The sequence below is a fragment of the Aotus nancymaae genome, unplaced genomic scaffold (genome assembly GCF_030222135.1).
Source record: "Aotus nancymaae isolate 86718 unplaced genomic scaffold, 86718_ANA_hifiasm-v0.15.2.pri h1tg000062l, whole genome shotgun sequence".
In the NCBI taxonomy this organism is placed as follows: Eukaryota; Metazoa; Chordata; class Mammalia; order Primates; family Aotidae; genus Aotus; species Aotus nancymaae.
Genome location: NW_026988476.1, coordinates 28920724 through 29064902, shown reverse-complemented (window position 1 = coordinate 29064902; position 144179 = coordinate 28920724).

Here is a 144179-nt window from a genome sequence, read left to right as displayed (position 1 = left end):
TCTAAGTGCATAGATGATGAAGTTCGAATGGGGGAACTGTGTCCACTTGCGTTGAGCATTCTTTCAGTGAGAAAGGATTTGGTTACATTTTGACTCTTTAGCACTGATTCTCATTCTTGTCAATCAACTGGGAAATTTCTGTGTTAATTTCTAGCAGAGGTAATAGAGTTAGTCCAAAATCATAGGTGTATATAAGTCCAGGTGGACAAGTATGCCCAGAATCCCAGGCACTGAGCTGAAAAGGGGATCATTTCCCAGTGGGCCTCACGTCCCACAGAAACCGCTGTGCAAATGTCGAGAAACAGATACAGAAAGTGACTGGCCTAAGGCTTGTCACTTGAATGTGAGTGGCTGAATGAGTGGCGGATGGTTGGAAATGAAATCCAAATCCCCTGACCTCTAACTTCAGAGGGTGCAGTGCCTCCCCCATGCCCGATTTTAGAGTTAAACGTCTTAGCAAGAGCTTTACTGCACTGAAGTCACCCTGAAAAGACATTAGCTTCCATCCGCACAGTCATTGCCCCCTGGTCTCTAATGAGAGTTTGCCCAGTTAAAGTTGCAACATTGGGTTTAACGTGAGAGATCTTGACTTTCAGCCTGTAACTTTTGAAAAGGGTCGATGTACTTAGGGCTTCCTGCTACAAAGTAAGAGTCAAGGACCCTCTTCCGCAAAGAGGAGCTGGCCTTAGTGGGAAATGGAGAATGAGCTCCTTTAAATCACCGCTCTGTCACCAATCATTAAGAAAACTTTCCAAGAACATACATGTATCGTGTCTCCAGGAGGGCTGGGATTTGTGCAAGGTTCTGAGTAACATGCTACCACAGGAAGGTGGAGGTCCTGCTCAGCCCTAGAGACAGACACACACATGCAAACACACACACAGAAACCTTAGACACACAACTGGTAGTGTCGAGCCAAAGACTTAGCAGTATGAGGAGGGCACTGAACCCACCCATGCTCCAAAGAAGGAGAGGCCATTCCCTGATCCACACGTGCATTCTCCCTCCTTCTCCCCCAAACCTGCCTCCTCCTCAAGCCCACGCATTATTACATAGAATATGATTAGGCAGCGCTCTCAGGTTACAGAATTGTCAACGATGCTCTCGTTTAAGTGCTTTGCAGCACTTAAAGCGGAGACAGTTTTAGCTGTGTAATTTGAAAAACTTGCCTCTAAGTGCATAGATGATGAAGTTCGAATGGGGGAACTGTGTCCACTTGCGTTGAGCATTCTTTCAGTGAGAAAGGATTTGGTTACATTTTGACTCTGTAGCACTGATTCTCATTCTTGTCAATCAACTGTGAAATTTCTGTGTTAATTTCTAGCAGAGGTAATAGAGTTAGTCCAAAATCATAGGTGTATATAAGTCCAGGTGGACAAGTATGCCCAGAATCCCAGGCACTGAGCTGAAAAGGGGATCATTTCCCAGTGGGCCTCACGTCCCACAGAAACCGCTGTGCAAAACTCGAGAAACAGATACAGAAAGTGACTGGCCTAAGGCTTGTCACTTGAATGTGAGTGGCTGAATGAGTGGCGGATGGTTGGAAATGAAATCCAAATCCCCTGACCTCTAATTTCAGAGGGTGCAGTGCCTCCCCAATGCCCGATTTTAGAGTTAAACGTCTTAGCAAGAGCTTTACTGCACTGAAGTCACCCTGAAAAGACATTAGCTTCCATCCGCACAGTCATTGTCCCCTGGTCTCTAATGAGAGTTTGCCCAGTTAAAGTTGCAACACTGGGTTTAACGTGAGAGATCTTGACTTTCAGCCTGTAACTTTTGAAAAGGGTCGATGTACTTAGGGCTTCCTGCTACAAAGTAAGAGTCAAGGACCCTCTTCCGCAAAGAGGAGCTGGCCTTAGTGGGAAATGGAGAATGAGCTCCTTTAAATCACCGCTCTGTCACCAATCATTAAGAAAACTTTCCAAGAACATACATGTATCGTGTCTCCAGGAGGGCTGGGATTTGTGCAAGGTTCTGAGTAACATGCTACCACAGGAAGGTAGAGGTCCTGCTCAGCCCTAGAGACAGACACACACATGCAAACACACACACAGAAACCTTAGACACACAACTGGTAGTGTCGAGCCAAAGACTTAGCAGTATGAGGAGGGCACTGAACCCACCCATGCTCCAAAGAAGGAGAGGCCTTTCCCTGATCCACACGTGCATTCTCCCTCCTTCTCCCCCAAACCTGCCTCCTCCTCAAGCCCACGCATTATTACATAGAATACGATTAGGCAGCGCTCTCAGGTTACAGAATTGTCAACGATGCTCTCGTTAAAACAACAGCACAGTCAAACAGACAGCATGCTAGCATGTGAAATGCGATCAGTTCTTTCAGACACGGCTCATGATGAATGGAGCCACACAAGGAGGACTGCAGCTATGCTGCGCCCCGAGCCGAACTGGGAGAATGGCTACCTACCAAAGTGCTGCACACTCTCATTTCACCCTCAGAGGCAGAAAAGAGGCCTGCAAAGGACTCACGGGTCTCCCATGCTCTCCGCAAAGGACTCCCATTCCTCCTGCGGACCAAAGGTAACAACAAAAGCAGCTTTTTATTTGTAGAGCACACAACTTTTGGAAAATACACAGCTAAAACTGTCCCCGCTTTAAGTGCTTTACAGCACTTAAAGCGGGGACAGTTTTAGCTGTGTAATTTGAAAAACTTGCCTCTAAGTGCATAGATGATGAAGTTCGAATGGGGGAACTGTGTCCACTTGCGTTGAGCATTCTTTCAGTGAGAAAGGATTTGGTTACATTTTGACTCTTTAGCACTGATTCTCATTCTTGTCAATCAACTGGGAAATTTCTGTGTTAATTTCTAGCAGAGGTAATAGAGTTAGTCCAAAATCATAGGTGTATATAAGTCCAGGTGGACAAGTATGCCCAGAATCCCAGGCACTGAGCTGAAAAGGGGATCATTTCCCAGTGGGCCTCACGTCCCACAGAAACCGCTGTGCAAAAGTCGAGAAACAGATACAGAAAGTGACTGGCCTAAGGCTTGTCACTTGAATGTGAGTGGCTGAATGAGTGGCGGATGGTTGGAAATGAAATCCAAATCCCCTGACCTCTAACTTCAGAGGGTGCAGTGCCTCCCCCATGCCCGATTTTAGAGTTAAACGTCTTAGCAAGAGCTTTACTGCACTGAAGTCACCCTGAAAAGACATCAGATTCCATCCGCACAGTCATTGCCCCCTGGTCTCTAATGAGAGTTTGCCCAGTTAAAGTTGCAACATTGGGTTTAACGTGAGAGATCTTGACTTTCAGCCTGTAACTTTTGAAAAGGGTCGATGTACTTAGGGCTTCTTGCTACAAAGTAAGAGTCAAGGACCCTCTTCCGCAAAGAGGAGCTGGCCTTAGTGGGAAATGGAGAATGAGCTCCTTTAAATCACCGCTCTGTCACCAATCATTAAGAAAACTTTCCAAGAACATACATGTATCGTGTCTCCAGGAGGGCTGGGATTTGTGCAAGGTTCTGAGTTACATGCTACCACAGGAAGGTGGAGGTCGTGCTCAGCCCTAGAGACAGACACACACATGCAAACACACACACAGAAACCTTAGACACACAACTGGTAGTGTCGAGCCAAAGACTTAGCAGTATGAGGAGGGCACTGAACCCACCCATGCTCCAAAGAAGGAGAGGCCGTTCCCTGATCCACACGTGCATTCTCCCTCCTTCTCCCCCAAACCTGCCTCCTCCTCAAGCCCACGCATTATTGCATAGAATATGATTAGGCAGCGCTCTCAGGTTACAGAATTGTCAACGATGCTCTCGTTTAAGTGCTTTGCAGCACTTAAAGCGGGGACAGTTTTAGCTGTGTAATTTGAAAAACTTGCCTCTAAGTGCATAGATGATGAAGTTCGAATGGGGGAACTGTGTCCACTTGCGTTGAGCATTCTTTCAGTGAGAAAGGATTTGGTTACATTTTGACTCTTTAGCACTGATTCTCATTCTTGTCAATCAACTGTGAAATTTCTGTGTTAATTTCTAGCAGAGGTAATAGAGTTAGTCCAAAATCATAGGTGTATATAAGTCCAGGTGGACAAGTATGCCCAGAATCCCAGGCACTGAGCTGAAAAGGGGATCATTTCCCAGTGGGCCTCACGTCCCACAGAAACCGCTGTGCAAATGTCGAGAAACAGATACAGAAAGTGACTGGCCTAAGGCTTGTCACTTGAACGTGAGTGGCTGAATGGGTGGCGGATGGTTGGAAATGAAATCCAAATCCCCTGACCTCTAATTTCAGAGGGTGCAGTGCCTACCCCAATGCCCGATTTTAGAGTTAAACATCTTAGCAAGAGCTTTACTGCACTGAAGTCACCCTGAAAAGACATCAGCTTCCATCCGCACAGTCATTGCCCCCTGGTCTCTAATGAGAGTTTGCCCAGTTAAAGGTGCAACATTGGGTTTAACGTGAGAGATCTTGACTTTCAGCCTGTAACTTTTGAAAAGGGTCGATGTACTTAGGGCTTCCTGCTACAAAGTAAGAGTCAAGGACCCTCTTCCGCAAAGAGGAGCTGGCCTTAGTGGGAAATGGAGAATGAGCTCCTTTAAATCACCGCTCTGTCACCAATCATTAAGAAAACTTTCCAAGAACATACATGTATCGTGTCTCCAGGAGGGCTGGGATTTGTGCAAGGTTCTGAGTAACATGCTACCACAGGAAGGTGGAGGTCCTGCTCAGCCCTAGAGACAGACACACACATGCAAACACACACACAGAAACCTTAGACACACAACTGGTAGTGTCGAGCCAAAGACTTAGCAGTATGAGGAGGGCACTGAACCCACCCATGCTCCAAAGAAGGAGAGGCCTTTCCCTGATCCACACGTGCATTCTCCCTCCTTCTCCCCCAAACCTGCCTCCTCCTCAAGCCCACGCATTATTACATAGAATACGATTAGGCAGCGCTCTCAGGTTACAGAATTGTCAACGATGCTCTCGTTAAAACAACAGCACAGTCAAACAGACAGCATGCTAGCATGTGAAATGCGATCAGTTCTTTCAGACACGGCTCATGATGAATGGAGCCACACAAGGAGGACTGCAGCTATGCTGCGCCCCGAGCCGAACTGGGAGAATGGCTACCTACCAAAGTGCTGCACACTCTCATTTCACCCTCAGAGGCAGAAAAGAGGACTGCAAAGGACTCACGGGTCTCCCATGCTCTCCGCAAAGGACTCCCATTCCTCCTGCGGACCAAAGGTAACAACAAAAGCAGCTTTTTATTTGTAGAGCACACAACTTTTGGAAAATACACAGCTAAAACTGTCCCCGCTTTAAGTGCTTTACAGCACTTAAAGCGGGGACAGTTTTAGCTGTGTAATTTGAAAAACTTGCCTCTAAGTGCATAGATGATGAAGTTCGAATGGGGGAACTGTGTCCACTTGCGTTGAGCATTCTTTCAGTGAGAAAGGATTTGGTTACATTTTGACTCTTTAGCACTGATTCTCATTCTTGTCAATCAACTGGGAAATTTCTGTGTTAATTTCTAGCAGAGGTAATAGAGTTAGTCCAAAATCATAGGTGTATATAAGTCCAGGTGGACAAGTATGCCCAGAATCCCAGGCACTGAGCTGAAAAGGGGATCATTTCCCAGTGGGCCTCACGTCCCACAGAAACCGCTGTGCAAAAGTCGAGAAACAGATACAGAAAGTGACTGGCCTAAGGCTTGTCACTTGAATGTGAGTGGCTGAATGAGTGGCGGATGGTTGGAAATGAAATCCAAATCCCCTGACCTCTAATTTCAGAAGGTGCAGTGCCTCCCCAATGCCCGATTTTAGAGTTAAACGTCTTAGCAAGAGCTTTACTGCACTGAAGTCACCCTGAAAAGACATTAGCTTCCATCCGCACAGTCATTGCCCCCTGGTCTCTAATGAGAGTTTGCCCAGTTAAAGTTGCAGCACTGGGTTTAACGTGAGAGATCTTGACTTTCAGCCTGTAACTTTTGAAAAGGGTCGATGTACTTAGGGCTTCCTGCTACAAAGTAAGAGTCAAGGACCCTCTTCCGCAAAGAGGAGCTGGCCTTAGTGGGAAATGGAGAATGAGCTCCTTTAAATCACCGCTCTGTCACCAATCATTAAGAAAACTTTCCAAGAACATACATGTATCGTGTCTCCAGGAGGGCTGGGATTTGTGCAAGGTTCTGAGTAACATGCTACCACAGGAAGGTGGAGGTCGTGCTCAGCCCTAGAGACAGACACACACATGCAAACACACACACAGAAACCTTAGACACACAACTGGTAGTGTCGAGCCAAAGACTTAGCAGTATGAGGAGGGCACTGAACCCACCCATGCTCCAAAGAAGGAGAGGCCTTTCCCTGATCCACACGTGCATTCTCCCTCCTTCTCCCCCAAACCTGCCTCCTCCTCAAGCCCACGCATTATTACATAGAATACGATTAGGCAGCGCTCTCAGGTTACAGGATTGTCAACGATGCTCTCGTTAAAACAACAGCACAGTCAAACAGACAGCATGCTAGCATGTGAAATGCGATCAGTTCTTTCAGACACGGCTCATGATGAATGGAGCCACACAAGGAGGACTGCAGCTATGCTGCGCTCCGAGCCGAACTGGGAGAATGGCTACCTACCAAAGTGCTGCACACACTCATTTCACCCTCAGAGGCATAAAAGAGGCGTGCAAAGGACTCACGGGTCTCCCATGCTCTCCGCAAAGGACTCCCATTCCTCCTGCGGACCAAAGGTAACAACAAAAGCAGCTTTTTATTTGTAGAGCACACAACTTTTGGAAAATACACAGCTAAAACTGTCCCCGCTTTAAGTGCTTTACAGCACTTAAAGCGGGGACAGTTTTAGCTGTGTAATTTGAAAAACTTGCCTCTAAGTGCATAGATGATGAAGTTCGAATGGGGGAACTGTGTCCACTTGCGTTGAGCATTCTTTCAGTGAGAAAGGATTTGGTTACATTTTGACTCTTTAGCACTGATTCTCATTTTTGTCAATCAACTGTGAAATTTCTGTGTTAATTTCTAGCAGAGGTAATAGAGTTAGTCCAAAATCATAGGTGTATATAAGTACAGGTAGACAATTATGCCCAGAATCCCAGGCAATGAGCTGAAAAGGGGATCATTTCCCAGTGGGCCTCACGTCCCACAGAAACCACTGTCCAAAAGTCGAGAAACAGATACAGAAAGTGACTGGTCTAAGGCTTGTCACTTGAATGTGAGTGGCTGAATGAGTGGCGGATGGTTGGAAATGAAATCCAAATCCCCTGACCTCTAACTTCAGAGGGTGCAGTGCCTCCCCCATGCCCGATTTTAGAGTTAAACGTCTTAGCAAGAGCTTTACTGCACTGAAGTCACCCTGAAAAGACATTAGCCTCCATCCTCACAGTCATTGTCCCCTGGTCTCTAATGAGAGTTTGCCCAGTTAAAGTTGCAACATTGGGTTTAACGTGAGAGATCTTGACTTTCAGCCTGTAACTTTTGAAAAGGGTCGATGTACTTAGGGCTTCCTGCTACAAAGTAAGAGTCAAGGACCCTCTTCCGCAAAGAGGAGCTGGCCTTAGTGGGAAATGGAGAATGGGCTCCTTTAAATCTCCGCTCTGTCACCAATCATTAAGAAAACTTTCCAAGAACATACATGTATCGTGTCTCCAGGAGGGCTGGGATTTGTGCAAGGTTCTGAGTAACATGCTACCACAGGAAGGTGGAGGTCGTGCTCAGCCCTAGAGACAGACACACACATGCAAACACACACACAGAAACCTTAGACACACAACTGGTAGTGTCGAGCCAAAGACTTAGCAGTATGAGGAGGGCACTGAACCCACCCATGCTCCAAAGAAGGAGAGGCCGTTCCCTGATCCACACGTGCATTCTCCCTCCTTCTCCCCCAAACCTGCCTCCTCCTCAAGCCCACGCATTATTACATAGAATATGATTAGGCAGCGCTCTCAGGTTACAGAATTGTCAACGATGCTCTCGTTTAAGTGCTTTGCAGCACTTAAAGCGGGGACAGTTTTAGCTGTGTAATTTGAAAAACTTGCCTCTAAGTGCATAGATGATGAAGTTCGAATGGGGGAACTGTGTCCACTTGCGTTGAGCATTCTTTCAGTGAGAAAGGATTTGGTTACATTTTGACTCTTTAGCACTGATTCTCATTCTTGTCAATCAACTGTGAAATTTCTGTGTTAATTTCTAGCAGAGGTAATAGAGTTAGTCCAAAATCATAGGTGTATATAAGTCCAGGTGGACAAGTATGCCCAGAATCCCAGGCACTGAGCTGAAAAGGGGATCATTTCCCAGTGGGCCTCACGTCCCACAGAAACCGCTGTGCAAATGTCGAGAAACAGATACAGAAAGTGACTGGCCTAAGGCTTGTCACTTGAACGTGAGTGGCTGAATGGGTGGCGGATGGTTGGAAATGAAATCCAAATCCCCTGCCCTCTAATTTCAGAGGGTGCAGTGCCTACCCCAATGCCCGATTTTAGAGTTAAACATCTTAGCAAGAGCTTTACTGCACTGAAGTCACCCTGAAAAGACATCAGCTTCCATCCGCACAGTCATTGCCCCCTGGTCTCTAATGAGAGTTTGCCCAGTTAAAGTTGCAACATTGGGTTTAACGTGAGAGATCTTGACTTTCAGCCTGTAACTTTTGAAAAGGGTCGATGTACTTAGGGCTTCCTGCTACAAAGTAAGAGTCAAGGACCCTCTTCCGCAAAGAGGAGCTGGCCTTAGTGGGAAATGGAGAATGAGCTCCTTTAAATCACCGCTCTGTCACCAATCATTAAGAAAACTTTCCAAGAACATACATGTATCGTGTCTCCAGGAGGGCTGGGATTTGTGCAAGGTTCTGAGTAACATGCTACCACAGGAAGGTGGAGGTCCTGCTCAGCCCTAGAGACAGACACACACATGCAAACACACACACAGAAACCTTAGACACACAACTGGTAGTGTCGAGCCAAAGACTTAGCAGTATGAGGAGGGCACTGAACCCACCCATGCTCCAAAGAAGGAGAGGCCTTTCCCTGATCCACACGTGCATTCTCCCTCCTTCTCCCCCAAACCTGCCTCCTCCTCAAGCCCACGCATTAGTACATAGAATACGATTAGGCAGCGCTCTCAGGTGACAGAATTGTCAACGATGCTCTCGTTAAAACAACAGCACAGTCAAACAGACAGCATGCTAGCATGTGAAATGCGATCAGTTCTTTCAGACACGGCTCATGATGAATGGAGCCACACAAGGAGGACTGCAGCTATGCTGCGCCCCGAGCCGAACTGGGAGAATGGCTACCTACCAAAGTGCTGCACACTCTCATTTCACCCTCAGAGGCAGAAAAGAGGACTGCAAAGGACTCACGGGTCTCCCATGCTCTCCGCAAAGGACTCCCATTCCTCCTGCGGACCAAAGGTAACAACAAAAGCAGCTTTTTATTTGTAGAGCACACAACTTTTGGAAAATACACAGCTAAAACTGTCCCCCGCTTTAAGTGCTTTACAGCACTTAAAGCGGGGACAGTTTTAGCTGTGTAATTTGAAAAACTTGCCTCTAAGTGCATAGATGATGAAGTTCGAATGGGGGAACTGTGTCCACTTGCGTTGAGCATTCTTTCAGTGAGAAAGGATTTGGTTACATTTTGACTCTTTAGCACTGATTCTCATTCTTGTCAATCAACTGGGAAATTTCTGTGTTAATTTCTAGCAGAGGTAATAGAGTTAGTCCAAAATCATAGGTGTATATAAGTCCAGGTGGACAAGTATGCCCAGAATCCCAGGCACTGAGCTGAAAAGGGGATCATTTCCCAGTGGGCCTCACGTCCCACAGAAACCGCTGTGCAAAAGTCGAGAAACAGATACAGAAAGTGACTGGCCTAAGGCTTGTCACTTGAATGTGAGTGGCTGAATGAGTGGCGGATGGTTGGAAATGAAATCCAAATCCCCTGACCTCTAATTTCAGAAGGTGCAGTGCCTCCCCAATGCCCGATTTTAGAGTTAAACGTCTTAGCAAGAGCTTTACTGCACTGAAGTCACCCTGAAAAGACATTAGCTTCCATCCGCACAGTCATTGCCCCCTGGTCTCTAATGAGAGTTTGCCCAGTTAAAGTTGCAGCACTGGGTTTAACGTGAGAGATCTTGACTTTCAGCCTGTAACTTTTGAAAAGGGTCGATGTACTTAGGGCTTCCTGCTACAAAGTAAGAGTCAAGGACCCTCTTCCGCAAAGAGGAGCTGGCCTTAGTGGGAAATGGAGAATGAGCTCCTTTAAATCACCGCTCTGTCACCAATCATTAAGAAAACTTTCCAAGAATATACATGTATCGTGTCTCCAGGAGGGCTGGGATTTGTGCAAGGTTCTGAGTAACATGCTACCACAGGAAGGTGGAGGTCGTGCTCAGCCCTAGAGACAGACACACACATGCAAACACACACACAGAAACCTTAGACACACAACTGGTAGTGTCGAGCCAAAGACTTAGCAGTATGAGGAGGGCACTGAACCCACCCATGCTCCAAAGAAGGAGAGGCCTTTCCCTGATCCACACGTGCATTCTCCCTCCTTCTCCCCCAAACCTGCCTCCTCCTCAAGCCCACGCATTATTACATAGAATACGATTAGGCAGCGCTCTCAGGTTACAGGATTGTCAACGATGCTCTCGTTAAAACAACAGCACAGTCAAACAGACAGCATGCTAGCATGTGAAATGCGATCAGTTCTTTCAGACACGGCTCATGATGAATGGAGCCACACAAGGAGGACTTCAGCTATGCTGCGCTCCGAGCCGAACTGGGAGAATGGCTACCTACCAAAGTGCTGCACACACTCATTTCACCCTCAGAGGCATAAAAGAGGCGTGCAAAGGACTCACGGGTCTCCCATGCTCTCCGCAAAGGACTCCCATTCCTCCTGCGGACCAAAGGTAACAACAAAAGCAGCTTTTTATTTGTAGAGCACACAACTTTTGGAAAATACACAGCTAAAACTGTCCCCGCTTTAAGTGCTTTACAGCACTTAAAGCGGGGACAGTTTTAGCTGTGTAATTTGAAAAACTTGCCTCTAAGTGCATAGATGATGAAGTTCGAATGGGGGAACTGTGTCCACTTGCGTTGAGCATTCTTTCAGTGAGAAAGGATTTGGTTACATTTTGACTCTTTAGCACTGATTCTCATTTTTGTCAATCAACTGTGAAATTTCTGTGTTAATTTCTAGCAGAGGTAATAGAGTTAGTCCAAAATCATAGGTGTATATAAGTACAGGTAGACAATTATGCCCAGAATCCCAGGCAATGATCTGAAAAGGGGATCATTTCCCAGTGGGCCTCACGTCCCACAGAAACCACTGTCCAAAAGTCGAGAAACAGATACAGAAAGTGACTGGTCTAAGGCTTGTCACTTGAATGTGAGTGGCTGAATGAGTGGCGGATGGTTGGAAATGAAATCCAAATCCCCTGACCTCTAACTTCAGAGGGTGCAGTGCCTCCCCAATGACCGATTTTAGAGTTAAACGTCTTAGCAAGAGCTTTACTGCACTGAAGTCACCCTGAAAAGACATTAGCCTCCATCCTCACAGTCATTGTCCCCTGGTCTCTAATGAGAGTTTGCCCAGTTAAAGTTGCAACATTGGGTTTAACGTGAGAGATCTTGACTTTCAGCCTGTAACTTTTGAAAAGGGTCGATGTACTTAGGGCTTCCTGCTACAAAGTAAGAGTCAAGGACCCTCTTCCGCAAAGAGGAGCTGGCCTTAGTGGGAAATGGAGAATGGGCTCCTTTAAATCTCCGCTCTGTCCCCAATCATTAAGAAAACTTTCCAAGAACATACATGTATCGTGTCTCCAGGAGGGCTGGGATTTGTGCAAGGTTCTGAGTAACATGCTACCACAGGAAGGTGGAGGTCCTGCTCAGCCCTAGAGACAGACACACACATGCAAACACACACACAGAAACCTTAGACACACAACTGGTAGTGTCGAGCCAAAGACTTAGCAGTATGAGGAGGGCACTGAACCCACCCATGCTCCAAAGAAGGAGAGGCCTTTCCCTGATCCACACGTGCATTCTCCCTCCTTCTCCCCCAAACCTGCCTCCTCCTCAAGCCCACGCATTATTACATAGAATACGATTAGGCAGCGCTCTCAGGTTACAGAATTGTCAACGATGCTCTCGTTAAAACAACAGCACAGTCAAACAGACAGCATGCTAGCATGTGAAATGCGATCAGTTCTTTCAGACACGGCTCATGATGAATGGAGCCACACAAGGAGGACTGCAGCTATGCTGCGCCCCGAGCAGAACTGGGAGAATGGCTACCTACCAAAGTGCTGCACACTCTCATTTCACCCTCAGAGGCAGAAAAGAGGCGTGCAAAGGACTCACGGGTCTCCCATGCTCTCCGCAAAGGACTCCCATTCCTCCTGCGGACCAAAGGTAACAACAAAAGCAGCTTTTTATTTGTAGAGCACACAACTTTTGGAAAATACACAGCTAAAACTGTCCCCGCTTTAAGTGCTTTACAGCACTTAAAGCGGGGACAGTTTTAGCTGTGTAATTTGAAAAACTTGCCTCTAAGTGCATAGATGATGAAGTTCGAATGGGGGAACTGTGTCCACTTGCGTTGAGCATTCTTTCAATGAGAAAGGATTTGGTTACATTTTGACTCTTTAGCACTGATTCTCATTCTTGTCAATCAACTGGGAAATTTCTGTGTTAATTTCTAGCAGAGGTAATAGAGTTAGTCCAAAATCATAGGTGTATATAAGTCCAGGTGGACAAGTATGCCCAGAATCCCAGGCACTGAGCTGAAAAGGGGATCATTTCCCAGTGGGCCTCACGTCCCACAGAAACCGCTGTGCAAAAGTCGAGAAACAGATACAGAAAGTGACTGGCCTAAGGCTTGTCACTTGAATGTGAGTGACTGAATGAGTGGCGCATGGTTGGAAATGAAATCCAAATCCCCTGACCTCTAACTTCAGAGGGTGCAGTGCCTCCCCAATGCCCGATTTTAGAGTTAAACGTCTTAGCAAGAGCTTTACTGCACTGAAGTCACCCTGAAAAGACATTAGCTTCCATCCGCACAGTCATTGCCCCCTGGTCTCTAATGAGAGTTTGCCCAGTTAAAGTTGCAACATTGGGTTCAACGTGAGACATCTTGACTTTCAGCCTGTAACTTTTGAAAAGGGTCGATGTACTTAGGGCTTCCTGCTACAAAGTAAGAGTCAAGGACCCTCTTCCGCAAAGAGGAGCTGGCCTTAGTGGGAAATGGAGAATGAGCTCCTTTAAATCACCGCTCTGTCACCAATCATTAAGAAAACTTTCCAAGAACATACATGTATCGTGTCTCCAGGAGGGCTGGGATTTGTGCAAGGTTCTGAGTAACATGCTACCACAGGAAGGTGGAGGTCCTGCTCAGCCCTAGAGACAGACACACACATGCAAACACACACACAGAAACCTTAGACACACAACTGGTAGTGTCGAGCCAAAGACTTAGCAGTATGAGGAGGGCACTGAACCCACCCATGCTCCAAAGAAGGAGAGGCCTTTCCCGGATCCACACGTGCGTTCTCCCTCCTTCTCCCGCAAACCTGCCTCCTCCTCAAGCCCACGCATTATTACATGGAATACGATTAGGTAGCGCTCTCAGGTTACAGAATTGTCAACGATGCTCTCGTTAAAACAACAGCACAGTCAAACAAACAGCATGCTAGCATGTGAAATGAGATCAGTTCTTTCAGACACGTCTCATGATGAACGGAGCCACACAAGGAGGACTGCAGCTATGCTGCACCCCGAGCCGAACTGGGAGAATGGCGACCTACCAAAGTGCTGCACACTCTCTTTTCACCCTCAGAGGCAGAAAAGAGGACTGCAAAGGACTCACGGGTCTCCCATGCTCTCCGCAAAGGACTCCCATTCCTCCTGCGGACCAAAGGTAACAACAAAAGCAGCTTTTTATTTGTAGAGCACACAACTTTTGGAAAATACACAGCTAAAACTGTCCCCGCTTGAAGTGCTTTACAGCACTTAAAGCGGGGACAGTTTTAGCTGTGTAATTTGAAAAACTTGCCTCTAAGTGCATAGATGATGAAGTTCGAATGGGGGAACTGTGTCCACTTGCGTTGAGCATTCTTTCAGTGAGAAAGGATTTGGTTACATTTTGACTCTTTAGCACTGATTCTCATTCTTGTCAAACAACTGTGAAATTTCTGTGTTAATTTCTAGCAGAGGTAATAGAGTTAGTCCAAAATCATAGGTGTATATAAGACCAGGTGGACAAGTATGCCCAGAATCCCAGGCACTGAGCTGAAAAGGGGATCATTTCCCAGTGGGCCTCACGTCCCACAGAAACCGCTGTGCAAATGTCGAGAAACAGATACAGAAAGTGACTGGCCTAAGGCTTGTCACTTGAACGTGAGTGGCTGAATGAGTGGCGGATGGTTGGAAATGAAATCCAAATCCCCTGACCTCTAATTTCAGAGGGTGCAGTGCCTCCCCAGTGCCCGATTTTAGAGTTAAACGTCTTAGCAAGAGCTTTACTGCACTGAAGTCACCCTGAAAAGACATCAGCTTCCATCCACACAGTCATTGCCCCCTGGTCTCTAATGAGAGTTTGCCCAGTTAAAGTTGCAACATTGGGTTTAACGTGAGAGATCTTGACTTTCAGCCTGTAACTTTTGAAAAGGGTCGATGTACTTAGGGCTTCCTGCTACAAAGTAAGAGTCAAGGACCCTCTTCCGCAAAGAGGAGCTGGCCTTAGTGGGAAATGGAGAATGAGCTCCTTTAAATCACCGCTCTGTCACCAATCATTAAGAAAACTTTCCAAGAACATACATGTATCGTGTCTCCAGGAGGGCTGGGATTTGTGCAAGGTTCTGAGTAACATGCTACCACAGGAAGGTGGAGGTCCTGCTCAGCCCTAGAGACAGACACACACATGCAAACACACACACAGAAACCTTAGACACACAACTGGTAGTGTCGAGCCAAAGACTTAGCAGTATGAGGAGGGCACTGAACCCACCCATGCTCCAAAGAAGGAGAGGCCTTTCCCTGATCCACACGTGCATTCTCCCTCCTTCTCCCCCAAACCTGCCTCCTCCTCAAGCCCACGCATTAGTACATAGAATACGATTAGGCAGCGCTCTCAGGTGACAGAATTGTCAACGATGCTCTCGTTAAAACAACAGCACAGTCAAACAGACAGCATGCTAGCATGTGAAATGCGATCAGTTCTTTCAGACACGGCTCATGATGAATGGAGCCACACAAGGAGGACTGCAGCTATGCTGCGCCCCGAGCCGAACTGGGAGAATGGCTACCTACCAAAGTGCTGCACACTCTCATTTCACCCTCAGAGGCAGAAAAGAGGCCTGCAAAGGACTCACGGGTCTCCCATGCTCTCCGCAAAGGACTCCCATTCCTCCTGCGGACCAAAGGTAACAACAAAAGCAGCTTTTTATTTGTAGAGCACACAACTTTTGGAAAATACACAGCTAAAACTGTCCCCGCTTTAAGTGCTTTACAGCACTTAAAGCGGGGACAGTTTTAGCTGTGTAATTTGAAAAACTTGCCTCTAAGTGCATAGATGATGAAGTTCGAATGGGGGAACTGTGTCCACCTGCGTTGAGCATTCTTTCAGTGAGAAAGGATTTGGTTACATTTTGACTCTTTAGCACTGATTCTCATTCTTGTCAATCAACTGTGAAATTTCTGTGTTAATTTCTAGCAGAGGTAATAGAGTTAGTCCAAAATCATAGGTGTATATAAGTCCAGGTGGACAAGTATGCCCAGAATCCCAGGCACTGAGCTGAAAAGGGGATCATTTCCCAGTGGGCCTCACGTCCCACAGAAACCGCTGTGCAAAAGTCGAGAAACAGATACAGAAAGTGACTGGCCTAAGGCTTCTCACTTGAACGTGAGTGGCTGAATGGGTGGCGGATGTTTGGAAATGAAATCCAAATCCCCTGACCTCTAATTTCAGAGGGTGCAGTGCCTCCCCAGGGCCCAATTTTAGAGTTAAACGTCTTAGCAAGAGCTTTACTGCACTGAAGTCACCCTGAAAAGACATCAGCTTCCATCCGCACAGTCATTGCCCCCTGGTCTCTAATGAGAGTTTGCCCAGTTAAAGTTGCAACATTGGGTTTAACGTGAGAGAGCTTGACTTTCAGCCTGTAACTTTTGAAAAGGGTCGATGTACTTAGGGCTTCCTGCTACAAAGTAAGAGTCAAGGACCCTCTTCCGCAAAGAGGAGCTGGCCTTAGTGGGAAATGGAGAATGAGCTCCTTTAAATCACCGCTCTGTCACCAATCATTAAGAAAACTTTCCAAGAACATACATGTATCGTGTCTCCAGGAGGGCTGGGATTTGTGCAAGGTTCTGAGTAACATGCTACCACAGGAAGGTGGAGGTCCTGCTCAGCCCTAGAGACAGACACACACATGCAAACACACACACAGAAACCTTAGACACACAACTGGTAGTGTCGAGCCAAAGACTTAGCAGTATGAGGAGGGCACTGAACCCACCCATGCTCCAAAGAAGGAGAGGCCTTTCCCTGATCCACACGTGCATTCTCCCTCCTTCTCCCCCAAACCTGCATCCTCCTCAAGCCCACGCATTATTACATAGAATACGATTAGGCAGCGCTCTCAGGTTACAGAATTGTCAACGATGCTCTCGTTAAAACAACAGCACAGTCAAACAGACAGCATGCTAGCATGTGAAATGCGATCAGTTCTTTCAGACACGGCTCATGATGAATGGAGCCACACAAGGAGGACTGCAGCTATGCTGCGCCCCGAGCCGAACTGGGAGAATGGCTACCTACCAAAGTGCTGCACACTCTCATTTCACCCTCAGAGGCAGAAAAGAGGACTGCAAAGGACTCACGGGTCTCCCATGCTCTCCGCAAAGGACTCCCATTCCTCCTGCGGACCAAAGGTAACAACAAAAGCAGCTTTTTATTTGTAGAGCACACAACTTTTGGAAAATACACAGCTAAAACTGTCCCCGCTTTAAGTGCTTTACAGCACTTAAAGCGGGGACAGTTTTAGCTGTGTAATTTGAAAAACTTGCCTCTAAGTGCATAGATGATGAAGTTCGAATGGGGGAACTGTGTCCACTTGCGTTGAGCATTCTTTCAGTGAGAAAGGATTTGGCTACATTTTGACTCTTTAGCACTGATTCTCATTCTTGTCAATCAACTGTGAAATTTCTGTGTTAATTTCTAGCAGAGGTAATAGAGTTAGTCCAAAATCATAGGTGTATATAAGTCCAGGTGGACAAGTATGCCCAGAATCCCAGGCACTGAGCTGAAAAGGGGATCATTTCCCAGTGGGCCTCACGTCCCACAGAAACCGCTGTGCAAAAGTCGAGAAACAGATACAGAAAGTGACTGGCCTAAAGCTTCTCACTTGAACGTGAGTGGCTGAATGGGTGGCGGATGGTTGGAAATGAAATCCAAATCCCCTGACCTCTAATTTCAGAGGGTGCAGTGCCTACCCCATGCCCGATTTTAGAGTTAAACGTCTTAGCAAGAGCTTTACTGCACTGAAGTCACCCTGAAAAGACATCAGCTTCCATCCGCACAGTCATTGCCCCCTGGTCTCTAATGAGAGTTTTCCCAGTTAAAGTTGCAACATTGGGTTTAACGTGAGAGATCTTGACTTTCAGCCTGTAACTTTTGAAAAGGGTCGATGTACTTAGGGCTTCCTGCTACAAAGTAAGAGTCAAGGACCCTCTTCCGCAAAGAGGAGCTGGCCTTAGTGGGAAATGGAGAATGAGCTCCTTTAAATCACCGCTCTGTCACCAATCATTAAGAAAACTTTCCAAGAACATACATGTATCGTGTCTCCAGGAGGTCTGGGATTTGTGCAAGGTTCTGAGTAACATGCTACCACAGGAAGGTGGAGGTCCTGCTCAGCCCTAGAGACAGACACACACATGCAAACACACACACAGAAACCTTAGACACACAACTGGTAGTGTCGAGCCAAAGACTTAGCAGTATGAGGAGGGCACTGAACCCACCCATGCTCCAAAGAAGGAGAGGCCTTTCCCTGATCCACACGTGCATTCTCCCTCCTTCTCCCCCAAACCTGGCTCCTCCTCAAGCCCACGCATTATTACATAGAATACGATTAGGCAGCGCTCTCAGGTTACAGAATTGTCAACGATGCTCTCGTTAAAACAACAGCACAGTCAAACAGACAGCATGCTAGCATGTGAAATGCGATCAGTTCTTTCAGACACGGCTCATGATGAATGGAGCCACACAAGGAGGACTGCAGCTATGCTGCGCCCCGAGCCGAACTGGGAGAATGGCTACCTACCAAAGTGCTGCACACTCTCTTTTCACCCTCAGAGGCAGAAAAGAGGACTGCAAAGGACTCACGGGTCTCCCATGCTCTCCGCAAAGGACTCCCATTCCTCCTGCGGACCAAAGGTAACAACAAAAGCAGCTTTTTATTTGTAGAGCACACAACTTTTGGAAAATACACAGCTAAAACTGTCCCCGCTTTAAGTGCTTTACAGCACTTAAAGCGGGGACAGTTTTAGCTGTGTAATTTGAAAAACTTGCCTCTAAGTGCATAGATGATGAAGTTCGAATGGGGGAACTGTGTCCACTTGCGTTGAGCATTCTTTCAGTGAGAAAGGATTTGGTTACATTTTGACTCTTTAGCACTGATTCTCATTCTTGTCAATCAACTGGGAAATTTCTGTGTTAATTTCTAGCAGAGGTAATAGAGTTAGTCCAAAATCATAGGTGTATATAAGTCCAGGTGGACAAGTATGCCCAGAATCCCAGGCACTGAGCTGAAAAGGGGATCATTTCCCAGTGGGCCTCACGTCCCACAGAAACCGCTGTGCAAAAGTCGAGAAACAGATACAGAAAGTGACTGGCCTAAGGCTTGTCACTTGAACGTGAGTGGCTGAATGGGTGGCGGATGGTTGGAAATGAAATCCAAATCCCCTGACCTCTAATTTCAGAGGGTGCAGTGCCTACCCCATGCCCGATTTTAGAGTTAAACGTCTTAGCAAGAGCTTTACTGCACTGAAGTCACCCTGAAAAGACATCAGCTTCCATCCGCACAGTCATTGCCCCCTGGTCTCTAATGAGAGTTTGCCCAGTTAAAGTTGCAACATTGGGTTTAACGTGAGAGATCTTGACTTTCAGCCTGTAACTTTTGAAAAGGGTCGATGTACTTAGGGCTTCCTGCTACAAAGTAAGAGTCAAGGACCCTCTTCCGCAAAGAGGAGCTGGCCTTAGTGGGAAATGGAGAATGAGCTCCTTTAAATCACCGCTCTGTCACCAATCATTAAGAAAACTTTCCAAGAACATACATGTATCGTGTCTCCAGGAGGGCTGGGATTTGTGCAAGGTTCTGAGTAACATGCTACCACAGGAAGGTGGAGGTCCTGCTCAGCCCTAGAGACAGACACACACATGCAAACACACACACAGAAACCTTAGACACACAACTGGTAGTGTCGAGCCAAAGACTTAGCAGTATGAGGAGGGCACTGAACCCACCCATGCTCCAAAGAAGGAGAGGCCGTTCCCTGATCCACACGTGCATTCTCCCTCCTTCTCCCCCAAACCTGCCTCCTCCTCAAGCCCACGCATTAGTACATAGAATACGATTAGGCAGCGCTCTCAGGTTACAGAATTGTCAACGATGCTCTCGTTAAAACAACAGCACAGTCAAACAGACAGCATGCTAGCATGTGAAATGCGATCAGTTCTTTCAGACACGGCTCATGATGAATGGAGCCACACAAGGAGGACTGCAGCTATGCTGCGCCCCGAGCAGAACTGGGAGAATGGCTACCTACCAAAGTGCTGCACACTCTCATTTCACCCTCAGAGGCAGAAAAGAGGACTGCAAAGGACTCACGGGTCTCCCATGCTCTCCGCAAAGGACTCCCATTCCTCCTGCGGACCAAAGGTAACAACAAAAGCAGCTTTTTATTTGTAGAGCACACAACTTTTGGAAAATACACAGCTAAAACTGTCCCCGCTTTAAGTGCTTTACAGCACTTAAAGCGGGGACAGTTTTAGCTGTGTAATTTGAAAAACTTGCCTCTAAGTGCATAGATGATGAAGTTCGAATGGGGGAACTGTGTCCACTTGCGTTGAGCATTCTTTCAGTGAGAAAGGATTTGGTTACATGTTGACTCTTTAGCACTGATTCTCATTCTTGTCAATCAACTGGGAAATTTCTGTGTTAATTTCTAGCAGAGGTAATAGAGTTAGTCCAAAATCATAGGTGTATATAAGTCCAGGTGGACAAGTATGCCCAGAATCCCAGGCACTGAGCTGAAAAGGGGATCATTTCCCAGTGGGCCTCACGTCCCACAGAAACCGCTGTGCAAAAGTCGAGAAACAGATACAGAAAGTGACTGGCCTAAGGCTTGTCACTTGAATGTGAGTGGCTGAATGAGTGGCGGATGGTTGGAAATGAAATCCAAATCCCCTGACCTCTAACTTCAGAGGGTGCAGTGCCTCCCCCATGCCCGATTTTAGAGTTAAACGTCTTAGCAAGAGCTTTACTGCACTGAAGTCACCCTGAAAAGACATTAGCTTCCATCCGCACAGTCATTGCCCCCTGGTCTCTAATGAGAGTTTGCCCAGTTAAAGTTGCAACATTGGGTTTAACGTGAGAGATCTTGACTTTCAGCCTGTAACTTTTGAAAAGGGTCGATGTACTTAGGGCTTCCTGCTACAAAGTAAGAGTCAAGGACCCTCTTCCGCAAAGAGGAGCTGGCCTTAGTGGGAAATGGAGAATGAGCTCCTTTAAATCACCGCTCTGTCACCAATCATTAAGAAAACTTTCCAAGAACATACATGTATCGTGTCTCCAGGAGGGCTGGGATTTGTGCAAGGTTCTGAGTAACATGCTACCACAGGAAGGTGGAGGTCCTGCTCAGCCCTAGAGACAGACACACACATGCAAACACACACACAGAAACCTTAGACACACAACTGGTAGTGTCGAGCCAAAGACTTAGCAGTATGAGGAGGGCACTGAACCCACCCATGCTCCAAAGAAGGAGAGGCCATTCCCTGATCCACACGTGCATTCTCCCTCCATCTCCCCCAAACCTGCCTCCTCCTCAAGCCCACGCATTATTACATAGAATATGATTAGGCAGCGCTCTCAGGTTACAGAATTGTCAACGATGCTCTCGTTTAAGTGCTTTGCAGCACTTAAAGCGGAGACAGTTTTAGCTGTGTAATTTGAAAAACTTGCCTCTAAGTGCATAGATGATGAAGTTCGAATGGGGGAACTGTGTCCACTTGCGTTGAGCATTCTTTCAGTGAGAAAGGATTTGGTTACATTTTGACTCTTTAGCACTGATTCTCATTCTTGTCAATCAACTGTGAAATTTCTGTGTTAATTTCTAGCAGAGGTAATAGAGTTAGTCCAAAATCATAGGTGTATATAAGTCCAGGTGGACAAGTATGCCCAGAATCCCAGGCACTGAGCTGAAAAGGGGATCATTTCCCAGTGGGCCTCACGTCCCACAGAAACCGCTGTGCAAAACTCGAGAAACAGATACAGAAAGTGACTGGCCTAAGGCTTCTCACTTGAATGTGAGTGGCTGAATGAGTGGCGGATGGTTGGAAATGAAATCCAAATCCCCTGACCTCTAATTTCAGAGGGTGCAGTGCCTCCCCAATGCCCGATTTTAGAGTTAAACGTCTTAGCAAGAGCTTTACTGCACTGAAGTCACCCTGAAAAGACATTAGCTTCCATCCGCACAGTCATTGTCCCCTGGTCTCTAATGAGAGTTTGCCCAGTTAAAGTTGCAACACTGGGTTTAACGTGAGAGATCTTGACTTTCAGCCTGTAACTTTTGAAAAGGGTCGATGTACTTAGGGCTTCCTGCTACAAAGTAAGAGTCAAGGACCCTCTTCCGCAAAGAGGAGCTGGCCTTAGTGGGAAATGGAGAATGAGCTCCTTTAAATCACCGCTCTGTCACCAATCATTAAGAAAACTTTCCAAGAACATACATGTATCGTGTCTCCAGGAGGGCTGGGATTTGTGCAAGGTTCTGAGTAACATGCTACCACAGGAAGGTAGAGGTCCTGCTCAGCCCTAGAGACAGACACACACATGCAAACACACACACAGAAACCTTAGACACACAACTGGTAGTGTCGAGCCAAAGACTTAGCAGTATGAGGAGGGCACTGAACCCACCCATGCTCCAAAGAAGGAGAGGCCTTTCCCTGATCCACACGTGCATTCTCCCTCCTTCTCCCCCAAACCTGCCTCCTCCTCAAGCCCACGCATTATTACATAGAATACGATTAGGCAGCGCTCTCAGGTTACAGAATTGTCAACGATGCTCTCGTTAAAACAACAGCACAGTCAAACAGACAGCATGCTAGCATGTGAAATGCGATCAGTTCTTTCAGACACGGCTCATGATGAATGGAGCCACACAAGGAGGACTGCAGCTATGCTGCGCCCCGAGCCGATCTGGGAGAATGGCTACCTACCAAAGTGCTGCACACTCTCATTTCACCCTCAGAGGCAGAAAAGAGGCCTGCAAAGGACTCACGGGTCTCCCATGCTCTCCGCAAAGGACTCCCATTCCTCCTGCGGACCAAAGGTAACAACAAAAGCAGCTTTTTATTTGTAGAGCACACAACTTTTGGAAAATACACAGCTAAAACTGTCCCCGCTTTAAGTGCTTTACAGCACTTAAAGCGGGGACAGTTTTAGCTGTGTAATTTGAAAAACTTGCCTCTAAGTGCATAGATGATGAAGTTCGAATGGGGGAACTGTGTCCACTTGCGTTGAGCATTCTTTCAGTGAGAAAGGATTTGGTTACATTTTGACTCTTTAGCACTGATTCTCATTCTTGTCAATCAACTGTGAAATTTCTGTGTTAATTTCTAGCAGAGGTAATAGAGTTAGTCCAAAATCATAGGTGTATATAAGTCCAGGTGGACAAGTATGCCCAGAATCCCAGGCACTGAGCTGAAAAGGGGATCATTTCCCAGTGGGCCTCACGTCCCACAGAAACCGCTGTGCAAAAGTCGAGAAACAGATACAGAAAGTGACTGGCCTAAGGCTTGTCACTTGAATGTGAGTGGCTGAATGAGTGGCGGATGGTTGGAAATGAAATCCAAATCCCCTGACCTCTAACTTCAGAGGGTGCAGTGCCTCCCCCATGCCCGATTTTAGAGTTAAACGTCTTAGCAAGAGCTTTACTGCACTGAAGTCACCCTGAAAAGACATCAGCTTCCATCCGCACAGTCATTGCCCCCTGGTCTCTAATGAGAGTTTGCCCAGTTAAAGTTGCAACATTGGGTTTAACGTGAGAGATCTTGACTTTCAGCCTGTAACTTTTGAAAAGGGTCGATGTACTTAGGGCTTCCTGCTACAAAGTAAGAGTCAAGGACCCTCTTCCGCAAAGAGGAGCTGGCCTTAGTGGGAAATGGAGAATGGGCTCCTTTAAATCTCCGCTCTGTCACCAATCATTAAGAAAACTTTCCAAGAACATACATGTATCGTGTCTCCAGGAGGGCTGGGATTTGTGCAAGGTTCTGAGTAACATGCTACCACAGGAAGGTGGAGGTCCTGCTCAGCCCTAGAGACAGACACACACATGCAAACATACACACAGAAACCTTAGACACACAACTGGTAGTGTCGAGCCAAAGACTTAGCAGTATGAGGAGGGCACTGAACCCACCCATGCTCCAAAGAAGGAGAGGCCGTTCCCTGATCCACACGTGCATTCTCCCTCCTTCTCCCCCAAACCTGCCTCCTCCTCAAGCCCACGCATTATTACATAGAATATGATTAGGCAGCGCTCTCAGGTTACAGAATTGTCAACGATGCTCTCGTTTAAGTGCTTTGCAGCACTTAAAGCGGGGACAGTTTTAGCTGTGTAATTTGAAAAACTTGCCTCTAAGTGCATAGATGATGAAGTTCGAATGGGGGAACTGTGTCCACTTGCGTTGAGCATTCTTTCAGTGAGAAAGGATTTGGTTACATTTTGACTCTTTAGCACTGATTCTCATTCTTGTCAATCAACTGTGAAATTTCTGTGTTAATTTCTAGCAGAGGTAATAGAGTTAGTCCAAAATCATAGGTGTATATAAGTCCAGGTGGACAAGTATGCCCAGAATCCCAGGCACTGAGCTGAAAAGGGGATCATTTCCCAGTGGGCCTCACGTCCCACAGAAACCGCTGTGCAAATGTCGAGAAACAGATACAGAAAGTGACTGGCCTAAGGCTTGTCACTTGAACGTGAGTGGCTGAATGGGTGGCGGATGGTTGGAAATGAAATCCAAATCCCCTGACCTCTAATTTCAGAGGGTGCAGTGCCTACCCCAATGCCCGATTTTAGAGTTAAACATCTTAGCAAGAGCTTTACTGCACTGAAGTCACCCTGAAAAGACATCAGCTTCCATCCGCACAGTCATTGCCCCCTGGTCTCTAATGAGAGTTTGCCCAGTTAAAGTTGCAACATTGGGTTTAACGTGAGAGATCTTGACTTTCAGCCTGTAACTTTTGAAATGGGTCGATGTACTTAGGGCTTCCTGCTACAAAGTAAGAGTCAAGGACCCTCTTCCGCAAAGAGGAGCTGGCCTTAGTGGGAAATGGAGAATGAGCTCCTTTAAATCACCGCTCTGTCACCAATCATTAAGAAAACTTTCCAAGAACATACATGTATCGTGTCTCCAGGAGGGCTGGGATTTGTGCAAGGTTCTGAGTAACATGCTACCACAGGAAGGTGGAGGTCCTGCTCAGCCCTAGAGACAGACACACACATGCAAACACACACACAGAAACCTTAGACACACAACTGGTAGTGTCGAGCCAAAGACTTAGCAGTATGAGGAGGGCACTGAACCCACCCATGCTCCAAAGAAGGAGAGGCCTTTCCCTGATCCACACGTGCATTCTCCCTCCTTCTCCCCCAAACCTGCCTCCTCCTCAAGCCCACGCATTAGTACATAGAATACGATTAGGCAGCGCTCTCAGGTGACAGAATTGTCAACGATGCTCTCGTTAAAACAACAGCACAGTCAAACAGACAGCATGCTAGCATGTGAAATGCGATCAGTTCTTTCAGACACGGCTCATGATGAATGGAGCCACACAAGGAGGACTGCAGCTATGCTGCGCCCCGAGCCGAACTGGGAGAATGGCTACCTACCAAAGTGCTGCACACTCTCATTTCACCCTCAGAGGCAGAAAAGAGGACTGCAAAGGACTCACGGGTCTCCCATGCTCTCCGCAAAGGACTCCCATTCCTCCTGCGGACCAAAGGTAACAACAAAAGCAGCTTTTTATTTGTAGAGCACACAACTTTTGGAAAATACACAGCTAAAACTGTCCCCGCTTTAAGTGCTTTACAGCACTTAAAGCGGGGACAGTTTTAGCTGTGTAATTTGAAAAACTTGCCTCTAAGTGCATAGATGATGAAGTTCGAATGGGGGAACTGTGTCCACTTGCGTTGAGCATTCTTTCAGTGAGAAAGGATTTGGTTACATTTTGACTCTTTAGCACTGATTCTCATTCTTGTCAATCAACTGGGAAATTTCTGTGTTAATTTCTAGCAGAGGTAATAGAGTTAGTCCAAAATCATAGGTGTATATAAGTCCAGGTGGACAAGTATGCCCAGAATCCCAGGCACTGAGCTGAAAAGGGGATCATTTCCCAGTGGGCCTCACGTCCCACAGAAACCGCTGTGCAAAAGTCGAGAAACAGATACAGAAAGTGACTGGCCTAAGGCTTGTCACTTGAATGTGAGTGGCTGAATGAGTGGCGGATGGTTGGAAATGAAATCCAAATCCCCTGACCTCTAATTTCAGAAGGTGCAGTGCCTCCCCAATGCCCGATTTTAGAGTTAAACGTCTTAGCAAGAGCTTTACTGCACTGAAGTCACCCTGAAAAGACATTAGCTTCCATCCGCACAGTCATTGCCCCCTGGTCTCTAATGAGAGTTTGCCCAGTTAAAGTTGCAGCACTGGGTTTAACGTGAGAGATCTTGACTTTCAGCCTGTAACTTTTGAAAAGGGTCGATGTACTTAGGGCTTCCTGCTACAAAGTAAGAGTCAAGGACCCTCTTCCGCAAAGAGGAGCTGGCCTTAGTGGGAAATGGAGAATGAGCTCCTTTAAATCACCGCTCTGTCACCAATCATTAAGAAAACTTTCCAAGAATATACATGTATCGTGTCTCCAGGAGGGCTGGGATTTGTGCAAGGTTCTGAGTAACATGCTACCACAGGAAGGTGGAGGTCCTGCTCAGCCCTAGAGACAGACACACACATGCAAACACACACACAGAAACCTTAGACACACAACTGGTAGTGTCGAGCCAAAGACTTAGCAGTATGAGGAGGGCACTGAACCCACCCATGCTCCAAAGAAGGAGAGGCCTTTCCCTGATCCACACGTGCATTCTCCCTCCTTCTCCCCCAAACCTGCCTCCTCCTCAAGCCCACGCATTATTACATAGAATACGATTAGGCAGCGCTCTCAGGTTACAGGATTGTCAACGATGCTCTCGTTAAAACAACAGCACAGTCAAACAGACAGCATGCTAGCATGTGAAATGCGATCAGTTCTTTCAGACACGGCTCATGATGAATGGAGCCACACAAGGAGGACTGCAGCTATGCTGCGCTCCGAGCCGAACTGGGAGAATGGCTACCTACCAAAGTGCTGCACACACTCATTTCACCCTCAGAGGCATAAAAGAGGCGTGCAAAGGACTCACGGGTCTCCCATGCTCTCCGCAAAGGACTCCCATTCCTCCTGCGGACCAAAGGTAACAACAAAAGCAGCTTTTTATTTGTAGAGCACACAACTTTTGGAAAATACACAGCTAAAACTGTCCCCGCTTTAAGTGCTTTACAGCACTTAAAGCGGGGACAGTTTTAGCTGTGTAATTTGAAAAACTTGCCTCTAAGTGCATAGATGATGAAGTTCGAATGGGGGAACTGTGTCCACTTGCGTTGAGCATTCTTTCAGTGAGAAAGGATTTGGTTACATTTTGACTCTTTAGCACTGATTCTCATTTTTGTCAATCAACTGTGAAATTTCTGTGTTAATTTCTAGCAGAGGTAATAGAGTTAGTCCAAAATCATAGGTGTATATAAGTACAGGTAGACAATTATGCCCAGAATCCCAGGCAATGAGCTGAAAAGGGGATCATTTCCCAGTGGGCCTCACGTCCCACAGAAACCACTGTCCAAAAGTCGAGAAAAAGATACAGAAAGTGACTGGTCTAAGGCTTGTCACTTGAATGTGAGTGGCTGAATGAGTGGCGGATGGTTGGAAATGAAATCCAAATCCCCTGACCTCTAACTTCAGAGGGTGCAGTGCCTCCCCAATGACCGATTTTAGAGTTAAACGTCTTAGCAAGAGCTTTACTGCACTGAAGTCACCCTGAAAAGACATTAGCCTCCATCCTCACAGTCATTGTCCCCTGGTCTCTAATGAGAGTTTGCCCAGTTAAAGTTGCAACATTGGGTTTAACGTGAGAGATCTTGACTTTCAGCCTGTAACTTTTGAAAAGGGTCGATGTACTTAGGGCTTCCTGCTACAAAGTAAGAGTCAAGGACCCTCTTCCGCAAAGAGGAGCTGGCCTTAGTGGGAAATGGAGAATGAGCTCCTTTAAATCACCGCTCTGTCACCAATCATTAAGAAAACTTTCCAAGAACATACATGTATCGTGTCTCCAGGAGGGCTGGGATTTGTGCAAGGTTCTGAGTAACATGCTACCACACGAAGGTGGAGGTCCTGCTCAGCCCTAGAGACAGACACACACATGCAAACACACACACAGAAACCTTAGACACACAACTGGTAGTGTCGAGCCAAAGACTTAGCAGTATGAGGAGGGCACTGAACCCACCCATGCTCCAAAGAAGGAGAGGCCTTTCCCTGATCCACACGTGCATTCTCCCTCCTTCTCCCCCAAACCTGCCTCCTCCTCAAGCCCACGCATTATTACATAGAATACGATTAGGCAGCGCTCTCAGGTTACAGAATTGTCAACGATGCTCTCGTTAAAACAACAGCACAGTCAAACAGACAGCATGCTAGCATGTGAAATGCGATCAGTTCTTTCAGACACGGCTCATGATGAATGGAGCCACACAAGGAGGACTGCAGCTATGCTGCGCCCCGAGCAGAACTGGGAGAATGGCTACCTACCAAAGTGCTGCACACTCTCATTTCACCCTCAGAGGCAGAAAAGAGGCGTGCAAAGGACTCACGGGTCTCCCATGCTCTCCGCAAAGGACTCCCATTCCTCCTGCGGACCAAAGGTAACAACAAAAGCAGCTTTTTATTTGTAGAGCACACAACTTTTGGAAAATACACAGCTAAAACTGTCCCCGCTTTAAGTGCTTTACAGCACTTAAAGCGGGGACAGTTTTAGCTGTGTAATTTGAAAAACTTGCCTCTAAGTGCATAGATGATGAAGTTCGAATGGGGGAACTGTGTCCACTTGCGTTGAGCATTCTTTCAGTGAGAAAGGATTTGGTTACATTTTGACTCTTTAGCACTGATTCTCATTCTTGTCAATCAACTGTGAAATTTCTGTGTTAATTTCTAGCAGAGGTAATAGAGTTAGTCCAAAATCATAGGTGTATATAAGTCCAGGTGGACAAGTATGCCCAGAATCCCAGGCACTGAGCTGAAAAGGGGATCATTTCCCAGTGGGCCTCACGTCCCACAGAAACCGCTGTGCAAAAGTCGAGAAACAGATACAGAAAGTGACTGGCCTAAGGCTTGTCACTTGAATGTGAGTGGCTGAATGAGTGGCGGATGGTTGGAAATGAAATCCAAATCCCCTGACCTCTAATTTCAGAGGGTGCAGTGCCTCCCCAATGCCCGATTTTAGAGTTAAACGTCTTAGCAAGAGCTTTACTGCACTGAAGTCACCCTGAAAAGACATTAGCTTCCATCCGCACAGTCATTGTCCCCTGGTCTCTAATGAGAGTTTGCCCAGTTAAAGTTGCAACACTGGGTTTAACGTGAGAGATCTTGACTTTCAGCCTGTAACTTTTGAAAAGGGTCGATGTACTTAGGGCTTCCTGCTACAAAGTAAGAGTCAAGGACCCTCTTCCGCAAAGAGGAGCTGGCCTTAGTGGGAAATGGAGAATGAGCTCCTTTAAATCACCGCTCTGTCACCAATCATTAAGAAAACTTTCCAAGAACATACATGTATCGTGTCTCCAGGAGGGCTGGGATTTGTGCAAGGTTCTGAGTAACATGCTACCACAGGAAGGTAGAGGTCCTGCTCAGCCCTAGAGACAGACACACACATGCAAACACACACACAGAAACCTTAGACACACAACTGGTAGTGTCGAGCCAAAGACTTAGCAGTATGAGGAGGGCACTGAACCCACCCATGCTCCAAAGAAGGAGAGGCCTTTCCCTGATCCACACGTGCATTCTCCCTCCTTCTCCCCCAAACCTGCCTCCTCCTCAAGCCCACGCATTAGTACATAGAATACGATTAGGCAGCGCTCTCAGGTTACAGAATTGTCAACGATGCTCTCGTTAAAACAACAGCACAGTCAAACAGACAGCATGCTAGCATGTGAAATGCGATCAGTTCTTTCAGACACGGCTCATGATGAATGGAGCCACACAAGGAGGACTGCAGCTATGCTGCGCCCCGAGCCGAACTGGGAGAATGGCTACCTACCAAAGTGCTGCACACTCTCATTTCACCCTCAGAGGCAGAAAAGAGGCCTGCAAAGGACTCACGGGTCTCCCATGCTCTCCGCAAAGGACTCCCATTCCTCCTGCGGACCAAAGGTAACAACAAAAGCAGCTTTTTATTTGTAGAGCACACAACTTTTGGAAAATACACAGCTAAAACTGTCCCCGCTTTAAGTGCTTTACAGCACTTAAAGCGGGGACAGTTTTAGCTGTGTAATTTGAAAACCTTGCCTCTAAGTGCATAGATGATGAAGTTCGAATGGGGGAACTGTGTCCACTTGCGTTGAGCATTCTTTCAGTGAGAAAGGATTTGGTTACATTTTGACTCTTTAGCACTGATTCTCATTCTTGTCAATCAACTGTGAAATTTCTGTGTTAATTTCTAGCAGAGGTAATAGAGTTAGTCCAAAATCATAGGTGTATATAAGTCCAGGTGGACAAGTATGCCCAGAATCCCAGGCACTGAGCTGAAAAGGGGATCATTTCCCAGTGGGCCTCACGTCCCACAGAAACCGCTCTGCAAAAGTCGAGAAACAGATACAGAAAGTGACTGGCCTAAGGCTTGTCACTTGAATGTGAGTGGCTGAATGAGTGGCGGATGGTTGGAAATGAAATCCAAATCCCCTGACCTCTAACTTCAGAGGGTGCAGTGCCTCCCCCATGCCCGATTTTAGAGTTAAACGTCTTAGCAAGAGCTTTACTGCACTGAAGTCACCCTGAAAAGACATTAGCTTCCATCCGCACAGTCATTGCCCCCTGGTCTCTAATGAGAGTTTGCCCAGTTAAAGTTGCAACATTGGGTTTAACGTGAGAGATCTTGACTTTCAGCCTGTAACTTTTGAAAAGGGTCGATGTACTTAGGGCTTCTTGCTACAAAGTAAGAGTCAAGGACCCTCTTCCGCAAAGAGGAGCTGGCCTTAGTGGGAAATGGAGAATGAGCTCCTTTAAATCACCGCTCTGTCACCAATCATTAAGAAAACTTTCCAAGAACATACATGTATCGTGTCTCCAGGAGGGCTGGGATTTGTGCAAGGTTCTGAGTAACATGCTACCACAGGAAGGTGGAGGTCGTGCTCAGCCCTAGAGACAGACACACACATGCAAACACACACACAGAAACCTTAGACACACAACTGGTAGTGTCGAGCCAAAGACTTAGCAGTATGAGGAGGGCACTGAACCCACCCATGCTCCAAAGAAGGAGAGGCCATTCCCTGATCCACACGTGCATTCTCCCTCCTTCTCCCCCAAACCTGCCTCCTCCTCAAGCCCACGGATTATTACATAGAATATGATTAGGCAGCGCTCTCAGGTTACAGAATTGTCAACGATGCTCTCGTTGAAGTGCTTTGCAGCACTTAAAGCGGGGACAGTTTTAGCTGTGTAATTTGAAAAACTTGCCTCTAAGTGCATAGATGATGAAGTTCGAATGGGGGAACTGTGTCCACTTGCGTTGAGCATTCTTTCAGTGAGAAAGGATTTGGTTACATTTTGACTCTTTAGCACTGATTCTCATTCTTGTCAATCAACTGGGAAATTTCTGTGTTAATTTCTAGCAGAGGTAATAGAGTTAGTCCAAAATCATAGGTGTATATAAGTCCAGGTGGACAAGTATGCCCAGAATCCCAGGCACTGAGCTGAAAAGGGGATCATTTCCCAGTGGGCCTCACGTCCCACAGAAACCGCTGTGCAAAAGTCGAGAAACAGATACAGAAAGTGACTGGCCTAAGGCTTGTCACTTGAATGTGAGTGGCTGAATGAGTGGCGGATGGTTGGAAATGAAATCCAAATCCCCTGACCTCTAATTTCAGAGGGTGCAGTGCCTCCCCAATGCCCGATTTTAGAGTTAAACGTCTTAGCAAGAGCTTTACTGCACTGAAGTCACCCTGAAAAGACATTAGCTTCCATCCGCACAGTCATTGCCCCCTGGTCTCTAATGAGAGTTTGCCCAGTTAAAGTTGCAGCACTGGGTTTAACGTGAGAGATCTTGACTTTCAGCCTGTAACTTTTGAAAAGGGTCGATGTACTTAGGGCTTCCTGCTACAAAGTAAGAGTCAAGGACCCTCTTCCGCAAAGAGGAGCTGGCCTTAGTGGGAAATGGAGAATGAGCTCCTTTAAATCACCGCTCTGTCACCAATCATTAAGAAAACTTTCCAAGAACATACATGTATCGTGTCTCCAGGAGGGCTGGGATTTGTGCAAGGTTCTGAGTAACATGCTACCACAGGAAGGTGGAGGTCCTGCTCAGCCCTAGAGACAGACACACACATGCAAACACACACACAGAAACCTTAGACACACAACTGGTAGTGTCGAGCCAAAGACTTAGCAGTATGAGGAGGGCACTGAACCCACCCATGCTCCAAAGAAGGAGAGGCCTTTCCCTGATCCACACGTGCATTCTCCCTCCTTCTCCCCCAAACCTGCCTCCTCCTCAAGCCCACGCATTATTACATAGAATACGATTAGGCAGCGCTCTCAGGTTACAGAATTGTCAACGATGCTCTCGTTAAAACAACAGCACAGTCAAACAGACAGCATGCTAGCATGTGAAATGCGATCAGTTCTTTCAGACACGGCTCATGATGAATGGAGCCACACAAGGAGGACTGCAGCTATGCTGCGCCCCGAGCCGAACTGGGAGAATGGCTACCTACCAAAGTGCTGCACACTCTCATTTCACCCTCAGAGGCAGAAAAGAGGACTGCAAAGGACTCACGGGTCTCCCATGCTCTCCGCAAAGGACTCCCATTCCTCCTGCGGACCAAAGGTAACAACAAAAGCAGCTTTTTATTTGTAGAGCACACAACTTTTGGAAAATACACAGCTAAAACTGTCCCCGCTTTAAGTGCTTTACAGCACTTAAAGCGGGGACAGTTTTAGCTGTGTAGTTTGAAAAACTTGCCTCTAAGTGCATAGATGATGAAGTTCGAATGGGGGAACTGTGTCCACTTGCGTTGAGCATTCTTTCAGTGAGAAAGGATTTGGTTACATTTTGACTCTTTAGCACTGATTCTCATTCTTGTCAATCAACTGGGAAATTTCTGTGTTAATTTCTAGCAGAGGTAATAGAGTTAGTCCAAAATCATAGGTGTATATAAGTCCAGGTGGACAAGTATGCCCAGAATCCCAGGCACTGAGCTGAAAAGGGGATCATTTCCCAGTGGGCCTCACGTCCCACAGAAACCGCTGTGCAAAAGTCGAGAAACAGATACAGAAAGTGACTGGCCTAAGGCTTGTCACTTGAATGTGAGTGGCTGAATGAGTGGCGGATGGTTGGAAATGAAATCCAAATCCCCTGACCTCTAATTTCAGAGGGTGCAGTGCCTCCCCAATGCCCGATTTTAGAGTTAAACATCTTAGCAAGAGCTTTACTGCACTGAAGTCACCCTGAAAAGACATTAACTTCCATGCGCACAGTCATTGCCCCCTGGTCTCTAATGAGAGTTTGCCCAGTTAAAGTTGCAACACTGGGTTTAACGTGAGAGATCTTGACTTTCAGCCTGTAACTTTTGAAATGGGTCGATGTACTTAGGGCTTCCTGCTACAAAGTAAGAGTCAAGGACCCTCTTCCGCAAAGAGGAGCTGGCCTTAGTGGGAAATGGAGAATGGGCTCCTTTAAATCACCGCACTGTCATCAATCATTAAGAAAACTTTCCAAGAACATACATGTATCGTGTCTCCAGGAGGGCTGGGATTTGTGCAAGGTTCTGAGTAACATGCTACCACAGGAAGGTGGAGGTCCTGCTCAGCCCTAGAGACAGACACACACATGCAAACACACACACAGAAACCTTAGACACACAACTGGTAGTGTCGAGCCAAAGACTTAGCAGTATGAGGAGGGCACTGAACCCACCCATGCTCCAAAGAAGGAGAGGCCTTTCCCTGATCCACACGTGCATTCTCCCTCCTTCTCCCCCAAACCTGCCTCCTCCTCAAGCCCACGCATTATTACATAGAATACGATTAGGCAGCGCTCTCAGGTTACAGAATTGTCAACGATGCTCTCGTTAAAACAACAGCACAGTCAAACAGACAGCATGCTAGCATGTGAAATGCGATCAGTTCTTTCAGACACGGCTCATGATGAATGGAGCCACACAAGGAGGACTGCAGCTATGCTGCGCCCCGAGCCGAACTGGGAGAATGGCTACCTACCAAAGTGCTGCACACTCTCATTTCACCCTCAGAGGCAGAAAAGAGGCCTGCAAAGGACTCACGGGTCTCCCATGCTCTCCGCAAAGGACTCCCATTCCTCCTGCGGACCAAAGGTAACAACAAAAGCAGCTTTTTATTTGTAGAGCACACAACTTTTGGAAAATACACCGCTAAAACTGTCCCCGCTTTAAGTGCTGTAAAGCACTTAAAGCGGGGACAGTTTTAGCTGTGTAATTTGAAAAACTTGCCTCTAAGTGCATAGATGATGAAGTTCGAATGGGGGAACTGTGTCCACTTGCGTTGAGCATTCTTTCAGTGAGAAAGGATTTGGTTACATTTTGACTCTTTAGCACTGATTCTCATTCTTGTCAATCAACTGGGAAATTTCTGTGTTAATTTCTAGCAGAGGTAATAGAGTTAGTCCAAAATCATAGGTGTATATAAGTCCAGGTGGACAAGTATGCCCAGAATCCCAGGCACTGAGCTGAAAAGGGGATCATTTCCCAGTGGGCCTCACGTCCCACAGAAACCGCTGTGCAAAAGTCGAGAAACAGATACAGAAAGTGACTGGCCTAAGGCTTGTCACTTGAACGTGAGTGGCTGAATGAGTGGCGGATGGTTGGAAATGAAATCCAAATCCCCTGACCTCTAACTTCAGAGGGTGCAGTGCCTCCCCCATGCCCGATTTTAGAGTTAAACGTCTTAGCAAGAGCTTTACTGCACTGAAGTCACCCTGAAAAGACATTAGCTTCCATCCGCACAGTCATTGCCCCCTGGTCTCTAATGAGAGTTTGCCCAGTTAAAGTTGCAACATTGGGTTTAACGTGAGAGATCTTGACTTTCAGCCTGTAACTTTTGAAAAGGGTCGATGTACTTAGGGCTTCCTGCTACAAAGTAAGAGTCAAGGACCCTCTTCCGCAAAGAGGAGCTGGCCTTAGTGGGAAATGGAGAATGAGCTCCTTTAAATCACCGCTCTGTCACCAATCATTAAGAAAACTTTCCAAGAACATACATGTATCGTGTCTCCAGGAGGGCTGGGATTTGTGCAAGGTTCTGAGTAACATGCTACCACAGGAAGGTGGAGGTCCTGCTCAGCCCTAGAGACAGACACACACATGCAAACACACACACAGAAACCTTAGACACACAACTGGTAGTGTCGAGCCAAAGACTTAGCAGTATGAGGACGGCACTGAACCCACCCATGCTCCAAAGAAGGAGAGGCCATTCCCTGATCCACACGTGCATTCTCCCTCCTTCTCCCCCAAACCTGCCTCCTCCTCAAGCCCACGCATTATTACATAGAATATGATTAGGCAGCGCTCTCAGGTTACAGAATTGTCAACGATGCTCTCGTTTAAGTGCTTTGCAGCACTTAAAGCGGAGACAGTTTTAGCTGTGTAATTTGAAAAACTTGCCTCTAAGTGCATAGATGATGAAGTTCGAATGGGGGAACTGTGTCCACTTGCGTTGAGCATTCTTTCAGTGAGAAAGGATTTGGTTACATTTTGACTCTTTAGCACTGATTCTCATTCTTGTCAATCAACTGTGAAATTTCTGTGTTAATTTCTAGCAGAGGTAATAGAGTTAGTCCAAAATCATAGGTGTATATAAGTCCAGGTGGACAAGTATGCCCAGAATCCCAGGCACTGAGCTGAAAAGGGGATCATTTCCCAGTGGGCCTCACGTCCCACAGAAACCGCTGTGCAAAACTCGAGAAACAGATACAGAAAGTGACTGGCCTAAGGCTTCTCACTTGAATGTGAGTGGCTGAATGAGTGGCGGATGGTTGGAAATGAAATCCAAATCCCCTGACCTCTAATTTCAGAGGGTGCAGTGCCTCCCCAATGCCCGATTTTAGAGTTAAACGTCTTAGCAAGAGCTTTACTGCACTGAAGTCACCCTGAAAAGACATTAGCTTCCATCCGCACAGTCATTGTCCCCTGGTCTCTAATGAGAGTTTGCCCAGTTAAAGTTGCAACACTGGGTTTAACGTGAGAGATCTTGACTTTCAGCCTGTAACTTTTGAAAAGGGTCGATGTACTTAGGGCTTCCTGCTACAAAGTAAGAGTCAAGGACCCTCTTCCGCAAAGAGGAGCTGGCCTTAGTGGGAAATGGAGAATGAGCTCCTTTAAATCACCGCTCTGTCACCAATCATTAAGAAAACTTTCCAAGAACATACATGTATCGTGTCTCCAGGAGGGCTGGGATTTGTGCAAGGTTCTGAGTAACATGCTACCACAGGAAGGTGGAGGTCCTGCTCAGCCCTAGAGACAGACACACACATGCAAACACACACACAGAAACCTTAGACACACAACTGGTAGTGTCGAGCCAAAGACTTAGCAGTATGAGGAGGGCACTGAACCCACCCATGCTCCAAAGAAGGAGAGGCCTTTCCCTGATCCACACGTGCATTCTCCCTCCTTCTCCCCCAAACATGCCTCCTCCTCAAGCCCACGCATTAGTACATAGAATACGATTAGGCAGCGCTCTCAGGTGACAGAATTGTCAACGATGCTCTCGTTAAAACAACAGCACAGTCAAACAGACAGCATGCTAGCATGTGAAATGCGATCAGTTCTTTCAGACACGGTTCATGATGAATGGAGCCACACAAGGAGGACTGCAGCTATGCTGCGCCCCGAGCCGAACTGGGAGAATGGCTACCTACCAAAGTGCTGCACACTCTCATTTCACCCTCAGAGGCAGAAAAGAGGCGTGCAAAGGACTCACGGGTCTCCCATGCTCTCCGCAAAGGACTCCCATTCCTCCTGCGGACCAAAGGTAACAACAAAAGCAGCTTTTTATTTATAGAGCACACAACTTTTGGAAAATACACAGCTAAAACTGTCCCCGCTTTAAGTGCTTTGCAACACTTAAAGCGGGGACAGTTTTAGCTGTGTAATTTGAAAAACTTGCCTCTAAGTGCATAGATGATGAAGTTCGAATGGGGGAACTGTGTCCACTTGCGTTGAGCATTCTTTCAGTGAGAAAGGATTTGGTTACATTTTGACTCTTTAGCACTGATTCTCATTCTTGTCAATCAACTGTGAAATTTCTGTGTTAATTTCTAGCAGAGGAAATAGAGTTAGTCCAAAATCATAGGTGTATATAAGTCCAGGTGGACAAGTATGCCCAGAATCCCAGGCACTGAGCTGAAAAGGGGATCATTTCCCAGTGGGCCTCACGTCCCACAGAAACCGCTGTGCAAAAGTCGAGAAACAGATACAGAAAGTGACTGGCCTAAGGCTTCTCACTTGAACGTGAGTGGCTGAATGAGTGGCGGATGGTTGGAAATGAAATCCAAATACCCTGACCTCTAATTTCAGAGGGTGCAGTGCCTACCCCAATGCCCGATTTTAGAGTTAAACGTCTTAGCAAGAGCTTTACTGCACTGAAGTCACCCTGAAAAGACATCAGCTTCCATCCGCACAGTCATTGCCCCCTGGTCTCTAATGAGAGTTTGCCCAGTTAAAGTTGCAACATTGGGTTTAACGTGAGAGATCTTGACTTTCAGCCTGTAACTTTTGAAAAGGGTCGATGTACTTAGGGCTTCCTGCTACAAAGTAAGAGTCAAGGACCCTCTTCCGCAAAGAGGAGCTGGCCTTAGTGGGAAATGGAGAATGAGCTCCTTTAAATCACCGCTCTGTCACCAATCATTAAGAAAACTTTCCAAGAACATACATGTATCGTGTCTCCAGGAGGGCTGGGATTTGTGCAAGGTTCTGAGTAACATGCTACCACAGGAAGGTGGAGGTCCTGCTCAGCCCTAGAGACAGACACACACATGCAAACACACACACAGAAACCTTAGACACACAACTGGTAGTGTCGAGCCAAAGACTTAGCAGTATGAGGAGGGCACTGACCCCACCCATGCTCCAAAGAAGGAGAGGCCTTTCCCTGATCCACACGTGCAGTCTCCCTCCTTCTCCCCCAAACCTGCCTCCTCCTCAAGCCCACGCAGTATTACATAGAATACGATTAGGCAGCGCTCTCAGGTTACAGAATTGTCAACGATGCTCTCGTTAAAACAACAGCACAGTCAAACAGACAGCATGCTAGCATGTGAAATGCGATCAGTTCTTTCAGACACGGCTCATGATGAATGGAGCCACACAAGGAGGACTGCAGCTATGCTGCGCCCCGAGCTGAACTCGGAGAATGGCTACCTACCAAAGTGCTGCACACTCTCATTTCACCCTCAGAGGCAGAAAAGAGGCCTGCAAAGGACTCACGGGTCTCCCATGCTCTCCGCAAAGGACTCCCATTCCTCCTGCGGACCAAAGGTAACAACAAAAGCAGCTTTTTATTTGTAGAGCACACAACTTTTGGAAAATACACAGCTAAAACTGTCCCCGCTTTAAGTGCTTTACAGCACTTAAAGCGGGGACAGTTTTAGCTGTGTAATTTGAAAAACTTGCCTCTAAGTGCATAGATGATGAAGTTCGAATGGGGGAACTGTGTCCACCTGCGTTGAGCATTCTTTCAGTGAGAAAGGATTTGGTTACATTTTGACTCTTTAGCACTGATTCTCATTCTTGTCAATCAACTGTGAAATTTCTGTGTTAATTTCTAGCAGAGGTAATAGAGTTAGTCCAAAATCATAGGTGTATATAAGTCCAGGTGGACAAGTATGCCCAGAATCCCAGGCACTGAGCTGAAAAGGGGATCATTTCCCAGTGGGCCTCACGTCCCACAGAAACCGCTGTGCAAAAGTCGAGAAACAGATACAGAAAGTGACTGGCCTAAGGCTTCTCACTTGAACGTGAGTGGCTGAATGGGTGGCGGATGTTTGGAAATGAAATCCAAATCCCCTGACCTCTAATTTCAGAGGGTGCAGTGCCTCCCCAGGGCCCAATTTTAGAGTTAAACGTCTTAGCAAGAGCTTTACTGCACTGAAGTCACCCTGAAAAGACATCAGCTTCCATCCGCACAGTCATTGCCCCCTGGTCTCTAATGAGAGTTTGCCCAGTTAAAGTTGCAACATTGGGTTTAACGTGAGAGAGCTTGACTTTCAGCCTGTAACTTTTGAAAAGGGTCGATGTACTTAGGGCTTCCTGCTACAAAGTAAGAGTCAAGGACCCTCTTCCGCAAAGAGGAGCTGGCCTTAGTGGGAAATGGAGAATGAGCTCCTTTAAATCACCGCTCTGTCACCAATCATTAAGAAAACTTTCCAAGAACATACATGTATCGTGTCTCCAGGAGGGCTGGGATTTGTGCAAGGTTCTGAGTAACATGCTACCACAGGAAGGTGGAGGTCCTGCTCAGCCCTAGAGACAGACACACACATGCAAACACACACACAGAAACCTTAGACACACAACTGGTAGTGTCGAGCCAAAGACTTAGCAGTATGAGGAGGGCACTGAGCCCACCCATGCTCCAAAGAAGGAGAGGCCTTTCCCTGATCCACACGTGCATTCTCCCTCCTCCCCCAAACCTGCCTCCTCCTCAAGCCCACGCATTAGTACATAGAATACGATTAGGCAGCGCTCTCAGGTTACAGAATTGTCAACGATGCTCTCGTTAAAACAACAGCACAGTCAAACAGACAGCATGCTAGCATGTGAAATGCGATCAGTTCTTTCAGACACGGCTCATGATGAATGGAGCCACACAAGGAGGACTGCAGCTATGCTGCGCCCCGAGCAGAACTGGGAGAATGGCTACCTACCAAAGTGCTGCACACTCTCATTTCACCCTCAGAGGCAGAAAAGAGGACTGCAAAGGACTCACGGGTCTCCCATGCTCTCCGCAAAGGACTCCCATTCCTCCTGCGGACCAAAGGTAACAACAAAAGCAGCTTTTTATTTGTAGAGCACACAACTTTTGGAAAATACACAGCTAAAACTGTCCCCGCTTTAAGTGCTTTACAGCACTTAAAGCGGGGACAGTTTTAGCTGTGTAATTTGAAAAACTTGCCTCTAAATGCATAGATGATGAAGTTCGAATGGGGGAACTGTGTCCACTTGCGTTGAGCATTCTTTCAGTGAGAAAGGATTTGGTTACATTTTGACTCTTTAGCACTGATTCTCATTCTTGTCAATCAACTGGGAAATTTCTGTGTTAATTTCTAGCAGAGGTAATAGAGTTAGTCCAAAATCATAGGTGTATATAAGTCCAGGTGGACAAGTATGCCCAGAATCCCAGGCACTGAGCTGAAAAGGGGATCATTTCCCAGTGGGCCTCACGTCCCACAGAAACCGCTGTGCAAAAGTCGAGAAACAGATACAGAAAGTGACTGGCCTAAGGCTTGTCACTTGAATGTGAGTGGCTGAATGAGTGGCGGATGGTTGGAAATGAAATCCAAATCCCCTGACCTCTAATTTCAGAAGGTGCAGTGCCTCCCCAATGCCCGATTTTAGAGTTAAACGTCTTAGCAAGAGCTTTACTGCACTGAAGTCACCCTGAAAAGACATTAGCTTCCATCCGCACAGTCATTGCCCCCTGGTCTCTAATGAGAGTTTGCCCAGTTAAAGTTGCAGCACTGGGTTTAACGTGAGAGATCTTGACTTTCAGCCTGTAACTTTTGAAAAGGGTCGATGTACTTAGGGCTTCCTGCTACAAAGTAAGAGTCAAGGACCCTCTTCCGCAAAGAGGAGCTGGCCTTAGTGGGAAATGGAGAATGAGCTCCTTTAAATCACCGCTCTGTCACCAATCATTAAGAAAACTTTCCAAGAATATACATGTATCGTGTCTCCAGGAGGGCTGGGATTTGTGCAAGGTTCTGAGTAACATGCTACCACAGGAAGGTGGAGGTCCTGCTCAGCCCTAGAGACAGACACACACATGCAAACACACACACAGAAACCTTAGACACACAACTGGTAGTGTCGAGCCAAAGACTTAGCAGTATGAGGAGGGCACTGAACCCACCCATGCTCCAAAGAAGGAGAGGCCTTTCCCTGATCCACACGTGCATTCTCCCTCCTTCTCCCCCAAACCTGCCTCCTCCTCAAGCCCACGCATTATTACATAGAATACGATTAGGCAGCGCTCTCAGGTTACAGGATTGTCAACGATGCTCTCGTTAAAACAACAGCACAGTCAAACAGACAGCATGCTAGCATGTGAAATGCGATCAGTTCTTTCAGACACGGCTCATGATGAATGGAGCCACACAAGGAGGACTGCAGCTATGCTGCGCTCCGAGCCGAACTGGGAGAATGGCTACCTACCAAAGTGCTGCACACACTCATTTCACCCTCAGAGGCATAAAAGAGGCGTGCAAAGGACTCACGGGTCTCCCATGCTCTCCGCAAAGGACTCCCATTCCTCCTGCGGACCAAAGGTAACAACAAAAGCAGCTTTTTATTTGTAGAGCACACAACTTTTGGAAAATACACAGCTAAAACTGTCCCCCGCTTTAAGTGCTTTACAGCACTTAAAGCGGGGACAGTTTTAGCTGTGTAATTTGAAAAACTTGCCTCTAAGTGCATAGATGATGAAGTTCGAATGGGGGAACTGTGTCCACTTGCGTTGAGCATTCTTTCAGTGAGAAAGGATTTGGTTACATTTTGACTCTTTAGCACTGATTCTCATTTTTGTCAATCAACTGTGAAATTTCTGTGTTAATTTCTAGCAGAGGTAATAGAGTTAGTCCAAAATCATAGGTGTATATAAGTACAGGTAGACAATTATGCCCAGATTCCCAGGCAATGAGCTGAAAAGGGGATCATTTCCCAGTGGGCCTCACGTCCCACAGAAACCACTGTCCAAAAGTCGAGAAACAGATACAGAAAGTGACTGGTCTAAGGCTTGTCACTTGAATGTGAGTGGCTGAATGAGTGGCGGATGGTTGGAAATGAAATCCAAATCCCCTGACCTCTAACTTCAGAGGGTGCAGTGCCTCCCCAATGACCGATTTTAGAGTTAAACGTCTTAGCAAGAGCTTTACTGCACTGAAGTCACCCTGAAAAGACATTAGCCTCCATCCTCACAGTCATTGTCCCCTGGTCTCTAATGAGAGTTTGCCCAGTTAAAGTTGCAACATTGGGTTTAACGTGAGAGATCTTGACTTTCAGCCTGTAACTTTTGAAAAGGGTCGATGTACTTAGGGCTTCCTGCTACAAAGTAAGAGTCAAGGACCCTCTTCCGCAAAGAGGAGCTGGCCTTAGTGGGAAATGGAGAATGAGCTCCTTTAAATCACCGCTCTGTCACCAATCATTAAGAAAACTTTCCAAGAACATACATGTATCGTGTCTCCAGGAGGGCTGGGATTTGTGCAAGGTTCTGAGTAACATGCTACCACACGAAGGTGGAGGTCCTGCTCAGCCCTAGAGACAGACACACACATGCAAACACACACACAGAAACCTTAGACACACAACTGGTAGTGTCGAGCCAAAGACTTAGCAGTATGAGGAGGGCACTGAACCCACCCATGCTCCAAAGAAGGAGAGGCCTTTCCCTGATCCACACGTGCATTCTCCCTCCTTCTCCCCCAAACCTGCCTCCTCCTCAAGCCCACGCATTATTACATAGAATACGATTAGGCAGCGCTCTCAGGTTACAGAATTGTCAACGATGCTCTCGTTAAAACAACAGCACAGTCAAACAGACAGCATGCTAGCATGTGAAATGCGATCAGTTCTTTCAGACACGGCTCATGATGAATGGAGCCACACAAGGAGGACTGCAGCTATGCTGCGCCCCGAGCAGAACTGGGAGAATGGCTACCTACCAAAGTGCTGCACACTCTCATTTCACCCTCAGAGGCAGAAAAGAGGCGTGCAAAGGACTCACGGGTCTCCCATGCTCTCCGCAAAGGACTCCCATTCCTCCTGCGGACCAAAGGTAACAACAAAAGCAGCTTTTTATTTGTAGAGCACACAACTTTTGGAAAATACACAGCTAAAACTGTCCCCGCTTTAAGTGCTTTACAGCACTTAAAGCGGGGACAGTTTTAGCTGTGTAATTTGAAAAACTTGCCTCTAAGTGCATAGATGATGAAGTTCGAATGGGGGAACTGTGTCCACTTGCGTTGAGCATTCTTTCAGTGAGAAAGGATTTGGTTACATTTTGACTCTTTAGCCCTGATTCTCATTCTTGTCAATCAACTGTGAAATTTCTGTGTTAATTTCTAGCAGAGGTAATAGAGTTAGTCCAAAATCATAGGTGTATATAAGTCCAGGTGGACAAGTATGCCCAGAATCCCAGGCACTGAGCTGAAAAGGGGATCATTTCCCAGTGGGCCTCACGTCCCACAGAAACCGCTGTGCAAAAGTCGAGAAACAGATACAGAAAGTGACTGGCCTAAGGCTTGTCACTTGAATGTGAGTGGCTGAATGAGTGGCGGATGGTTGGAAATGAAATCCAAATCCCCTGACCTCTAATTTCAGAGGGTGCAGTGCCTCCCCAATGCCCGATTTTAGAGTTAAACGTCTTAGCAAGAGCTTTACTGCACTGAAGTCACCCTGAAAAGACATTAGCTTCCATCCGCACAGTCATTGTCCCCTGGTCTCTAATGAGAGTTTGCCCAGTTAAAGTTGCAACACTGGGTTTAACGTGAGAGATCTTGACTTTCAGCCTGTAACTTTTGAAAAGGGTCGATGTACTTAGGGCTTCCTGCTACAAAGTAAGAGTCAAGGACCCTCTTCCGCAAAGAGGAGCTGGCCTTAGTGGGAAATGGAGAATGAGCTCCTTTAAATCACCGCTCTGTCACCAATCATTAAGAAAACTTTCCAAGAACATACATGTATCGTGTCTCCAGGAGGGCTGGGATTTGTGCAAGGTTCTGAGTAACATGCTACCACAGGAAGGTAGAGGTCCTGCTCAGCCCTAGAGACAGACACACACATGCAAACACACACACAGAAACCTTAGACACACAACTGGTAGTGTCGAGCCAAAGACTTAGCAGTATGAGGAGGGCACTGAACCCACCCATGCTCCAAAGAAGGAGAGGCCTTTCCCTGATCCACACGTGCATTCTCCCTCCTTCTCCCCCAAACCTGCCTCCTCCTCAAGCCCACGCATTAGTACATAGAATACGATTAGGCAGCGCTCTCAGGTTACAGAATTGTCAACGATGCTCTCGTTAAAACAACAGCACAGTCAAACAGACAGCATGCTAGCATGTGAAATGCGATCAGTTCTTTCAGACACGGCTCATGATGAATGGAGCCACACAAGGAGGACTGCAGCTATGCTGCGCCCCGAGCCGAACTGGGAGAATGGCTACCAACCAAAGTGCTGCACACTCTCATTTCACCCTCAGAGGCAGAAAAGAGGCCTGCAAAGGACTCACGGGTCTCCCATGCTCTCCGCAAAGGACTCCCATTCCTCCTGCGGACCAAAGGTAACAACAAAAGCAGCTTTTTATTTGTAGAGCACACAACTTTTGGAAAATACACAGCTAAAACTGTCCCCGCTTTAAGTGCTTTACAGCACTTAAAGCGGGGACAGTTTTAGCTGTGTAATTTGAAAACCTTGCCTCTAAGTGCATAGATGATGAAGTTCGAATGGGGGAACTGTGTCCACTTGCGTTGAGCATTCTTTCAGTGAGAAAGGATTTGGTTACATTTTGACTCTTTAGCACTGATTCTCATTCTTGTCAATCAACTGTGAAATTTCTGTGTTAATTTCTAGCAGAGGTAATAGAGTTAGTCCAAAATCATAGGTGTATATAAGTCCAGGTGGACAAGTATGCCCAGAATCCCAGGCACTGAGCTGAAAAGGGGATCATTTCCCAGTGGGCCTCACGTCCCACAGAAACCGCTGTGCAAAAGTCGAGAAACAGATACAGAAAGTGACTGGCCTAAGGCTTGTCACTTGAATGTGAGTGGCTGAATGAGTGGCGGATGGTTGGAAATGAAATCCAAATCCCCTGACCTCTAACTTCAGAGGGTGCAGTGCCTCCCCCATGCCCGATTTTAGAGTTAAACGTCTTAGCAAGAGCTTTACTGCACTGAAGTCACCCTGAAAAGACATTAGCTTCCATCCGCACAGTCATTGCCCCCTGGTCTCTAATGAGAGTTTGCCCAGTTAAAGTTGCAACATTGGGTTTAACGTGAGAGATCTTGACTTTCAGCCTGTAACTTTTGAAAAGGGTCGATGTACTTAGGGCTTCTTGCTACAAAGTAAGAGTCAAGGACCCTCTTCCGCAAAGAGGAGCTGGCCTTAGTGGGAAATGGAGAATGAGCTCCTTTAAATCACCGCTCTGTCACCAATCATTAAGAAAACTTTCCAAGAACATACATGTATCGTGTCTCCAGGAGGGCTGGGATTTGTGCAAGGTTCTGAGTAACATGCTACCACAGGAAGGTGGAGGTCGTGCTCAGCCCTAGAGACAGACACACACATGCAAACACACACACAGAAACCTTAGACACACAACTGGTAGTGTCGAGCCAAAGACTTAGCAGTATGAGGAGGGCACTGAACCCACCCATGCTCCAAAGAAGGAGAGGCCATTCCCTGATCCACACGTGCATTCTCCCTCCTTCTCCCCCAAACCTGCCTCCTCCTCAAGCCCACGCATTATTACATAGAATATGATTAGGCAGCGCTCTCAGGTTACAGAATTGTCAACGATGCTCTCGTTGAAGTGCTTTGCAGCACTTAAAGCGGGGACAGTTTTAGCTGTGTAATTTGAAAAACTTGCCTCTAAGTGCATAGATGATGAAGTTCGAATGGGGGAACTGTGTCCACTTGCGTTGAGCATTCTTTCAGTGAGAAAGGATTTGGTTACATTTTGACTCTTTAGCACTGATTCTCATTCTTGTCAATCAACTGGGAAATTTCTGTGTTAATTTCTAGCAGAGGTAATAGAGTTAGTCCAAAATCATAGGTGTATATAAGTCCAGGTGGACAAGTATGCCCAGAATCCCAGGCACTGAGCTGAAAAGGGGATCATTTCCCAGTGGGCCTCACGTCCCACAGAAACCGCTGTGCAAAAGTCGAGAAACAGATACAGAAAGTGACTGGCCTAAGGCTTGTCACTTGAATGTGAGTGGCTGAATGAGTGGCGGATGGTTGGAAATGAAATCCAAATCACCTGACCTCTAATTTCAGAGGGTGCAGTGCCTCCCCAATGCCCGATTTTAGAGTTAAACGTCTTAGCAAGAGCTTTACTGCACTGAAGTCACCCTGAAAAGACATTAGCTTCCATCCGCACAGTCATTGCCCCCTGGTCTCTAATGAGAGTTTGCCCAGTTAAAGTTGCAGCACTGGGTTTAACGTGAGAGATCTTGACTTTCAGCCTGTAACTTTTGAAAAGGGTCGATGTACTTAGGGCTTCCTGCTACAAAGTAAGAGTCAAGGACCCTCTTCCGCAAAGAGGAGCTGGCCTTAGTGGGAAATGGAGAATGAGCTCCTTTAAATCACCGCTCTGTCACCAATCATTAAGAAAACTTTCCAAGAACATACATGTATCGTGTCTCCAGGAGGGCTGGGATTTGTGCAAGGTTCTGAGTAACATGCTACCACACGAAGGTGGAGGTCCTGCTCAGCCCTAGAGACAGACACACACATGCAAACACACACACAGAAACCTTAGACACACAACTGGTAGTGTCGAGCCAAAGACTTAGCAGTATGAGGAGGGCACTGAACCCACCCATGCTCCAAAGAAGGAGAGGCCTTTCCCTGATCCACACGTGCATTCTCCCTCCTTCTCCCCCAAACCTGCCTCCTCCTCAAGCCCACGCATTATTACATAGAATACGATTAGGCAGCGCTCTCAGGTTACAGAATTGTCAACGATGCTCTCGTTAAAACAACAGCACAGTCAAACAGACAGCATGCTAGCATGTGAAATGCGATCAGTTCTTTCAGACACGGCTCATGATGAATGGAGCCACACAAGGAGGACTGCAGCTATGCTGCGCCCCGAGCAGAACTGGGAGAATGGCTACCTACCAAAGTGCTGCACACTCTCATTTCACCCTCAGAGGCAGAAAAGAGGCGTGCAAAGGACTCACGGGTCTCCCATGCTCTCCGCAAAGGACTCCCATTCCTCCTGCGGACCAAAGGTAACAACAAAAGCAGCTTTTTATTTGTAGAGCACACAACTTTTGGAAAATACACAGCTAAAACTGTCCCCGCTTTAAGTGCTTTACAGCACTTAAAGCGGGGACAGTTTTAGCTGTGTAATTTGAAAAACTTGCCTCTAAGTGCATAGATGATGAAGTTCGAATGGGGGAACTGTGTCCACTTGCGTTGAGCATTCTTTCAGTGAGAAAGGATTTGGTTACATTTTGACTCTTTAGCACTGATTCTCATTCTTGTCAATCAACTGTGAAATTTCTGTGTTAATTTCTAGCAGAGGTAATAGAGTTAGTCCAAAATCATAGGTGTATATAAGTCCAGGTGGACAAGTATGCCCAGAATCCCAGGCACTGAGCTGAAAAGGGGATCATTTCCCAGTGGGCCTCACGTCCCACAGAAACCGCTGTGCAAAAGTCGAGAAACAGATACAGAAAGTGACTGGCCTAAGGCTTGTCACTTGAATGTGAGTGGCTGAATGAGTGGCGGATGGTTGGAAATGAAATCCAAATCCCCTGACCTCTAATTTCAGAGGGTGCAGTGCCTCCCCAATGCCCGATTTTAGAGTTAAACGTCTTAGCAAGAGCTTTACTGCACTGAAGTCACCCTGAAAAGACATTAGCTTCCATCCGCACAGTCATTGTCCCCTGGTCTCTAATGAGAGTTTGCCCAGTTAAAGTTGCAACACTGGGTTTAACGTGAGAGATCTTGACTTTCAGCCTGTAACTTTTGAAAAGGGTCGATGTACTTAGGGCTTCCTGCTACAAAGTAAGAGTCAAGGACCCTCTTCCGCAAAGAGGAGCTGGCCTTAGTGGGAAATGGAGAATGAGCTCCTTTAAATCACCGCTCTGTCACCAATCATTAAGAAAACTTTCCAAGAACATACATGTATCGTGTCTCCAGGAGGGCTGGGATTTGTGCAAGGTTCTGAGTAACATGCTACCACAGGAAGGTAGAGGTCCTGCTCAGCCCTAGAGACAGACACACACATGCAAACACACACACAGAAACCTTAGACACACAACTGGTAGTGTCGAGCCAAAGACTTAGCAGTATGAGGAGGGCACTGAACCCACCCATGCTCCAAAGAAGGAGAGGCCTTTCCCTGATCCACACGTGCATTCTCCCTCCTTCTCCCCCAAACCTGCCTCCTCCTCAAGCCCACGCATTAGTACATAGAATACGATTAGGCAGCGCTCTCAGGTTACAGAATTGTCAACGATGCTCTCGTTAAAACAACAGCACAGTCAAACAGACAGCATGCTAGCATGTGAAATGCGATCAGTTCTTTCAGACACGGCTCATGATGAATGGAGCCACACAAGGAGGACTGCAGCTATGCTGCGCCCCGAGCCGAACTGGGAGAATGGCTACCAACCAAAGTGCTGCACACTCTCATTTCACCCTCAGAGGCAGAAAAGAGGCCTGCAAAGGACTCACGGGTCTCCCATGCTCTCCGCAAAGGACTCCCATTCCTCCTGCGGACCAAAGGTAACAACAAAAGCAGCTTTTTATTTGTAGAGCACACAACTTTTGGAAAATACACAGCTAAAACTGTCCCCGCTTTAAGTGCTTTACAGCACTTAAAGCGGGGACAGTTTTAGCTGTGTAATTTGAAAACCTTGCCTCTAAGTGCATAGATGATGAAGTTCGAATGGGGGAACTGTGTCCACTTGCGTTGAGCATTCTTTCAGTGAGAAAGGATTTGGTTACATTTTGACTCTTTAGCACTGATTCTCATTCTTGTCAATCAACTGTGAAATTTCTGTGTTAATTTCTAGCAGAGGTAATAGAGTTAGTCCAAAATCATAGGTGTATATAAGTCCAGGTGGACAAGTATGCCCAGAATCCCAGGCACTGAGCTGAAAAGGGGATCATTTCCCAGTGGGCCTCACGTCCCACAGAAACCGCTCTGCAAAAGTCGAGAAACAGATACAGAAAGTGACTGGCCTAAGGCTTGTCACTTGAATGTGAGTGGCTGAATGAGTGGCGGATGGTTGGAAATGAAATCCAAATCCCCTGACCTCTAACTTCAGAGGGTGCAGTGCCTCCCCCATGCCCGATTTTAGAGTTAAACGTCTTAGCAAGAGCTTTACTGCACTGAAGTCACCCTGAAAAGACATTAGCTTCCATCCGCACAGTCATTGCCCCCTGGTCTCTAATGAGAGTTTGCCCAGTTAAAGTTGCAACATTGGGTTTAACGTGAGAGATCTTGACTTTCAGCCTGTAACTTTTGAAAAGGGTCGATGTACTTAGGGCTTCTTGCTACAAAGTAAGAGTCAAGGACCCTCTTCCGCAAAGAGGAGCTGGCCTTAGTGGGAAATGGAGAATGAGCTCCTTTAAATCACCGCTCTGTCACCAATCATTAAGAAAACTTTCCAAGAACATACATGTATCGTGTCTCCAGGAGGGCTGGGATTTGTGCAAGGTTCTGAGTAACATGCTACCACAGGAAGGTGGAGGTCGTGCTCAGCCCTAGAGACAGACACACACATGCAAACACACACACAGAAACCTTAGACACACAACTGGTAGTGTCGAGCCAAAGACTTAGCAGTATGAGGAGGGCACTGAACCCACCCATGCTCCAAAGAAGGAGAGGCCATTCCCTGATCCACACGTGCATTCTCCCTCCTTCTCCCCCAAACCTGCCTCCTCCTCAAGCCCACGCATTATTACATAGAATATGATTAGGCAGCGCTCTCAGGTTACAGAATTGTCAACGATGCTCTCGTTGAAGTGCTTTGCAGCACTTAAAGCGGGGACAGTTTTAGCTGTGTAATTTGAAAAACTTGCCTCTAAGTGCATAGATGATGAAGTTCGAATGGGGGAACTGTGTCCACTTGCGTTGAGCATTCTTTCAGTGAGAAAGGATTTGGTTACATTTTGACTCTTTAGCACTGATTCTCATTCTTGTCAATCAACTGGGAAATTTCTGTGTTAATTTCTAGCAGAGGTAATAGAGTTAGTCCAAAATCATAGGTGTATATAAGTCCAGGTGGACAAGTATGCCCAGAATCCCAGGCACTGAGCTGAAAAGGGGATCATTTCCCAGTGGGCCTCACGTCCCACAGAAACCGCTGTGCAAAAGTCGAGAAACAGATACAGAAAGTGACTGGCCTAAGGCTTGTCACTTGAATGTGAGTGGCTGAATGAGTGGCGGATGGTTGGAAATGAAATCCAAATCCCCTGACCTCTAATTTCAGAGGGTGCAGTGCCTCCCCAATGCCCGATTTTAGAGTTAAACGTCTTAGCAAGAGCTTTACTGCACTGAAGTCACCCTGAAAAGACATTAGCTTCCATCCGCACAGTCATTGCCCCCTGGTCTCTAATGAGAGTTTGCCCAGTTAAAGTTGCAGCACTGGGTTTAACGTGAGAGATCTTGACTTTCAGCCTGTAACTTTTGAAAAGGGTCGATGTACTTAGGGCTTCCTGCTACAAAGTAAGAGTCAAGGACCCTCTTCCGCAAAGAGGAGCTGGCCTTAGTGGGAAATGGAGAATGAGCTCCTTTAAATCACCGCTCTGTCACCAATCATTAAGAAAACTTTCCAAGAACATACATGTATCGTGTCTCCAGGAGGGCTGGGATTTGTGCAAGGTTCTGAGTAACATGCTACCACAGGAAGGTGGAGGTCCTGCTCAGCCCTAGAGACAGACACACACATGCAAACACACACACAGAAACCTTAGACACACAACTGGTAGTGTCGAGCCAAAGACTTAGCAGTATGAGGAGGGCACTGAACCCACCCATGCTCCAAAGAAGGAGAGGCCTTTCCCTGATCCACACGTGCATTCTCCCTCCTTCTCCCCCAAACCTGCCTCCTCCTCAAGCCCACGCATTATTACATAGAATACGATTAGGCAGCGCTCTCAGGTTACAGGATTGTCAACGATGCTCTCGTTAAAACAACAGCACAGTCAAACAGACAGCATGCTAGCATGTGAAATGCGATCAGTTCTTTCAGACACGGCTCATGATGAATGGAGCCACACAAGGAGGACTGCAGCTATGCTGCGCCCCGAGCCGAACTGGGAGAATGGCTACCTACCAAAGTGCTGCACACACTCATTTCACCCTCAGAGGCATAAAAGAGGCGTGCAAAGGACTCACGGGTCTCCCATGCTCTCCGCAAAGGACTCCCATTCCTCCTGCGGACCAAAGGTAACAACAAAAGCAGCTTTTTATTTGTAGAGCACACAACTTTTGGAAAATACACAGCTAAAACTGTCCCCGCTTTAAGTGCTTTACAGCACTTAAAGCGGGGACAGTTTTAGCTGTGTAATTTGAAAAACTTGCCTCTAAGTGCATAGATGATGAAGTTCGAATGGGGGAACTGTGTCCACTTGCGTTGAGCATTCTTTCAGTGAGAAAGGATTTGGTTACATTTTGACTCTTTAGCACTGATTCTCATTCTTGTCAATCAACTGTGAAATTTCTGTGTTAATTTCTAGCAGAGGTAATAGAGTTAGTCCAAAATCATAGGTGTATATAAGTTCAGGTGGACAAGTATGCCCAGAATCCCAGGCACTGAGCTGAAAAGGGGATCATTTCCCAGTGGGCCTCACGTCCCACAGAAACCGCTGTGCAAAAGTCGAGAAACAGATACAGAAAGTGACTGGCCTAAGGCTTGTCACTTGAATGTGAGTGGCTGAATGAGTGGCGCATGGTTGGAAATGAAATCCAAATCCCCTGACCTCTAACTTCAGAGGGTGCAGTGCCTCCCCAATGCCCGATTTTAGAGTTAAACGTCTTAGCAAGGGCTTTACTGCACTGAAGTCACCCTGAAAAGACATTAGTTTCCATCCTCACAGTCATTGCCCCCTGGTCTCTAATGAGAGTTTGCCCAGTTAAAGTTGCAACATTGGGTTTAACGTGAGAGATCTTGACTTTCAGCCTGTAACTTTTGAAAAGGGTCGATGTACTTAGGGCTTCTTGCTACAAAGTAAGAGTCAAGGACCCTCTTCCGCAAAGAGGAGCTGGCCTTAGTGGGAAATGGAGAATGAGCTCCTTTAAATCACCGCTCTGTCACCAATCATTAAGAAAACTTTCCAAGAACATACATGTATCGTGTCTCCAGGAGGGCTGGGATTTGTGCAAGGTTCTGAGTAACATGCTACCACAGGAAGGTGGAGGTCCTGCTCAGCCCTAGAGACAGACACACACATGCAAACACACACACAGAAACCTTAGACACACAACTGGTAGTGTCGAGCCAAAGACTTAGCAGTATGAGGAGGGCACTGAACCCACCCATGCTCCAAAGAAGGAGAGGCCTTTCCCTGATCCACACGTGCATTCTCCCTCCTTCTCCCCCAAACCTGCCTCCTCCTCAAGCCCACGCATTATTACATAGAATACGATTAGGCAGCGCTCTCAGGTTACAGAATTGTCAACGATGCTCTCGTTAAAACAACAGCACAGTCAAACAGACAGCATGCTAGCATGTGAAATGCGATCAGTTCTTTCAGACACGGCTCATGATGAATGGAGCCACACAAGGAGGACTGCAGCTATGCTGCGCCCCGAGCCGAACTGGGAGAATGGCTACCTACCAAAGTGCTGCACACTCTCATTTCACCCTCAGAGGCAGAAAAGAGGCGTGCAAAGGACTCACGGGTCTCCCATGCTCTCCGCAAAGGACTCCCATTCCTCCTGCGGACCAAAGGTAACAACAAAAGCAGCTTTTTATTTGTAGAGCACACAACTTTTGGAAAATACACAGCTAAAACTGTCCCCGCTTTAAGTGCTGTAAAGCACTTAAAGCGGGGACAGTTTTAGCTGTGTAGTTTGAAAAACTTGCCTCTAAGTGCATAGATGATGAAGTTCGAATGGGGGAACTGTGTCCACTTGCGTTGAGCATTCTTTCAGTGAGAAAGGATTTGGTTACATTTTGACTCTTTAGCACTGATTCTCATTCTTGTCAATCAACTGGGAAATTTCTGTGTTAATTTCTAGCAGAGGTAATAGAGTTAGTCCAAAATCATAGGTGTATATAAGTCCAGGTGGACAAGTATGCCCAGAATCCCAGGCACTGAGCTGAAAAGGGGATCATTTCCCAGTGGGCCTCACGTCCCACAGAAACCGCTGTGCAAAAGTCGAGAAACAGATACAGAAAGTGACTGGCCTAAGGCTTGTCACTTGAATGTGAGTGGCTGAATGAGTGGCGGATGGTTGGAAATGAAATCCAAATCCCCTGACCTCTAATTTCAGAGGGTGCAGTGCCTCCCCAATGCCCGATTTTAGAGTTAAACGTCTTAGCAAGAGCTTTACTGCACTGAAGTCACCCTGAAAAGACATTAACTTCCATGCGCACAGTCATTGCCCCCTGGTCTCTAATGAGAGTTTGCCCAGTTAAAGTTGCAACACTGGGTTTAACGTGAGAGATCTTGACTTTCAGCCTGTAACTTTTGAAATGGGTCGATGTACTTAGGGCTTCCTGCTACAAAGTAAGAGTCAAGGACCCTCTTCCGCAAAGAGGAGCTGGCCTTAGTGGGAAATGGAGAATGGGCTCCTTTAAATCACCGCACTGTCATCAATCATTAAGAAAACTTTCCAAGAACATACATGTATCGTGTCTCCAGGAGGGCTGGGATTTGTGCAAGGTTCTGAGTAACATGCTACCACAGGAAGGTGGAGGTCCTGCTCAGCCCTAGAGACAGACACACACATGCAAACACACACACAGAAACCTTAGACACACAACTGGTAGTGTCGAGCCAAAGACTTAGCAGTATGAGGAGGGCACTGAACCCACCCATGCTCCAAAGAAGGAGAGGCCTTTCCCTGATCCACACGTGCATTCTCCCTCCTTCTCCCCCAAACCTGCCTCCTCCTCAAGCCCACGCATTATTACATAGAATACGATTAGGCAGCGCTCTCAGGTGACAGAATTGTCAACGATGCTCTCGTTAAAACAACAGCACAGTCAAACAGACAGCATGCTAGCATGTGAAATGCGATCAGTTCTTTCAGACACGGCTCATGATGAATGGAGCCACACAAGGAGGACTGCAGCTATGCTGCGCCCCGAGCCGAACTGGGAGAATGGCTACCTACCAAAGTGCTGCACACTCTCATTTCACCCTCAGAGGCAGAAAAGAGGCCTGCAAAGGACTCACGGGTCTCCCATGCTCTCCGCAAAGGACTCCCATTCCTCCTGCGGACCAAAGGTAACAACAAAAGCAGCTTTTTATTTGTAGAGCACACAACTTTTGGAAAATACACCGCTAAAACTGTCCCCGCCTTAAGTGCTTTACAGCACTTAAAGCGGGGACAGTTTTAGCTGTGTAATTTGAAAAACTTGCCTCTAAGTGCATAGATGATGAAGTTCGAATGGGGGAACTGTGTCCACTTGCGTTGAGCATTCTTTCAGTGAGAAAGGATTTGGTTACATTTTGACTCTTTAGCACTGATTCTCATTCTTGTCAATCAACTGGGAAATTTCTGTGTTAATTTCTAGCAGAGGTAATAGAGTTAGTCCAAAATCATAGGTGTATATAAGTCCAGGTGGACAAGTATGCCCAGAATCCCAGGCACTGAGCTGAAAAGGGGATCATTTCCCAGTGGGCCTCACGTCCCACAGAAACCGCTGTGCAAAAGTCGAGAAACAGATACAGAAAGTGACTGGCCTAAGGCTTCTCACTTGAACGTGAGTGGCTGAATGAGTGGCGGATGGTTGGAAATGAAATCCAAATACCCTGACCTCTAATTTCAGAGGGTGCAGTGCCTACCCCAATGCCCGATTTTAGAGTTAAACGTCTTAGCAAGAGCTTTACTGCACTGAAGTCACCCTGAAAAGACATCAGCTTCCATCCGCACAGTCATTGCCCCCTGGTCTCTAATGAGAGTTTGCCCAGTTAAAGTTGCAACATTGGGTTTAACGTGAGAGATCTTGACTTTCAGCCTGTAACTTTTGAAAAGGGTCGATGTACTTAGGGCTTCCTGCTACAAAGTAAGAGTCAAGGACCCTCTTCCGCAAAGAGGAGCTGGCCTTAGTGGGAAATGGAGAATGAGCTCCTTTAAATCACCGCTCTGTCACCAATCATTAAGAAAACTTTCCAAGAACATACATGTATCGTGTCTCCAGGAGGGCTGGGATTTGTGCAAGGTTCTGAGTAACATGCTACCACAGGAAGGTGGAGGTCCTGCTCAGCCCTAGAGACAGACACACACATGCAAACACACACACAGAAACCTTAGACACACAACTGGTAGTGTCGAGCCAAAGACTTAGCAGTATGAGGAGGGCACTGACCCCACCCATGCTCCAAAGAAGGAGAGGCCTTTCCCTGATCCACACGTGCAGTCTCCCTCCTTCTCCCCCAAACCTGCCTCCTCCTCCAGCCCACGCAGTATTACATAGAATACGATTAGGCAGCGCTCTCAGGTTACAGAATTGTCAACGATGCTCTCGTTAAAACAACAGCACAGTCAAACAGACAGCATGCTAGCATGTGAAATGCGATCAGTTCTTTCAGACACGGCTCATGATGAATGGAGCCACACAAGGAGGACTGCAGCTATGCTGCGCCCCGAGCTGAACTCGGAGAATGGCTACCTACCAAAGTGCTGCACACTCTCATTTCACCCTCAGAGGCAGAAAAGAGGCCTGCAAAGGACTCACGGGTCTCCCATGCTCTCCGCAAAGGACTCCCATTCCTCCTGCGGACCAAAGGTAACAACAAAAGCAGCTTTTTATTTGTAGAGCACACAACTTTTGGAAAATACACAGCTAAAACTGTCCCCGCTTTAAGTGCTTTACAGCACTTAAAGCGGGGACAGTTTTAGCTGTGTAATTTGAAAAACTTGCCTCTAAGTGCATAGATGATGAAGTTCGAATGGGGGAACTGTGTCCACCTGCGTTGAGCATTCTTTCAGTGAGAAAGGATTTGGTTACATTTTGACTCTTTAGCACTGATTCTCATTCTTGTCAATCAACTGTGAAATTTCTGTGTTAATTTCTAGCAGAGGTAATAGAGTTAGTCCAAAATCATAGGTGTATATAAGTCCAGGTGGACAAGTATGCCCAGAATCCCAGGCACTGAGCTGAAAAGGGGATCATTTCCCAGTGGGCCTCACGTCCCACAGAAACCGCTGTGCAAAAGTCGAGAAACAGATACAGAAAGTGACTGGCCTAAGGCTTCTCACTTGAACGTGAGTGGCTGAATGGGTGGCGGATGTTTGGAAATGAAATCCAAATCCCCTGACCTCTAATTTCAGAGGGTGCAGTGCCTCCCCAGGGCCCAATTTTAGAGTTAAACGTCTTAGCAAGAGCTTTACTGCACTGAAGTCACCCTGAAAAGACATCAGCTTCCATCCGCACAGTCATTGCCCCCTGGTCTCTAATGAGAGTTTGCCCAGTTAAAGTTGCAACATTGGGTTTAACGTGAGAGAGCTTGACTTTCAGCCTGTAACTTTTGAAAAGGGTCGATGTACTTAGGGCTTCCTGCTACAAAGTAAGAGTCAAGGACCCTCTTCCGCAAAGAGGAGCTGGCCTTAGTGGGAAATGGAGAATGAGCTCCTTTAAATCACCGCTCTGTCACCAATCATTAAGAAAACTTTCCAAGAACATACATGTATCGTGTCTCCAGGAGGGCTGGGATTTGTGCAAGGTTCTGAGTAACATGCTACCACAGGAAGGTGGAGGTCCTGCTCAGCCCTAGAGACAGACACACACATGCAAACACACACACAGAAACCTTAGACACACAACTGGTAGTGTCGAGCCAAAGACTTAGCAGTATGAGGAGGGCACTGAACCCACCCATGCTCCAAAGAAGGAGAGGCCTTTCCCTGATCCACACGTGCATTCTCCCTCCTTCTCCCCCAAACCTGCCTCCTCCTCAAGCCCACGCATTATTACATAGAATACGATTAGGCAGCGCTCTCAGGTTACAGAATTGTCAACGATGCTCTCGTTAAAACAACAGCACAGTCAAACAGACAGCATGCTAGCATGTGAAATGCGATCAGTTCTTTCAGACACGGCTCATGATGAATGGAGCCACACAAGGAGGACTGCAGCTATGCTGCGCCCCGAGCCGAACTGGGAGAATGGCTACCTACCAAAGTGCTGCACACTCTCATTTCACCCTCAGAGGCAGAAAAGAGGACTGCAAAGGACTCACGGGTCTCCCATGCTCTCCGCAAAGGACTCCCATTCCTCCTGCGGACCAAAGGTAACAACAAAAGCAGCTTTTTATTTGTAGAGCACACAACTTTTGGAAAATACACAGCTAAAACTGTCCCCGCTTTAAGTGCTTTACAGCACTTAAAGCGGGGACAGTTTTAGCTGTGTAATTTGAAAAACTTGCCTCTAAGTGCATAGATGATGAAGTTCGAATGGGGGAACTGTGTCCACTTGCGTTGAGCATTCTTTCAGTGAGAAAGGATTTGGTTACATTTTGACTCTTTAGCACTGATTCTCATTCTTGTCAATCAACTGTGAAATTTCTGTGTTAATTTCTAGCAGAGGTAACAGAGTTAGTCCAAAATCATAGGTGTATATAAGTCCAGGTGGACAAGTATGCCCAGAATCCCAGGCACTGAGCTGAAAAGGGGATCATTTCCCAGTGGGCCTCACGTCCCACAGAAACCGCTGTGCAAAAGTCGAGAAACAGATACAGAAAGTGACTGGCCTAAGGCTTCTCACTTGAACGTGAGTGGCTGAATGGGTGGCGGATGGTTGGAAATGAAATCCAAATCCCCTGACCTCTAATTTCAGAGGGTGCAGTGCCTACCCCAATGCCCGATTTTAGAGTTAAACGTCTTAGCAAGAGCTTTACTGCACTGAAGTCACCCTGAAAAGACATCAGCTTCCATCCGCACAGTCATTGCCCCCTGGTCTCTAATGAGAGTTTGCCCAGTTAAAGTTGCAACATTGGGTTTAACGTGAGAGATCTTGACTTTCAGCCTGTAACTTTTGAAAAGGGTCGATGTACTTAGGGCTTCCTGCTACAAAGTAAGAGTCAAGGACCCTCTTCCGCAAAGAGGAGCTGGCCTTAGTGGGAAATGGAGAATGAGCTCCTTTAAATCACCGCTCTGTCACCAATCATTAAGAAAACTTTCCAAGAACATACATGTATCGTGTCTCCAGGAGGGCTGGGATTTGTGCAAGGTTCTGAGTAACATGCTACCACAGGAAGGTGGAGGTCCTGCTCAGCCCTAGAGACAGACACACACATGCAAACACACACACAGAAACCTTAGACACACAACTGGTAGTGTCGAGCCAAAGACTTAGCAGTATGAGGAGGGCACTGAACCCACCCATGCTCCAAAGAAGGAGAGGCCTTTCCCTGATCCACACGTGCATTCTCCCTCCTTCTCCCCCAAACCTGCCTCCTCCTCAAGCCCACGCATTAGTACATAGAATACGATTAGGCAGCGCTCTCAGGTTACAGAATTGTCAACGATGCTGTCGTTAAAACAACAGCACAGTCAAACAGACAGCATGCTAGCATGTGAAATGCGATCAGTTCTTTCAGACACGGCTCATGATGAATGGAGCCACACAAGGAGGCCTGCAGCTATGCTGCGCCCCGAGCCGAACTGGGAGAATGGCTACCTACCAAAGTGCTGCACACTCTCATTTCACCCTCAGAGGCAGAAAAGAGGACTGCAAAGGACTCACGGGTCTCCCATGCTCTCCGCAAAGGACTCCCATTCCTCCTGCGGACCAAAGGTAACAACAAAAGCAGCTTTTTATTTGTAGAGCACACAACTTTTGGAAAATACACAGCTAAAACTGTCCCCGCTTTAAGTGCTTTACAGCACTTAAAGCGGGGACAGTTTTAGCTGTGTAATTTGAAAAACTTGCCTCTAAGTGCATAGATGATGAAGTTCGAATGGGGGAACTGTGTCCACTTGCGTTGAGCATTCTTTCAGTGAGAAAGGATTTGGCTACATTTTGACTCTTTAGCACTGATTCTCATTCTTGTCAATCAACTATGAAATTTCTGTGTTAATTTCTAGCAGAGGTAATAGAGTTAGTCCAAAATCATAGGTGTATATAAGTCCAGGTGGACAAGTATGCCCAGAATCCCAGGCACTGAGCTGAAAAGGGGATCATTTCCCAGTGGGCCTCTCGTCCCACAGAAACCGCTGTGCAAAAGTCGAGAAACAGATACAGAAAGTGACTGGCCTAAAGCTTCTCACTTGAACGTGAGTGGCTGAATGGGTGGCGGATGGTTGGAAATGAAATCCAAATCCCCTGACCTCTAATTTCAGAGGGTGCAGTGCCTACCCCATGCCCGATTTTAGAGTTAAACGTCTTAGCAAGAGCTTTACTGCACTGAAGTCACCCTGAAAAGACATCAGCTTCCATCCGCACAGTCATTGCCCCCTGTTCTCTAATGAGAGTTTGCCCAGTTAAAGTTGCAACATTGGGTTTAACGTGAGAGATCTTGACTTTCAGCCTGTAACTTTTGAAAAGGGTCGATGTACTTAGGGCTTCCTGCTACAAAGTAAGAGTCAAGGACCCTCTTCCGCAAAGAGGAGCTGGCCTTAGTGGGAAATGGAGAATGAGCTCCTTTAAATCACCGCTCTGTCACCAATCATTAAGAAAACTTTCCAAGAACATACATGTATCGTGTCTCCAGGAGGGCTGGGATTTGTGCAAGGTTCTGAGTAACATGCTACCACAGGAAGGTGGAGGTCCTGCTCAGCCCTAGAGACAGACACACACATGCAAACACACACACAGAAACCTTAGACACACAACTGGTAGTGTCGAGCCAAAGACTTAGCAGTATGAGGAGGGCACTGAACCCACCCATGCTCCAAAGAAGGAGAGGCCTTTCCCTGATCCACACGTGCATTCTCCCTCCTTCTCCCCCAAACCTGGCTCCTCCTCAAGCCCACGCATTATTACATAGAATACGATTAGGCAGCGCTCTCAGGTTACAGAATTGTCAACGATGCTCTCGTTAAAACAACAGCACAGTCAAACAGACAGCATGCTAGCATGTGAAATGCGATCAGTTCTTTCAGACACGGCTCATGATGAATGGAGCCACACAAGGAGGACTGCAGCTATGCTGCGCCCCGAGCCGAACTGGGAGAATGGCTACCTACCAAAGTGCTGCACACTCTCATTTCACCCTCAGAGGCAGAAAAGAGGCCTGCAAAGGACTCACGGGTCTCCCATGCTCTCCGCAAAGGACTCCCATTCCTCCTGCGGACCAAAGGTAACAACAAAAGCAGCTTTTTATTTGTAGAGCACACAACTTTTGGAAAATACACAGCTAAAACTGTCCCCGCTTTAAGTGCTTTACAGCACTTAAAGCGGGGACAGTTTTAGCTGTGTAATTTGAAAAAATTGCCTCTAAGTGCATAGATGATGAAGTTCGAATGGGGGAACTGTGTCCACTTGCGTTGAGCATTCTTTCAGTGAGAAAGGATTTGGTTACATTTTGACTCTTTAGCACTGATTCTCATTCTTGTCAATCAACTGTGAAATTTCTGTGTTAATTTCTAGCAGAGGTAATAGAGTTAGTCCAAAATCATAGGTGTATATAAGTCCAGGTGGACAAGTATGCCCAGAATCCCAGGCACTGAGCTGAAAAGGGATCATTTCCCAGTGGGCCTCACGTCCCACAGAAACCGCTGTGCAAAAGTCGAGAAACAGATACAGAAAGTGACTGGCCTAAGGCTTCTCACTTGAACGTGAGTGGCTGAATGAGTGGCGGATGGTTGGAAATGAAATCCAAATCCCCTGACCTCTAATTTCAGAGGGTGCAGTGCCTACCCCAATGCCCGATTTTAGAGTTAAACGTCTTAGCAAGAGCTTTACTGCACTGAAGTCACCCTGAAAAGACATCAGCTTCCATCCGCACAGTCATTGCCCCCTGGTCTCTAATGAGAGTTTGCCCAGTTAAAGTTGCAACATTGGGTTTAACGTGAGAGATCTTGACTTTCAGCCTGTAACTTTTGAAAAGGGTCGATGTACTTAGGGCTTCCTGCTACAAAGTAAGAGTCAAGGACCCTCTTCCGCAAAGAGGAGCTGGCCTTAGTGGGAAATGGAGAATGAGCTCCTTTAAATCACCGCTCTGTCACCAATCATTAAGAAAACTTTCCAAGAACATACATGTATCGTGTCTCCAGGAGGGCTGGGATTTGTGCAAGGTTCTGAGTAACATGCTACCACAGGAAGGTGGAGGTCCTGCTCAGCCCTAGAGACAGACACACACATGCAAACACACACACAGAAACCTTAGACACACAACTGGTAGTGTCGAGCCAAAGACTTAGCAGTATGAGGAGGGCACTGAACCCACCCATGCTCCAAAGAAGGAGAGGCCTTTCCCTGATCCACACGTGCATTCTCCCTCCTTCTCCCCCAAACCTGCCTCCTCCTCAAGCCCACGCATTATTACATAGAATACGATTAGGCAGCGCTCTCAGGTTACAGAATTGTCAACGATGCTCTCGTTAAAACAACAGCACAGTCAAACAGACAGCATGCTAGCATGTGAAATGCGATCAGTTCTTTCAGACACGGCTCATGATGAATGGAGCCACACAAGGAGGACTGCAGCTATGCTGCGCCCCGAGCCGAACTGGGAGAATGGCTACCTACCAAAGTGCTGCACACTCTCATTTCACCCTCAGAGGCAGAAAAGAGGACTGCAAAGGACTCACGGGTCTCCCATGCTCTCCGCAAAGGACTCCCATTCCTCCTGCGGACCAAAGGTAACAACAAAAGCAGCTTTTTATTTGTAGAGCACACAACTTTTGGAAAATACACAGCTAAAACTGTCCCCGCTTTAAGTGCTTTACAGCACTTAAAGCGGGGACAGTTTTAGCTGTGTAATTTGAAAAACTTGCCTCTAAGTGCATAGATGATGAAGTTCGAATGGGGGAACTGTGTCCACTTGCGTTGAGCATTCTTTCAGTGAGAAAGGATTTGGTTACATTTTGACTCTTTAGCACTGATTCTCATTCTTTTCAATCAACTGTGAAATTTCTGTGTTAATTTCTAGCAGAGGTAATAGAGTTAGTCCAAAATCATAGGTGTATATAAGTCCAGGTGGACAAGTATGCCCAGAATCCCAGGCACTGAGCTGAAAAGGGGATCATTTCCCAGTGGGCCTCACGTCCCACAGAAACCGCTGTGCAAAAGTCGAGAAACAGATACAGAAAGTGACTGGCCTAAGGCTTCTCACTTGAACGTGAGTGGCTGAATGGGTGGCGGATGGTTGGAAATGAAATCCAAATCCCCTGACCTCTAATTTCAGAGGGTGCAGTGCCTACCCCATGCCCGATTTTAGAGTTAAACGTCTTAGCAAGAGCTTTACTGCACTGAAGTCACCCTGAAAAGACATCAGCTTCCATCCGCACAGTCATTGCCCCCTGGTCTCTAATGAGAGTTTGCCCAGTTAAAGTTGCAACATTGGGTTTAACGTGAGACATCTTGACTTTCAGCCTGTAACTTTTGAAAAGGGTCGATGTACTTAGGGCTTCCTGCTACAAAGTAAGAGTCAAGGACCCTCTTCCGCAAAGAGGAGCTGGCCTTAGTGGGAAATGGAGAATGAGCTCCTTTAAATCACCGCTCTGTCACCAATCATTAAGAAAACTTTCCAAGAACATACATGTATCGTGTCTCCAGGAGGGCTGGGATTTGTGCAAGGTTCTGAGTAACATGCTACCACAGGAAGGTGGAGGTCCTGCTCAGCCCTAGAGACAGACACACACATGCAAACACACACACAGAAACCTTAGACACACAACTGGTAGTGTCGAGCCAAAGACTTAGCAGTATGAGGAGGGCACTGAACCCACCCATGCTCCAAAGAAGGAGAGGCCTTTCCCTGATCCACACGTGCATTCTCCCTCCTTCTCCCCCAAACCTGCCTCCTCCTCAAGCCCACGCATTATTACATAGAATACGATTAGGCAGCGCTCTCAGGTTACAGAATTGTCAACGATGCTCTCGTTAAAACAACAGCACAGTCAAACAGACAGCATGCTAGCATGTGAAATGCGATCAGTTCTTTCAGACACGGCTCATGATGAATGGAGCCACACAAGGAGGCCTGCAGCTATGCTGCGCCCCGAGCCGAACTGGGAGAATGGCTACCTACCAAAGTGCTGCACACTCTCATTTCACCCTCAGAGGCAGAAAAGAGGACTGCAAAGGACTCACGGGTCTCCCATGCTCTCCGCAAAGGACTCCCATTCCTCCTGCGGACCAAAGGTAACAACAAAAGCAGCTTTTTATTTGTAGAGCACACAACTTTTGGAAAATACACAGCTAAAACTGTCCCCGCTTTAAGTGCTTTACAGCACTTAAAGCGGGGACAGTTTTAGCTGTGTAATTTGAAAAACTTGCCTCTAAGTGCATAGATGATGAAGTTCGAATGGGGGAACTGTGTCCACTTGCGTTGAGCATTCTTTCAGTGAGAAAGGATTTGGTTACATTTTGACTCTTTAGCACTGATTCTCATTCTTGTCAATCAACTGTGAAATTTCTGTGTTAATTTCTAGCAGAGGTAATAGAGTTAGTCCAAAATCATAGGTGTATATAAGTCCAGGTGGACAAGTATGCCCAGAATCCCAGGCACTGAGCTGAAAAGGGGATCATTTCCCAGTGGGCCTCATGTCCCACAGAAACCGCTGTGCAAAAGTCGAGAAACAGATACAGAAAGTGACTGGCCTAAGGCTTGTCACTTGAACGTGAGTGGCTGAATGGGTGGCGGATGGTTGGAAATGAAATCCAAATCCCCTGACCTCTAATTTCAGAGGGTGCAGTGCCTACCCCATGCCCGATTTTAGAGTTAAACGTCTTAGCAAGAGCTTTACTGCACTGAAGTCACCCTGAAAAGACATCAGCTTCCATCCGCACAGTCATTGCCCCCTGGTCTCTAATGAGAGTTTGCCCAGTTAAAGTTGCAACATTGGGTTTAACGTGAGAGATCTTGACTTTCAGCCTGTAACTTTTGAAAAGGGTCGATGTACTTAGGGCTTCCTGCTACAAAGTAAGAGTCAAGGACCCTCTTCCGCAAAGAGGAGCTGGCCTTAGTGGGAAATGGAGAATGAGCTCCTTTAAATCACCGCTCTGTCACCAATCATTAAGAAAACTTTCCAAGAACATACATGTATCGTTTCTCCAGGAGGGCTGGGATTTGTGCAAGGTTCTGAGTAACATGCTACCACAGGAAGGTGGAGGTCCTGCTCAGCCCTAGAGACAGACACACACATGCAAACACACACACAGAAACCTTAGACACACAACTGGTAGTGTCGAGCCAAAGACTTAGCAGTATGAGGAGGGCACTGAACCCACCCATGCTCCAAAGAAGGAGAGGCCGTTCCCTGATCCACACGTGCATTCTCCCTCCTTCTCCCCCAAACCTGCCTCCTCCTCAAGCCCACGCATTATTACATAGAATACGATTAGGCAGCGCTCTCAGGTTACAGAATTGTCAACGATGCTCTCGTTAAAACAACAGCACAGTCAAACAGACAGCATGCTAGCATGTGAAATGCGATCAGTTCTTTCAGACACGGCTCATGATGAATGGAGCCACACAAGGAGGACTGCAGCTATGCTGCGCCCCGAGCCGAACTGGGAGAATGGCTACCTACCAAAGTGCTGCACACTCTCATTTCACCCTCAGAGGCAGAAAAGAGGCCTGCAAAGGACTCACGGGTCTCCCATGCTCTCCGCAAAGGACTCCCATTCCTCCTGCGGACCAAAGGTAACAACAAAAGCAGCTTTTTATTTGTAGAGCACACAACTTTTGGAAAATACACAGCTAAAACTGTCCCCGCTTTAAGTGCTTTACAGCACTTAAAGCGGGGACAGTTTTAGCTGTGTAATTTGAAAAACTTGCCTCTAAGTGCATAGATGATGAAGTTCGAATGGGGGAACTGTGTCCACTTGCGTTGAGCATTCTTTCAGTGAGAAAGGATTTGGTTACATTTTGACTCTTTAGCACTGATTCTCATTCTTGTCAATCAACTGTGAAATTTCTGTGTTAATTTCTAGTAGAGGTAATAGAGTTAGTCCAAAATCATAGGTGTATATAAGTCCAGGTGGACAAGTATGCCCAGAATCCCAGGCACTGAGCTGAAAAGGGGATCATTTCCCAGTGGGCCTCACGTCCCACAGAAACCGCTGTGCAAAAGTCGAGAAACAGATACAGAAAGTGACTGGCCTAAGGCTTCTCACTTGAACGTGAGTGGCTGAATGGGTGGCGGATGGTTGGAAATGAAATCCAAATCCCCTGACCTCTAATTTCAGAGGGTGCAGTGCCTACCCCATGCCCGATTTTAGAGTTAAACGTCTTAGCAAGAGCTTTACTGCACTGAAGTCACCCTGAAAAGACATCAGCTTCCATCCGCACAGTCATTGCCCCCTGGTCTCTAATGAGAGTTTGCCCAGTTAAAGTTGCAACATTGGGTTTAACGTGAGAGATCTTGACTTTCAGCCTGTAACTTTTGAAAAGGGTCGATGTACTTAGGGCTTCCTGCTACAAAGTAAGAGTCAAGGACCCTCTTCCGCAAAGAGGAGCTGGCCTTAGTGGGAAATGGAGAATGAGCTCCTTTAAATCACCGCTCTGTCACCAATCATTAAGAAAACTTTCCAAGAACATACATGTATCGTTTCTGCAGGAGGGCTGGGATTTCTGCAAGGTTCTGAGTAACATGCTACCACAGGAAGGTGGAGGTCCTGCTCAGCCCTAGAGACAGACACACACATGCAAACACACACACAGAAACCTTAGACACACAACTGGTAGTGTCGAGCCAAAGACTTAGCAGTATGAGTAGGGCACTGAACCCACCCATGCTCCAAAGAAGGAGAGGCCTTTCCCTGATCCACACGTGCATTCTCCCTCCTTCTCCCCCAAACCTGCCTCCTCCTCAAGCCCACGCATTATTACATAGAATACGATTAGGCAGCGCTCTCAGGTTACAGAATTGTCAACGATGCTCTCGTTAAAACAACAGCACAGTCAAACAGACAGCATGCTAGCATGTGAAATGCGATCAGTTCTTTCAGACACGGCTCATGATGAATGGAGCCACACAAGGAGGACTGCAGCTATGCTGCGCCCCGAGCCGAACTGGGAGAATGGCTACCTACCAAAGTGCTGCACACTCTCATTTCACCCTCAGAGGCAGAAAAGAGGCCTGCAAAGGACTCACGGGTCTCCCATGCTCTCCGCAAAGGACTCCCATTCCTCCTGCGGACCAAAGGTAACAACAAAAGCAGCTTTTTATTTGTAGAGCACACAACTTTTGGAAAATACACAGCTAAAACTGTCCCCGCTTTAAGTGCTGTAAAGCACTTAAAGCGGGGACAGTTTTAGCTGTGTAATTTGAAAAACTTGCCTCTAGGTGCCTAGGTGATGACGTTAGAATGGGGGAACTGTGTCCACTTGCGTTGAGCATTCTTTCAGTGAGACAGGATTTGGTTGTATTTTGACTCTTTAGAACTGATTCTCATTCTTGTCAATCAACGGTGAAATTTCTGTGTTAATTTCTAGCAGAGGTAATAGAGTTAGTCCAAAATCATAGGTGTATCTAAGTCCACGTTGACAAGTATGCTCAAAATCCCAGGCACTGAGCTGGAAAAGGGATCATTTCCCAGTGGGCCTTACGTCCCACGGAAACCGCTGTGCAAAAGTCGAGAAACAGATACAGAAAGTGACTGGCCTAAGGCTTGTCACTTGAATGTGAGTGGCTGACTGAGGGGCGGACGGTTGGAAATGAAATCCAAATCTCCTGACCTCGAATTTCAGAGGGGGCAGTGCCTCCCCAATGCCCAATTTCAGAGTTAAGTGTCTCAGCAAGAGCTTTGCTGCATTGAAGTCACCCTGAAAAGACGTTAGATTCCATCCGCGCAGTCATTGCCCCCGGTCTCTAATGAGAATTTGCCCGGTTAAAGTTGCATCATTGGGTTTAACCTGAGAGATCTTGACTTTCAGCCTGTAACTTTTGAAAAGGGTCGGTATACTTAGGAGTTCCTGCTACAAAGTAAGAGACAAGGACCCTCTTCAGCAAAGAGGAGCTGGCCTTAGTGGGAAACGGAAAGTGAGCTCCTTTAGATCACATCTCTGTCACCAATCATTAAGAAAACTTTCTAAGAACATACATGTATTGTGTTTTTATGAGGGCTGCGATTTATGTAAGGTTCTGAGTAACATGCTGCCACAGGAAGGTGGTGGTCCTGCTCAGTCCTGGAGACAGACACACACATACAAACACACACACAGAAACTTTAGACACACAACTGGTAGTGTCAAGCCAAAGACTTAGTAGTATGAGGAGGGCACTGAACCCATCCATGCTCCAAAGAAGGAGAGGCCTTTCCCTAATTCACACGTGCATTCTCCCTCCTTCTCCCCCAAACCTGCCTCCTCCTCAAGCCCACGCATTATTACATAGAATGCAGTTTGGCAGCGCTATCAGGTTCCAGAATTGTCAACGGTGGTCTCATTAAAACAACAGCACAGTCAAAAAAATTCACAAGCATGCTAGCACGTGAAATGCGATCAATTCTTTCAGACATGGCTCATGGTGAATGTAGCCACACAAGGAGGACTGCAGCGATGCTGCGCCACGAGCCAAACTGGGAGAATGGCTACCTACCAAAGCGCTTCACACTCTCATTTCACCCTCAGAGGCAGAAAAGAGGACTGCAAAGGACTCATGGGTCTCCCATGCTCTCTGCAAAGGACTCCCATTCCTCCTGCGGACCAAAGATAACAGCAAAAGTAGCTTTGTATCTGTAGAGCACACAACCTTTGGAAAATACACAGCTAAAACTGTCCCCGCTTTAAGTGCTACAGCACTTAAAGCGGGGACAGTTTTAGCTGTGTAATTTGAAAAACTTGCCTCTAGGTGCCTAGGTTTTGACGTTAGAATGGGGGAACTGTGTCCACTTGCGTTGAGCATTCTTTCAGTGAGACAGGATTTGGTGGTATTTTGACTCTTTAGAACTGATTCTCATTCTTGTCAATCAACGGTGAAATTTCTGTGTTAATTTCTAGCAGAGGTAATAGAGTTAGTCCAAAATCATAGGTGTATCTAAGTCCACGTTGACAAGTATGCTCAAAATCCCAGGCACTGAGCTGAAAAAGGGATCATTTCCCAGTGGGCCTTACGTCCCACGGAAACCGCTGTGCAAAAGTCGAGAAACAGATACAGAAAGTGACTGGCCTAAGGCTTGTCACTTGAATGTGAGTGGCTGACTGAGGGGCGGACGGTTGGAAATGAAATCCAAATCTCCTGACCTCTAATTTCAGAGGGGGCAGTGCCTCCCCAATGCCCAATTTCAGAGTTAAGTGTCTCAGCAAGAGCTTTGCTGCATTGAAGTCACCCTGAAAAGACGTTAGATTCCATCCGCACAGTCATTGCCCCCTGGTCTCTAATGAGAATTTGCCCGGTTAAAGTTGCAACATTGGGTTTAACCTGAGAGATCTTGACTTTCGTCCTGTAACTTTTGAAAAGGGTCGGTATACTTAGGAGTTCCTGCTACAAAGTAAGAGTCAAGGACCCTCTTCAGCAAAGAGGAGCTGGCCTTAGTGGGAAACGGAAAGTGAGCTCCTTTAGATCACCTCTCTGTCACCAATCATTAAGAAAACTTTCTAAGAACATACATGTATTGTGTTTTTAGGAGGGCTGCGATTTATGCAAGGTTCTGAGTAACATGCTGCCACAGGAAGGTGGAGGTCCGGCTCAGCCCTGGAGACAGACACACACATACAAACACACACACAGAAACTTTAGACACACAACTGGTAGTGTCAAGCCAAAGACTTAGTAGTATGAGGAGGGCACTGAACCCATCCATGCTCCAAAGAAGGAGAGGCCTTTCCCTAATTCACACGTGCATCCTCCCTCCTTCTCCCCCAAACCTGCCTCCTCCTCAAGCCCACGCATTATTACATAGAATGCAGTTTGGCAGCGCTATCAGGTTCCAGAATTGTCAACGGTGGTCTCATTAAAACAACAGCACAGTCAAACAAATTCACAAGCATGCTAGCACGTGAAATGCGATCAATTCTTTCAGACATGGCTCATGGTGAATGTAGCCACACAAGGATGACTGCAGCGATGCTGCGCCACGAGCCAAACTGGGAGAATGGCTACCTACCAAAGCGCTTCACACTCTCATTTCACCCTCAGAGGCCGAAAAGAGGACTGCAAAGGACTCATGGGTCTCCCATGCTCTCTGCAAAGGACTCCCATTCCTCCTGCGGACCAAAGATAACAGCAAAAGTAGCTTTGTATCTGTAGAGCACACAACCTTTGGAAAATACACAGCTAAAACTGTCCCCGCTTTAAGTACAGCACTTAAGGCGGGGACAGTTTTAGCTGTGTAATTTGAAAAACTTGCCTCTAGGTGCCTAGGTTTTGACGTTAGAATGGGGGAACTGTGTCCACTTGCGTTGAGCATTCTTTCAGTGAGACAGGATTTGGTGGTATTTTGACTCTTTAGAACTGATTCTCATTCTTGTCAATCAACGGTGAAATTTCTGTGTTAATTTCTAGCAGAGGTAATAGAGTTAGTCCAAAATCATAGGTGTATCTAAGTCCACGTTGACAAGTATGCTCAAAATCCCAGGCACTGAGCTGGAAAAGGGATCATTTCCCAGTGGGCCTTACGTCCCACGGAAACCGCTGTGCAAAAGTCGAGAAACAGATACAGAAAGTGACTGGCCTAAGGCTTGTCACTTGAATGTGAGTGGCTGACTGAGGGGCGGACGGTTGGAAATGAAATCCAAATCTCCTGACCTCTAATTTCAGAGGGGGCAGTGCCTCCCCAATGCCCAATTTCAGAGTTAAGTGTCTCAGCAAGAGCTTTGCTGCATTGAAGTCACCCTGAAAAGACGTTAGATTCCATCCGCACAGTCATTGCCCCCTGGTCTCTAATGAGAATTTGCCCGGTTAAAGTTGCATCATTGGGTTTAACCTGAGAGATCTTGACTTTCAGCCTGTAACTTTTGAAAAGGGTCGGTATACTTAGGAGTTCCTGCTACAAAGTAAGAGACAAGGACCCTCTTCAGCAAAGAGGAGCTGGCCTTAGTGGGAAACGGAAAGTGAGCTCCTTTAGATCACCTCTCTGTCACCAATCATTAAGAAAACTTTCTAAGAACATACATGTATTGTGTTTTTAGGAGGGCTGCGATTTATGCAAGGTTCTGAGTAACATGCTCCCACAGGAAAGAGGTGGTCCTGCTCAGCCCTGGAGACAGACACACACATACAAACACACACACAGAAACTTTAGACACACAACTGGTAGTGTCAAGCCAAAGACTTAGTAGTATGAGGAGGGCACTGAACCCATCCATGCTCCAAAGAAGGAGAGGCCTTTCCCTAATTCACACGTGCATTCTCCCTCCTTCTCCCCCAAACCTGCCTCCTCCTCAAGCCCACGCATTATTACATAGAATGCAGTTAGGCAGCGCTAACAGGTTCCAGAATTGTCAACGGTGGTCTCATTAAAACAACAGCACAGTCAAACAAATTCACAAGCATGCTAGCACGTGAAATGCGATCAATTCTTTCAGACATGGCTCATGGTGAATGTAGCCACACAAGGAGGACTGCAGCGATGCTGCGCCACGAGCCGAACTGGGAGAATGGCTACCTACCAAAGCGCTTCACACTCTCATTTCACCCTCAGAGGCAGAAAAGAGGACTGCAAAGGACTCATGGGTCTCCCATGCTCTCTGCAAAGGACTCCCATTCCTCCTGCGGACCAAAGATAACAGCAAAAGTAGCTTTGTATCTGTAGAGCACACAACCTTTGGAAAATACACAGCTAAAACTGTCCCCGCTTTAAGTGCTACACTTAAAGCGGGGACAGTTTTAGCTGTGTAATTTGAAAAACTTGCCTCTAGGTGCCTAGGTTTTGACGTTAGAATGGGGGAACTGTGTCCACTTGCGTTGAGCATTCTTTCAGTGAGACAGGATTTGGTGGTATTTTGACTCTTTAGAACTGATTCTCATTCTTGTCAATCAACGGTGAAATTTCTGTGTTAATTTCTAGCAGAGGTAATAGAGTTAGTCCAAAATCATAGGTGTATCTAAGTCCACGTTGACAAGTATGCTCAAAATCCCAGGCACTGAGCTGAAAAAGGGATCATTTCCCAGTGGGCCTTACGTCCCACGGAAACCGCTGTGCAAAAGTCGAGAAACAGATACAGAAAGTGACTGGCCTAAGGCTTGTCACTTGAATGTGAGTGGCTGACTGAGGGGCGGACGGTTGGAAATGAAATCCAAATCTCCTGACCTCTAATTTCAGAGGGGGCAGTGCCTCCCCAATGCCCAATTTCAGAGTTAAGTGTCTCAGCAAGAGCTTTGCTGCATTGAAGTCACCCTGAAAAGACGTTAGATTCCATCCGCACAGTCATTGCCCCCTGGTCTCTAATGAGAATTTGCCCGGTTAAAGTTGCAACATTGGGTTTAACCTGAGAGATCTTGACTTTCGTCCTGTAACTTTTGAAAAGGGTCGGTATACTTAGGAGTTCCTGCTACAAAGTAAGAGTCAAGGACCCTCTTCAGCAAAGAGGAGCTGGCCTTAGTGGGAAACGGAAAGTGAGCTCCTTTAGATCACCTCTCTGTCACCAATCATTAAGAAAACTTTCTAAGAACATACATGTATTGTGTTTTTAGGAGGGCTGCGATTTATGCAAGGTTCTGAGTAACATGCTGCCACAGGAAGGTGGAGGTCCGGCTCAGCCCTGGAGACAGACACACACATACAAACACACACACAGAAACTTTAGACACACAACTGGTAGTGTCAAGCCAAAGACTTAGTAGTATGAGGAGGGCACTGAACCCATCCATGCTCCAAAGAAGGAGAGGCCTTTCCCTAATTCACACGTGCATCCTCCCTCCTTCTCCCCCAAACCTGCCTCCTCCTCAAGCCCACGCATTATTACATAGAATGCAGTTAGGCAGCGCTATCAGGTTCCAGAATTGTCATCGGTGGTCTCATTAAAACAACAGCACAGTCAAACAAATTCACAAGCATGCTAGCACGTGAAATGCGATCAATTCTTTCAGACATGGCTCATGGTGAATGTAGCCACACAAGGAGGACTGCAGCGATGCTGCGCCACGAGCCGAACTGGGAGAATGGCTACCTACCAAAGCGCTTCACACTCTCATTTCACCCTCAGAGGCCGAAAAGAGGACTGCAAAGGACTCATGGGTCTCCCATGCTCTCTGCAAAGGACTCCCATTCCTCCTGCGGACCAACGGTAACAGCAAACGTGCTTTGTATCTGTAGAGCACACAACCTTTGGAAAATACACAGCTAAAACTGTCCCCGCTTTAAGTGCTGTAAAGCACTTAAAGCGGGGACAGTTTTAGCTGTGTAATTTGAAAAACTTGCCTCTAGGTTCCTAGGTGATGACGTTAGAATGGGGGAACTGTGTCCACTTGCGTTGAGCATTCTTTCAGTGAGACAGGATTTGGTTGTATTTTGACTCTTTAGAACTGATTCTCATTCTTGTCAATCAACGGTGAAATTTCTGTGTTAATTTCTAGCAGAGGTAATAGAGTTAGTCCAAAATCATAGGTGTATCTAAGTCCACGTTGACATGTATGCTCAAAATCCCAGGCACTGAGCTGGAAAAGGGATCATTTCCCAGTGGGCCTTACGTCCCACGGAAACCGCTGTGCAAAAGTCGAGAAACAGATACAGAAAGTGACTGGCCTAAGGCTTGTCACTTGAATGTGAGTGGCTGACTGAGGGGCGGACGGTTGGAAATGAAATCCAAATCTCCTGACCTCTAATTTCAGAGGGGGCAGTGCCTCCCCAATGCCCAATTTCAGAGTTAAGTGTCTCAGCAAGAGCTTTGCTGCATTGAAGTCACCCTGAAAAGACGTTAGATTCCATCCGCGCAGTCATTGCCCCCGGTCTCTAATGAGAATTTGCCCGGTTAAAGTTGCATCATTGGGTTTAACCTGAGAGATCTTGACTTTCAGCCTGTAACTTTTGAAAAGGGTCGGTATACTTAGGAGTTCCTGCTACAAAGTAAGAGACAAGGACCCTCTTCAGCAAAGAGGAGCTGGCCTTAGTGGGAAACGGAAAGTGAGCTCCTTTAGATCACATCTCTGTCACCAATCATTAAGAAAACTTTCTAAGAACATACATGTATTGTGTTTTTATGAGGGCTGCGATTTATGTAAGGTTCTGAGTAACATGCTGCCACAGGAAGGTGGTGGTCCTGCTCAGTCCTGGAGACAGACACACACATACAAACACACACACAGAAACTTTAGACACACAACTGGTAGTGTCAAGCCAAAGACTTAGTAGTATGAGGAGGGCACTGAACCCATCCATGCTCCAAAGAAGGAGAGGCCTTTCCCTAATTCACACGTGCATTCTCCCTCCTTCTCCCCCAAACCTGCCTCCTCCTCAAGCCCACGCATTATTACATAGAATGCAGTTAGGCAGCGCTATCAGGTTCCAGAATTGTCAACGGTGGTCTCATTAAAACAACAGCACAGTCAAACAAATTCACAAGCATGCTAGCACGTGAAATGCGATCAATTCTTTCAGACATGGCTCATGGTGAATGTAGCCACACAAGGAGGACTGCAGCGATGCTGCGCCACGAGCCAAACTGGGAGAATGGCTACCTACCAAAGCGCTTCACACTCTCATTTCACCCTCAGAGGCAGAAAAGAGGACTGCAAAGGACTCATGGGTCTCCCATGCTCTCTGCAAAGGACTCCCATTCCTCCTGCGGACCAAAGATAACAGCAAAAGTAGCTTTGTATCTGTAGAGCACACAACCTTTGGAAAATACACAGCTAAAACTGTCCCCGCTTTAAGTGCTACAGCACTTAAAGCGGGGACAGTTTTAGCTGTGTAATTTGAAAAACTTGCCTCTAGGTGCCTAGGTTTTGACGTTAGAATGGGGGAACTGTGTCCACTTGCGTTGAGCATTCTTTCAGTGAGAGAGGATTTGGTGGTATTTTGACTCTTTAGAACTGATTCTCATTCTTGTCAATCAACGGTGAAATTTCTGTGTTAATTTCTAGCAGAGGTAATAGAGTTAGTCCAAAATCATAGGTGTATCTAAGTCCAGGTGGACAAGTATGCCCAGAATCCCAGGCACTGAGCTGAAAAGGGGATCATTTCCCAGTGGGCCTCACGTCCCACAGAAACCGCTGTGCAAAAGTCGAGAAACAGATACAGAAAGTGACTGGCCTAAGGCTTGTCACTTGAACGTGAGTGGCTGAATGGGTGGCGGATGGTTGGAAATGAAATCCAAATCCCCTGACCTCTAATTTCAGAGGGTGCAGTGCCTACCCCATGCCCGATTTTAGAGTTAAACGTCTTAGCAAGAGCTTTACTGCACTGAAGTCACCCTGAAAAGACATCAGCTTCCATCCGCACAGTCATTGCCCCCTGGTCTCTAATGAGAGTTTGCCCAGTTAAAGTTGCAACATTGGGTTTAACGTGAGAGATCTTGACTTTCAGCCTGTAACTTTTGAAAAGGGTCGATGTACTTAGGGCTTCCTGCTACAAAGTAAGAGTCAAGGACCCTCTTCCGCAAAGAGGAGCTGGCCTTAGTGGGAAATGGAGAATGAGCTCCTTTAAATCACCGCTCTGTCACCAAACATTAAGAAAACTTTCCAAGAACATACATGTATCGTGTCTCCAGGAGGGCTGGGATTTGTGCAAGGTTCTGAGTAACATGCTACCACAGGAAGGTGGAGGTCCTGCTCAGCCCTAGAGACAGACACACACATGCAAACACACACACAGAAACCTTAGACACACAACTGGTAGTGTCGAGCCAAAGACTTAGCAGTATGAAGAGGGCACTGAACCCACCCATGCTCCAAAGAAGGAGAGGCCTTTCCCTGATCCACACGTGCATTCTCCCTCCTTCTCCCCCAAACCTGCCTCCTCCTCAAGCCCACGCAGTATTACATAGAATACGATTAGGCAGCGCTCTCAGGTTACAGAATTGTCAACGATGCTCTCGTTAAAACAACAGCACAGTCAAACAGACAGCATGCTAGCATGTGAAATGCGATCAGTTCTTTCAGACACGGCTCATGATGAATGGAGCCACACAAGGAGGCCTGCAGCTATGCTGCGCCCCGAGCCGAACTGGGAGAATGGCTACCAACCAAAGTGCTGCACACTCTCATTTCACCCTCAGAGGCAGAAAAGAGGCCTGCAAAGGACTCACGGGTCTCCCATGCTCTCCGCAAAGGACTCCCATTCCTCCTGCGGACCAAAGGTAACAACAAAAGCAGCTTTTTATTTGTAGAGCACACAACTTTTGGAAAATACACAGCTAAAACTGTCCCCGCTTTAAGTGCTTTACAGCACTTAAAGCGGGGACAGTTTTAGCTGTGTAATTTGAAAAACTTGCCTCTAAGTGCATAGATGATGAAGTTCGAATGGGGGAACTGTGTCCACTTGCGTTGAGCATTCTTTCAGTGAGAAAGGATTTGGTTACATTTTGACTCTTTAGCACTGATTCTCATTCTTGTCAATCAACTGTGAAATTTCTGTGTTAATTTCTAGCAGAGGTAATAGAGTTAGTCCAAAATCATAGGTGTATATAAGTCCAGGTGGACAAGTATGCCCAGAATCCCAGGCACTGAGCTGAAAAGGGGATCATTTCCCAGTGGGCCTCACGTCCCACAGAAACCGCTGTGCAAAAGTCGAGAAACAGATACAGAAAGTGACTGGCCTAAGGCTTCTCACTTGAACGTGAGTGGCTGAATGGGTGGCGGATGGTTGGAAATGAAATCCAAATCCCCTGACCTCTAATTTCAGAGGGTGCAGTGCCTACCCCATGCCCGATTTTAGAGTTAAACGTCTTAGCAAGAGCTTTACTGCACTGAAGTCACCCTGAAAAGACATCAGCTTCCATCCGCACAGTCATTGCCCCCTGGTCTCTAATGAGAGTTTGCCCAGTTAAAGTTGCAACATTGGGTTTAACGTGAGAGATCTTGACTTTCAGCCTGTAACTTTTGAAAAGGGTCGATGTACTTAGGGCTTCCTGCTACAAAGTAAGAGTCAAGGACCCTCTTCCGCAAAGAGGAGCTGGCCTTAGTGGGAAATGGAGAATGAGCTCCTTTAAATCACCGCTCTGTCACCAATCATTAAGAAAACTTTCCAAGAACATACATGTATCGTTTCTGCAGGAGGGCTGGGATTTCTGCAAGGTTCTGAGTAACATGCTACCACAGGAAGGTGGAGGTCCTGCTCAGCCCTAGAGACAGACACACACATGCAAACACACACACAGAAACCTTAGACACACAACTGGTAGTGTCGAGCCAAAGACTTAGCAGTATGAGTAGGGCACTGAACCCACCCATGCTCCAAAGAAGGAGAGGCCTTTCCCTGATCCACACGTGCATTCTCCCTCCTTCTCCCCCAAACCTGCCTCCTCCTCAAGCCCACGCATTATTACATAGAATACGATTAGGCAGCGCTCTCAGGTTACAGAATTGTCAACGATGCTCTCGTTAAAACAACAGCACAGTCAAACAGACAGCATGCTAGCATGTGAAATGCGATCAGTTCTTTCAGACACGGCTCATGATGAATGGAGCCACACAAGGAGGACTGCAGCTATGCTGCGCCCCGAGCCGAACTGGGAGAATGGCTACCTACCAAAGTGCTGCACACTCTCATTTCACCCTCAGAGGCAGAAAAGAGGCCTGCAAAGGACTCACGGGTCTCCCATGCTCTCCGCAAAGGACTCCCTTTCCTCCTGCGGACCAAAGGTAACAACAAAAGCAGCTTTTTATTTGTAGAGCACACAACTTTTGGAAAATACACAGCTAAAACTGTCCCCGCTTTAAGTGCTTTACAGCACTTAAAGCGGGGACAGTTTTAGCTGTGTAATTTGAAAAACTTGCCTCTAAGTGCATAGATGATGAAGTTCGAATGGGGGAACTGTGTCCACTTGCGTTGAGCATTCTTTCAGTGAGAAAGGATTTGGTTACATTTTGACTCTTTAGCACTGATTCTCATTCTTGTCAATCAACTGTGAAATTTCTGTGTTAATTTCTAGCAGAGGTAATAGAGTTAGTCCAAAATCATAGGTGTATATAAGTCCAGGTGGACAAGTATGCCCAGAATCCCAGGCACTGAGCTGAAAAGGGGATCATTTCCCAGTGGGCCTCACGTCCCACAGAAACCGCTGTGCAAAAGTCGAGAAACAGATACAGAAAGTGACTGGCCTAAGGCTTCTCACTTGAACGTGAGTGGCTGAATGGGTCGCGGATGGTTGGAAATGAAATCCAAATCCCCTGACCTCTAATTTCAGAGGGTGCAGTGCCTACCCCATGCCCGATTTTAGAGTTAAACGTCTTAGCAAGAGCTTTACTGCACTGAAGTCACCCTGAAAAGACATCAGCTTCCATCCGCACAGTCATTGCCCCCTGGTCTCTAATGAGAGTTTGCCCAGTTAAAGTTGCAACATTGGGTTTAACGTGAGAGATCTTGACTTTCAGCCTGTAACTTTTGAAAAGGGTCGATGTACTTAGGGCTTCCTGCTACAAAGTAAGAGTCAAGGACCCTCTTCCGCAAAGAGGAGCTGGCCTTAGTGGGAAATGGAGAATGAGCTCCTTTAAATCACCGCTCTGTCACCAAACATTAAGAAAACTTTCCAAGAACATACATGTATCGTGTCTCCAGGAGGGCTGGGATTTCTGCAAGGTTCTGAGTAACATGCTACCACAGGAAGGTGGAGGTCCTGCTCAGCCCTAGAGACAGACACACACATGCAAACACACACACAGAAACCTTAGACACACAACTGGTAGTGTCGAGCCAAAGACTTAGCAGTATGAAGAGGGCACTGAACCCACCCATGCTCCAAAGAAGGAGAGGCCTTTCCCTGATCCACACGTGCATTCTCCCTCCTTCTCCCCCAAACCTGCCTCCTCCTCAAGCCCACGCATTATTACATAGAATACGATTAGGCAGCGCTCTCAGGTTACAGAATTGTCAACGATGCTCTCGTTAAAACAACAGCACAGTCAAACAGACAGCATGCTAGCATGTGAAATGCGATCAGTTCTTTCAGACACGGCTCATGATGAATGGAGCCACACAAGGAGGACTGCAGCTATGCTGCGCCCCGAGCCGAACTGGGAGAATGGCTACCAACCAAAGTGCTGCACACTCTCATTTCACCCTCAGAGGCAGAAAAGAGGCCTGCAAAGGACTCACGGGTCTCCCATGCTCTCCGCAAAGGACTCCCATTCCTCCTGCGGACCAAAGGTAACAACAAAAGCAGCTTTTTATTTGTAGAGCACACAACTTTTGGAAAATACACAGCTAAAACTGTCCCCGCTTTAAGTGCTTTACAGCACTTAAAGCGGGGACAGTTTTAGCTGTGTAATTTGAAAAACTTGCCTCTAAGTGCATAGATGATGAAGTTCGAATGGGGGAACTGTGTCCACTTGCGTTGAGCATTCTTTCAGTGAGAAAGGATTTGGTTACATTTTGACTCTTTAGCACTGATTCTCATTCTTGTCAATCAACTGTGAAATTTCTGTGTTAATTTCTAGCAGAGGTAATAGAGTTAGTCCAAAATCATAGGTGTATATAAGTCCAGGTGGACAAGTATGCCCAGAATCCCAGGCACTGAGCTGAAAAGGGGATCATTTCCCAGTGGGCCTCACGTCCCACAGAAACCGCTGTGCAAAAGTCGAGAAACAGATACAGAAAGTGACTGGCCTAAGGCTTCTCACTTGAACGTGAGTGGCTGAATGGGTGGCGGATGGTTGGAAATGAAATCCAAATCCCCTGACCTCTAATTTCAGAGGGTGCAGTGCCTACCCCATGCCCGATTTTAGAGTTAAACGTCTTAGCAAGAGCTTTACTGCACTGAAGTCACCCTGAAAAGACATCAGCTTCCATCCGCACAGTCATTGCCCCCTGGTCTCTAATGAGAGTTTGCCCAGTTAAAGTTGCAACATTGGGTTTAACGTGAGAGATCTTGACTTTCAGCCTGTAACTTTTGAAAAGGGTCGATGTACTTAGGGCTTCCTGCTACAAAGTAAGAGTCAAGGACCCTCTTCCGCAAAGAGGAGCTGGCCTTAGTGGGAAATGGAGAATGAGCTCCTTTAAATCACCGCTCTGTCACCAATCATTAAGAAAACTTTCCAAGAACATACATGTATCGTTTCTGCAGGAGGGCTGGGATTTCTGCAAGGTTCTGAGTAACATGCTACCACAGGAAGGTGGAGGTCCTGCTCAGCCCTAGAGACAGACACACACATGCAAACACACACACAGAAACCTTAGACACACAACTGGTAGTGTCGAGCCAAAGACTTAGCAGTATGAGGAGGGCACTGAACCCACCCATGCTCCAAAGAAGGAGAGGCCTTTCCCTGATCCACACGTGCATTCTCCCTCCTTCTCCCCCAAACCTGCCTCCTCCTCAAGCCCACGCATTATTACATAGAATACGATTAGGCAGCGCTCTCAGGTTACAGAATTGTCAACGATGCTCTCGTTAAAACAACAGCACAGTCAAACAGACAGCATGCTAGCATGTGAAATGCGATCAGTTCTTTCAGACACGGCTCATGATGAATGGAGCCACACAAGGAGGACTGCAGCTATGCTGCGCCCCGAGCCGAACTGGGAGAATGGCTACCTACCAAAGTGCTGCACACTCTCATTTCACCCTCAGAGGCAGAAAAGAGGACTGCAAAGGACTCACGGGTCTCCCATGCTCTCCGCAAAGGACTCCCATTCCTCCTGCGGACCAAAGGTAACAACAAAAGCAGCTTTTTATTTGTAGAGCACACAACTTTTGGAAAATACACAGCTAAAACTGTCCCCGCTTTAAGTGCTTTACAGCACTTAAAGCGGGGACAGTTTTAGCTGTGTAATTTGAAAAACTTGCCTCTAAGTGCATAGATGATGAAGTTCGAATGGGGGAACTGTGTCCACTTGCGTTGAGCATTCTTTCAGTGAGAAAGGATTTGGTTACATTTTGACTCTTTAGCACTGATTCTCATTCTTGTCAATCAACTGTGAAATTTCTGTGTTAATTTCTAGCAGAGGTAATAGAGTTAGTCCAAAATCATAGGTGTATATAAGTCCAGGTGGACAAGTATGCCCAGAATCCCAGGCACTGAGCTGAAAAGGGGATCATTTCCCAGTGGGCCTCACGTCCCACAGAAACCGCTGTGCAAAAGTCGAGAAACAGATACAGAAAGTGACTGGCCTAAGGCTTGTCACTTGAACGTGAGTGGCTGAATGGGTGGCGGATGTTTGGAAATGAAATCCAAATCCCCTGACCTCTAATTTCAGAGGGTGCAGTGCCTCCCCAGTGCCCGATTTTAGAGTTAAACGTCTTATCAAGAGCTTTACTGCACTGAAGTCACCCTGAAAACACATTAGCTTCCATCCGCACAGTCATTGCCCCCTGGTCTCTAATGAGAGTTTCCCCAGTTAAAGTTGCAACATTGGGTTTAACATGAGAGATCTTGACTTTCAGCTTGTAACTTTTGAAAAGGGTCGATGTACTTAGGGCTTCCTGCTACAAAGTAAGAGTCAAGGACCCTCTTCCGCAAAGAGGAGCTGGCCTTAGTGGGAAATGGAGAATGAGCTCCTTTAAATCACTGCTCTGTCACCAATCATTAAGAAAACTTTCCAAGAACATACATGTATCGTGTCTCCAGGAGGGCTGGGATTTGTGCAAGGTTCTGAGTAACATGCTACCACAGGAAGGTGGAGGTCCTGCTCAGCCCTAGAGACAGACACACACATGCAAACACACACACAGAAACCTTAGACACACAACTGGTAGTGTCGAGCCAAAGACTTAGCAGTATGAGGAGGGCACTGAACCCATCCATACTCCAAAGAAGGAGAAGCCTTTCCCTGATCCACACGTGCATTCTCCCTCCTTCTCCCCCAAACCTGCCTCCTCCTCAAGCCCACGCAGTATTACATAGAATACAATTAGGCAGCGCTCTCAGGTTACAGAATTGTCAAAGATGCTCTCGTTAAAAAAACAGCACACTCAAACAGACAGCATGCTAGCATGTGAAATGCGATCAGTTCTTTCAGACACGGCTCATGATGAATGGAGCCTCACAAGGAGGACTGCAGCTATGCTGCGCCCCGAGCCGAACTGGGAGAATGGCTACCTACCAAAGTGCTGCACGCTCTCATTTCACCCTCAGAGGCAGAAAAGAGGACTGCAAAGGACTCATGGGTCTCCCATGCTCTCCGCAAAGGACTCCCGTTCCCCCTGCGGACCAAAGGTAACAACAAAAGCAGCCTTTTATTTGTAGAGCACACAACTTTTGGAAAATACACAGCTAAAACTGTCCCCGCTTTAAGTGCTGTACAGCACTTAAAGCGGGGACAGTTTTAGCTGCGTAATTTGAAAAACCTGCCTCTAAGTGCATAGATGATGGAGTTCGAATGGGGGAACTGTGTCCACTTGCGTTGAGCATTCTTTCAGTGAGAAAGGATTTGGTTACATTTCGACTCTTCAGCACTGATTCTCATTCTTGTCAATCAACTGTGAAATTTCTGTGTTAATTTCTAGCAGAGGTAATAGAGTTAGTCCAAAATCATAGGTGTATATAAGTCCAGCTGGACAAGTATGCCCAGAATCCCAGGCACTGAGCTGAAAAGGGGATCATTTCCCAGTGGGCCTCACGTCCCACAGAAACCGCTGTGCAGAAGTCGAGAAACAGATACAGAAAGTGACTGGCCTAAGGCTTGTCACTTGAATGTGAGTGGCTGAATGGGTGGCGGATGGTTGGAAATGAAATCCAAATCCCCTGACCTCTAATTTCAAAGGGTGCAGTGCCTCCCCAAGGCCCGATTTTAGAGTTAAACGTCTTAGCAAGAGCTTCACTGCACTGAAGTCACCCTGAAAAGACATCAGCTTCCATCCGCACAGTCATTGCCCCCTGGTCTCTAATGAGAGTTTGCCCAGTTAAAGTTGCAACATTGGGTTTAACGTGAGAGATCTTGACTTTCAGCCTGTAACTTTTGAAAAGGGTCGATATACTTAGGGGTTCCTGCTACAAAGTAAGAGTCAAGGACCCTCTTCCGCAAAGAGGAGCTGGCCTTAGTGGGAAATGGAGAATGAGCTCTTTAAATCACCGCTCTGTCACCAATCATTAAGAAAACTTTCTAAGAACATACATGTATTGTGTCTCCAGGAGGGCTGGGATTTGTGCAAGGTTCTGAGTAACATGCTACCACAGGAAGGTGGAGGTCCTGCTCAGCCCTAGAGACAGACACACACATACAAACACACACAGAAACTTTAGACACACAACTGGTAGGGTCGAGCCAAAGACTTAGCAGTATGAGGAGGGCACTGAACCCATCCATGCTCCAAAGAAGGAGAGGCCTTTCCCTGATCCACACGTGCATTCTCCCTCCTCCCCCAAACCTGCCTCCTCCTCAAGCCCACGCAGTATTACATAGAATACAATTAGGCAGCGCTCTCAGGTTACAGAATTGTCAACGATGCTCTCATTAAAACAACAGCACAGTCAAACAGACAGCATGCTAGCATGTGAAATGCGATCAGTTCTTTCAGACACGGCTCATGATGAATGGAGCCACACAAGGAGGACTGCAGCTATGCTGCGCCCCGAGCAGAACTGGGAGAATGGCTACCTACCAAAGTGCTGCACGCTCTCATTTCACCCTCAGAGGCAGAAAAGAGGACTGCAAAGGACTCATGGGTCTCCCATGATCTCCGCAAAGGACTCCCGTTCCCCCTGCGGACCAAAGGTAACAACAAAAGCAGCCTTTTATTTGTAGAGCACACAACTTTTGGAAAATACACAGCTAAAACTGTCCCCGCTTTAAGTGCTGTACAGCACTTAAAGCGGGGACAGTTTTAGCTGTGTAATTTGAAAAACTTGCCTCTAAGTGCATAGATGATGGGGTTCGAATGGGGGAACTGTGTCCACTTGCGTTGAGCATTCTTTCAGTGAGAAAGGATTTGGTTACATTTCGACTCTTCAGCACTGATTCTCATTCTTGTCAATCAACTGTGAAATTTCTGTGTTAATTTCTAGCAGAGGTAATAGAGTTAGTCCAAAATCATAGGTGTATATAAGTCCAGGTTGACAAGTATGCCCAAAATCCCAGGCACTGAGCTGAAAAGGGGATCATTTCCCAGTGGGCCTCACGTCCCACAGAAACCGCTGTGCAAAAGTCGAGAAACAGATACAGAAAGTGACTGGCCTAAGGCTTGTCACTTGAATGTGAGTGGCTGAATGGGTGGCGGATGGTTGGAAATGAAATCCAAATCCCCTGACCTCTAATTTCAGAGGGTGCAGTGCCTCCCCAAGGCCCGATTTTAGAGTTAAACGTCTTAGCAAGAGCTTCACTGCACTGAAGTCACCCTGAAAAGACATCAGCTTCCATCCGCACAGTCATTGCCCCCTGGTCTCTAATGAGAGTTTGCCCAGTTAAAGTTGCAACATTGGGTTTAACGTGAGAGATCTTGACTTTCAGCCTGTAACTTTTGAAAAGGGTCGATATACTTAGGGGTTCCTGCTACAAAGTAAGAGTCAAGGACCCTCTTCCGCAAAGAGGAGCTGGCCTTAGTGGGAAATGGAGAATGAGCTCCTTTAAATCACCGCTCTGTCACCAATCATTAAGAAAACTTTCCAAGAACATACATGTATCGTATCTCCAGGAGGGCTGGGATTTGTGCAAGGTTCTGAGTAACATGCTACCACAGGAAGGTGGAGGTCCTGCTCAGCCCTAGAGACAGACACACACATGCAAACACACACACAGAAACCTTAGACACACAACTGGTAGTGTCGAGCCAAAGACTTAGCAGTATGAGGAGGGCACTGAACCCACCCATGCTCCAAAGAAGGAGAGGCCTTTCCCTGATCCACACGTGCATTCTCCCTCCTTCTCCCCCAAACCTGCCTCCTCCTCAAGCCCACGCAGTATTACATAGAATACAATTAGGCAGCGCTCTCAGGTTACAGAATTGTCAACGATGCTCTCGTTAAAACAACAGCACAGTCAAACAGACAGCATGCTAGCATGTGAAATGCGATCAGTTCTTTCAGACACGGCTCATGATGAATGGAGCCACACAAGGAGGACTGCAGCTATGCTGCGCCCCGAGCCGAACTGGGAGAATGGCTACCTACCAAAGGGCTGCACACTCTCATTTCACCCTCAGAGGCAGAAAAGAGGACTGCAAAGGACTCATGGGTCTCCCATGCTCTCCGCAAAGGACTCCCGTTCCCCCTGCGGACCAAAGGTAACAACAAAAGCAGCTTTTTATTTGTAGAGCACACAACTTTTGGAAAATACACAGCTAAAACTGTCCCCGCTTTAAGTGCTGTACAGCACTTAAAGCGGGGACAGTTTTAGCTGTGTAATTTGAAAAACCTGCCTCTAAGTGCATAGATGATGGAGTTCGAATGGGGGAACTGTGTCCACTTGCGTTGAGCATTCTTTCAGTGAGAAAGGATTTGGTTACATTTCGACTCTTCAGCATTGATTCTCATTCTTGTCAATCAACTGTGAAATTTCTGTGTTAATTTCTAGCAGAGGTAATAGAGTTAGTCCAAAATCATAGGTGTATATAAGTCCAGGTTGACAAGTATGCCCAAAATCCCAGGCACTGAGCTGAAAAGGGGATCATTTCCCAGTGGGCCTCACGTCCCACAGAAACCGCTGTGCAAAAGTCGAGAAACAGATACAGAAAGTGACTGGCCTAAGGCTTGTCACTTGAATGTGAGTGGCTGAATGGGTGGCGGATGGTTGGAAATGAAATCCAAATCCCCTGACCTCTAATTTCAGAGGGTGCAGTGCCTCCCCAAGGCCCGATTTTAGAGTTAAACGTCTTAGCAAGAGCTTCACTGCACTGAAGTCACCCTGAAAAGACATCAGCTTCCATCCGCACAGTCATTGCCCCCTGGTCTCTAATGAGAGTTTGCCCAGTTAAAGTTGCAACATTGGGTTTAACGTGAGAGATCTTGACTTTCAGCCTGTAACTTTTGAAAAGGGTCGATATACTTAGGGGTTCCTGCTACAAAGTAAGAGTCAAGGACCCTCTTCCGCAAAGAGGAGCTGGCCTTAGTGGGAAATGGAGAATGAGCTCCTTTAAATCACCGCTCTGTCACCAATCATTAAGAAAACTTTCTAAGAACATACATGTATTGTGTCTCCAGGAGGGCTGGGATTTGTGCAAGGTTCTGAGTAACATGCTACCACAGGAAGGTGGAGGTCCTGCTCAGCCCTAGAGACAGACACACACATACAAACACACACACAGAAACTTTAGACACACAACTGGTAGGGTCGAGCCAAAGACTTAGCAGTATGAGGAGGGCACTGAACCCATCCATGCTCCAAAGAAGGAGAGGCCTTTCCCTGATCCACACGTGCATTCTCCCTCCTTCTCCCCCAAACCTGCCTCCTCCTCAAGCCCACGCAGTATTACATAGAATACAATTAGGCAGCGCTCTCAGGTTACAGAATTGTCAACGATGCTCTCGTTAAAACAACAGCACAGTCAAACAGACAGCATGCTAGCATGTGAAATGCGATCAGTTCTTTCAGACACGGCTCATGATGAATGGAGCCACACAAGGAGGACTGCAGCTATGCCGCGCCCCGAGCCGAACTGGGAGAATGGCTACCTACCAAAGTGCTGCACACTCTCATTTCACCCTCAGAGGCAGAAAAGAGGACTGCAAAGGACTCATGGGTCTCCCATGCTCTCCGCAAAGGACTCCCGTTCCCCCTGCGGACCAAAGGTAACAACAAAAGCAGCTTTTTATTTGTAGAGCACACAACTTTTGGAAAATACACAGCTAAAACTGTCCCCGCTTTAATATATATATGTATATATATATATATATATTTGGTCTTTGTCCCCAGTTACTGATACATAGCTCCTAAAACCCTTCAAAACTCTAGAGTGTCTTTTGTGTGCTAATGAGATGACTGGTAGTTGGGGATCCCTAGATAGATTCAGGATTGGAACACATGACCAGGAATAACAAATCTTGATTAGACACTTGGAACCTTCAGCCCCACTCCTCAAATCCAGGCAGGAGAGAGGAGCTGGAGATTGAGTTAATCACCAATGGTTAAGGATTTTATCAATCATGCCTATGTAATGAAACCTCCATAGAACACCTAAACAGCAAGATTCAGAGAGCTTCCAGACTGTTAAACACATCGAGGTGCTGAGAGAGTGGCTTACCTGGAGAGGGCATAGAAGCTCCATATACCATGCCCCATTCTTTTCCCTATGCATCTATCGCTTCCATTTGTTGTTTCTGAGAGGTATCCTTTATAATAAATCAATGAATGCTTTTCTGAGTTCTGTGAGCCATTCTAGCAAATTATTAAAACTGAAGAAGGGGCCATGGGGACCCCTGATTTGTAGCTGGCTGGTCAGAAGTACAACTGGGAACCTAGAATTTGCCAATGGTGTCTGGCAGCCTTTTGGAACTAAGCCCTTACACATGTGGAGTTTCCGCCTTAGTCTGGGAGTTAACAGCAGAATGGAACTGCATTATAGGACACCCAATCAGTGTCCAGAGAGTCGGAGAACTGATTGTTGGTGTGGCAAAACCCACACATTTGGTGTGAGAAGTATTGTGAGTAAAAGTACTTTGGCCTCATGGAGACTGGAGACTTTTGTTCTTTGAGTCCCTCACTTTATGTGACTACAGACCAGCTCTCTCCTGCTATATCCACATCCACTCCATGGGCAATACGTGTCTTGACTAGCTGTTCCCCAGGCTGCTTTGTCTTTCCCAGGTACGGGCCAGCCACGAGTACAACGGGTCCCCAACTGCAGGGCACATATCAGACTCCTGAGGGTTCAAATACAGCTCACTTCCCACCCCTCCCATCAAATCTGTTTTTGAAAATGGACAAGTTATCAAGTGAATATATTATTAAAAAGATAAAATACTAAATGTAAAATTTGATTTTATGTAGGCAAAATATAACCATAATGGTATGGATTCAAAAACAATAAGGATACTTCTAGTTCTGTAGGCAAATAGGCATTTTTGATAGTATTTAGCATTCTTTTTTTAAAATTGTGGTAAAATATACATAACATAAAGTTTACCATTGTAAGCATTTTTAAGTGCACAGTTCAGTAGTGTTAGATACATTTACATTATTTTGCAACCATCACCACCATCCAACTCCAGATTTTTTTTCATTTTCTCAAACAGAAACTCTATGTCCATTAAACAATAAAACCCCATTTTCCCCTTCCTGCAGCCCCAGCAACTACCATTCTATTTGTATTTATGAATTTGACTACTCTAGGTATTTCATATAAATGGAAACATATAACCTCTACTTTGCACAATCAACATTGTTCTTGTTCTTCAGACTGCTTAGAGATAGATTTACTTTAAACTATAACTGGTTGAATGTGACCATTATATGTTGTGGGGTTTTTTTGGTGTGTGTATGTGGGAAACCAATAAACCAATCACTCTCAGCTTTAAATGTACTAATACTAGCATAAAATTTATTACGAATCGAAAAACATAAACTGAAGGAGAAAGTGAGAAAGCAGAGTTATGCACAGAAAAAAAAAAGGATCACAGAAAAGATCTAACTGACAGAATTTAGTAACTCTTTCAGAGGGTTGTGCAGCTCTTAATTCAATCAATAAGTAAGTATACCAGCTAGCTTGAAACCAGAAAGATGACCATATCTTTCTGGACAGGAACAAAAGGCAAGGTATCTGGCTTTGGTTCATTATATAAACACATCCATAAGTCAGGAAAAAAAAAATATATATATATATATATATATAAAATCATGGGTTTGTTCTGATTCTTGGTTTGGAAAGTTTCAAAAACTGAAATTGTTAAGAAATAGTAAGATGATATTTCTCACTTTTAAAATTGATTTGCTGGCCTTTCATAATAAATAAAAACTTCATACTTAAATATTGTTCCAGGACGGCCTTTTATAATTTAACTTTGTTTAGATAAAATTTTGAAAGATGTTATTCATTAATCATTAATTGTTGAATAAATTCCTATTGTGTTTTGGGCACCATGATGAGCACTTGGGTAACAAGATACTACATTCAAATGGTTCATGAGGGACAGAGTAGAGATATGGCAGGGAGGAAAAGAGAGAGAGAGAAGGAAAAAGTAATGTGGCAAAATGTTAAAAACTGAAAAATCTGGGCAACAAGTAAACAAGATTATTTTGTACTATTATTGCAACTTTACTGTGAGTTCAAAATTATTTAAGAAGCCACAAAACAATAAGAAAACAGGATATTTGTGATCATAAGCAGCTATTAGAAAATTATGTTATGAAAGTCTTCCAATCTTATTTCTTAAAGGAGTAATTGCTCATCATGATAATGGGTATTTAGAGGAAAATGGTGTTCCATAGCCAATAAGTTATAAAACACATACTATGCACCTCTCTTGAGAGTCCACTGTACATCTTAGCATATTCACGAATCTGAGAAGTTCCACTAAGAAGCAGTTGGAAAGAAAGTAGATGGATCTGAGAAATAGTTGGAAAGAAAGCCAACTACTTTATTCTGTTTATCTCAGGATATCACAATGTAATTGACCTTAAAACTCATTTTGTGATTGATAACTATTAAAATAGAGATTTCAGAGATGCCATTGTAAGATAAGGAGCACTATCTCAATTTGAGTGCATACAAATTCACTTGGAAGAAGCAACCTGTTTATGCTGTTGTATATGCTGCTGAATTTATACAGACAGAGTTCCAGTTGGTTCTCAGATACTTTTGCATGCAGAGGAAGACATGTGGCCTCCTTTTAAATTAGAAACCCTTCGTTCCATAATGCAATATTTATTAAATCTCATGCTGAGATAAATATATTTTGTTTATGCAGTTTTCCAGGACTAATTGCGGTGTTTTTAGAGAACTAAATGAGTTTCTAAACTCCAATGAGTACAATTAAATGAACTACTAAGATAAAACAAATCATCAATTTAGCTACGCATCGTAAATCAGTTGATCTTGAAGTACCTGATGCAAATACAAGATCATCTGCCTTTTGCGCAAGATTGCTACAGGCAAGATTATCCAGGTAATCAATTCTTGCTCCGCTTCAGTCTTTTGTAATTTTTTTCCAAGAGTAAAAGGTGATTTCACATATGGCATCAGATTTTTCTTGACACCAACAATAAAATTCCAGTTACATTCACTGTCAATATGTTTCTTTATTAGTAAAAGATTGCATCTAAATAATTTTTAAAACTCTCCAAAGTAGTGAAGAAAACTTTTTGTTTGATAAAAAATATTTTTAACAAGAATGCTGAATAAGACATCTTATTTCTTAAGTGACTAAACACTTCTTAGATGTGAAATCAGAGAAGGCTAATTTTTAAAGTCCATAAATAAAATAGGTTTAAGTGTATTCAGATGTTTCTTATTAATTTCAATATTGGCTTCCTTTGGCATGTACATTTAGGGCAAATGACTAACACCTGATCAAAAGTGGAACTGCTAATGCATTTTTATAAAAAATATAATGAATCGTCTTCACAATACTACATAATTGCTAGTAATTATAAAAATATTTCTTAACTAAAGTAGGATTTCTTTATAATTATACATGTCAATTCATATAACATAATACAATGATTGTTAAAATTCAGGTATCATCAATCATAGCGGAAGGAAAAGAGGAAACAAGCACATTTGCACACAGTGACAGGAGAGAGAGAGGGGGTGTGAAGGGGAAAGTGCCACACACTTTTAAACCATCAGATCTTATGAGAACTCACTCACTATCATGAGAACAGCATGGGGGAAATCCACCTGCATGATACAATCACCTCCCACCAGGTCCCTCCCCCAACATTGGGAATTATAATTCCACGTGAGATTCGGGTGGGAATACAAAGCCAAGCCGTATCAATTTCTTTGACTCATTTTGTGACATGGATTGTGTGAAATAATAAAAAGTAAGAAAAGGCAGAAGACTAAATGTAGAGAGACAAAAAACTCAGCATCCTCTGTGACCCAAGTGACAGTTTTTTGCGAATACTAAAATGTAAAATGGCATAATTGCTATTTCTGATAGTGGATTGTTATGTAGAAAATGCTAATGACTTTTGTCTTGGTTAGACCAAAGGTAAAGAAAATAGGTTTTAATTATTTACAGAAGAACTATGAGCTGGAGTCTATTTCAACTAATTGAAACTTTTTAAAATCACCTGTCATTCTTTCCTTCATTCACTTAATCTAAGTATGTGCAGACTTCAGCCTACAGGCCAGTTGTTGGCTTTTATAAATAAAGTTTTACTTGAACAAAGCCATACTTATTTGTTTACATATTTTTTATGGCTGCATTTACACTTTAATAGCATAATTGAAATACTTATAATGAAATTTTTGTGGTTCACAAAACCTAAAATATTTACTACTGGGGTCATTTACAGAAAAGATTTGCTGGCATCTGATCTAACCAGGCTTTCAATCATTTGTTATAATCTAAAAAGTGTTTGCAGAGTCTAACAGACATTGGTCTCAGTGCTAAGAATACAACAATGGGGACGGACCAGTGGCTCGCGCCTGTAATCTCAGCAATTTGGGAGGCCTAGGTGGGCAGATCACCTGAGGTCAGGAGTTTGAGACCAGCCTAGCCAACATGGTGAAACTCCATCTCTACTAAAAATACAAAAATTAGCTGGGCATGGTGGTGTGTTCCTCCCAGCTATTTAGGAGGCTGAGGCAGGAGAATTGCTTAAGCCTGGGAGGCAGAGGTTGCAGTAAGCACAGATTGCGCCACTGCACTCCAACCTGTGTTACAAAGACTCTGTCTCAAAAAAAAAAAAAAAAAAGAATACAACAATGAACATAAAGCTGCAGTTTCTGCCCCCATGAGTTGGTAGAATACCCCAAGTTGGTATTGTAGTGGAGGAGACAATTAGACAGCAATGGCATCAACAATATAATCAATAGAATAAGGAAAATACAGCAAATTATAAGAACACAGGTCATAGAATGAAGTGGGGTCTGGTAAAGGTGATCCTGGCAGAAAATGATATCTAAACTGAAATATGAAAGGTCAGCAAAAGTCAATCAGGAAAATAAGAGCCAGGAGGAAAGGAGGAGTCTGAGTTAGGCTGTGAGCATTGCAAGGAGAAGGAACACATGCTGAGTCCCAGGGATAAAAGAAAGTATGGCATGAGTGATGTTCAGTCTGGTCAGAGCAAAGGGTTTTAGAAGGTAGTGATATAAAAGAGAAGCAAGCAGCATCCATAAGGAGTTTATCTGGTGAAAAATGGAAAGCCATTGAAGGATTTAAGTTATAATAGACAATCAGATTTGTGTAATATTTTAGAGTGATTACTTAGATGTCAGTATGGAGTTTAGAGAAGAGATAGACTAGGATCATAAATAGCAATTAAAAAACTGCTGTAGAGATGAGGCTCCCAGCTATTACAAAGTGAAGAGACTGGTAAATACTAAATACTCTCTTTAGAAAGTAACTATAAAGCTGGACAAAATTAGCAAAAATAATTATTTTAGCAATCTGAAAATGAACAAAGGCATGCAGCAATCTGAGAAGCACTTATATCTGAAAATCTACTTTACTTTGGTTAGGAACACTAGTAATCACTGGTGTTCTAAACTCGGGCTACACCCGTATCTTCCCACACTCAGCCAACAAGGAGATTTTCCAGGGCAGGACAGGTTATAAAGGACAATAGTTTTTCTAACTGGTGAGGAACTCACTCAGTTTGGTGCAGTGGGAAAAGCCCACAATCATCAGTGATGTCAATACAAATGAAAATCCCATACAGTAGTGGACTAGGGAAGGCTCATAGTTCTATAAGCCTGGAGTTGTGGTCATAGTTGGAGAAGGTATATTCTTTGCTTAATTGTGTGCATGTGCAGAAGATACTGAAGAAAACTTGAGCTAACTACACATGCCTGGCCAACCCTGAAGCTGAACACATGTGTATAGAAGACACAAAAGGGTCCAGCAAAGTGGAAGCCTAGGCATACTTGAAAATGGCATAAACTTTAGATGATCCTTCCTTTACTCACATACAAATTTATCAGTTTGAAGTGGATGAGTACAACCTCTATCCAACCAAAGCAACATAGACACAAGGGTGGCTCCAAGGAAGCAAGCTTAAAAATAAAACAAAAAACATGAAATGAAACAAAAGGAAACATTAAGCAAAGATGTCAGCAGTCGCAAATAACAAAGTGAACAGATTTCATATATGTAGCCTAGGTAAGTTACTCAGCAAAGAAACAAAAAAAAACTCTCAAAAAAGGCTGCAGGGACAATAAAAATCAGAATCCACAGCTGCTTCAATATATTATATAAAATGTCCAGATTTCAACAAAAACAACAAAACACACAAAGAAACAGGAAAATGTGATGAATAACCAGGAAATATAGCAATCAATAAAAACTCCAAGTGTTACCAGGTATTGGATTTAGCAGAAAAGACTTCAAAGCAGCTAGTACAAATGCTTAAAGAAATTTTAAAAAAATGTTTAACGTGAGACATCGGAAGATGGCCGCTTAGGAGCACCTCAGGATTGCAGCTCCTAGTGAAAGCGCAGAGAGTGAGTAGACGCCACATTTCCAGACGGATTTTTATTGCCCACAGACCAGGAGAATCCCAGGCGGAGGAGCCCCACGGGTTGCCAGCATGGCTGTTTTGGCCGGCGTGGCTGTTTTGTTGGCGCCCCAGCACGGTGGTTCTCCGTAAAAAACACACTGGTCTGGGTCTGGCAAGTGGAGGTCCGGGAAGCCACAGTCGCCCATTCATCTGATTAAAAAAGGGGACTGAAACAGGGAGCCAGGCCAGGAGATTCCCGGGCAAAAAAAAAAAAAAAAGTGCCACAAATCTTAGCGCCGTTGTTTCAGCCAGCTCAGTGGGTCGCCGCACGGGAAAGTACACAGATCCAGGCACCTTTTCAGCAGGCAAGAGAGTCGACCGTTCAACTAAAAGAAAAAAAAATAGGTTCTGAGGCAGGGAGCCAGGTGATCAGGCTCGGCTGGTCCCACCCCCACCAAAAAAAAAAAAAAAAAACAGCAATTGGAAATGCTCTGGGTTGAGAGCTTCACAGCAAGCACAGCTGAACCTGGGACAGTCCAGCTCTGTGGGGGAGGGGTGTCCGCCATTACTGAGGCACTCCACCACTACAGAGGCAGTCCGCCATTGCTGAGGCAGCCTGCCGTTGCTGAGGCAACCTGCCGATGCCGAGGCAACCCACCATTACAGAGAGAATCCATCATTACAGAGGTGGGCCACCATTGCCGAGGCAGTTCTAACTACACCCATATAAACAGGACTGCAGGGAAGTTTACACGGCAGCTGGGTGGAGCCCTCAGCAACTCAGCGAAGCCTCTGCAGGCAGAGAGTCAGTAGCCTGCCTCCTTTCTGGGCAGGGCAGCCCTGAAAAAAAGGCAGCAGCATAACAGAAATTCCTAAATAAAGCCCTAACACCCCAGGACAGAGCACCTGTGGAAAAAAAAAAAAGGAGGTTTATGAGCTCTGCTGCAGCAGACTTAAATGTACCTGCCCAGCAGCTCTGAATGAACAACAGAGCTCACAGCTCAGCACTTGAGCTACTATAAAGGACAGACTGTCTCCTCAAGCAGCTCCCTGACCCCCGTATATCCAAAGAGTCACTTCATAAAGGAGAGCTCAGACTGACATTTGGCAGGTATCCTTCTGGGACAAAGCAGAAGAAGAAACTGGTAGCAACCTTTACTGTTCTGCAGCTGCTGCAGGTGATCCCCAGGCAAGCAGGGCCTGGAGTGGATCTCGGCAGTCCTACAGCAGAGGGGCCAGACTGTTAGAAGGAAAAATAAGAAACAGAAATAACTTCATCATCAACAAACAGGATGTCAACTCAGAGACCCAATCAGAAAGTCAGCAACTACAAAGATGACAGGTGGATAAATCCAAAAAGATGGGAAGAAACCAGCGCAAAAAGGATGAAAACACCAGAAAACAGAACATCTCTCCTCCTACAAGGGAGCACAACTCCTCACCAGCAAGGGAACAAGACTGGATGGAGAATGAGTGTGATGAAATGACAGAATCAGCTTTCAGAAAGTGGATAATAAGAAACTTCCATGAGCTAAAAGAACATGTTCTATCCCAATGCAAAGAAACTAAGAACCTTGAAAAAAGACTTGATGAAATGTTAACGAGAATGGACAACTTAGAGAGGAATATAAGTGAATTGATAGAGTTGAAAAACACAACATGGGAACTTCGTGAAGCATGCACAAGTTTCAACAGCCGAATTGACCAAGCAGAAGAAAGGATATCAGAGGTCGAAGATCAACTCAATGAAATAAAACGAGAAGGCAAGATTAGAGAAAACAGAGTAAAAAGGAATGAACAAAGTCAACAAGAAATATGGGACTATGTGAAAAGACCTAATCTATGTTTGATAGGTGTACCTGAATGTGACGAAGAGAATGAATCCAAGCTAGAAAATACTCTTCAGAATATTATCCAGGAAAACTACCCCAACCAAGGGAGGCCAATATTCAAGTCCAGGAAATACAGAGAACACCACAAAGATATTCCTCAAGAAGGGCAACCCCAAGGCACATAATCATCAGATTCACCAGGGTTGAAATGAAGGAGAAAATGCTAAGGGCAGCCAGAGAGAAAAGTTGGGTTACCCACAAAGGGAAGTCCATCAGACTCACAGCAGATCTCTCAGCAGAAACCCTACAAGCCAGAAGAGAGTGGGGGCCAATATTCAACATCCTTAAAGTACAGAACTTTCAACCCAGAATTTCATATCCAGCCAAACTAAGCTTCATAAGTGAAGGAAAAATAAAATACTTTGTAAACAAGCAAGAACTCAGAGATTTCATCACCACCAGACCTGCTTTACAAGAGCTCCTGAAAGAGGCACTACACATAGAAAAGAACAACCAATACCAGCCACTCCAAAAACGTACCAAATGGTAAAGAGCATCAACACAGTGAAAATTTGCATCAACCAATGGGCAAAACAGCCAGCTAGTATCAAGATGGCAGTATCAAATTCACACATAACAATATTAACGCTAAATGTAAATGGACTAAATGCCCCAATCAAAAGACACAGACTGGCAAACTGGATAAAAAGCCAAAACCCATCAGTGTGCTGTATCGAGGAAACCCATCTCACGTGCAAGGATACACAAAGGCTCAAAATAAAGGGATGGAGGAAGATTTACCAAGCAAATGGAGAGCAAAAAAAAGTAGGAGTTGCAATTCTCATCTCTGACAAAATAGACTTTAAAGCAACAAAGATCAAAAGAGACAATGAAGGACATTACATAATGGTAAAAGGATCAATGCAACAAGAAGAGCTAACGATCCTAAATATATATGCACCCAATACAGGAGCACCCAGATACATAAGGTAAGTTCTTAATGACTTACAAAGAGACTTAGACTCACACACAATAATAGTGGGAGACTTTAACACACCATTGTCAGTATTAGACAGATCAACCAGACAGAAAATTAACAAGGATATCCAGGACTTGAACTCAGACCTGGACCAAGCAAACCTAATAGACATTTACAGAACTCTCCACCCCAAATCCACAGAATATACATTCTTCTCAGCACCACATCACACCTACTCTAAAATTGACCACATAATTGGAAGTAAATCACTCCTCAGCAAATGCAAAAGAACGGAAACCATAACAAACAGTCTCTCAGACCACACTGCAATCAAGTTAGAAATCAGAATTCAGAAACCAACCCAGAACCGCACAGCTTCATGGAAACTGAACAACTTTCTCTTGAATGTTGACTGGATAAACACTGAAATGAAGGCAGAAATAAAGATGTTCTTCGAAACCAACGAGAATGAAGACACCACATACCAGAATCTCTGGGACACATTTAAAGCAGTCTCTAGAGGAAAATATATAGCAATAAGTACCCAATGAGAAGCAAGGAGAGATCTAAAATTGACACCCTACCATAAAAATTGAAAGAGTTAGAGGAGCAAGATTAAAAAACTCAAAAGCTAGCAGAAGACAAGAAATAACTAAGATCAAAGCAGAATTGAAGGAGATAGAGACACGAAAAACCCTTCAAAAAATCAATAAATCCAGGAGGTGGTTTTTTGAAAAGATCAACAAAATAGACAACCACTAGCCAGATTAATAAAAAAGAAAAGAGAGAATAACCAAATAGATGCAATAAAAAACGATAAAGGGGATATCACCACAGATTCCACAGAAATTCAAACCATCATCAGAGATTATTACAAACAACTCTATGCACATAAACTAGGAAACCTGAAAGAAATGGATAAATACCTGGACACTTGTCTCCTCCCAAGCCTAAACCAGGAAGAAGTCGAAACCCTGAATAGACCAATAACAAGGTCTGAAGTCGAGGCAGCAATTAAGAGCCTACCACCCCAAAAAAAAGCCCAGGTCCAGATGGGTTCACAGCAGAATTCTATCAGATATACAAAGAGGAGCTGGTACCATTTCTACTGAAACTATTCCAAATAATCCAAAAAGAGGGAATCCTTCCCAAATCATTTTATGAGACCAACATCATCCTGATACCAAAACCCAGCAGAGACTCAACAAGAAAACAAAACTATAGGTCAATATCCATGATGAACATAGATGCAAAAATCTTCAATAAAATACTGGCAAGCTGACTGCAACAGCACATCAAAAAGCTTATCCACCATGATCAAGTAGGATTCATCCTGGGGATGCAAGGCCGGTTCAACATACACAAGTCTATACATGTAATTCACCACATAAACAGAACCAAAGACAAAAACCACATGATTATCTCAATTGATGCAGAGAAGGCCTTCAACAAAATTCAACAGCCCTTTATGCTAAAAACCTTCAATAAACTAGGTATTGATGGAACGTATCTCAAAATAATAAAAGCTATTTATGACAAGCCAACAGCCAATATCATACTGAATGGGCAAAAACTGGAAGCATTCCCTTTGAAATCTGGCACTAGACAAGGATGCCCTCTCTCACCACTCCTATTCAATATAGTACTGGAAGTTCTAGCCAGAGCAATCGGGCAAGAAAAAGAAATAAAGGGCATTCAAATAGGAAAGGAGGAAGTCAAATTGTCTCTATTTGCAGACGACATGATTGTATATCTAGAAGACCCCATTTGCAGACGACATGATTGTATATCTAGAAGACCCCATCATCTCAGCCCCAAATCTCCTGAAACTGATAAGCAACTTCAGCAAAGTCTCAAGATACAAAATAAATGTGCAAAAATCACAAGCATTCCTATACACCAATAACAGACTTAAAGAGAGCCAAATCAAGAACGAACTGCCATTCACAATTGCTACAAAGAGAATAAAATACCTAGGAGTACAACTAACGAGGAACATAAAGGACCTCTTCAAGGAGAACTACAAACCACTGCTCAATGAAATAAGGACACAACCAGATGGAGAAACATTCCATGTTCATGGTTAGGAAGAAACAATATATCGTGAAAATGGCCATATTGCCCAAAGTAATTTACAGATTCAATGCTATCCCCATCAAACTACCAATGACCTTCTTCACAGAACTGGAAAAAACCACCTTAAACTTCATATGGAGCCAAAAGAGAGCCCTCATAGCCAAGTCAATTCTAAGCAAAAAGAAGAAAGCGGGAGGCATCACACTACCAGACATCAAACTATACTACACGGCTACAGTAATCAAAACAGCATGGTACTGATACCAAAACAGAGATATAGACCAATGGAACAGAACAGAGGCCTTGGTGGCAACACAACGTATCTACAACCATCCTATCTTTGACAAACCTGACAAAAACATGCAATGGGGAAAGGATTCCCTGTTCAATAAGTGGTGTTGGGAAAACTGGCTAGCCATATGCAGAAAGCAGAAGCTGGACCCCTTCCTGACACCTTACACTAAAATTAACTCCAGATGAATTAAAGACTTAAACATAAGACTTAACACCATAATAACCCTAGAAGAAAATCTAGGCAAAACCATTCAGGACATAGGCGTAGGCAAGGACTTTATGACCAAAACACCAAAAGCATTAGCAACAAAAGCCAAAATAGACAAATGGGACCTAATCAAACTCCATAGCTTCTGCACAGCAAAAGAAACAGTCATTAGAGTGAATAGGCAACCAACAGAATAGGAAAAAATTTTTGCAGCTTACCCATCTGACAAAGGGCTGATATCCAGAATTTACAAAGAACTAAAACAGATTTACAAGAAAAAAACAAACAAGCCCATTCAAAAGTGGGCAAAGGATATGAACAGATACTTTACAAAAGACATACATGAGGCCAACAAACATATGAAAAAATGCTCATCATCACTGGTCATTAGAGAAATGCAAATCAAAACTACATTGAGATACCATCTCACGCCAGTTAGAATGGTGATCATTAAAAAATCTGGAGACAACAGATGCTGGAGAGGATGTGGAGAAATAGGAACACTTTTACACTGTTGGTGGGAGTGTAAGTTAGTTCAACCATTGTGGAAGACAGTATGGCGATTCCTCAAGGACCTAGAAATAGAAATTCCATTTGACCCAGCAATCCCATTACTGGGTATATATCCAAAGGATTATAAATCATTCTACTATAAGGACACATGCACATGAATGTTCATTGCAGCACTGTTTACAATAGCAAAGACCTGGAACCAACCCAAATGCCCATCGATGATAGACTGGACAGGGAAAATGTGGCACATATACACCATGGAATATTATGCAGCCATCAAAAACGATGAGTTTGTGTCCTTTGTAGGGACATGGATGAACCTGGAAACCATCATTCTCAGCAAACTGACATAAGAACACAAAATCAAACAGCGCATGTTCTCACTCATAGGCAGGTGTTGAACAATGAGAACACATGGTCACAGGGAGGGGATCAGTACACACTGGGGTCTGTTGGGGGGAAATAGGGGAGGGACAGCAAGGGGTGGGGAGTTGGGGAGAGATAGCATGGGGAGAAGTGCCACATATAGGTGAAAGGGAGGAAAGCAGCAAATCACACTGCCACATATGCACCTATGCAACAATCTTGCATGTTCTTCATATGTACCCCAAAACCTAAAATGCAACTAAAAAAAATAAAAATAAATAATAAAAAAATAAAAAAATAATGTCACAAAAAAATGTTTAACGTACGATAATAAACAAAGAAATAAAGACTGTCAATCACAAGACAGGATTTTTTTTTTTTTTTTCATGGAAATTTTAGTGTAGGAAAGCACAGTAACCAGGTTGAAAAATCCACTACAAGTTTTCAACACAAGATTTGGTATGGAAGAAGAAAGAATCAATGAACTTTAAGATAAATCAGTATAAATGATCAAATCTGAAGAAAAGAGATAAAAGAATTATTGAAGAAAAATGAACAAAACCTAATAAATAGGGACAACACCTAGCATACCAACATACATGTAATGAGAGTCTAAGAAGGGGATAGAAACAAACAGAAAAACAGTTAAGAAAATAAATTCTTAAAGATTAGAAGCTCAACGAAGTCTAAGCAAGATAAGATACCCATACCTAGTCATATCCTAGACAAACTATTGAAGGCCAAAGACAAAGATAAAATCATAAAAACAGAAAGAAAATAACTCATGTACAAGAAAACCACAATAATAGCAACTTACTTATTTTCTGAAACGATGGGGGCCAGAGTGCAGTGCAATAACAAAATGTGGAAAGGGAGAAAAAAAACCTGTTAACCCATAATTCTATATTCAGCAAATCTATGCTTCAGAAGTGAGTGCGAAATTGAGACATTCTAAGACAAAGATTGAGAAAATTGACTGCCAATGACCAGTCTTATAAAGAATTACAAGAAATATCAAAGGAAATCATTTAGACTGAAAGAAAATGACTCCAGATGGTGACTAAAATTCACAGAAAGAAATTAAGAACACCAGAAGTGGCAAAATGTGGAGTAATATAAAAGATTCCATAAATATATTTTTCTCATATTATCTTTTAATTTGTTTAAAATATAGAGGATTGCATAAAGCAATAATTTTAACATTGCATTTTGAATGTATTATATATACGTAATATATGACAATGATATCACAAAGGAGTGGGTAGGGAATAGGGTAATATGGAAGCAGAGTTTCTGTATTTTCTTGGAATTAAATTAATATTAATTTAAAGTACATGTGGTAAGGTAAGATGCATATTTTAATCATAAGACTAACCACTAAGAAAATAAATAAAAATATAAATTTTAAAAAGCAAGGAAATTAAAATGATAAATTAAAAAATTATTTAACACAAAAATCAAGGAGGGATGGAAGAACAAAAAATGAGGAATATACAGGAAACAAATTGCAAATGTAAACCCAAATATATTAATAAATTCATTAAATGCAAATAGTCTAAACACCCCATCAAAAGGCAGTGATATTTGATAAAAAGCAGGATCCAACTACATGTTGATTACAAATACCAACATATATAATGTGTAAGGTACTGTATGTGAGAGGAGTTGGGAATATGGGAAAAGAACATAATAGATGGCAGTATCCATGCAATCTTTTTATTCATTCAATGTGTTTTAAGGTTGCTACGAATAGAAGCAGGATTAGCAGTTTGACCTTTCCCTCATCCTAATCTAGCCCTATAACTTTATGACTTTAAAAATGCAAAAGATATTGTGGCTATGAAAGATACCATAATTAATGTGATCTAATAATCCTTAAATCAACCAACCTTATAGTGTTCTTAAATATCAAAATAGTAATTTGATTCCCTCATCATATGCAGCTGAGTTATGTGCTTTGGCAACTCACATCCTCTGAGAAGCAGACCAAGACAGGATTAAACATGCAAGATACTCATTAGAGGAAATGCTTGTGAAGAGTTAAGTGAGAAAAGAGCAGAAATAGGTAGAGAGAGACTTCAGAGCAAAATATAGGCCTAAGATTTATGCAATGAGAGCAAGAAGGAAGGATTAGGTAGGAAGACACTAAACTTCAGCGCGGCTCTGAGAAAGTCTCGGCTAGGCCACTGAGAAATCTCTGAGCAAAGATTTCCTGTTAAAAGAATTCATCATTGGGCAGACCCAGATCTGGTACCAACACTGTACTTAGCTATTGGCTTGGAACAACCCAAAGGAAGTGTGGTCTCAGTGTAGGAAGACAAATCTGGTGGGTGTTCTGGATTCATGTGATACATCTATTCCAGGATGTCCACTTCCATCAGCCTCTATATTCTGTTTGTCTCATCTCTGTTGCTTGCCAATGTAACTCAGGCCTTTCCACTAAACTAGGGGTCAATTATCATTTTCTCTAGTCTTTTGGGAGCTACTCTTAACAGTGCGTTTGCCTGATCCCTTAGGGCCTTAACCAGGGCATTAAATTGTATGTCCTGAGATAGAGCTCTAAAGTCAATAAACTCTTGCTTAAACATTCTTTTGTACCAACTTTCTGATCAAATATCTTCAAAATCCAACTCCAGGGGTAACCACACGCTAGCTAATTGCTATTATTCCTTCAGGGTATAATTTCCATTCTCCCTGTGATGTTAAATTTTAGGTGTAAACATGACTGGATTAAAGGATACCTAGATAGCTCTTAAAGCATTATTTCTGGGTGTCTCTGATAGGGTGTTTCCAGAGAAGATTGGTATGTGAGTTGGTGGATCAAGCCAGAGAAGATCTACCCTCCATGTGGGTGAGAACCATCCAATCAGCTGGGGTCCAGATACAACTAAAAGGCAGAGGAAAAATGAAAGTGTTAGTTCTCTTGCAGGTGGGAAACCCTTCTGCTGTCCTTTACATCAGAACTCCAGGTTACCTGACCTTTGGAATCTAGGAACTGTACCAGTGTTCCCCTGGGTTTTCAGGTCTTCAATTTTGAACAGAGTTACACCATTGGATTCCCTGGTTCTAAGGCTTTTGGAGTAATATTGAGCCCTGCTACTAGTATCCTTGGATCTCCAACTTGCAGATGGACTATAGTGGTATTTCTCAGCCTCTATAATCACGTGAGCTCATTCCCCTAAGAAATTCCCACTTTCTAACTGTCTCTCTCTCTATCCATCTGTCTACCTACCTACCTACCTACCTACCTACCCACCCATCAATCTATCTGTCTCTTATTGGTTCTTTCTTTCTGGAAACCCCAACTAATACATCCCCTTATCAGATACAGCACATTCCTAGCCAGGTCATGTGGATATTTAATCCTAGTTATCATTCTGGTAGTAAAAAGAAGAAGTGGGAGCAACTCCTGAGGGTCATATCTGTTGCAGAAGATAGGTTTCTGCAGCAACTTATGTCAGGAGGAGTGATAGCCACCTATTAGGAAAGGGTGGACTACCTCTGCAAGTCCAGAGGTAAACATTTAGAGGATTCTGCAGAGCCAACTTCCTCAAGGTCATCCACCCAAATATTCCCATCCCATATGCCAAGGTTCCAGGTTTTCCCAACTAGGATACTACTTAGCTGAGGATTTAAACATCTCTGGAGCTCTGTGACTCTATTATATCTTTAGTTTGTTGCTTAGCTGCTTCTACTCTTCCATTGCGGAAGAGAAAGAACTCTTCTTAAGCTGTCAGAAAGACCCTCTGGCTCTCATACTTAGTCTGCAATCGTTTGTTAACTGCCTTCAGATTCTCATTTCATCATAGAGTGTTGATACAGCTTATTAATATCAAGAGAACTCTGCTGCATGGAGATGTTACTCTCCAATATCTTTCACATGCCAGAATCACTGCACTGTCAAGACCATCTCTATTGACTGAGGAATTGTCCAAAGTCATTGATATAGTTTGGCTCTCCATCCCCACCCAAATCTCAAATTGTAATCCCTACATGTTAGGTGGGGGACCTCATGGGAGGTCATTGGCTCATTGGGGAGGCTTCCCTAATGCTGTTCGCCTCATAGTGAGTTTTCATGAGATCTGATGGTTTAAAAGTGTGTGACTTTCTTCAGTTTCTCTCTCCTGCCACCAAGTAAGACGTGCCTTGCTTCCCCTTCACCTTCCTCTGTGATTGTAAATCTCCTGAGGCCTCCTCAGCCATGCAGAACTGTGAGTCAATTAAACCTCATCTCTTCATAAATTACAGTCTCAGGTAGTTCTTTATAGTAGTGTGAAAATGGACTAACATAGTCACTATAGAGGAATTCTTCAGCAGCTGGGCTCTCACATTGTGCTAGAGACTATATCATGCCTTCCACATTCCAGAGGCCTTTTTGCCAGCTAGTCAGTGAGTGAGCCAGTCTCAAACTCCATCTTATTATCAACTTTCTCAGATCCTACTCTTGGTACCACGTGTGTCAGTTCAGGTTCTCCAAGAAACAGATATTAAGATGTAGTCAACATGCAAAAGATTTACTGGGGGAAGGATAAATTGTAAGGAAGCAGGAATAGGTAGAAAGAGCTTCCAGATTGCACTGCAGCTCTGACACATGAGTAAATATAGATGATAGGAAGTAAGGGGTAGGAAGAGCCTCAGACTTCAGTGCAGTTCAAAAAAGTCATGGCCAGGCTGATGAGACCCCAAAAGCAACCCCAAGAGGTTGCTGTTAGGAGAATACAATGTCAGATAGGCATGTCCCAGCTTAAGTAACCATACTGTGCTCAATCATTGGCCGAGAGCAGCTCAGGGAAGTATGACTTGGACGTGAGCACCATTGTGGCTCCCAGGTGAGTCAGCTAGAGCTGTTAGTCAACAATTACCCACAGCAGTTTCTGCTAAATGATGATATGAGTGTAATTTTATCACAGCCACGTGTCTTTCCTAGTATTTTTGAGGATTGCCAGGCTAGAGTGTTTGCATTCAAATGTCTTCTTTCGTTTTGAATTCTTACTTCTTTTAAAATACTAGATCTCTTCTAGTGATCTTACTACCACCTCTGCTGGCTGTCTCAATACCCTCTGGGCATGTAGCCTGCTGTGGTCTGAACGTGTCCCCTGCAGAATTCATATGTTTAAACCTAACCCCCAATATGATACTATTAGAAGAAGGGGCCTTTGGGAGGTGATTAAGTAACAAAGGCAGATTCCTCATGAATGGGATTAGTGCCCTTATAAAAGAGGACCCAGTGAACCACCTTACCACTTCCACCATGTGTGGACATAGCAAGAAGGCACCATTCTATGAAGATGAAAGTGGCCCCTCACCAAACATCCAATTTTCTGGCAGCTTGGTCTTGGATTTTCTAGCCTCTATAACTGTGAGAAATAAATTTCTTTTACTTATAAGCTACCTAGTTTATGGTATTTTGTCATAGCAGTCAGAATAGACTAAGACAATGTATTCATTTTCATACTGATGATAAAGACATACCCAAGACTGGGCAATTCACAAAAGAAAGAGGTTTAATAGATTTACAGTTCCAAGTGGCTGAGGAGGCCTCACAATCATGGCGAAAGATGAAAGGCACATCTTACACGGCAGCAGACAAGAGAAGAGAGCTTGTGCAGTGAAATTCCTGTTTTAAAACCATCAGATCTCGTGAGACTCATTCACAAGAACAGAACGGGAAAGACCCACTCCCATGATTCAATTATCTCCCACCGGGCACCTCCCACAACACATGAGAATTATGGGGGCTACAAGATGAGATTTGAGGGGGACACAGAGCCAAACCGTATCAGACAATGCCCAGATTTGAAGGAAGACCACCGCTTTATTCCCAAAAGCAGCACTATCACTGTACTATCATAATTAGAAGACATATTAAAGATTCGGTGATAATGAAAAAAATTCTTAGGGAGATAAATGAAGCCCTTGGATTTTCATTTTAGATGGCATCATGTCTCAGGTCCTCTGGCCTTTCTCTGCCACACAAAATCTTTAACTAGGTTTTCTGCCACCCTCTTCCCAAGAGCTTTCTCTCATCCATTTCTGACCTCAGTCTCAATTCCCAAAATTCTTCTGGGTTCTTAGGAAGGAAAAAAAATCAATATTCTACTCTTTTGCATTCCTATATTTAGATTGTGAATAAGTTTTCTAAGATGAGGATCTGAAGTGTAATCTGACATAACCAAAAATAGTTAATCAAGGTGTTTACATTAAGCATGGGAGTCAACTTGGACTTCTGGTGCCTTGTCATATCTTGATTTTAGCTACTTATTGTATTTTTATTTGTTAACAAATTATTGAAAACTTAGTCTCAGATTAAACAGAAGGTTATGATGGACCTAATTCAAAGGCATTAGAAAGCAAACAACCATAAATCACTGCCTTTTCCATGCAGTCCTTCATCTCAAGTTTATTTTCCAATCTATTGGTATTTTATTTGAAGATAGATAATGTTTAATAATGGCAAAGGTATATTAAAAAGACTGCATATCAATTTATGAACAGATTTAGGCATGCAGCCAACATGTATAAATGGAAAATATTTTCAAGCAGCTAATTCTTTGATGTGTAGGTTCTTTTATTGGGATTTTTCTTTATCTCCCCCACAATAAAAAAATAGTAAGAGCCTAGTTCAAAGCACAATCAGTCTTTCATGGTAAGGACAATGGATGGAAGCAATTTGAAGCAAATGCCCTTTGATTAAAGAGATCACTATTTGACTTATCAGTAAATAATCAACCTCAAAATAAAAGTCTAGATCTTTTTGAGTTCATATGGGTATGGTTTATTTTAGCAGAATTAAATGGTATATGCACTTTGAACTTTCTGTAGCTTAAATATTTTTAAAAGACTCTTTGGAAATAATTTTAAAAATAACTTGACTTTATTTATGCACCAAAGCATGGAGAATTGAAAGCAAATCAAGATCCCCTAGAATAGATATTGGCCTTTTAACATCACTTTATACCTGTAACTTGGATTCTGAAATTGCCCTTGCATGTGTTTGTTCTGAAGTCACTTTTGAGAGGACAAGGCACGTACTGCAATATACAGATAAGAAGGAAATGAGCCCTGGAAGAAAAATCGATTCATTGCAAAACTCAAAGAGTAATTGCCCCAGCACGCATATGTGTTCCTTTTCTAATTAAAATTTCCTCAATTCCAAATGATGCCACACAACTGCCACACTTTTGAACCAGACTATTCTGTACTTGTACTAGTTAGTCAGCACAAAGAATTTGCTCTTACATACAACTTCCTAAGAAAATACTCATTTTCACAAGTTTTCTCGCTAGGATGCCCCAGCAATTGCAGCTCTAATCATGCAGCAGGAAGATGGGATGCTCCTTGCTTGACAATACCAGCTGGACCTTGACTCAATCATGAATGCCTCTCTAAAAGTCAGAGTTTTGTTTTCTTCCCCTTGGTTGAAACAACGTGTTCTCCTCAGCATGTCAAAGATATTTTCCCATCAAACACACACACTATATGAAAATACAAAATAATAGATCTGCACCCCAAATTAATTATTTTATTTTATTTTACTTTATTTTTGAGAAGGAGTTTCACTCTTGTTGCCCAGGCTGGAGTGCAATGGCACGATCTCAGCTCACTGCAACCTCTGCTTCCCAGGTTCTTCTGCCTCAGCCTCCCAAGTAGTTGGGATAACAGGCGCACACCACCACACCTGGCTAAATTTTTTTGTATTTTTAATAGAGATGGGGTTTCACCATGTTGGTCAGGCTGGTCTTGAACTCCTGACCTCAGGTGATCCGCCCACCTCGGCCTACTAAAGTGCTGGGATTATAGGCATGAGCCACCGTGCCCAGCCCCCAGATTAATTCTTATTATGTAGTTCTCCTAGTAGGCATTAGCTGAGAGAAAGACTCTTGTGGAAGTATATCTGCTTACAACTCACTTAACCTTTGCTTATGGCAAAGGTGAGAAATTTCTTAATTTATTAAAATTATTAAATCAATACAAAACTATTAAGCTAACAGTTTTCTATTTAAAATTTTAAATTCAGAAGTGCAGAATATAAAAACTGAAAGTCCCTTCATTTCCTTTTCCATAGCCAAAAACTGTTCCTAGCAGTAACCATATGACAGTTGACTGTGTATTCTTCCTCACTTTTTTATCTTTACATAGCTATAGACATGTATATATATCACGGGTTGAATAGCATCCCCACAAAATTCATGTCAATCCCAAACCTCAGAATGTAATTTTATTTGGAATGAGGGTCTTTGCAGATATAATTAAGGTGAAGATCTTGAGACAAGATCATCCTGGATTAAGGTGTACCCTAAATCCAATGTGGAGTGCCCTTGTAAAGGAGGGAAAAGAAGTCACAGAAACACAGAGAAAAGGCCATGGAAAGACAGGGCAGAGATTGGAGTGATGGATCTGTCAGTCAAGGAGCACTAAGCATTGCCTGTAGCCACCAGAACCTAGAAGACAGGCATGGAACTGATTCCCTGGCAGAGCCTTCTGAGGGAACCACCTCTACCAACACCCTGCTTTTAACTTCTCGGCTCTAGAACTGTGAGAGAATAAATTTCTGCTGTTTTAAGCCACTGAGTTTCTGGTAATTCATTACAGCAGCACTACGAAACTAATACAGTTCATAATGGTTTATTTGTTGTTGTGGGTTTTCCACAAAAATGGCTACACACTCACACACACCCCCCACACACACACAATTAGTATAAGTATCTGGGAAAGCTCCTGTATCGATCAGTGGAGGCTGTACTACTCCTTAGTGTGGGTTTGACATGATTGGAAGATGCCACCATTTTGCATTGTTTTACTAAAAACAAACAAACTACACTACTTAGTTTTAAAAAGTATTTGTTCTACATATGAAAAAATGCTCAAAATCACTAATGATCAGGGAAATGCAAATCAAAATCACAATGTAATACCACCTTACTCCTGCAAGAATGTAGGAGTAATAATCAAAAAATTAAAAAATAATAAATGTTGGCGGGGATGTGGTGAAAAAGGAACACTTTTACACTGTTGGTGGGAATGAAAACTAGTGCAACCACTATGGAAAACAGTGAGGAGATTCCTTAAAGAACTAAAAGTAAATCTACCATTTGATCCAGCAATTCCATAACTGGGTATCTACCCAGAGGAAAAGAAGCCATTATAGCAAAAAGATACTTGCACATGTATGTTTATAGCAGCACTATTTATAATTGCAAAATATAGAAGCAGACCAAATGCCCATTAATCAATGAGTGGATAAAGAAATATATATATATATCTCACAATATACATAAACACACACACACACACACACACACACACACACACACACGAAGGAATACTACTCAGCCATAAAAAGGATGAAATAATGGCATTCACAGCAGCCTGCATGGAATTGGAGATTATTATTTAGGTGAAATAACTCAGGAGTGGAAAACCAAACACCATATGTTCTCACTCATAAGTGGGAGCTTAGCTATGAGTATACAAAGGCATAAGAATGATAAAATGGACTTCGGGATCTCAGGGGAAAGGGTGGGAGGGGGTTAGTGATAAAAGTGTACACACTGGGGCCGGGCACAGTGGCTCACGCCTGTAATTCCAACGCTTTAGTAAGCCAAGGTCAGGAGTTCGAGACCAGCCTGGCCAAGATGGTGAAACCCTGTCTGTACTAAAAATACAAAATTAGCTGGGCACAGAGGTGGGCACCTGTAATCCTAGCTACTCAGGCAGGAGAATCACTTGAACCCAGGGAGCAGATGTTGCAGTGAGCGGAGAATGTGCCACTGCACTCCAGCCTGACCGACAGTGTGAGACTCCATCTTAAAAAAAAAAAGGCTACACATCAGGTACAGTGTATACTCCTTGGGTGATGGTGCACCAAAATCTCAGAAATCACCACTAAAGAACTTATTCATGTAACCAAACACCACCTGTTCCCCAAAAACCTACTGAAATAAAAAATAAATTAATTAAAAATATATATTTTTTCTATAGATTACTGATAGCTATGTATATTTCAATCAACATTTTCTCATATATTTCCCATAATGTTTTATGAAATATGGAATTATATAGGGTTTCTTTGGGGGAGGATGAAAGTATTCTAAAAGTAAATGTGGTAATGGCCATACAACTCTAGTATATGAAAAATCTTGAATTGAACACTTTAAAAGGATGAACTATATACAGGATGTGAATTATATATCTAAATGAAGCTGTTATACATAAACAAACAAACAATAGTGACAGAATTCAGGATTGTGGATGGCAGAAGCAGTGTATCCCTAGGGGATTTTTCTACCTTCTACCTTCCTACCAGGCATTATGTGTATGTTGAGTGTGGGGTGGGGCGCAAGGAGCAGAAGAATCAAGGGGGCAGGGGAAGGTAAAACAGGAGATGAAACAAGAAGAAACTGGTAGATTTAGATGGTGCCATAGGAACACATTACAGTAGCTTATATTATTTAATCATGAGAAATAAGAACAAGTAAATGGAATAGGATTGATAGTATACTCAAAGTGATGATGATTATTACAGATGCATGATTTTCTGATCTGCACACATCAGCTCTCCACATCATCCCAAGAAGCATTAATATGCTCATGGAATACATGAGGAAAATGGAGCTGTAAGGAGGGAACCCAGAGTCCCAGGGTTAGTAATACGGATAATATTAATAACAATCACAGCTAACACTATTATTTTATATTTATTTATTACTTATTTTAGAGTTTCAAATCCCAACTGTGCTACTTACTCTGTGACCTTGAGCAAGTTACTTGGCTTCTTTTGGAATTACCACTGTCTCCCCGACTTTACTCTAAAGAGGATGTGCATGAGTAGATATTCCAGTTAGGAGTGCACACTTACCCTGCACCCCACCGCCCAAAACATAATCATCTCCATGAGGTAAGGCTGTTGGCAAGAGAGGGGGACATCCCTTGAGTTGAGAAAATGAAGAAAATTGCCTTTCTGCTTGAAACTAGAGAAAATGGAAAAAACAGAAAAAATAATGTCTCAACAAATCATCCTGTCACACAAGCATCCCACTAGCTGCAGAATTCTAAGCAGCATGACTATAAACATTCTTGCTTAAATTGCATAGTAATTTGTATCTCTTATGATATGGTGTGAGAAACAATTTTTTTAAATCCACAAATGATTCTTTGAAATACATCTTTTTATCTCTTATTTTGGGGATAACATGAAGGGATAAGATCATTTTGTTAACAAATATGGGTAAGTAACACAACCATAGGTCAGTTTCGTTCATTTAAAGGGTTTGAGGACATGTAAAAGTGCTCAGAAAATTCCAGAAGCCTGTTCCTATCAAATGAATCAGGATGGCTTCTTCAGCCGTTGAATATCACTCTATACAGTGTGTTTCTTCTATAAATGAAGGCTTTGTTTTAGACCTGGACTGGTTGCTCCTGATTTTATTGGAACTATAGTGAGAAACTGGTTTGCTGTGAATTCATGCCTTGTGGCTGAAGGCATGCAAAGTCAATACAGGGCCTGAGCTCTGCTCAGGCTTGAGGCACCCAAGCCCCTGGTCGAATTAAATGTCCTCCAGGAGCCTGCTTTGAAATTCTAGTTTTTAAAGCACGCTTTTCAGAGCAGCAAAGCACAAATGCTATGTGTATATTTACTGCACTTTATACATCCTGTATATAAAGGTTGTATTGAACATTTATGAGGGTTCTCCTCTAAAAAATTAGAGATAATATTAGAAAGTATGTTTTCTGCATTTTTACCAAAACCTCAGACTCCAATATACTGGGGGCTTGATGGAATCAAGAAATAAAAAGAGGGAACTGGTTGCTACAACATATAGCTTTCCTGGCTCAAATGAACCTGTTTCGCTCATGCAGGCCTTGGGGCATAGGAACAAAAGAACTCGAGCAGTTCCAGAACCTTCGCCTACGAGAGCCCATGTTCCTGCTCCTGCTCTCCATGGTTAGCAAGAGGAGGAAGGAACTGAGCAGGCAGGAATTCTGTCAAGAGGAATACTGGAAGGCCCTTTTTTCCCCACATCATACATCTACTACGTTTTTCTTGCCTTTCAAATTTTAAAACTATTGTGAATTGTTCAAACAGCAAAGGTCTAATTATAAATGGCCTCCAAATGTTTACATTAAATGAGTTGACTTATTTCCAAGGTAAACTAGCAACAAATGTTCATTGCTTTTATTATTTGAAAAGTATTTAAATGTGCTTGATTTTTCTTCCATCTGTCTACTCATTAACAGTCAGGGAATAACAAAGAAGCCAGTCTATTTTCTAAAAAGTGGGGAGGCGAGGAAGGGAATCAATGCAGGGAATCAGTTACACAGGTGATGGAAGAGTTGGAAGTGAAACAGGAGATAAGGAGGCAACCTGGAGATTAACAACAGCAGAGAGAGAAAAAAGAAGGTGGTGGTGTTACCAGAGCCAAGAGCCAGGGTCACCCAACAGTAGCTGGCAGGGTGGCCTGCCCATCCACCAGGAGCCGAGCCTCAGAGGTAATGCAGCCATGCTGGGGAAAGTCACAGGAAGGAGAAAGCTATCCTGTGTGCTCCCTTCCTCCTGCAGCCCCACCTGCCACCTCGCATAAGTACCTCTCATTGCTCAAAAGCAGAAGCCAGGTGATGTGAGAGTCTGGGACTTACAGCCTTACTGGGCCAGGCCCACTGCCATTGAGAGCAGAGCAGGGGATAGGGAATAAATATTTATTGACATCATATGTTTCTTGGCCACTCTCTGACTTCTCAATGCTGAAGAATCAATTTTTGGTTAAGAAATCTTCAGTCTACTGGATATTGGGGAAGACTGGATTCTAAAGACTACAGCAGCCAAAGAAGCTCCCCCTTATCTCTCTCTGCTAGCTAAACACCACTGACCTGTGGTATCATCCATCTCTATCAATCTCCATAGTTGATAGAGTAAAGTTCTAACCAATGGGATCCATTGCAGATCCACCCATCGGCCAGCCGCCTTTTTCTTGGTTTTCTTGACATTTTCGTACACAGAAACGATTGTGCAGCATTTTTGTGAGCTGTCACAAGGAAAAATGGCTATGGGACAAGTCTATGGCTATCAGGGCACATTTGCCACATGTCTTCCAGAGCTTTGACCTATAGGGAGAAAAAAGGAGAGAAAATAGAAATGTGAATGAGTGGTAAATTATTTCTCATGTGCTTTTTGGGAAGTAACTAGAATAAAAGCACTTTTCCTCTCCCTTCTTTTTTTCCTTCTCCTCTTTAAGGAGAAAAGACATACCTAGGAGAAATATTTGTGCTATCCAAGGGTGGAGAATAAGGGCAGTTCAGCAGAAAACAGCTGGAATGTATCTTCAATGGGAGTGGACACAAATGCTCTCTCTGGGCCATCAGTGAATTGTTGCTGTGAGAAAGCCAAAATAGCAACCTCTTTATCGCCACAACAATTCTCCCTGAGGCCAGTTTCCAGTTCTGTGTGCACACCCAGGACACTTCCCAGCTGTTTGGCAGGGCTGCGTTCTACTTGACTGACCCAAGCCTCAGACCACAGTGGAAACTGCCATGTGTAAGTGGTCCTCCACATCACACGCAAGAGAGGGTGATGGTATTCTGGGCACATCCGACAGAAATAAGACACTATACTGGCCAATGTGAATATAGATAGGAAATGATTGTCTTCACTATTAGTGGCATAACTGGCATCTATTCAACCCTTGCTATGTGCTAGACTCTCTGTTCTCCTCTTGAAACTTCACAACCATCTTTTTTACTGCAGATGAAAATCCCAAGGCTTTGAGGTTGGGTTATTTGTCCAGTCACACAGCTACTCAGTGGCAGATTTAAGACTCAAACCTAGGTCTGTCTCCCCCTCAGACACAAAGCTCTTCATCACTGTGCTATTCCATTTATTAGCTCTTGAGGAAACTCAGTGGAAAATATGTACATTCAATGGTACCAGCATTGAAAACAATCACTGACCTCCTCACTGAAAGGGGTCGTAAAACAGGGAATGATTACTTGCTTGGTCTCTTTGTGTAATATGTGAATGCAAACAAAGTGTAAACTCTTGCTATCTATTTAGGCTATTGAATCATGTGATCTCTACTAATATTCTTGAAGCTTGATGTTCTAAATCTCTCCAGGTACCCAAACCCTAGAGAATGATGCTCCATTTCTGCAACTTTTTTTCCTAGACCTTCCTAGATGAAATCACTAAATCTTGGAATCTGTAGGCTCAGATCCTGGCCAGGTCTAGAGCAAATTCCAATCTCATCTTCAGGGAAGGTCCCTTACTCCTTTGTGCCCAGAATTTATTGTGCCTATGATAAATGCTTGTCACCTAGGTGCCCACCAGTTTTGCTCTTCTCCAGCTCATGCACCGTCCCTGTCCTCTCACTTCTGCTGCATTGCTAGAGTCCAGATGACTCATCTGCACAGTGAAGACTCTTCTCCCTGGAAGTCAACCCTGTCTCTTGAATTCTTACATTTATAGATGTGAACAATTAATACACAATGACACATACATTGCACATATACTACCACTTCTCTTTCCTGCACCCACAGAGCTAGAATGGTTTAATTTATTGTCTAAACCAGGACAGAATGAAAAGGAGAGCTAAACTGCCTGATGACAACAGGTGTAAACCAGGGTAGTCCCATAGCAGACATTACTAATTGATCTTGTTCATTTCAATAGTGCTACAGGCAGCCCCTCACAGATGAACACTATGTGGAATCACATAATCAGTACTATAGGGCACTTACTGTGTATGTGCACGCAAATTCTTCCATTTTTTTCCATTATGAATTTAAGTATTTACTGTGTGAGTTTCCAGATAAGGAGTAATCTATTTTTAATAAAAAGGAAGATATGGTTTCTGCTCACAAAGAGATTAGAATCTAATTGTGAAGAAAAGACAACTCAATTGCATTTCATGACTGCAAACATTTTTATCCATAAATAGGTTTCCCTGGGAGGATGAGAAGACCACCTAGCCATTTGCAAGGCAGGTTAGGCCCAGATTTAAACATTCTATTGTTTCATTTGGAGTTGATATATAACATAGTCCAGGTTCTAGAGTCAGAAAGTCCTGGGTTCAAGTCCTGTAAGTGCTTTCACTAGCTGTGTGAAAATAACGCAAAATAGAAAACAAGTGCCAAAGGGAGACGATTATGGTTTAAAAGTAGAGAAAAGAAAGACAATAATTTTGTTTAGAGATGTCTATCTTCTTGTGCAACTTTATATACTCTCTTTTTTAAAATAATATTTATTGGGTTAAAAAATCACAAATAAATACAAAGAAGAAAACAAAAAAGATCCATAATTGTAACACCCAGATCACCACTCCTGACATTTAAAAACAAAAACAAGAGAAAGAAAAGTTCATGATTAGAAAATTCAAACAGTATGGAGATGTATAAAATAAGAAAAAAAAAGTCTCCTTCATCTCCCCCAGTATCACTCTCTGAAGTACCCACTGTTAGCATTTTCTTGTGCATCATTTCAGGAAAAATACAAGCATTTATCTGCCTGTATATATTCGGCCCTTGCGTTTTTGTCACTAAACGGTATAACATGGCAGTCTTTCCATCACAGAGCATACGTATCTCCCTTATTATTTTACTAAAAGCAAATAATCCATCAAAGATACTATAATTTAATCAGTCCCTTTACATTTTATTATTTGATTTTGTTATCATAAGCAATGCTGCAGTACACATTTGAGCCACTTTAAACGAATCTAGGTTAATTTCACAGACTAATTAGGAGTGAAAATATGCTACAGATATTTGTACTTCATTTCCAGAGCTCATTCATCATCTACTGTCCATTCCCTCCAGCTTCTCCTCACTTCTACTTTCCTGTATCCTCAATCCCCTGATTTGTGGCCATCTGACCTTTCCAGCTTTGCCTGAGTCCTCTCGATGAATGAACTTCCTTTGGGCTTGCTGTCCTGGCAGTGACGGCCACATCCTCCCTAGGACCCACCTGTCAACGTCTGCCCTCTGGCTCCACAACCCTCAAATGTGACTGAGAAGCACCCTTCTTGGGCACTTGAACTTCATCAAATGCTTCCAATCATAATAGGAATTTGACATAAATATTTCCCAGAATGAGATTTTAGGTGGCCCTTAAAGGACAGGGTGGATTTTAAAAGGCAGGACAATGTCCTCAGGGGAGGACTAAATGACTTCTTCAGATACTTTGCAAGGCATGACTGTGTATAAGGCAAGTATTCAGTAAAAAATCAACTAGTCTAGCAAGATTCCTCTAAGCACCACACTAGTCCCTGGAAGCCAGTTCAATGTGAATTAAGTTGCAATAAATATTCTCAAACCAGACAGATTGTCTGCAAGATTGCTGAGGGCCTACAGAGTGCCATAATGACCTAGAACCAGAGGCCCGGTCTGGCAAGGAGCTTGTGTAGAGCTTTTCTCTTGGGTAGATTCAGATGCAGGGTTAAAGCCTTTGTAAAGAATTAAGATTTGTAGCAACGAATGAAGAAAGCTAGGGCAAAGTCATCCTGCCAGAAATGAAAGAGCATCTTAAGACTTGACAACAGTGGCAATTCTGCCTGCTAATGCTGTAGAATAATTCATGAACCACACAGCAATCAGAGTGGCTTAACAATTGCTGGATGATGAATGCATGCATCCTTGGAAACTTTACTATTTCTACAACAATATAATGATATAAAATTAACTAATTTTAGTTTATTCCTATATCTAAGAGGTTGAGGAGATGGATCAGTCAAATATTTACAGGCATAACCCACATTTGCTGAATACTCCGGTGCTCTATAAACATTTATTAGTAAGAACCTCCTATATTGGAGAAAACATAGAAGCTTTGCGGTCAGGGATGGATTGGTTTGGTGTTTATATTTACCTAGCATGTTTGGCAGAATAATGCCTCCCCAAAAGATGTCCCAGATCTTAATCCCAGGACTTGTGAATATATAATTTTACTTAATAAAAAAGACTTTGCAGATGTGATTAAGTTAAAGACCTCATGATGAAAGATTATCCTGGATTATCAGGGTGTGCCCAGTGAAATCTCAAGTGTCTTTATAACTGAAAGAGTGAGGTAAACCAGTTAGATTCAGAGAAGGAAATGTGATCATGAGAGCAGCAGAGGTTAGAGTGATGTGAGGAAGAGGCCATGAGCCAAGGAGTGCAGATGGTTTCTAGAAGCTGGAAAAAAGCAGGGAAATGGATTTCCCCTGGAGCTTTGAGAAGGAATGCAATCATGCCAACATTTTTATTTTAGCCTGTGAGAAAGTAACTGTGGACTTCTGACCTCCATAACCTTAAGAAGATAAATGCATGCTGGTTTAAGACACAAAATAACTATTAGCTTGATACAGCAGCAATATTAAACAAAGACATCTAAAACCATTCAGTGTTGTTTTCTTCATTTCTTTGTCTCCTAAGTATAGAGAACGCCAGAGCCAAGTCCAATGCTGAAGAAAAGTTCAACAAAGACTGCTTAACAGACATGAGAAAGATGTCACATAGATCCAAATGAAAGCAAGAGAAAAAGGGTAACACTACGCTTGATGCCATATTAACCTTGAGCTGTCTTTAGTTAATTGGCAATTCAATTTATTTAAACAGTTTAGTGTCACTGGCAGAGTCATGTTAAATTTACCATAGCCCCCTTGCGAGGTTCTCTTCAGAGAAATCTCTTTCACTTACTTCATGGGAATCTGAATATTTTAAATGCAATAAATTTAAATTTTTAATATTTTAAAAACATATTTAGATGTTATGGTAGATTCTTTTGGGAATTATCTTCTAATTTCCTTAACAATTTCCACCTCTTTAACAATTGCTGCTTGATCCACAGGACCTAAATTGAATCCTTCCTTCTAGCCAGTGTGAATTGGAACAAGAAAGGGCCAAGAGAAACTCCTGACCCAAGCTGGACTAATTATTTCTCTTGGGAGTCTAGAATTTGAACTGCAAGATCCAGGGTCTGGGAACTGGAAGCAAAGTTACTTTAACATCAGAAATCTAGCAAGTTCATAAATTCCACAGCTGAATTTTACATCCTCCTAGGCCTGACTGTTGAACTCCTTCTTGGATTCCATAGGATAATCTATGCGGCAGAATACTGTGTGTAGACAGCAGCAATTCTCACCCCTCTCTGTATCTATACTGTTCCCAGTATGATCTGTAGCTCCTCCCATCAAGTGGTGGAATATATATAGCCACCCCTTGAATCTGAGATGGTCCTGTGACTCACATTAAACAGTAAATACGGTGGAAATAACATACAAGCTCTAAACCTAGACCTTAGGAAGCCCTGCACAACCTTCCACACTTCTTCAATACCTCCTTCCTCACCTCTCTCTCTCTCTTTCCCCTACCCACCACACCTCCTCCCACTCCCCTCCCCATATCCCATATCGAATGATAGAAAGCTCAGGCTCAGGCTAGCTGGTTGGATCATTAGAGATGTGAGTCAACCCTTCAGTTCCAGCCAAGAGCCAGTCATGGGAATGAGGCACTGAGGCTTTCCTAAACCTGCCGCCCATTTGACCTACCAGCTGATCACAAATTTGTAAGCAAATCCAGCCAAGACCAGATAAGCCTGGCCTAGATCAGTAGACCCATCCATCTGACTCATATATGCATGAGCAATAATATATTCATTGCTCTAAGTCAGAGTTTGGGTGATCTATCATAAAGCCATGTCTAACTAATGTATCTTAATTTGTTTGTTTCTTCTTTCATTTAATTTCAAAAACAGTTTGTTGAGTAAGTTCCTACGCTAAGAATATGGGATTACTATGAAATTACCACAAAACAAAGCCCCCATTCTCATAATACTGAAATTCTAGTAAGAGTTGTAGGGGAGGTGGGGAGATGGGCAAGAAACAAAAGAGTAAATATATAGTCTAACAGAAGGAAGATAATAAAATAGGGTTTGGAGAATAGGGAGTGTGGTATCAGGAGACCTGAGGGTAGTAAGTGAGCAAGCCATGCAAATATCTGAAGATAAAGCATTCCAGATAGAGGGCATAGCAAGTGCAGAGGCCCTGAGTGAGAAGTGAGTTTGGCATGATTGAGAAAAAGGAAGTACTATGTCTGAAGTAGAGACGTCAGGGGGAGAGCAGCCAGGAAAGAGTTCAGAGCAGTGGCCAAGGACCCACTATGGGAAGCCTGAGAGTAATGATAAGTACTTTGGATTTTACTCTGAGGAAAACAGTAATACAGGAGCTAAAAAGATATTATTTAGGCAGATAGTGAGGGTAAGAGAATCCTCGGCAGAACTTCCCTTTTAATAAAAAGCAGCCCCAAATATCATGTATTTTCTAACAAAGAGAGGTCTGAAAAATCAAGTTGTAGACATAGATAAGCAGGCTGGAGGCCTGCGCAGGTGAATGCAATGCTGGCGGCTGTGCCAATAGAAAAGGGCTACCTGGAAGCCAGGTATGTTCAACATGGAGGCTTCATCTTCCCTTTGCTTTGTCACCACGTGTATAGTAAAAGAAACAGGCAGGGCCGGGGGCGATGGCTCATGTCTGTAATCCCAGCACTTTGGGAGGCCGAGGCAGGCATATCACAAGGTCAGGAATTCGAGACCAGCCTGGCCAATATGGTGAAACCCCGTCTCTACTAAAAATACAAAAATTAGCTGGGCGTGGTGGCTTACACCTGTAGTCCCAGCCACTCGGAAGCTGAGGCAGGAGAATCGCTTGAACCTGGGAGGCAGAGGTTGCAGTGAGCCAAGATCATGGCACTGCACTCCAGCCTGAGTGACAGAGCGAGACTCCCTCTCAAAAAAAAAAAAAAAAAACAAACAAAAAACAGGCAACATGGCAGGGGCCAGGTAGAGAATAATTTGCATAATAAAAGATTAAGGTGGGGCCACAAGTTTCTTCTCATCCTATGCAAATGACACACCTGGTCCAGCCAATCTTTCGTGCCCTATGTAAATCAGACACCTCCTCCTCAAGCTAGCCTATAGCCTATAAAATCCCATGCATTTCACCACAGACCTGGCAACCCATTTTTTCTCCAGTACCCCTCTCTGCACAGAGAGCTCTTCTTTCTTTCACTTATTAAACTTCCACTCTTAACCTCACTCTGTCGAGTCTGTATCCTAGTTTTTCATGGCCATGGAACAATGAACCTTGGGTATTACCCCAGACAATGATGCCGCTTCAACAGGAAGCAACTGAAGAAGTTTGATCAGAGTAGTTAAGTGAATGGAATCACATTTTAGAGTGCTCACTGTGACTATCGTATGGATCAACTGTAGATGGACAAGGAGGAGACCCGCTGGGAGGCTGCTGCAATAGTCAAGTGGAGATGAAGGTGACTTGGTCCTGTGTGGTAACAATGAGCAAACAGATTCTGGATACATTTCTGCAGTAGAGACCATAGGGTTTGCTAAAAGTTTGAGTAGGGGGTGCAAGTAAATGAGAGGGCCTTGGATCACAACAAGGCTTTGGTTTTAGATAACTGAAGAGAAAAAGACATGGGGGGAGAGGGAAGGACTTCGGGAAATTAGGACTTTGGTTTTGGACATGCCAACTTTGAGTGTTTTTAGATAGCCGAAAGGATAACAGCGAGTAAATAGCTGGCTATCTGAGTGCGGAACTGCAGACAGAACACTGAACTGAAGACATACATTTAGGAGTCATTCGTGTATAGATGGAAGTGACAGTCTGAGTCCAGGAGAAATACTCCAGGGAGCATAGTGAGAAAAGAGAAGAAGCCAGTGACCACGTCCCAGGGCCTCCCAGTGATTACTCAGGGACAGGAAGAACGAGCAAAAGTGTTGAGAAGAGAGACCAGGAAACTTTAAGGAGAACCAAAAGTAGTTTCTGCTAATAAATTCCTTCCTATTCTGCCTAACCTCACTCCTAGGGACTGTATTGTGTCTGCTCCACTCCCCCAAATTCATATGTTAAAAGCACTATCCCCCAATGTGACTATATTGGAAAGAGGGCTTTAAGGAGATAATTAGGGTTAAATAAGGTCAAAGTAGGGGAGGGAATTAATTGGTGTCCTTATAAGAAAAGAAAGAGGGATCAAAGCTCTCCTGGTCTCCCTCTGGCTCCCTACCCATTCACCAGGGAGGGGCGCTGTCTACAAGCAGGAGGGGAAGCCTCATCAGAAACCAACCTTGCTGGTACCCTGCTCTTGAGTTTCCAACCTCCAGAACTGTAAGAAAATAAATCGCTATTGTTTAAACCACCCAATCTGTGATACTTCGTTATGGTAGCCCAAGCAGACGAATACACTAGTTTAAAAGCTGTCTTCTGTTACTCATGTAATGGAATAATACACGGAGGTTTTAAACAAAAGCCTTTCTTTCTGAATGTTACCCCTCTTGCCCTGTGGCTCTCCACCCCAGGATCAAGGGCATCGAGAGCTGCATGGGGAGGGCAGAACCAAAGACTTCCACTGACTTGCTGAATTAATTTATTTTTTAAGTCATGGCAGGGATAATAATCTAAAACCAAAGCACTTTTGATTTGTGAGAGCTAAAAGCATGAAAGAGAGGTGGTTTTATTTTGATTTCTAAAAGAGCTTAGGAAGACTCGGCCAGAGCCCAGGGCAGATGGAGTGTACACACAGCCATCATACAGGAAACATGCAGGTTAAGGATTCATGGCAGCTCCTTCCCCACAAAAGCAAGATACAATGCCTTCCAGGGCAGGAAGGAGGCTGGAGTATAAGGGAACAGAAATCAGGAACATTTAGTTGCTCCTGTGGAAGTTTTCAGCCCTGTCTGGCTGCTTCCGCACCCCTCCCAGGGTTGAAAGTCCTGCTGGGGAAGGGCAGATAAAAACACCCAGTCAGGCTGGAAAGTCCCTCAGCAAAATAGCTTTGCTCTCATTCCCATCTGGAATGCTGAAAGGGACTGACTCACAATGTTTCTCACACCAATTCGGAAGAGCTACAGTGGATAGATGTGCCTTTCTATTTAGGCAGAGAGAGCCTGAGACAGCCCCAGCCCCCTCTGCCTTCTGCCAACCAGCACATGGAACTGATAAGGTGCAGAGCTGTCCTCATGTCCCAGTAGGGGATGTAGAAGGTGGCTTACGGTTGAGTGCCTACAGGTCTGCCAAGGAGTCAGCAAGGCCAGAGGCAAGGGTCCTTAAACGAGACCTTGGAGTGGAGCGCTCTGAAGCCCCAGCCAGGTGGAGGCCTCTGCTCAGTCCCCACGGAACAGCAGTGACCATGAGCCTCAGCAGGAGGCCCGCGTGTGCACTGACCACGTGGGAGAGTAGCCATGAGCTGGTAGGAATTCAGTTATATATGAAGTATGGTGATACATTTAAAAGTGGTTACACTTTCAATAAAAAGATCCCTACTTAATCTAGATATCAACATGCTAGTTGTGAATTCTGCTCTGCTTGTTAAGCAACTAACCAGATATTCTTATAATGCTATTCAAAATATTTTGGTCTCATTTTGTCACTAATAATATAGGTGGTCTCCAACCGGTAGTTTAAAATGTATTTCTCATATAAATAGTATTACCAATAGTTGTTAGTTTCACAGATGAGCTTGCGGAGTCTATGTAATATAGATTACATAGAAATATACATAAATTTTTACATAAAGTATAACTTAAGTATATCCATAATTAAGTTATAATTATAACGTCAATAATACTAGTCCAGTAGGTGCCACAGTAGTACAGTGAAAACAGAGTGTTCCCAATCCCCAATACCACCACCTATTAACAGGAGTCCTGAGTTGTTTACTTAGCTTTTCTGAGTCTCAGTTTCTTTGCATGTAAAATGGGGATAACTATCTTTTCTTGTTGGATTGCTGTAAGGATTAGTAACAATTTTCATAAGGCACCCATTCTTCAGTTGCAACTGATCTTGGCTAGGGATTTTTTAAAAATCCGATGAAACAAATTACTCTAAACTGTGAAAAATTTATGTTTCCTTAATCCTTATAGTATTTGCACTTCTAAGAGAAAGATTTTTAGGCCAGGGACAGTGGTTCATGCTTATAATCCTAGCAATTTGGGAGAACCAGGTGAGCAGATCACTTGAGCCTAGGAGTTTGAGAACAGCCTGGGCAATATGGAAAAACCTCATCTCTACAAAAAAATACAAAAAAAAAAAAAATAAATTAACCAGGTGCAGTGGTGTGCACCTGTAGTCTCAGGTGCTCAGGAGGTGGAGGTGAGAGGGTTGCTTGAGCCCAGGAGGTTGAGGCTGCAGTGAGCTGAGATCATGCCACTGCACTCCAGCCTGGATGACAGAGGGAGACCCTGTCGAAGAAAGAAAGAAAAGGAAAGAAGAGAAGAGAAAGAAAGAAAGAGAAAAAGAGAAAGAGAGGAGGGAGGGAGGAAGAAAGAAGGAAGAAAGAAAAGAGAGTAAGCAAGAAAGAGAAAGGAGGAAAGAGGGAGGGAGGGAGAAAGAAGGAAGAAAGACAAAGAAAGAAACAAAGAATTTACAAAGAAAAAAGAAAAAAAATTTTAGTACAATTAAATATGCAAATAAAAAGATTTTTCAGGAATTCCTGTACAAACAAAGTCAACTAAAACTGAAAGTGGCAGGAGGGAAAATAGTTCAAAATGGGATAACCGCCATTTAAGCAAGGTGGACCCACCCAGGCAGGCTAGCTTAGTGTCCTTTTTGTTAGGATGTTTGGACTGCATATACTAGAAACCCCAAGAGGCTTAAACAAAGTAGAAGTTAATCTTCTACTTTTCTTTTATCTGTGCCCACACACATAAAAGAAACCTGCAAGTTACCAATTTAAGACTAGCATGGTTACTTCATGGAGTTGTCAAGATCCATAGCTCCTTGACATTCTTCAGTGTTTCTTGTTCTTACAGCCCAATATGGTTGATAGAGCACCAGCCATCACATCACACCCATATTCTGGGCAGCATGATGGAAGAAGGGGCAAAGAAACTTGCATTTATTGGCCAAAATGTGGCCATATGACCATATCTAGCTGCAAGGAAGGATGAGAAATATTCTTTTGGCTGAGTTTTAGGAATCTGTTATTAAGAATGAAAAGAAGAACAGATGTTAAAATAAGCAACCAGCAGTCTTTGTCATAGCATGATGGAACCAGTAAGTTAGCTCTTACCTCTCAGTTTCACTTTCTCCCTTTCATACTCTGCTTTGTGATGTTGGAAAAGGGATGCTGCCAACTACATTTCTGCTTTGCTGGGGGTTCTGGAGGGAGACTAGAAGACCTGATGAGGAAGGATGCTGCCTTATCTGCATCACCAAGCTTCACCTCTTCACCTTGGCCACAGCACTTCTTTCCAGTAGAGACAGTTGATCGCAGTTTGCAGTTTGTTCAGCACCCACAGACCAGCCTCATCTCCCCTTGCTTCAGTTACATCAGCACCAGGCCAGCCATTACCCCTGCTGTGGACACAACTGTGTTCTCCCAAAATTCATATGCTGAAGCCCTCACCTAACATGACTATATATAGAGATAAAGCTTTGGGAGGTAATTAAGGTTAAATGAAATCATACAGTTATTCCCTTAATTCAGTAAGATTGGTGGCTTTGTTATCAGAAAAAGGGTCTTGATCTACACTCCAAGAAAGTGTTCTTGGAAATCATGCAGGAAGGAATTCAAAGTGAGTTGCAGAGTACAGTGAGAAGAGATAGGTTATTGAAAGCTAAACATACAATTTATTTATATTACAGAGTAGGCCATCTTCAGAAAGCAAGTGGAGAATGCATTGTCTTCAAGTTTTTCTAATATTGGGCTCTTCTCTATGTAATACTAGGCTCTTTCTACATGCAGGGGTGCTGACAGCATGACAAAATTTATTTTTCTATTGCTTTAAATAACGATCCTTAACATTTTAGTGTGTAAGTCATCAAAACACAACTATAATTATCTTGAAAGCATATATTGTTACAAGTAATTGGGACATCTGGACTTTCTGTCATTGTAGGATTTTGTCCTGGGGACTTATCAAGCTGCTTTCTTAGCTTCAAACATCTTAGGGCCATGAGTTGTGACTAGCAATGAATGGGTCTTGCTAGTTTTAAGACGGAGTTGATTTTAAAATGGTGTCACTCTGGTTCTGCTAGGTCTTGCTTCCCTAACAGCATTATAAGAGGAGGAAGGGAGCAGTCACTCTCTGTGCACATCCACCAAGGAAAGGTTACCACGTGAGCATACAAGGAGAAATTGGCCATGTGACAGGAAGAGGGCGGTTACCAGAAAGCAAACTGGCTGGCACTCTGATTTTGTACTTCCAACACCCAGAACCGTGAGAAAATGACTTTCTGTTGTTTAAGCCCACAGACTATATTTTGTTATGGCAGCTCAAGTAGACTAAGATAATCCCCTCGTGATATGGGGGTGGATCCAAGATGGCCGATTAGGAGGAACTCGGGATTACAGCTCCGAGAGAAAGCGCAGAGGGTGAGTGGATGCCGCATTTCCAGACGGATTTTTACTGCCCACAGACCAGGAGATTCACAGGCAGAGGAGCCCCACGGGTCGCCGGTGCCTCTGGTTTGACTGGCATGGCCGCTTGGCCTGTGCCCTGGGGCAGCAGCTCCCTGTGAAGAGTGAATGAGACTGAGTCCCCTCTAAGCCAGCAAAGGGAGCTGAAATGGGGAGCCAGCCCAGGAGATTCCCGGGCAAAGAAGCGCCACGAATCTCAGAGCCGCTGCTTCAGCCTACGCAGCAGCTCCCAGGGCAGCGGATTTTTGCTGCCCACAGACCAGAAGATTGACAGGCGGAGGGGCCCCACCGGTCACCAGTGCTGCTGGTTTGACTGGCACAGCCGCTTGGCCTGCGCCCTGGGGCAGCGGCTCCCTGTGCAGAGTGAGCGAGACTGAGTCCCCTCTAAGCCAGCAAGGGGAGCTGAAACAGGGAGTCAAGCCAGGAGATTCCTGGGCAAAAAAAAAACACCACGGGAAACACAACTGAACCCTGGACGGTTCAGCTCTGTGGAGGAGGGGCGTCCCCCATTACAGAGGCACCCTGCAGTTTCCAGGACAATCTGCCATAACGAAGGCAACCTGCCACTACAGAGACTCTGTCACTACAGGGGCGGGCCAACATAGCGGAAGCAGTTCTAACTACACCCATATAAACTGGACTGCAGGGAATTTCACATGGAAGCTGGGCGGAGCCCACAGCAGCTCAGCGAAGGCTCTGCAGGCTGAGTGCGACTAGGCTGCCACCTTGTGGGCAGGGAAAGCAACAGCAAGACAGCGGAAAATCATAAAGCCCTAACTCCCTGGGACAGAACACCTAGGGGGAAGAAAAGGGGGTTTATGAGTTCTGCTGCTGCAGACTTAAAATTACCAAAATCAGAAAGACAGCAACTACAAAGTCGAGAGGTGGATAAATCCACAAAGATGGGAAGAAACCAGCGCAAAAAGGATGAAAACACCCAAAACCAGAACACCTCTCCTCCTACAAGGGAGCACAACTCCTCACCAGCAAGGGAACAAGACTGGATGGAGAATGAGTGTGATGAAATGACAGAATCAGCTTTCAGAAAGTGGATAATAAGAAACTTCCATGAGCTAAAAGAACATGTTCTAATCCAATGCAAAGAAACTAAGAACCTTGAAAAAAGACTTGATGAAATGCTAACGAGAATGGACAACTTAGAGAGGAATATGAGTGAATTGATGGAGCTGAAAAACACAACACGAGAACTTCACGAAGCATGCACAAGTTTCAACAGCCGAATTGACCAAGCAGAAGAAAGGATATCAGAGGTCGAAGATCAACTCAATGAAATAAAACGAGAAGGCAAGATTAGAGAAAACAGAGTAAAAAGGAATGAACAAAGTCAACAAGAAATATGGGACTATGTGAAAAGACCTAATCTATGTTTGATAGGGGAACCTGAATGTGACGAAAAGAATGCATCCAAGCTGGAAAATACTCTTCAGGATATTATCCAGGAAAACTTCCCCAACCTAGCAAGGCAGGCCAATATTCAAGTCCTGGAAATACAGAGAACACCACAAAGATATTCCTCAACAAGAGCAACCCCAAGGCACATAATCATCAGATTCACCAGGGTTGAAATGAAGGAGAAAATACTAAGGGCAGCCAGAGAGAAAGGTCGGGTTACCCACAAAGGGAAGCCCATCAGACTCACTGCAGATCTCTCAGCAGAAACCCTACAAGCCAGAAGAGAGTGGGGGCCAATATTCAACATCCTTAAAGAAAAGAACTTTCAACCCAGAATTTCATATCCAGCCAAACTAAGCTTCATAAGTGAAGGAAAAATAAAATCCTTTGTGAACAAGCAAGTACTCACATTTCATCACCACCAGACCAGCTTTACAAGAGCTCCTGAAGGAGGCACTACACATAGAAAAGAACAGCCAGTACCAGCCACTCCAAAAACACACAAAATGATAAACAGCATCAACACAATGAAGAATCTGCATCAACCAGTGGGCAAAACAGCCAGCTAGCATCAAAATGACAGGATCAAATTCACACATAACAATATTAACCCTAAATTTAAACGGACTAAATGCCCCAATCAGAAGACACAGACTGGCAAATGGGATAAAAAGCCAAAACCCATCAGTGTGCTGTATCCAGGAAACCCACCTCACATGCAAGGATACACAAAGGCTCAAAATAAAGGGATGGAGGAAGATTTATCAAGCAAATGGAGAGCAAAAAAGAGCAGGAGTTGCAATTCTCATCTCTGATAAAATAGACTTTAAAGCAACAAAGATCAAAAGAGACAATGAAGGACATTACATAATGGTAAAAGGATCAATGCAACAAGAAGACCTAACGATCCTAAATATATATGCACCTAATACAGGAGCACCCAGATACATACGGCAAGTTCTTAAAGACTTACAAAGAGACTTAGACTCACACACAATAATAGTGGGAGACTTTAACACACCGTTGTCAATATTAGACAGATAAATGAGACAGAAAATTAACAAGGATATCCAGGACTTGAACTCAGACCTGGAACAAGCAAACCTAATAGACATTTACAGAACTCTCCACCCCAAATCCACGGAATATACACTCTTCTCAGCACCACATCACACCTACTCTAAAATTGACCACATAATTGGAAGTAAATCACTCCTTAGCAAATGCAAAAGAATGGAAATCATAACAAACAGTCTCTCAGACCACAGTGCAATCAAGTTAGAAATCAGAATTCAGAAACCAACCCAGAACCACACAGCTTCATGGAAAATGAAAAACTTTCTCCTGAATGTTGAATGGATAAACAATGAAATGAAGGCAGAAATAAAGATGTTCTTTGAAACCAACGAGAACGAAGACACCACATACCAGAATCTCTGGGACACATTTAAAGCAGTCTCTAGAGGAAAATATATAGCAATAAGTGCCCACATGAGAAGAAAGGAGAGATTTAAAATTGAGACCCTATCATCAAAATTGAAAGAGCTAGAGGAGCAAGATCAAAAAAACTCAAAACCTAGCAGAAGACAAGAAATAACTAAGATCAAAGCAGAACTGAAGGAGATAGAGACACGAAAAACCCTACAAAAAATCAATAAATCCAGGAGGTGGTTTTTTGAAAAGATCTACAAAATAGATGACCACTAGCCAGATTAATTAAAAAAGAAAAGAGAGAATAACCAAATAGATGCAATAAAAAATGATAAAGGGGATATCACCACAGATGCCACAGAAATTCAAACCATCATCAGAGATTATTACAAACAACTCTATGCACATAAACTAGAAAACCTGGAAGAAATGGATAAATTCTTGGACACTTGCCTCCTCCCAAGCCTAAACCAGGAAGAAGTCGAAACCCTGAAAAGACCAATAATAAGGTCTGAAGTCGAGGCAGCAATTAAGAGCCTACCACCCAAAAAAAGCCTAGGTCCAGATGGGTTCACAGCCGAATTCTACCAGACATACAAAGAGGAACTGGTACCATTCCTACTGAAACTATTCCAAATAATCCAAAAAGAGGTAATCCTTCCCAAATCATTTTATGAGACCAACATCATTCTAATACCAAAACCCGGCAGAGACTCAACAAGAAAAGAAAACTACAGGCCAATATCCATGATGAACATAGATGCAAAAATCTTCAATAAAATACTGGCAAGTCAACTGCAACAGCACATCAAAAAGCTTATCCACCATGATCAAGTAGGATTCATCCTGGGGATGCAAGGCCGGTTCAACATACACAAGTCTATACATGTAATTCACCACATAAACAGAACCAAAGACAAAAACCACATGATTAACTCAATTGATGCAGAGAAGGCCTTCGACAAAATTCAACAGCCGTTTATGCTAAAAACTCTCAATAAACTAGGTATCGACGGAACGTATCACAAAATAATGAAAGCTATTTACGACAAACCAACAGCCAATATCATACTGAATGGGCAAAAATTGGAAGCATTCCCTTTGAAATCTGGGACTAGACAAGGATGCCCTCTCTCACCACTCCTATTTAATATAGTACTGGAAGTTCTAGCCAGAGCAATCAGGCAAGAAAAAGAAATAAAGGGTATTCGACTAGGAAAGGAGGAAGTCAAATTGTCTCTATTTGCAGACGACATGATTGTATATCTAGAAGACCCCATCGTCTCAGCCCAAAATCTCCTGAAACTGATAAGCAACTTCAGCAAAGTCTCAGGATACAAAATCAATGTGCAAAAATCACAAGCATTCCTATACACCAATAACAGACTTAAAGAGAGCCAAATCAAGAACGAACTGCCATTCACAATTGCTACAAAGAGAATAAAATACCTAGGATTACAACTAACTAGGAACGTAAAGGACCTCTTCAAGGAGAACTACAAACCACTGCTCAACGAAACAAGAGAGGACACAAACAGATGGAGAAACATTCCATGTTCATGGTTAGGAAGAATTAATATCATGAAAATAGCCATACTGCCCAAAGTAATTTACAGATTCAACGCTATCCCCATCAAGCTACCAATGACCTTCTTCACAGAACTGGAAAAAACCACCTTAAACTTCATATGGAACCAAAAGAGAGCCCGCATAGCCAAGTCAATTCTAAGCAAAAAGAACAAAGCGGGAGGCATCACACTACCGGACATCAAACTCTACTACAAGGCTACAGTAATCAAAACAGCATGGTACTGGTACCAAAACAGAGATATAGACCAATGGAACAGAACAGAGGCGTCGGAGGCGACACAACATATCTACAACCATCTGATCTTTGACAAACCTGATAAAAACAAGCAATGGGGAAAGGATTTCCTGTTCAATAAGTGGTGTTGGGAAAACTGGCTAGCCATATGCAGAAAGCAGAAACTTGACCCCTTCCTGACACCTTACACTAAAATTGACTCCAGATGGAATAAAGACTTAAACATAAGACCTAACACCATAAAAACCCTAGAAGAAAACCTAGGCAAAACCATTCAGGACATAGGCGTAGGCAAGGACTTTATGACCAAAACACCAAAAGCATTAGCAACAAAAGCCAAAATAGACAAATGGGACCTAATCAAACTCCACAGCTTCTGCACGGCAAAAGAAACAGTCAATAGAGTGAATCGGCAACCAACAGAATGGGAAAAAATTTTTGCAGCCTACTCATCTGACAAAGGGCTGATATCCAGAATTTACAATGAACCAAAACAGATTTACAAGAAAAAAACAAGCCCATTCAAAAATGGGCGAAGGATATGAACAGATACTTTACAAAAGAAGACATACATGAAGCCAACGAGCATATGAAAAAATGCTCATCATCACTGGTCATCAGAGAAATGCAAATCAAAACTACATTGAGATACTATCTCACGCCAGTTAGAATGGCGATCATTAAAAAATGTGGAGACAACAGATGCTGGAGAGGATGTGGAGAAATAGGAACACTTTTACACTGTTGGTGGGAGTGTAAATTAGTTTAACCATTGTGGAAGACAGTGTGGCGCTTCCTCAAGGACCTAGGAATAGAAATTCCATTTGACCCAGCAATCCCATTACTGGGTATATATCCAAAGGATTATATATGGTTCTACTATAAGGACACATGCACACAAATGTTCATCGCAGCACAGTTTACAATAGCAAAGACCTGGAACCAACCCAATTGCCCATCGATGATAGACTGGACAGGAAAAATGTGGCACATATACACCATGGAATATTATGCCGCCATCAAAAACGATGAGTTCGCGTCCTTTTTAGGGACATGGATAAACCTGGAAACCATCATTCTCAGCAAACTGACACAAGAACACAAAATCAAACATCGCATATTCCCACTCATAGACGGGTATTGAACAATGGGAACACATGGACACAGGGAGGGGAGCACTATACACTGGGGTCTGCTGGGGGGAGTGGGCGGGACAGCGGGGGGTGGGGAGTCGGGGAGGGATAGCATGGGGAGAAATGCCAGATATAGGTGAAGGGAAGGAAGGCAGCAAATCACACTGCCACGTATGCACCTATGCAACAACCTTGCATGTTTTTCACCCGTACCCCAAAACCTAAAATGCAATTAAAAAAAAAAAAAGTAAAAAAATAAAAAAATAAAAATATCCTCTTCCAGAGCTAAAAAAAAAAAAAAAAAAAAAAAAGATAATCCCCTTGTGAGAGGTTTGAGCTTTTTAGTCCCTGGGCCCTTCTCCTTTTGTTCCCGAAGATCCAGGAGCAGTATCTCATTTCATCACTTGCCACCTTTTTGATAACTTATATTCTATTTTTGCCTTTTTAGTTCTTCAATATCTAGTTAATTATTATTTTTATCATGTTAAAATAAGGTTGTGAATTTTGACTCCTGTCTGGACCCTGCCTGATACAATACTAATAGCTCTGGGGTTCTCTCAACTATGGCAACAGATACATCAACAGAAGGACCAGTATTAATTTCTCCCAACCTTTGTCTCCCCTCAAATACATCTCTACCAAATTCCACCTGCCACTTCACACCTCTACTCATTCTTAGTCTCCATGTTTTTGGTGCTACAATGGTCCTGTGTCCAGATTCTTCCTCCCTCTTTACCTAGCTATTTTGCTTTCATACTGCAACTGAGTGATGTACCTGGGTTTTGGTCCCATTTCCTCCATAAAATACAAATTCTCATATCCTTGCCTTAGAACTGGGCGGCACCACTTCCCTAAAACTGGGCCTAGCGTTCCAGGTTTTCCTGGATGGGGATAATGGACCTAATTTAAAATTATACCCTGAAACCAACTTCCTTAACTAAGATGCTCTTGTTTTTTCAAACTTTTAGAGATTTCTACTTTTGTAGACTGTAAGACCTCAAAAGAGCTCAATTTGGTTGTCCTGATGGCAGCAAAGGGAACTCCATGGTGTAGGTGGGGCACTTACATAAGAAAATTAATTTGTTAAGTCAGGCATCCTAGGTTCGAGGCAACCTAAAATAACCATGTGCTTATCTGTGCAGTCAAATAATGCTTTTCAGGCAATACATCACGTTCACACACTTGCTGGTTGCTTTTGCATGCTCAAGATTTGTTTTTGTGCATTTTTTAATGCTATATTTGAATTGTGTGTTTTTCATGTATTGAAAGCAATGAAACAATAAAAACTTTCTAGAGAGTTTATCTTGCCTTCCACAACAATGCTCCTCTTTCAATTATCTCTGTTCTCTTCTTTGGCTACCTGGTTTACTTTAATAGACTTTCTTTTACCTATCACCATAAATCCCACAGTCACTGAAAAATGCTACTGAACAAATGTAAAGTACTATCTCAAAGTGCCCTGTTATCAACCTATCTTGTATAAGAGGATAATATTTTTAGCTTCTATTCATGTCAAGAATCCTGTCTTCTTGAAGCATATTTCTTGTAAACATGCTTTTATAGCCTTAGGCATAGGTGAGGAGGGAGGCTGGGGAACCATTCACTCATTTAAATTTATCTTGCTCTCTCTGTGGCTGAAGAAAATAAAAATTCTCACCCGTGTTCTAACATGAGGAGCTAAACTGCAAGAACCAGACATTTCCAAGGTACCCAGAAAGCCTCAGGACTAATAACAATCACATTGATTAAACACAGTGATCATTGTAGCCTGTGACCATTGGCAGACAATTTTTATTTTCTCATCCTCCATAGGAAATCTAGCATTCATATCCATGGGGGCCGTATTTTTTAACCCAAAGAACAAAACATACTCTCATATTGGTATAAATTTCCTCATGTATACATATGGGACCAATAGGGAGATAATATTTGATAGGACTAACTCAGGAAATTTTCATATAGCTGCTGTATCTATACCAGATGGGCAAGCACTCCAGGAAAACCAATAGTGACTTTGAGGAAGCTTCATCTCACTTTAAAGACACAGGGGCTACCAAACTTCTTCCATAAGGGGCTAGAGAATAAATATTTAGGTTTTGGAGGCCACAAGGTCTCTATTCCAACTACTGGAATCAGCTGTTGTAGTGAAGTGGCATCGTTGTCTGAGGAAATACCCAAGGTTTGTCGTCTCACGCCAAAAAGAACACAGTGATCTTTGGACGTGGACATGGACGCACACATAGAGTGGGTTATGAGGGAAAAAGTTTTACTAGGCAAAAAAAAAAGAAAATAGAGAGCGCTTCCTCATGCAGAGGAAGAGGGGAGCTCAAATGGGTTTCTGGGTTTGGAGTGGGCTGTGGTTGATTTTATAGAGGCTTGAGGAGGTGGCGATTGATTTACATAGGGCCCAGGGGATTGGTTTGACCAGGAGTTCCATTTACATAGCCCACAAAGAGACTGGCTGTCCCACCCCAATCTTTTATTATGCAAAGGTGGCCTCCACCTGACCGGAGCCAGGACACCTGCAAGGAGCCAGGACACCTGACTGGAGCCAGGACACCTGCACAACGGGCGACAAGCAAAGGGAGGAAGGAATCGCCATGTTGGAAATACTCGGCTTCCAGGCCCAGCTGCCGGCATTGACCTATGCAAGCTTGCAGCTTGCTTATTTATGCTTGCGGCTTGATTTTTTAGGCTGCTTTCTGTTAGAAAAGAAATGGTTTGGGGGCTGCTTTTTACGAAGGGGAAATTCCACTGAAAACTCTTTTACCCTTACTATCTGCCTAAATAATTTCGTATTAACTCCTACATCAGTAGCACACAAGCAACCACAGACAGTGTGTACACAGACTAGCCTGATTGTGTTCAGTAACAGTTTCTTTTTTTACGAACCAAGCAGAAGATTCATTTTGGCTGATTGGTCAGAATTTGCCAACCTCTGCTCTAGGATATCCACGAATACTCTTTTACATAAAAACAAACATGCTACAAAAAAATCCATATTCTGCTTTTCTGGCATTCCACATAATTACCTATAGGTTCTATACCTGTAAAAACATACAGAAATACTGTCTCTCTTCTTTCAGCTTTCTGAATTGAGGTAATTTAATTTTAAGCCCAGAGAGAAAGACATTTAGTGCCATTTTGTTATTTCTTATTTGCTAGTGTTGTATATCAAGGCAAGACATTATCACTAACAAAACCATTTATGGGCAAGGCCTGGACTCTAACTTAACCTCTTCCACAAGGGTAAATATAGAGCATTCCGGGCCATTACAAACCAAATTACCCAACTAAGATAGGTGAAGGCTAATGCTTCTAATGGTACTCAGGAAAATCAATCAGCCAAGACAAACAGAGAAGGCTGTCAATGTTATATTGACAAACTGGTGGGTGGTTTACAGAAAGAAAAGGAAGTTAGAGAGGAAAATATTTGGATGAGCAAGAGGATGAAATTCTTCCTAGACCCTTGAGGCAAAGGTTCAAGTTCAGGGTTAAAGTTAACACAGTTCAGTGAGAAGAGGCTTCTTCTACCAGAGTCTGATGAGCCAGGTTTTTACAGTAAGTTGGTTTTTAATTTGGGGGAATTTTTTTTTTTTTTTTGGTAAATCACCAACTTTGAAATAGTTGTGCTTAAAGTTTTTAGAGTTGGAAAAATAATATTAGCAGCTAATATTACCTTATTTAGTATTCTTTATCATTACACCCCAGTTACAGGTGAGGAAATCAGCTCAAAATGGTGAAGTAATCTACCCAATGACACATCAGTTTAAGAGGCAGGGCCAGGATTTGTTAGCGGGTCTGTCTGACCTGGAAGTTTATACTCTCAATCATTACATTATACTGTTTCAAAGTTGTTTTCTCTCTTTACTTCTTGATAGCTAAATCTCCAGGTCACAAAATATTTTGAAAGCACTTTTTAAATAGATAGTAAAGTAAGTTTTAGCTCTCATTTTCAAAGATACTCAAGATTAAATTCTCTATCCACTGAGTTGCTTGAAGTTGTTACTGAGAAGACTGTGTCCTACATAAATATGAAAATTTTTTGTCCTGGGTCAAAAAAAGAAAGGAAAAGAAAAAATGGTAAAAGGAAGAGTTTATTGTTTAATATTTAATTAATTTCTTTAAATATTTAATTAATTTATTTCAGTGACAGTTTTGGCAAAATATTTTAGGGCCACCACATTGATAAAATGAAATTGAAAATGCCAGTTTACATAAGATGTGTGATAGTAGAGAGAAAATCTTGATCATATACAAGGAAAAATTTGATACATACATATATATGTATGTAAAGGAATATTCCCATTATTATACCAAGCTAGTCTCTTAAAGGAGCATTTGTCCTGTTAACCAGGTATTGTGTCTTTCTTTCGTCTACCTAATGCATGTCTTCCTAACCTCACAAATTTAAGAAATTCTGCTGCTAATATAAGGGTTATATCAACTTGTTCTTTGAGATGGCTTTCAGATGTATCCTGTTCCTCCCTTTTTGTCATGGAACTTGATACATTTATGTAACATGAACCTTCACCCAGGGTTTTTCCTGCTTTGGTCTCTATAACTGGATCCTGCAGGTTTGGTGAGTGGAGGCCACGCTTCTCCCTGTTACCATCCCTTCCTCTCCCTATATGACGCATGTGTACAAAGCCCCAAAGCAGAGAGGGGATAGCTGCAGGAAGGCAGTTTCTTAAGTACTAAGGAAAATATGTAGGCTTTGTTATTTATTTATTTATCTTATTTTTTGGCTGAAGGAAGTAAAATAAAGGAAGTCCAAGGAAAAACAACTCCCCCTGGGACTTTGGCTTCAGCTGCCTCTCCTTGTTTTAATGAGATCATTTTTGATTCTGAGGTTTTGTCTCTGGAAAACCATCCAGAATGGAGCTGCTTTTGAAATATTAGGCATATCCCAGGACCCCAAACCCCAAGGAGTTCAACTGTCTGCAGATCATTTGGACCACCCGCCTATGGTAGCCGCACAGCGTGTCCAAATCCCACAGAAACGAAAATGCCTGCCTCTCACTATCTCTCCGAATGGCACCCAGGAGGCTTTGCTCCTCCATGGAATTGCTGAGCTGGACAAGAATGTTACTCCTCTGGCCCAGTATTACTGGCAGGTGGAAGGAAAAGGAAAATTAAGACACAAATTCCATCATTAATGAATAAATGTTGGACCCAGGAGACCAGTCTAAAACTGGGAAGGGAATTTTGGGTTTCATATACTAATGCTTCCGTTCAAATATTTTTTGCCCCAACACACTGAGAAAATATTGCAGTAGCATAATTAAATGTGAAATAAAACCTCCATGTTGAAATTACTTTCAGATCTTGCTTATGGGTCATGCAAGGAAACCACTCATATTCCTTTATATTCAAATTCATTTTAAAAATAAAATAATGTTCACCCATCTTATTCACTAAATGACTTTTGGTTGTATCCAAAAGAGCAGATCTACTCTGAAAAGTTTGGTGCTACTGGTGGCATTGAAAAGAATGAAGGCTGTGAAAGTGTGGTAGCAGAAGTCTCAGAATGACCCCCCAGAGGCACTCATCTTGTATAATCCCCTCCCCTGTGAGTATGATGGGACATCACTCCTGGGAGTCTATCATATCACATGGTTTCTTAGTCTGTTCAGGCTGTTATAACAAAACAGCATAGATAGGTGGTTTATAAACAACAGAAATTGATTTCTCACAGTTCTGAAGGTGGACCATCCAAGATCAAGGTGTCAGCTGATTTGGTGTCTGATTGAGGGCCCTCTTCTGGTTCATAGTCAGCTGCCTTTTCACATGTCCTCACCTGGTGGGAGGGGGTGAGGAAACTCTCCGGGGCCTCTTTTATAAGGGCTCTGATCCCATTCATGAAGGCTCTCCTCTTATGACCAATTTTTAAAATGACCTCCTTAAGTACCCATCTTCAAATATCATCCCATCGAGGGCTAGAATTTCAACATGTAAATTTGGGGAAGGCAGGCAACATAAACATTCAGTCTATAGCACATGGCCAGAGGGACTTTGCATATATATTTACTAATCATTCCTCTTTACAATAGAGAGATCATTTGAGTAGGTCAGGGTTAATTACACGATTCCTTTAAAAGTGGAGAATGTTCTCTAGCTGGGAGAAAAAGTAAGAGAGATTCCAAGCATAAGAATAATATTCTGTTACCTAGTGGAGTGACTATAGCCAATAGCAATATACTGTATATTTCAAGATAGCTCGAAAAGAGGATCTTGACAGTTATCACCACAAAGAAACAATAATGCTAATTACTCTGAATTAGTCATTGTTCAATGTATACATGTATTGAAACATCACAATGTATTCTGTAAACACATACAATTACTATGTGTCAATCATGTACAACAAAAAACAACAATGCCTTGACACTTATTGCTGGTTTGAAAATGGAGGGGGCCACACGATGAGAAATATGAGCAGCCCGTAGAATATTAGAGTGGCCCTCAGTTTACAGCCAATGGACTGAATCTGCTAACCACCTGACTGAGCTTGGGAGCAGATCCTTCCCCCAGGGCCTCCAGATTAGAACCTAGCACAACTGACATCTTGATTTAAGCCTGAGCAGAGAACCCAGCCAAGCCCACAAGGACTTCTGATCTACAGAACTATGAGCTAATATTTGGTGTTATTTTTAAGTTAAGTTTGTGCTAATTTGTTATGCAGCAATAAAAAAAAAAAACTAATATAAGATGGGATGAAGGAACCCTTGAAGGGGATGAAGAGCCCAAAGGCATTCAGAATAATAAGTGCATCCCTGCTACACGAACCCTCTTTACAATGGAAGGAGACTCCTAGAGGTGGGAAAATGTTCAGGCAGAGGTATAAATTCCAAAGAGATTCTTAAGATTCTTATTATTTTATAGCCATTGATCTGCTGGCTTTGACTCTGCTCTTCAAAATCCACTCCTTCATTCAAAACCCACCATGGCAGGAGGACTAGGAGGTTAGAGAGCCTCCCTGATCAGGCCAACATTGCCCAGTAGCAGCACACAAGGCCCATTTGTCCCTTTATCTCCCACGTCTGTCCCTCTGCCTTTCGAGGCATGAGGGTTATAAGATTATACTCTCTAGATGCCTGCTCTTGCCACACCATTATTCAGTCCTGACTGCCTCCTCCAACCCCACTAAACATGTTTTCCAACTACCTCGTAGGTAATGGACCCATTTTCAGCCTCCTGCCCAAGGAGGCTGAAACCAGAATGGTCCAAGGAGGTTCTTACTGGACAACTTGGATGGGGTGTAACTGGTATTCCCAGGGAAGCTGATATCCATGTCCAGGTGTCCAAATGGAAAAAGAGCAGGAGCTATAATCAGAGCCAAAGATCAGAAGCTAGCAAAATGGGCACTATCACAGGAGATGCTGAGTGAGGAGCAAAATCACAGACTGGCTCAACTTCATCTTGTTGGGTAGAATCATAACAGCTTGAGTCATTTTTAAAAATTAGATGTATACCTGTTAGGTCTGGCATTTTTATTCTCTTCACCACTTTGAAATTCCATCCCTCTGAATTTCAGTCTTTTCTCTATGTCATATTATGTTGGGACTTTTTTGCAGCATACTATCCCTGTCTCCGTATATCATAAAACTTCTCTTTTAGCTTTCCTGATACCAGCTTCTCCTACTTTTCCAACTTTCTCTGATTTCTTCTTCTATCTTAGTTCTGACTGATATAAAGAAGCACCACAGAATCTATTTTCCATAGTTTCGGAGACTGGAAGTCTAAGATCAGAGTGCCAGCATGGTTGTTTCTGATGGGGGCCTTCTTCGGGTTGCAAACTACCAATGTGTTGTGTCCTCACATAACAGAAAGAAAGTGAGCTAGCTCTCTGGCCTGTTCTTCTAAGGGCACTAATCCCATCCATGAGGGCTCCACCCTCATGACCTAATTATATCCCAAAGGTCCCAGCTCCAAATACCATCACATTGGGGATTCAGTTTCAACGAATGAATTTGGGGGAGGTGGGGCACAAGCATTTAGTTCATAACAGTTTCTCTTTTTGAGATCTGGCTCCACTCCTCCTTAAAACTGGTATTACCCAATGATTTATCTTTAACCAGCTTCTCATTTTCTCCATTCATCCTGTTTTTTTTTTTCATTCACTTCTATGGCTTGGAGTCATCACTCAAATATGCTGATGATTCCAAAATCTCCATCCCTCATCCATTTTTATTTCTTGAGCTGTACATGTGGACATACCACATCTCCTGGACACTGCAATTGGGATGTTCTGTTGCTGCCTCAAATTCAGCATGTCTATTCCCCAAGTCAAATTCTTGCTATGTGCTTTATCTGGTTTAATAACATCATCATGCACCACATATTAACCATAAATCTACCTATTGTGGATGTTAGATTCTCATGCTTACACCCTGAGACCCAAGTTACTTAGGCTAATAGTTAACATGTAATGAGGAGTAATTAACTAGTTATTCCTTGGCTTCAAGCAAAGGAAAGACAGCAAGGGGAAAAAAAAAGACCAATTGAGAATATCATTAGCTGATAGGGATATGAGTAAACACTGTCACCCTGATCAAATCTATAAGTCAAAGGAACAGAGTTCTCACTGGGGAAACTGTGTTAGGCAAAGAATAATCTGATATCAAAAAGACACCAATCCTCTTCCAAAAATTCTCTCAATCTAGTCATAGGAGCTCATGCTTCTCTATCAACTGTAAGACTCATCCCTTGATGAGTCAAAGCCAAGATTGTGGTTGTTTTCTTACCTGAATAGCCAAGTCCCCAACAGTTTCAGCTTCCCAGCAAGTTGTCAGAATTTCCTGGAACAAATAGCCCAATAGCCTCCACTGCTCCTGGCCCATTTCTGCTGGTTTCTATCCTTCATGCAAGCCAGGAATATAATTTACACACACCTCTTGTTACTATTCCATTTAATTATAATATAATATCACACATACAAACATGAAAACAGCAATCACGTTTTATTCCAACATCTAATTGCATGTAGCAATCATGTGCTTTCACTAAATTATTTCCATCAAGCAGAAATAGTGCCATTAATTCAGGAATGCCAAAAGGCCCACCTGCAGTCCCCACCCCCATTCTGCAAAGCCAATTCGAGTCTCATACACTTGCCCTGCAATTTCATATAGTGGTCCTCCCCCATAAACACACACACACAGGCACACACACACAGGCACACACAAACACACCACACACAGACACACCACACCACACACCACACACACACCACACACACACACACCACACACATACAGACACACCACACCACACACCACCACCACACACCACACACACACCACACACACATACAGACACACCACACCACACCACACCACCACCACACACACACACACACACACACACACACACACACTTCCACATGCTGAATCTCTGTATGTTCAGCTCTCCTGTTCTTTCCCTTCCCACCAGCATCTTGGGCCCTGAGATATAGAGTGATCACCCAACATTCTCCTTTCATCTTTTATGCCTTGGAACATTCTCAGCTGGGCTTCCTAACTAACCATTCCCTGTTCCTCTAATTGTAATGTATGTCCATCTCTGTTTCTCACAGGAAGAGCACTTATTCATCTCTTTTCTTCATTAATAACACCTTAAACCTAGTCTTCATAAGACTCTTAGAATAAGGCTCTCTCCTCTGGGGCTGGAACATTCTCCTTTTCTTGCCCTTGAATGTCAGAAATCCAGGTTCTCAGGCCTTTGGACTTAGACCAATCCATGCTACCATCTTCCCTTGCCTCCAACTTAAGAACAGCCTATTGTAGGACTTCTCAGCCTCTATAATCAAGTGAGCTAATTCCCCTAATAAATCCCTTTTTATACATCTCTCTCTGTCTCTCTTTATATATTCTATTATTTCTGTCTGTCTGGAGAACCCTGTCTAAAACATTGCGCCAACCAATCATCAACTTTTCTTATTTTTGAATAACAGCAATGACAAAAACAGAATAAAAGCGAGAAAGAGAAAAGAAGACTATCCTTTTCCCTGTGTTCATTCTGAAACTCACACTATGAATTGTGTGTTCCTTGCCTGATTCTCCCCCAACCTGTTATCTGCGTTGCATCATTGGAAATAGGCCTAGGAATTACATAAGTCATAGATATAACAATGAAAACTTGAGAAAGAAAACATGAGATAGTAAGGTGGTAAATTACTAAGCACTGGGATCAGCAAATGTTTGAATCTTTGCTTCTGCTTTTCAAGGTTTTGTACCACTGGGGTCATTCCAAACTAGGCCTCAAGCCATTACCAGAATGGGTCATCTCAGTAGGTTTTTCTTTTCATTTTTTAAAAAACTGTGTTATCAATCGTGCTTTCCTAAAGGCTCACAGGCTATTTGCAAAGCAAAGGGGAGCCTCAGTGTCCCAAGGCAGGATTACCATTTGCTGCAGGAATTAGGAATGAAACCAGGGAGGATTCAGTCTTGCATTGATTGTTCTCTGTGTTTGAAAGAAAAAAAAAAAAAAGCCTGAGAGAGCTCTGAGGACTTGAAAACAACCAGCATGACTTGACCATTTGAAAAAGAAATCCCGGAGCAGCATTCCAGAAACACTAAGACAAGCCCAGCACTGTGCAACCGAAGGAGGTCACTCCTCTGGGAGTATTTCATGGAATTAAGAGAAATGACTTTTAAGAAGTAGCTGTCTGAATGAGAACAATTGCGGACTTTCTTTTTTTTCTAGGGCTGAGCTCCATGCTCACTAGTCTTAAAATGCAATGGTTAAATATAAAATGAAACAGGAAAAACTAAATATATTTTCCAACTGTCTCCTTGTGGCCAGCTGCCAATCAGCCTAGACTGGGTGGTGATTCTTGCCCTAAAGTTAGCAGATAGATAGGCTGGATTGTTTTTCTGGCTTTTTTTTTTTAAAAAAAAACAGTGTATTACATTTTAGTCATTTTAGTTGTGAAAGGCTTTGAAGTTTAACATGAAAGAACAACAAATAGTGGTCAGAGTTCAGGTTTACAAACTCACTTCTACTATTCAACAGAGGCAAAAAGCACATGACTTCTCCTAGCTTCAGTTTTCTGATCCATAAAATGAAAATTCTGCAAGGCTGGCTTTTTCCTGTTATTCAGATCCTGCTTTACGTGTCTCTCACAGAGGTATCCTATCTACAGCATCTCCCTCCAACACCTAGCTGTTTTCTGTCACATCCCTGAGTTCTAATTTCTTCCCTTAATGCTGCATTTTTGTTTGTTGCCTGTCTCCCCCAGTTAGAGTATAAAAATTATGAGGGTAAGAAAATTGTATTTCTTTATGATTTCATTTAACAAATATAGTTTAGTGACTTCTAGGTGCTAGATGCTGTCCCATGCCCTGGGGATACATCAGTAAGTAAAGTAAGGAGATGCAGTCCTTGTTTTCAGATAGGGAAATCAGGCCTTGAAATAAGCCTTGAAATAATCAAATAAGCAAATCACTTTGTAACATGTCCAGTGGCAATAGGTGTTTTGAAGAAATAGATATGGGAATTAAATGGGATCATACAGGGTGGGTGGTGAAATTTATATGGGGTGGCCAGGGAAGGTCTCTGAGTAAGTAACATTTTAACAGGACTTGTAGAAAGTGAAGAAGCAAGACCTGGAACTGGGGTATTCCAGAAAGTGGGAGCCTCCAGGGGAAAAGTCCCTGTTGGATTGTTCCCAGGGCAGTGTGGCTGGTGCACAGGGGAAGGAAATGGAGAGGACAGAAGGAGTAGTTCATAGTATAGACTGTTGGTTTTATTCTGACTGAGACGGTCATCTCAGTCAGACTTCTGGTTTTATTCTGTTAAATCATCTCAGAATAAAACCAAAAGTCTGCACTATGAGCTACTCGTTCCACACTGGTTCCACTGTGGCTGCTATGAGGAGAAAAGATTGAAGAAGAGCTTGCTGGAAGCAATGTGAGGTTAGAGCAGTGACCAGCCAAGAAATGAAGGTGATTTGGGTGGGGTGATGGCAGTGGCAGTGTTAAACAAACTGATTCCCAGATCTCCTGACAGTTCGAATGTGGAGTGGGGAGGAGAGAGGATTAGCAATGTCTCCCAGGCTGTAGCCTGAACAGATGAACAGACGGAAAGATTGGGAGAGAATAAGGTGAAGGCAAGGATGAAGAGTTTGGTTTTGGACCTATTACTAATTTCAAAATATATATTAGAAATCCAACAATAAATGGTGAATATGTTCAGAACTTACAAAAGATATACAGGCTAGAGATATACATTTAGCAAACATCACCAAGTAAATAAAATTTAAAATCACCTTTTTCACCATTGTATTTTCAGTGCCCAGTAGAGTATAGACACTCAATAAATATTTTTCTGATGAATGGATGAATGTTATGAGGATCAATAAGATAATGGGCAAAAAGTGTTTTTTCAAAGTATAAACTCCTTCAAATAAAAGGCTAGAAACAATATTCTAGTATTATGTTTATTTTATAAACAAAAAACCTTTGAATGAACACTAGAGTTAGCAAGAGTACAACCAAGTGCAATTAGAAATCCTGCTCCAACAGAAACAAACTCCAAACGGATTTTTTCCTCCTTATCCTTTTGATACTTAAAGTTGATACTGTTTAATGCACAATTAAGGGCAGTAAAGCATCAGAGAAAAATGAATGCTAGTGAATGATAACAATATTTTTTAATAATGATCTTTCAAGCTGTCAAAAAGGTTTTTATAGAAAATTTCAAACTGTCTCAGAAGAAACACTTTTCCAAAAGGTAATTATAAAACTATATGGATTTCACATGGATTTTCCCACTCCAGATCACTCCATAAGTCTAAATCCATTTGGCATTATTTTGCATTGAATAAAAATAGTCTTGACTTCCATCTTTTTGCCTTTTAGGACATAGTATGACATTTTAATATTTTTAAAGTTTCTTGATAAAAGGAAACTTGTTTAGGGGCTTAAACAACCACCCAGTAAAATTATCTGGGTGTTTTTTTAAACACAAGATAGATGTTTGAAGTTACATGATATATTCTCTCTACTGGTTAGGGAAATATCAGGGTTAAGGGTTTTCAGTCTTCAAAAGCTGAGAATTCTGATGTGAAGATTTCAATATTTTCAGGACCAAGAGGGAGGAGAGGCAGGTGGGTGAATGGATGGGTGAGTGGCAAATAGATTAGATGGATGGATGGATGGATGGATGGATGGATGGATGGGTGGGTGGATAGATGGATAGATGAATGAGAGAAGTGAGGGCTAAGAAGAAAAACAGAAAGGCAGGCAGACATGAGAGTGAATGGGAAAAAGAGATATTCTGACTTCTGACACATTGTCAAAATAACTCAACAATGTAAAGATAGCCTTTATAACAATTGACTGACACAACTGATATCTCTAAGGGAAAAATAAATCTTGGTGCTTATTTCAGATTATGCACAAAAATTAACTTGAAATGAATCATAGATGTAAATGTAAAAACTAATCTATCAAATCTCTAGAAGAAAACATAACAGCAAAACTTTTTGACTTTGGTTTAAGCAAAGAGTACTTAGATAAACTATAAAAGCATGAATTTATAAAAGAAAAAATTGATATATTAAACTTCACCAAATTTTAAATATTTTGCCCTTGGACAATCACCAATAAAGAAAGTGATAAGTCAACCAAAGACTGGGAGAAAAAAATCTGCAAATCAAATGCATGATAAAAACCTTCTAGTCAGAACATATAAAGAAATTTTACATTTTAAGAATTTTAAAACTGGGTCAAAGCTCTGAAGACACACTTTACCAAAAGAGACATAATAATGACAAATGAGCATATGAGAAGATGTCCAACATAATTAATTGTCAGAGAAATGCAAATTAAAACCACAATAAAATACTAATACACACCTACTAGAATGGCTTAAATTTAAAAGAAAGAAAACTGACAATGACATTTACTCTCCAGCTCTGAGGAAATTATAGGGACCGGATTTACCTTCCTGCCAGGGACTACTAGAAAACTGAGCCAAATACATTAAATAATATTTTTCAGAAATTAGACAACAGGTACCACAGGGATACAATCCCTGAGAAGAGCAAATTAAGATGAGCCCTGCAATTGGATCAGCTTATAACCTGGAAGCAGCTTCCAGGATGCAGTACAGGGAGAGAGAACCCAGATAGAGCCTAAAATTTCACCAAGTTTAGGAGGCAGAAATTGGAGTTTCAGGAGACCAACATGGCTAGAATTTGTGGGTTAGAATATTAGAGAGGAGTGATCTACACAGAGAAAAAAAATCAGAAATCTGAAGAAAGATCCACTTAAGACTTTTGATGAGTACT